Source organism: Thunnus maccoyii, chromosome 6, assembly GCF_910596095.1.
Source record: "Thunnus maccoyii chromosome 6, fThuMac1.1, whole genome shotgun sequence".
Lineage (NCBI taxonomy): Eukaryota > Metazoa > Chordata > Actinopteri > Scombriformes > Scombridae > Thunnus > Thunnus maccoyii.
Window position 1 is genome coordinate 2,661,571 of NC_056538.1, and position 144,179 is coordinate 2,805,749.

A 144,179-nucleotide genomic window follows, 5' to 3' on the forward strand; every position below is an offset into this window, starting at 1 on the left:
CAAAATGTAAATTTTTGATGGAATATCCCTTTAAACTGCTGCTGTCACAGTAGTGGTCCATATTTTTACCGTCACACTGATTGTACATTTGTGCTCTGACTGTAGACACTTTAAAGCTCTAATTGTACAAATACTCTCCAGGCATGGAGAAAGGCTAAACAATGATACTTCAGTGTGTGTGTACACACTCAATAGTCTCAGCTCAGGGCTGGAGGGGCCACTTTGACAGCTTCCTTATTCTAGACCTTCTACAGGCAAGGAAACAGGTGCTGGAGGCTACACACACACACTCCGCACTCTATCCACACACTCTTATCTCCAGCAGGAGAGCTTAAGATAGAAAGCACACTGTACAGTAATTACCTCCTCCCTCCCTCTCTCTCCCCCATCCTCGACTACTTCTCCACTCTCTCATCTTCCCAACTTTCCCATCCCCCCCCCCCCCCCCAACCCCCCCACCCCCTGTGGGACATCTCCATCCTCCTCCCTCCTGTGGGCCCATCCCTCTGCCTACCTACCCGCTCCACCCCTTCCCCCCTCCCACCTCCCGCTGGCCAAGACTAAGCCATGTGTAGCCTCGCTGCTGGGATGTCATAGACAGAGAGACAGAAGGCCCCCCGGGGCTTCATGGCGAGCCAGGCGCAGTCGGCGTGCACTCGACGTGATGCCGCCTCTCCTCGGGTGACAACACTGCATCCTCGGCGGTCGCGCTAACCCCCCACTCCCCTCTGCTTCCCCGCTCTGTCTCCCATTCCCCCCGTCCCGAAACAGATGCTCGGGATGAGGGCGGGCGCCAGTCATGGGGGACGTGGGTTAATTGGGGTAGTAGTGGGGGTTAATTTCAATTAAAACTTCAACTAATGGAGGTCAGGGAAGCATCTGCAAACACCTGATTAAAACAAATGGTCCTGCCAGTCAAAACTTTATCTTGGTCAGCCTCCGGCAGAGTGTCCTAGAGTGAGAAGGAAAGAACAAAAAAGGGGGAGCAGGCAGAGCTAGAGAGAATGACTAATTGGGGGACACTTGTTAGCACAACATCTGCAGGGAGATCAGTGAGTTAAGACTGTTTCTATGTGTGTCTGTTTGTGTATGTCTGCCTGTATGTTAACATGTTTATTAGGGTTCACATGATGGAGGTTTTTGGAATCTGATGATAATATTTTGGCAATTAAGGAAGCCAATGTTCTCAACACATGATCTTTTTTCTATTTATATTTTTTATTTGACTGTCTCCTTGGTGGAGAAACATTTTTGAGCAGCTTTTTACATATTGTATTTCACTAAAATGTCTTCATTAAACACAGGATAAACTAAACTCAAAGTAGTGGTTTATTGCATTCTATCACAACCCACAATTTAAAAGTGTCAGATAGAACTAACATACTGATAATTAGAGCTGAAGTGATTAGTCAATTATTCAATTAGTCAGTCAACAGAAACTTAACTGTCAACTATTTTGGTTTGCTCTATAACTGTTAGGGGTGTAACAGTATACAAAATCCACAGTTCAGTATGTACCTTGGTTTCGGGGTCATGGTTTGGTATAGCAGGAAAAAAAAGAAAGGCAGAAAATAACATTTTGGTCTTTTATTTTAATAAATGTAAACATCCAACAATGGCTCATTGGCCAAAACTATTACTGAAACAGTTTAGTTGTGCTGCAGTGGAAAAGGAAAACAAGATTCCTGTTTCTGCAGGGAGTCAGGACACCTGCTGACAGATGTTTTATTCTGATTTATGGTCTAACTGTATGTGAACTAGTTCAAACTAGCTCCACCTCCAGCAGCTACAACAGTAACATGCTGTTTACACACTGATGCTTCAGTATTAATAATCTAATGATGTCATATATAATAATATGTGGAAAAATTTAAAGCCATGTTAAAAGTCCATGTAACTGAGAATTGCAGCTGCCTTATTTGAGCTGGATTTAGTCTTTTCCTTGAGTGTTTGATGTTCGTATTCCCTATCTGTTGTGCTTTATTTCTACTTAAACTGTAACTGGGGTGCTGTCTTGGCCAGGTCTCCCTCAGAAAAGAGATTTCAATCTCAAGGGACTTGAGATTAAATATCAGTCAGAGGGACCATACCGCTACTTTTACTTTCATACTTTTTAACTATATGTCTCTCTCAGAACTGGTTCTTGTCAATCTGATGGCAGCAACACTACAAGGTAACCGGGGTAAACAGGCTACCTTGGCTAAGCTGGCTAGTACACACCCATGAGCATGGTACAGCTAAGTGGTGCACTGCCAGAACATTCTGGGTGGAACTCGCGCTCTAGAATTATTTGGGTCATGTGGCGTATTATTTTACACTCTATAGGCCAAATGATTATTGATTGTTTTTTCCAATTAATCAATTAGATTAAATGACTATTGAAATAATCATTACATAGATTCACAGATAATTTTGTTATTGTTAGAGCCAGTGTGTTTCTGAGGGTGGTAAGGAAGGGTCATGGGCTTGTTAAAATCAAAAGATTTAATTCTATCTGGAGCATGAATGTGCCCATCAAATTTCATTACAATCTTTCTACTAGAATATGAGATATCCAGTGAACAAATGAACTTGACAATGGAGAAAAGGTCACTGATTGTCTAAAATGAAGAGGAGCATGCATGTGTGTAGTGAATTATCAAATAATTAAATTATATATCTTGTGCAAGTGGAAATTGTGGCCCGATAGTGGTGGTAATAGAAAAGTTGGGTGGGCACCAATAACATTAGGATTCATCATCTGGGAAGCATGATATGTCCATGTCCATACCAAATGTTAGATGTTTTAGAAGCCTGCCAATCAGAAGGATGGAGACAGTAGGTTGTTTACATCTTTCTTTAAGCTAATGTTTTCATGCAGGCAGAGTTGAGCATGTCAGTAGAATATGTTTCCATTCTCCAAATCACCAAACATGAAAACTTTTCAGTAGTTGGGATGCATGACAAAATGTCAAGAGATATTGTCAAGAGGTCCTCTGTTGAGCAGCATTGAGATGGGACACAAAGCAAATTTCTTCTTGATATATCTGTGCAAATTTGATGACTGTTTGTGTATTTATTTACTACAAACAACCAATGGCGCAATGTACATGCAGATTTCAGGCATGTTCAACTCTGCTTAATCTAAAAACTCACTAACAACTCCAGCTCTTTTTTATTTTTTGTTATTTACCTCAACTTTGTCTCCTTTTCATATCATCTCTGTTAATTCATCAAGTAGAATCGGAAAGCCTTGGGATACGTGTGTTTGTAGGTAAGGTTGAATAATTTTCAAGAGTGAATCCACATCTGTTATTATCCATTTGCATCTGGGCCAGTAGTTGATCAGGACCAAAGCGTTGGACAGAAAGACAGTGCCATCCTCAGGCAAGCCAATATGCAAATATCTCATTAGTTTAAGTAGAGGCTTCCCACAGATAACCACTGTAGTATTTATCACTTCTACAAAAATGTAATTAGTCAAATATCATTAAAAATCTCTTATGAGAAGTGGACCACACTGAGTTGCCAGTAACTTTACTAGATGTGAATAAAACATAAGTATTATCACTGCACTGATCCAAACTGTAGTGTGTATTTCTACAAATGAGTGAGTGAACAGCAGTTGGCGAGGGGATGGTGTTATCCTCACTGTACCCAGGCTTGCTGTGCCACCCTGCTGCCAACCTGCTCTGCCAGGCGTGCCGCAGCAGCTTTCGACATCTGGCACTGGGCCTCAGGGAGATGGCAGGGGACGGGCACCCCGCCGTGGCTAAATATGGCGCAGGGTTACGCCACACGTCCCTAATCACTTAGCCACTGTCTGGCAGCTCACACCACCACTTTCACAGATCCATCATATATCACCACTGCTAGACATCTGTACACCCGCTAGGCATCTCTCTTTACTGCCCCCCACCACCTTCTTTTCCTCTTTACTATCCAATGCCAGGTTGAGTGTGCATCAACTTCTCATCCCATTTGTTTTACCATAAGGAAGATCACTGCCTTTCTGTTGTGAAACTCTGACATGGGAGATAAATTATTGTCATATACCAGGGGCAACATGCACAAACATTGCGTACACACAAAAAACATGCATACATCATTTCCTGCACATAAACTGGGCTTTAAAAAACAGAATGGGCCGTACGCACGTTTTAAGCACAAATCCAGGATTCATCAATATGTTCTTACTGAATTGTTCTTACTCTGTGAACAAATTTAGAACTGACTTAGACCATGTGTGCACATAAATCATAAACGTCCCACGGTCTTAAATGGGATGTATTATACGTATTTCCTTATTTTCAGACATATATAATATCACAATGTCGGATGTTCATGTTAAAAGTGGTCGTGTCAAACAACGAGATAAACGTATATAGCAGTCATCCCTGTTAGCAGAGAGCCCTGGCTTCAGACTGCTCTGAACGCTCAGTTTCCAACGGTTTTTTCTACTTTCAGCCTGAGCTGACATCATTTTGTGACAGATTTCTTTATATCGACATCTGCTATGTGCACAGTGCGCAAGTTGGCTGCTCCGCTCCGGGAGAAGTTACGCCAAGCCACAACGCCATCACACAGCACAGCAAAGTAAAATAAATGGTTTACATGTTGGAGGTGTACTGGTTGTCTGCAGCTCTTCATAAAACATCTCACTGTGGCTGTTTATGCTTGTACTAGTCCTCCCTGCGTTATTTCTAACTGATCCGCTGAAAAATAGCTCCAAATGTTGTTGTTTCGCCCGGTGTCAGTGATGTTTTTACTTCCTGTAAATTCTTCACAATAAAAGTCTCCTGTTAGTTAGTAATTTAAAAGCTTTTGATTTGAAGCAGTAAAGCAGGAAATGTTTGGTTTGCAATGACGGAAAAGTTACACACCGCTGATACTAAAGCTGACCAATCAGAACAGAGTGGGCTCATCGGGAGGGGGGCCTTAAAGAGACAGGAGCTAAAACGGAGTGTAACAGAAACTGTGTATATTGAGGGGCTGCATAAAGGGCCAGTATGAGATAAATAAAGAATTTTTTGAACTTTGAATCATGCAGAACCACTCTAGTGGAGTCAAAAAATAAAAATTTAGAGCTGGAATGAGCATAATAGATCCTCTTTAAAAAATGATTTAGTCAATATTTATTCAATGTAAACAGCATATTAGAACCAAAATTATTTAAAAAATGATTGGGCCTAAATATACAACATTTAAGTGTTAAATTGCTAATAATACTATTTACTAATTATAAAATGAATATCTAAGACATTGTAATCCATAAATCATCATAATAACTGTAATGATTTTATGAATATATTAAAATTGTCCTGTCCCCACTTTTAGATGACAATAGCTTATATATCAGAATTTCCATATTGGAATGTGACACCAGTTAATTTCCTCCATCAGACTTGGCTGTGATATATGCAGCTGGTAATTTTATTTTGTTACAGACGTACTGTGTGGTAGTGGTGCAACAGGTATGCAGGCTGTATATAGGATTCACAAATAGGCTCCAAATGACATGTTTATCAGCCAAATCTGCCTTTTCTGGCTTCTACTTCTGAAACTATTCACATTTCACCAGCAGTAAAGTTTTTCAATATTTTTACCATCCCGGCCCTCTTTGCAATGAGTGACAGCTCTCTCCAAAGCTGCACCACTCCAACAGAGCTTTCCTTATATAGAGAAATGGGGGCGTGGTAGTATGCTAATTACTGATGGCAGGCACACGCCTGTCAATTTAGAATGATTCTGATTCATTAACATACGCATAGTGGTAAGAACAAAATTGGGTGGTGTACACGTGTCATGAATCTGATCTGGTGGATGAATTTTGTGTGGGCACTTATTTTGTGTGTACATTTCTACACACATATTAGTGAATGAGGCCCATTGTGCTATGAGAATGTGCACACCTCATGCATTCTTCAGACCAGGCATGCACATATTTTCTAAAGCTTTCTGTGGTGATGTGATGAGGCGGAGATGAAATATAAGGTGAGAGACAGAATCTTTTAATGAAATATTATTCATTTAGGTTGACAACCAGCTGCCCTGATTTTGTGATTTTTATTTTCTTTGCGTTTACAACGAGATTGGTAAAATGCTGATCAAAGGCGCATTTATTAAAGCTATACTATGCAAGATTTGTCAGTTGGTGTTTGTAAACACAGCATTCAAAGTTGGCCCCTCCTTCCCAGCTCAACACCAGAGCAACAGAGAGAGAGAGAGAAGCAGTGGTCAAGCAAGCTAGAGAGTGAATGAAGGGAGCCAGAGGCACTGGCAAGAATAAAGCCATGAATCAGATAAATAAAACGTTATTTTCTGATTGTTTCATGGCAGTTACATTCTAAAGCACAAATAAGCATGCCCACACCTCTGCACAACCCTGCAGGAAGGTGTCACATTGCAAGATTTTGTGTGAATGCAGAGCTTCATCCTTTCTGCTGTGGCCTCTCTGCTCTGCCTGTGTGTAGCTCAGCCCTGCCCTCTAGCAGACACACAGACCTGCAGCTTTTTATACATTCATGACACAGAGACAGAGAGCAGCCGAGCAGAGGCGAGAGATGGACACAGCCATGTAACCTGGTCGCTATGCTACGAGTCCCGACCTCACACCCTGCATGATGTCATTTGCTGGGGGCCACACACCTTCTGCCTAAAGGCTGACGCCACACACAGCAATAACAATAATAATAAAACAGCAATAATAAGCAAAAAAGATGAATCTGTAGATAAATACACACTTCTAGTGGGTCATAAGTGATGACTGAGGGATTTTTGTGTGTCTATACGTTGTTTTTTAGGAAAATCCTGCATAGTATACCTTTGATTTATTACTGTGTGTGATTCATTTTATCATTCTTTTAATTTCCATAGGAGTATTTTATTTTTCTGTTGATATTATTTTAATTTTATCCTTAGATGTGTCACATCTTGTAAAGTCAGTTTATATATGAGCGCTACAAACTAACCACTGATTACATTTCTGAGATATCACTGCCGATGCTGGTTTACAGGTCCATGTGATGAATTAATGATATGGACGCTATAAAGAGCTGCACAGCTGTGCATAATGATCATGCATAATGACAGCTGTTCTGGCTGTTGGAGAACCTTGCCTGTGCAACACAATCAGTGAAACAGCACTTTTTATTTCCCGTTTGTTTCATTGACAGGAGTACAGACTGTTGGAGCAGGCAGCGAATTGATATGAAAATGGCTGGTTAAGGGCGTCTTCATCCATTTATGGATAACTGTGAAAGTGGAAATGGGGCTTGTGTACGTGTGGCCAGTTCCTCAGTGACTGAGATTTATAAAACAGAACCATGCATACACACAGCTTTATAAATCTGATGAAAAGAATGCATATTTCTGTCTTTCTGCCTACATATATGCCACATTCAGCCAGGACAAATCAAAATAATACACTTAACTATGAAACTTCACACTTAAGTTGTGAAAATCAGTATGTAAAAACATGGTTCTTTATTACTTACTGCATTAACAATACGTTGATATATTTTCATAACCATCTGCTACAGTTAAATTTTTATCAAGTTGTTTTAGCTCATCCCCATCCTTGCTTTCAGGTTTCGCCTTTTTTTTTTCTTCTATGCTTTCCACTCCTTTGTTCTCTTTATTTTGATGGCTTTACAGACTTGATCCAGCACTACCCCTTGCCTTCTGGATATCTTCCCAGGATCTTTTCTGTCATTGCCACCCTTTTTTCAACAACATTTTTCTTTCAACGCCTGTCAAACAGCAGATTGTTTCCGTGACTCTATGAATATTTTTTTCTCTATTTTTAACTAGGTGTTATTACATTGTTTTATTTCTCTCCTTACCCAAAATATGCACCAGGACAGCGGCCAGACAAAACTTCACTGGAGGAACTGATCAGAAATTCTGTGAAAATAGTTTTTAAGTGGGCTTTGTGGGGAGAATACAGGAAAAAATTGCTCTGTTTTCATTCAGTGATGATGTTCCATTACTGTGTATCTGTGTATGCTCATAGTGAAACTGGAAAATGTGCCTATGGAGGTTATGTTTGGAATTTGAGCAAATTTAGAACATAAAAACATTGAGAGGGTTTCATATTGACTCGCACCATATGCACATCATTCAGAGTCAGTGTGGATTGCTATATTTATAATAATATAAGTGCATCTGTTCTGTGAGATGGAAAAGGACACCTACAACACTCCAGAAACACTTAAATAAAAACTGATGGTGTAGATTGCTCTCTTTTCACTAGCACTTTTCTCTAATGTGATACGTCTACGGTCCCAAGGAAGGCTTTGCATCCAAACTACCGCTTGCTTTTAATTTTTGATGACTGAAATGTTATTTAGAATTTAAAGTGCTTTTACTTAGTGACAACCCAAATGACCAACCAACCATGTTTGGAACTTGCTTGGTGTGGTCCAGGAAGTAGTAACCTAATCTTATGCATACTTTAATCATAGTTTCATTGACACATATAGACATTTTAAGAAGTCATTCCAAAACTGTTGTCATTGTGTAAATCCCTGGATTCAGTTTTTAATATTTAATGTTCTTTTCTGGTGACAGGGATGAGCCAAAATGTCCACTTGAATGCAAAAATAATGGACAGATTGTCAGGAAATTTACAGAGCACATTCAAGGTCATCAGAAGAGGAGCCATTTCCATTTTAGATACTTGGTTAGCTCTCCTAACATCAGGCCAAAATGTCCACCCTGCTCTCAAGATATTAAAGAAGAGAACAAGACCAAAAGTCATTGTATGAATCTGATGAAGAATTTGACAAAAAATAAGCAGGCTATTAGAACACTGGGAAGCCTGTGCTCCATTTGTCTAACCAGCCCCCCTCCTGTGAGTCTATTGAGAATCTGTAGCTCAGCAGTATAATGCATCGATCAGTTAAATCGATCCATTGTGTATGCATGCATGAGTGCATTTACTGTACGTGCCTCATACTGAGAGAAATACTGTGTGTCAGATTCTCAATGAGAAGCAGCATCTGCCTGCCAAACACAGTTTTTATTCCCATCTCAACAGATTGACATAAAACTATATTACCCAAATTTGGATAAATGTCATGTAACATAGATTTAATGCATATTTGTGTTTTTTGTTTTTTTTAGTTCACCATTGCCTGTACACGTGCATTGTAGGTAGTATTTGCATGTGTGAATAGCAGTGTTTAGCCACCAGAAGTGATTGTAATGTAATAGCTGTGATAAAGTGGCAGATCAGCTGGTGGCACCATTTTGGGGGGGAGGTTGACACAGTGGTTCAGGCAAACACAGCCACACCAAGTGGTGGCTGGTGTTCACCTGATAATAACTTGTTGTTGTCTCTTGCTTGTATTAAACTCCAGTGCTGGGGGAAATGCGGGGAGACAGAAACAAGGCCGGAGAGGGTAATGGGAGAAAACATGAGGGATGGGGTACAGGTGTCAGAGTGAGAAAAGGTGTGAAGGGAAGTGAAGAAAAAAAAAAGTAGGATATCAGATTATAAGAAGAAGTGGGAGAGAAGGAGAGGGAGGAAAATAGCAGCTCTTTGGTGTGTGTTTCTCTTGTAGAAGAGCTGTCACTGTGAGTAGTTTTAACTGATGGGATCCCAAATCTGTGGCTCACCAATCATTATCCTTTGTCACAACTGGATAGTGTTAGCACAAACGTACCAGGGCAGGGAGATGGAGAGACAAGGCACTCCTCTGATGTCGGCATGATATACTGTACTGAAGCAGTACTGAAGGCTGCGTGTTGGTCAGACAGAAGATTATAGCCCTGCAGCCGCATATAAGGAGCTATTTATCATCTTTTCATCTCAGATACTTTTGGAATGATAAAGACTTTATTTTTTCATGTTGAGTCAATGAATGCTCTGTGCCATTTGACTGATGCATACAGTACAATTGTCTCAGTTTCAATTGACAAATATCTATGGCTTGAAGTACACAAGATGTAGCTGATTAATGTTTTTAATTCTGTACATTTTTGTACATGTACATTGTACATCACTCTGTAACACCACGGTACAATGATGAGTGGACTTTGTGTTTTTGTAGTTCAACAATCCCAACATAGTGGCGACTCTTCTCTGGAGAAATGATCTGGCTGATCACAGAACAATGTCAAGAGAATTTCTGTTAAACATTTATGCATATCAGCCTTTGTTTGTTCTGACTCAGGAACTCCAGTACTTGAAACAAGTAGCTTGTGAACAACATGGTAAGTAAGTAGGCCAGACTTGTTATTTAAATATGTCAGATACATTTAATCAACATCTCATATCCTATGCTCCTCATCTCATATTCAGGTTGTTGCTGCAAACATTGTGAATATTGGTTGCCACTAAAAGTTGAAGTTTTTCTGGCTTTTCAAAATGTGATTATGGTATCTTAAGTATTTGAGTATTAGTTATTTATATAGTAGATCTGGTTACTTGCAAGTGTTGAAAGCTACATTTAATTAGATTCAATAAGGGACTTCAGATTCAATATTGTTTTCAGTACTCAATAAAATGCTACTGAATCCAAACCCTTGTCGGTGTCTTCCAGAACAACTCATAAGAGCATTTTCTAATCTGACAACTTTATCAGCAGGATGACATTGTTTCTATCATTGTTAATGACACTGATGAAGTGTCTTTCAAAAGCAATGCAAAAACTATTCACACAAGCTTTTTCTTCAGCCTACAGTTACATTTTTGGTTGAGTTTAGGCAACTTCTTCTCTACTTCTTGCTATCACTATTTTGCAACATCAACTCTATATTTCTCTTCAATCTTCACAGTTCCTCAGTAAACAGCGGAATGCTACAGTCCTACATGGTGAACAAGGTACTTCTTCACATAGACGTCTTCAGTCTGATTGCCCGCATATGTGATCGTCGTATGACTTCACGTTGCATTGTGTAAAAGTTGAGCCTAGTTCAACTTTTTGCCAGATGACCGTTTCCGTTTTTTGCAGAGCCCTATGCGGCCCCCACCTTGAACTCCTTCATTCAGTTCTTAATATGCAATCGATATTTTGACAGATTCAGTGTTTTGTTTTGTTTTCTCAAATTCAGTTTTGGACTGTTTCAGCATTACATTAAAGTCACTGTGTGTAGAATTTGATCATTTTCAACTTACCCCCATTGGTAATATCAGAAATATACTACACTGTGGCAGACAGAAGTCCTCACTGCTACACCCCCTCTTAGATCTGATCTGTGGACACTGAAATAAACAACCTGTTCTCATCCCAGGTCATCAAATACTGATGCTTTGTCACGCCCCTCTGGCATCCTTTGACATCTGTATAGTGATGCATGGGCCTTCAACTAAATTCATTGTAGACTCAGGTAATATTACAAGCTCAGAGCAACTGGTGTGGTCTGGTTAGTTTTAAGCACAAAAACCGCTAAGTCAGGTTTAGGGAAGGATCGTGGTTTAGGTTAAAATGATCACCTGAAACATTGTCATGGCAACAGTAAACACTATAACACAAAACTGTCCTGAGTTTTGGGTGGAAATGTGACACTCACGTTTGGAAACAGGAGGTGAACAATGGTCTCCTGCAGCATTTAACTATCTAGCCATCCACCCAACCCGCCTCCTAAGAAGAAAAATGTCACTTTATATATATACGTCATCGGTCACATGGCATCTAATAATGATGCAGATGGGTTTACACTGGAATTAGTTGAAAGCCTAACATTGAGAGATTGCTCTTGAGTTTCAGTTTGTTATGATTTGTTGTGGACCTGGAGTGTCCATGTCCAATCCCAGAATGTAAAATGGATAAATAAATAAATCTACTGAGGATGGGATGCCTTTCTCTTTTCAAGATTCAAGATTCAAGATTCATTTATTATTATCATTTTAAAACACAAGATTGTATAACGAAATGTAGTTTGTAGTCCCTTTATGCCAAAAAACAGAAATTATATAAATGGATTAATTAGCCGTGATTGGATTTTCAACAGGTAAAAAGACTGAAGGCTAAAATTGAAATATTTCATGAATCATAGCTTCACCAGCAAAAGAAACACTAAGCTATAAACATATTTATATTTTCTTGCTTTACACATACAGTAGATGAAGTGACAATTAAAGCTATAGCTAAATCAGCTTGTAGTTCATTGTAATTTGTTGTGGTTTTATAGCTCATGGAACACTTCTCATTATGATGACTTTCCATCATTTCATCTCCTTTATCACTGTTTTTTGTCTGCTAACATATTTTAATCTTTGCCTCACTCTCTGGTCCACAACCTGCTCTCCAATCTACCCCTGCCCACTTCCCCACTCCCTACCTCCCAGAACAGCTCAGACTCCTATTCTCCACCGATTCCCACCCATGATAGTGTTGCTAATCCTGACTGGGATCGCTCCGGTACACCCGCCATCACTTCACATCTCCACCCTGACAGAATGGAGAAGATGAGCCTGAAATCTGCTCTCTGTGGTGGAGGATTTAGCTGTTTGTGTGTGTGTATGTGTGCGAGAGGTAGGCGGGGGTGGATGGGAGCATGTGTTAACAAGCCTATCTGCCCATCCAAGTGTTAATCTGTGAGATGCCAGCTGATACAGTAGGACAGGGTGGGCTCGGCTCCCTTCATGCCTACCTGCTCACCAGTGCCAGTCTGTCCTCCCTGTAGAGACGCGGGACTTTGCCCTTCGATCTCTCCATGCCCAGGCACAGGTGGCACTCAGTGTGCGTCGACACCCCAGCCTCCCTGTGTTTGTCAGAGCTCAGACTGTGTGTGGCTATGTGCGCCTGAGCGTATGTGTTAGCCTCAACTTTGTGACAAGGAGGATAATCTCCCAGCCCCCCCCCCCCCCTCCAGGTGGTTATGTTTGTGTGTGTGTGTACATGTGTGTGTGTGTGTGTGTATGTGTGTGTATGTGTGTGGGTGTAAGGGGGTTAGACCGATGTATTGGTGTGATGATATATCAGGCAGATACCTGCTCCTCAAAGCAATATATTTAATACAAACAATTACCCAAATGACTGAATGTGAAAGGTGAGTATAATGTGAAAGGTTGCTTGTTGTGTTGACACTACTGCTTCTAGTAAATAAAGTTTATGAGTAAAAGGTGGATGAAGTTGAATGACATAGCTGTATTAAACACGCAAAAATATTAGTTAACACTTGCTTAGTAGCTGGGAGACCAATGTTCAGATCCCAGTCAGGGGACATGAGGGACAACAGTTGGGCATTCTACAAGTGACAAAGCTAACGATAAGTGAAGAGAATGAAAAGTAGAATAATTTAGTGACGTAGGTAGAGTTGGAGGCAGGTAACAGGTAGATAACCTAAATGATACGGCAGAGGGCTGTGTCAATACTGTACATGACCATAGGTGAGTAGGTGAAGCTGAGCAACACAGCTGGACTAAAGAGATTAGGTTGACACAAACACAATGCTGGGGGGTGGGGGAGTTTTTTTTTTGCCTTAGCCTGAATTACATCTGGCCCAAAAAATGATCAATATAGCTTCAAAGGCCAGGTCGGGTCCTCTATATTTGGAATCAAGACAGGGATGGCTATAAAGCAGCATACAGCAGCATACTCAAATAAAATCTGAAAAGTACAAGTGCAAGTATCTGAGAATGAAATACAGTTTAATGTTGAGCCATCTCCCACTAGTTATGGGCCAAACTTTTTTTTTTATACCTGTAAAATCAGTTGAATCGGCTGAACCCTTGCATAAACACAGGTGTGTGTGTGTGCGTGTGTGTGAGCAGCTCAGCATCCTGTGGCTTCTCTCCATACCCACAGTGCCTTGCTCAGCGCAGCCTGTCCTGGCCATCTGCCACTGTGGGCCCCAGGCAGGAGAGCTGCTGGCTGGGTGCTGGGGCCCACGCAGACCACTGGTGGTGGGATAGTACACAGAGAACAGCAGGGCTGGACATCTTACTGTGCTGAATGAGGACTACACTGACATAGTGAGTTCTTAGGTAACATATCATTACAGCGCACATGATGCAGACTTATTTAGTGACATTTTCATTTATCATCTGTTAATAGAAGTTACAGATGCTTAATGGGAGGACCTAAAGTTACTGACAAACACAGTACATTAATAAACACTTACTACTACAATGTAGTGGTATATGGTATATTATAGTGGGTTATAGAACGTAACCGAATGTGAATACATTATTCGGATTGAACAGATAATACCTTCTGAACAGATGTCAGCAAATGTTGGTCTGTCACCCAACTGACACAATTTTCCAATCTCCATCAAGAATAAACCTACATGCTCTAGTGATGGTTGTCTGTGCATTTATTGTTCCAGTGTGAATAGGAACTACTAGCAGCTAATTCAACATGACTTTTAATATATATGTATATATGTATATATGAACATATATATATACACATACATACATATATATATATATATATATATATATATATATATATATATATATATATATATATATATATATATATATATATATCTTCTATATACTATATACTCTTTCTATTATGAACTTTTGATCCATGGAGGTTTTATGTTTGTAAAACTTTCCTCGAGCGAGGAAAGCGATTTAAAAATCCGTGACGTCATCACAATGTAAAGTGTATGGGCCCAGCGGAGGCTCGCGGGCGGGGCCAGCAGGGAAACACTACTGCGCATATTCAGTGGGCCGCACAACACGGAAGCAAACCCGGAAGCTAGAAACTTTTTTTGGCGTACGTGCCAGGCGAGCAATTCCTACAGGACTGAATGGGCGCCAGTTTTAGTCCGGTATCCAGCTCTCATGCAGCTTTTAATGTGACTAAGTTTAGACTTCCTTCTTTTTGTCACTGTGACTGACAGACTGACAGCTTGCCCACCCTATCAGATTCATGAAAACTTCTTCTCTTACGGTACGTGACTGAAGTTAGGCTACATCGCGTACGCACTGTCACAATGCGGTTTTGTGTTGCTAGCAGCTAACTTAGATGAAAGTCGGAAGCTATGGTTAAGCAGCTATGTTTGAGCCGCTTAAAAAAAAAACACGTCCAGAGGATGAAGTATGTTTGGACCAGGCCGTGCCTCAAGTGAAGTCGCAGCAGGATGGTTGTGAGACCGTTTGTTTGCACCAAATGCGGTGTAACAACAGATCCAGATGCACCTCACATCATCCATGTTGACTGGACACTTCAACAACTCAACGTTTTTGTCTTTTGAAAGAGAACTAACTGACACTTCAGATTACAAAGACATAATCAGCCTTTCCAACTCAAAGCCCAGAAGACTTCACCTTGTGTATGAATAGCAGCAGGTAAGCCAGTGTTATTTATCCTGGCCCGCCGTGGCATGTTAGGATTGCGGTTTCTGTGAGGAAGTTTTGAACTGTAACATATTCATTGTTCAATCTGTGTTTGTAGCTACTGTCGTAACAAGGATTATGCAGTGTTTGATTTGTTATTACAGTGTGGAAACTGCTTACATAATCACAGCTACAGTGATCAACTGCTTATAAAAAGCTCAGGACAGAATCATTCATATACAAATGCTGTTTAAATAATTCGCATATAGTAATCAAACAGTCCGCTTACAGTTTTCATTTTGGATCTTTTCATACATGAAAACATATGAAAAAAATTATAAAACTACAGTAATTCTTTTTTTTTTTTTTTTTTACTTTACTCCCATGATACACATTTGATATGTCCCTAGCGGCTGCAGCACCATTATTGCCTCACAGTAACCCGTCTGCTTCCAGCTGGTAACCTGAGGCTGGTGTTGCGTTTACGTTGAAATCATGGCGGGAAAAAGAAAGTAATTTTCTCTCAATGAAAAACACAGTCTACTCAAAGCAAACTGCCAAAAATGAGCCAATGAGATGCAGCAGTGAAACAACAACCAGCATTTAAACAGCTGTTCTGTATTTTGAAACTGTCAGTAAAATTCAGTAAATAGTGAAGCTGCCCGTTTCATTACTTTATATTCATCTAATAAATATACAAATATCAGTTAGATGGTAAACTGCATGAGAAATCAAGAAAAAAAATCGGTTATAATAATCATCAGCTTATAGTGATCAATTTGACCTGGACAGACGTGATCACTATAGGCGGTTTCCACTTTATTGTGTTATTTCTTCTTTTATGTATAAGTTAGATAGCCACGTCTGATCTATGATCATGTAAAAAGGAGTGCCCACGTGACCATCCTGTCCCCTCCTGCTGATAATTGTCTGGCGCCGGCTCTGTTCATACACAATTTGTTTTATTATTTGATTAATTTATATGCGTAGTTAAAATATGTTATTTTATATATTTTTTAAAACCGAATACTTACGCGTATAAATTGCACCAATGAACACCAAAAATATGGCAGTAAATTTTCAACTTCCAGTGTAGGCCCCACCCACATATTTAGTGAAATAAATGGATACAAAAAGTTTTGCGTTACACCCTTAAACAGTGAGTGTGGGTGGGAAAAGGGTTGAAGTTCCTAGCCCTAAGGAGATGTTACCCCAGACACATAGCCTCACTTTGAAGGAGAATGTTCATCTTGTTCTAGGAAGATGAGAAAAGATAAATGATAAATTTGAAGGATGATGGTAGAAAGATAAGCAATTCAATTACAAAAAAGTCACACACAGAGATATAATATTCATCTAGATGATGTGATGTTATTGGGAATTATCTTACTGCATGTTTCTTCTCCCAGGGGGAATGCACGTCCTTTCCCCCCCCTCTAAGATAACTGTCAACCAAACTGTACTTAATGATGGGTCGCCCCAAAGACATTAGTCTAGCAGTGCCCAGTGACGCACACTTCACAGTGACCCTTATTAATACTGTAGGCTTCAGCTAATTTTCCATCCAGTACAGTAGAGCGACTGAACCATGACCTGCCTTTGCACGACCAGCTCTGTAAATGTTACCCATATGGCCCGCTCATTCATTTCCCACAAAACAAATTCCCACAAAAGACTGACTGTAAGTGTATTTAAAAGGCAAAAGCAGCCAGAAAGAACCCTCTTATCCACCGCTCGTTTTTTCCCACGAGCTAGAGGTGCTCTTTTAATTTCCCTCTCTGAAAGGTCAGTCGCAGTGTTCTCCATCTCCACCTTAATTGATTCTTTAAATGCAGCTCGTCTTGCACAGGGGGAGCCGGGGAGGAAAACTAGAGAGGTGTTTGCCTACCTTTAGTCACGGTTAAAGGCCCTAAAATGGTTACCCATCTTTTCCTAATTGTATTGGCCGTGTGTAAATGTATGTTCCCAGAGCTTGAAGCCTGGATATGTACTCCTCTGGCATATCAAAACCTGGACATAACAATTTGCAAATGGAAAGAAAATTGCCTTTTTGCTCAAATGGGCCAGGTGAGCTTGTTTTCTGATAAATATATTGGGTGTGGGTTGAGCCTTGGTTGTACTAAATGTCAACATTTATTAGAATAACTCCATGATATTTTCCATCGGACGCATTGTAATTCACTGAACAACTGATACATCTTATGATTTCTGCAAGCAAATACAGCAGCTACACCTGGAGGGCTTGCAGACACATTGAGAGTGGAACCTTTTCAAATTAGAGCCTTTTAACCAAATTTTCTCCTGAATATATCAGTCTCTAGTCAGGTGTACTGCGTGGTTTGAGTGTTAAACCCAAGGTTCTATCTTAATCTAGATGTAGAGTCACTCATAATAAATGACCTTGCCTATCTGTTGCTCATCCGTTGCCGATGTTGTACAATCGAGTTCATCAAGAAAGAGTTTTGTCTTTGAAATGTTCAGCAGCAGCCTTCTCCATCTGCTTGCAGGCTCCCAAATGTTTGTGAATGATAATGGCTATTAATTTGGTTTTTACTGCATCACTGTCTGTGAGAGGAGCATCTGGAGCATTTAGTCACACCAATAAAATACATGTATAGACAATGAGGCACTCAAATTTGACCATAAAGCTTCGTCTTCTTGAGCTTGCTCGGCCATCCAGTGCAGCTGCACAGACAAGTTAGCCATGAAACAACTGGCTACTGCCTTCTGTCTCGACGTTAACTGCTCTTCATCCTATTCTTTCTGGCAAACTATTCTGTGCCAGTGAGAGTGCAGTTCAGGTTTTGCATTTTACTTGGTAATCTGGTGGACATCTTTTTGGAACTTTCTGCCTCTGTTTAAAAGAAGAAAATATATATATAGAAAATTTAAATGCCCATGTTATATTTTGGTTATTTGGTTTAGCTATTTGGACCTGCTTCCTTTCAGGTAGCATCCTTACATCTTTACAAACAGGTGAAGTTGATTTATACTAATTTTTTCTATAGTAGTTCTTAGTTCAACAGCTCCAACAGAACCGTATATCATATAATATCATAAATAGCATAATCTCATACTATGTATGCCATGAAATTAAAAAGAAAAGATTTGTGAAGTCAAGGGAATAAACACTCTTGTGTTGAATTCCATGGTCAACAACTCAAAGTCATTCTAAGGTTGAATGATAAAAAGCTTAATCATCAGTATATTGTTTTATTCTATTGTATTGGGGTTAGTGTGGGGGTAGTGTTAGTGTGGGTTAATGAGTGAAATGAACGTTGCAGAATCTAGGGGTGAGCTGTAAAACTTAAGTCGGTATTCACACCAAAAACAAAATTGTATTTTTTTTAATGCAAGGAGCTGTATTGGTGAAGGTGTGTTGTATCAGTATATGATATGTAAGTCCAGTTTGAATCATAGATACATGAGTTTGAAGATTTGTACAGTGGATTTATGAAACAGGATTTTACTACACTGGAACGTTATGATGATGACAATTTGTATCTTTGATTGGGATAATCACCAGGTATACAGTAGAAATACCATATTCAAATTACATAGTAATCTACCAAGAATGTACACTTGCATGTATTTTATTGGCCAGCGCAGCACCTTGTCCAATAACATTGCATCGACTACGTTTACATGCACAAAATATTCAGTTTTTTGCCCTTATACCAAAAAAGACAATATTCCTACTCAGCTGTTTACATGAATATTCCACTAATATTCCTGTTTACATGCAGAGAGTTTTCAGGGTTTCCCTCTGCTCCAGTGGGAATGGGAATCACAAGATCTCCGCCATCAGTGAAATAAAACATTAGTAAGCTGCTGCCTGATATTTATAAGTGATATTGATATGACTGATATTGTATGTATACTTACTTACAGGCACATCCAATACCTAGGTTGTCCCATGATATTTCCTACACTACGGAGTGTTTTTGGTGCATCACACCAAGTCGTCAGCTTCAGTCCATGGCTGCATGTCAGGATAATAACCAAACTGCGCTAAAAACCCCAGTTGAGACGCATATCCCGAACGCGCTGTATACATGTCCAAAGAATGCTTCTAAAACCATAGAGACCAGCATTTTATCATGGAGTACTGATTTCTGTCTGAACATCACATCACACCCACCCACTCATCACAGCCCTCACAGCCAATCAATTATGTCACTGTTTCATTATGAGGGCCGCTGCTAAAATTTCAGACGATCTCTAATATCAACGGGCTACTAATGTTATTCACTCACTTGCTTTAATTTTATTAAAACTGATAGAAATCATGGACAAATCTACAAAAATAAGATCCAAATTGTAGTTTAACAGAATTTTTCTATAAGAATCATTTTGAACACATTTTGACTTCTAAAGATGCTCTTCCTGTATTTTGGGAAATGTATTGTCAATGGTATCGGTATTGTTTACTGTGATGTACAGGACAAAGTAAAAGCATTTGGTTTGACTGTGATCTCAACAGTAATCCTGCAGTTCAGAGTCAGCACGGTGCAAAGTGTTCAGTCTGATTCACCACAGTAGATCTTGAGTTTTCTCTTCCATTCTCCCCGTGCTCTTTGGATTCCAGCGGCTTGTTGGTTAGTGTGGCACCTATTGACCAAGGCAATCTATGAGTGATGATTCATGCCAGCTAACAGATTAATGATGTTCATCAGCTCCTCTCCACACACTAGCACTGACCCACTCTTCAAACCTATCCCTCTGCCACATCCTCCATCTCTGCTTATCAGATCACCATTTGTAATAGTGTGGCTGCAACTGCTGTAGTCCTTTCCAGCAGCAGCCCTGGGTCAACTTTCATCCCAGACACAAACACTCACACACACACTGACTGCAATTACTGCCTTTCAAATTGGAGTCTTTCTAAACTGTATGCCAGTGTACTGGCCGTAAAGAATGTTTCTTGTCTTTTTGTTTTTCTTTTGGGTATAGAACCCAGCTAGATGCACACTTTTATTGAAAATGTTTAGTCTGGTAAAATATTCAGATTACAGTTGAACTGATATTGATATTCAACTCATTGTCACCAATTATGATATGTTTGATGAACGTTTTTCTAACAGTAAAAGAATTTAGTTGTTAAGCTCTACTTTCTGTCAAATTTAAAGACACTTGATTGCATAATCCTGTATACCAATCAAAGCTACCAAAAATGACACTAACAGTGCTCTACTAGCCGTCAAAAACACTCCTCAGTCAAACGATGATCCAAACAAATGAAAAAAAAACATGCGTCAGGGCTTACTACCTGCATGCAACAAGTTTTAACCACCAAGGGCTATACACAGAAATACAGTCCTGATGAAGTAGCTTATTAAATATGGTTAATGTTAAACAGTTTCCTGCTTGCACACTGAGCAGCACAATAACATAAGTATCAAAAACAGTGGCTTTATATGAGAGGTTAATGAGAGCTTTTGGACTCAATGGATTGAAGCAAAAAGGCAGGAGCTACAGTGTAAGGTGTTTACATTCAGACATAGAGTATGTGGTACTGTACTGTTTTGATGTTACTTCATTGTAGTCAAATACACCATTTGCATTTTTACGCTATGTCACATGAATATCTGGTTTCATTGTACAATAGGTTTTTTGTTTTGTTTGTTTTTTTCCGAGCCATACTCCAAATAAACATTTTCTCAGCTGACATGCATTTAAGGCTAACATAGGGTAAGCAAATGCACTGCCATGAATGTATGTAAAGAACCTGCATAGACCACAGAGAAGAAGACGCAGGTACTTTTGTGTCTTTATTGTGTCCTTAAAAAAAAAAAAAAAAAATTTCAGTGCAAAACTATCGACACTGCAATCAAAAAGTGTTTTATTGCAAGTAAAATAAATTTGCGATTAAAAAGTTTTGTTTGCAAATCCAAAAGTTGTGGTTCCTGTTGAGCTGAATCTCGTGGGTGGGACCTACGCTGAAAGATGTAAGACACGTCTCTATTGGCCAGTTTCGATTGGAGTGACAGTTTGGCAACATCCACAGTTAGTACAAGAGAGGGAGTTTTGTAGTCCATGGAGAAGACAGAAAATCAATGCGCAGGTATGTTTACACATAACTTCTGTCTTAGTAATAGCAAGAATGTTTTGCTTGAACTGGTCCATGTAGGTTGCTTTTGTCTAATGATCTGTGATGTTGTAATGAGCTAGCTTAGCTCAATTAGCTAGTCACTCACTCGTCATGGGGACTGCCCATTGGTCTCAAGGTACATTATTCCAAAACCCCAGTAGTTTGAAAAATGTACCATTGGACTGAAAGCCCATAGTCCAACAGCCTGTTAACCCAAAAACAAAAGCCCACTGCTCTGAAAATACACACTCTGGAGTTGAGTTACTGCCATTGTACTTAAAGATCTGAGAACTTCTTCCTACACCGCAGATCACAGAATCTGATGGGTTGATGACAAAATAATACTTTTTTTAACCCATTACAACATCACAGATCATTAAACAGAAGCAATCTACATGTGCCAGTTCAAACATAACATTCTTGCTATTACTAAGATGGAAGTTATGAGTAAATATACCTGCACATTAAATTCTTGTCTTCTCCGCTCCGGACTTCTAAACTCCCTCTCTCCTTTACTAACTGTGGATGTTGTCAAACTGTCACTCTGACTGTGACTGGCCAATAGAGACGTGTCTTACATCTTTCAGTATAGGTCCTGCCCACAAGATTCAGCTCAACAACAAGCAAAACTTTTGGATTTGCAAATAAAACTTTTGATTCACATTTTAATCACAAATTTATTTTACTTTAAATAAAACATTTTTTGATTGCAGTGTCCATAGTTTTGTTCTCAAATCAATTTTTGATTGCAAACCTATTCTGTTTGATTGCATAATGAAGACATAAAAGTACCTCCATAGCAATGGATCGGCCTTGCAGAACATACAATTAAGAGTTTGATGCAAAATATTAATTGTTGATCAAAATATCTAAAAATCTACTCCATGTATGTACAGTGCTGTCATTTTGATTGATACAGACCATTATAAGGAAAAAGATTTTGATGCAAACAAGTTCCACTAGCATTTTAGCATTTAGTAGAAGTTGCATCTCATCTACTAACACAGCATACACAGTGTGCAATTCAGGATTTCAAGATGGAGTTAAAAGAGCATTCCATTGATTTAGCATTGCACTCCTGTAACACAGAAGATCAAAATCGATGCAGCAGAACCAGAGAAATTTTCTTTGCGAATTCCGTTGGAGATCCGGGTTTCCTGTTGTCCTCTTTAACAACAGCTTTGTCATTAGATTTCAGTTGTTAAAAGCTGCAGAGTTCCTCCTGCTCCAGTGTTCACTGAAATTGAAGTCACTGGGCACTGAGAATGCCAATTATCAAATATATAGAATTTGTGACATCTTAGTCCTATATAGCAGAAGTATTAGAAGTTTGTTACATTCTTAATTTGAGAAACGCTAATCCATAAACTTCACAGGAGTTGGGATGGGAGAGGTTAATGAAGACTTCCACCGAGTGATTAGTTTTATTTAATTGCATTCAGTATGATTTCATATCATGTTTGGTCATTTCATTTTGGTGGCTGGAAATTCTACATGCCAATCTCTTTCCAGGACTGTTACCATATCCAGTCAGTGTCTGTGCTTTAACGTCATCCTAAAACTTAGTAACCTTTACAATTATCCATTTGCTTAATTCAAATGAGAATCATGCCGTACTTCTAATGTAATGTGACAGACAATCATTAACTTTCTGACAAGTTGGTGTTCTTCTGAAGTATAATAATTATTTCATGTGATTATTAGATGTAACAGCAACCTCTTCGCTCCTTCACAGTTTGTTAAACTGTTTTAAAAATCTTTCTTTAAACTCTACTCTCACTTTTCCTTGCAGATGCCTGGTTTGAAAAGCTAAGTATGAAGATCAAAATGCATCTTAACTAAATGAAAATGGCAAAATAAGTCAGTAGTGCTCTCCAGTTCTTCACTTAATTGTGCTATCCCTTGATGGAAATTGACAGGTACTATTGTATTAAAAACACCAACATCTGTCTGTGCAACCCAGAGCGTAATAGCCACTTTTCTTATTTGAACACAACAGACTTCAGCCTGGTGTTAAGTTACTCTCAGGAAAAGTTTTTTAAGCAAACATGAGTGTGCTCACACTAGTGGAGTCACTGTGACACTGATCACCATCGACATAACTTGTTGATCATGTTGTTAACAGCGTGCACACATATCAGACACATGTGTACTCCTGTCAACACATGCAGCTTTTGTGTTGCACAATTACATTTCATCTTCATAAGCTTTTTGTTATACACAATAACATAAATAAGAATAAATCATTGAATTTGGAATGTGTAACAAATAGGAATGTGAAAACAGCCTTCCAGTGTCAAACAATGTACAAACATTACTCTGCACAGTGAAGCTTAAACATTCAACTGTAGGAACAAGAAGAAAGACATATTTCTTAGTGGAGGGGGAAAAGTTTTAATTTATTAACGTCCAGTGAGGGCTGACCCCTGAATTAAAAACATCTTATTAGTGTATCAGTAAGACTGTGGATGCTGGAAATCAGTATCACTGTGTGAGTGTATAGTATGAATTCATTCTTTGAAGCCATTTTTTTGAAAACTTTAAAATTCTCTAACTGTAACCTTCTGATGGAGCAGAAATGCCTTAAATATATAAAGAACCACCTTTCATAATAGCTGCTGAATCCCATGAACTATTTTAGAAGTTTGTACTGAATATCTTTTGAGCAGTCTATTTCACATAGATAACATGGACAGGTTGAACTCTTAAATCCCCCCCATCACCCTTCGTTCCAATAGAGATACTGTAGCTGTTATCTCTAATTCGGAGAAACTCCGATCCGGCTCCACGGGGGGAGCATGCCCAACAAATATGATCTATGGCATACAAATGAGCCCTGTAATTTATTCATAAATCATCATGGCTGCCTTTGCTGGCAGGGCCCTTTTTAATTGTCTTTGATTAACAGTGGCGTGTGCTGGAGATAGGCGCTCGGCTGCGTTCAGGTCCCCTTTTGTTCTCGGGTGGCATCGCAGGCTTCCCAGGGAAATCATGTGTCAGAGTGGAAGGAAATCAGGGGCTCAGCTTGATATCCATACACTGGTGTGTGAGTGTGTGTGTGTGTGTGTGTGTGTGTGTGGATAGACTCACACACACTGCTGATGCACACTCACATTTGGCACCCTTCAATGTGAGAGCATGCAGAGTATATAGAAGGATGCATATGTTTGAGAAACATGCGCATGCAATCTGTTAATTTGCATGTGTAAACACAGCAGAGGAGAGCAGGCTTACGAGAGGGCATGCATACATACATGGAGCCAACACATATGTACATATGCATACACCTGTTAGGATAAAATACTCCTTCTTATACCTTATTCCTTGGTACAGCGTGTTAGACAGCACTCTCCAGCATGATCATCAACACCAATATGAGGAATGCAGTTCATCCTTTCAGTAGAGTTCAGCGCACTTTAAGAATCTATAACAAGCCGTTCTGGAGGCAGAAATGTTGCTATCACCCTTCTCCTCAGTTCAACATTCAACTAGAATTGTCTTTCTCCAACACTAGAAGTGTACCCTTGACTATTTAAAGCTCACTCTTATGTGTACGAAACAACCGTTGCACCCACTTATGAACAGCACAGACATATCAACATACGAACCTCATCTCCAGCCCACTGGACTCATGCAAAACAAGCTGCTGCACAAATCCACATCCATACCCTCAAGTATACCTTTGTCCCTCAAGCACTGTATTCTTTTAGCTCTGCTCAATATGCAGCATACACTGTCTTTGTCACTCCATCACGTCAAAGCCAATAAACAAGTGCGCTGAAATAGAGTAGCCAGATACAATGTGCACTATCGATCGAGTGTGTTTCTGTTTGCTGTGTGGCGATGTTCATTATCAATGGGAATGTCATCCTGAATGCTGCTTCAGTCTTAACACTGATGTGGTGTATTTCCTTGTGCTGTTGCATCTGAAGACCTGAAAGAAAATATTACATTAATGTAATAGGCAGGTCTTTGGCTTCAACAGTCCTCTTCTCTCTTTCTTTTCTTCTTTTAATGGCACTACTCTGAGTGTGAGAAAGGTACGAGTTTAGCAGCATTGAGGCTGGCAAGGCAGTAAAATTTTATGTAATCATATTACTTAAAAACATTATTATGGGCTAGCTGCCAGGGTTTTACAACTTCTAAAGGATTCTCATTAGTTTTAATAGGAGGACATTATGAGAGCAGCTTAAATGACAGCATTGTATACTCCACATGTATAGTATGTGAATGCACTCACACGTTTCCACATCATAAATTAAGCCTGCTGAGTGCCATTTTTCATAAACATTTAATTGCTACCTACAATGGTGGGAACTAGTGTTAGTAGAAAAGCTAAAGCTAGCTCTGCTGCTGCAGCCAACCATTTAAAGGACAAGATGTATACTGTGAAAGCTGTGGAGTATGGGGATATGTGGAAGAAAGGAAATCAGCCAGACTGTAAATCCTGAGTTGGCATAGTATAAGAGGCCAGTACTGTCCTTTGCCAATATAACAGACCTGGAAAGAGACTAGTTTTGCTAACATAGCCTCCAAGCATACAGTATATTCCATCCTGTGCTCTCCTTGAGGTGCTTTCAAACAGCTAGGGGTTACCACTTCCTGTACCGTACGCTACAGGTTGTCCATATACTTAAATATCATCATGCAACCAAACAGATGGGGCTGTAGCTTAAAATAGAGGGAATGGCAATGTTACATGATGAAAATAGCATGTTTAGTTAACTGATATTACAAACATTGGTTATCGGTCCAGACCAGATATTCAAAATTTGAAGCTGATGTTGCTGGGTTTTCTTTTTTGTTGTTTCTGTGGTCACACAATGAGCTTCTGCAGCAAAAAAAAAAGAAGCTCAACCATAATCAACTCAGACGGCAATGGTAAATAGCCATGCACATTCGCAAGAGCCAGTGTTGGGCAGTAACGCAGTACTTTGTGACATGTTACAGTAATATAATTACTTTTTTCAGTAACGAGTAGTGTAAGAGATTACAATTCGAAATTCAGTAATTGTATTGCTCTCTAATTATACTACTTACTATCTTACTGGGATTAATGGAGGGTTGATACCAATATGGTCTCTGCATTCAGCTGACACACTGGAGGAGAACTGAGACTTGTGGTAATTCCAAAAGTGTGTTGTAGCTTAGCAGGCTTGCTAACGTTAGCCACAGGTACACCCAGTGTTAGAAGTATTCAGTTCTGCATGAAATCCTACTTACTTAAAATCTTACTTTAAAATGACATAGCCTAAGTATTAGCAGCAAAATTAACTTTAAGTATTGCAGTAAAAGTCGTAGTTTTGGTCCCTCTGACTGATATATTATTATATACGACATCATTAGATTATTAATAGTGAAGCATCAGTGTTAGAGCAGCATGTTACTGTTGTAGCTGCTGGAGGTGGAGCTAGTTTACACTACTTTATATACAGTTAGCTAGTTTAGTCCAGTGGTTCCCAACCTAGGGGTTGGGCTCCTCCAAAGGGTCACCAGTTAAATCTGAGGGGTCATGAGATGATTAATGGGAGAGGAAAGAAGAAAAAACAAAGTTCTGATACACAAATCTGTTTTCAGTTTTTGGACTTTTTCTCTAATTTTTGATTTTTGAAATATTGGATCATTTAAACATTTATTGAAATGAAACCATGTGAGAAGTTTAGAGGGAAAAATCAGTATTTGGTGGAGCTGTTAACAACTCATAGACATCTGAAATGTGACTCGACTACACACTGCTTTTTGTAAGACGTCAAAAGCCAAAAAGGTTGGAAACCACTGGTTTCATCTTTAACAATGTGTTGTATTTTAAAAGCTTGTTATAGCTTGTAGTGGAGTAGAAAGTACAATATTTCCCTCTGAAATGTGGTGGAGTGGAAGTATAAAGTAGTATCAAATGGAAATACTCATGTGAAGTACCAGTACCTCAAAATTGTACTTAAGTACAGTACTTCAGTAAACGTATTTACTTACTTTCATAGACTGTATAAAAATAATGGACATAGCCAACATGACGTCACCCATTGGTTTGTGGACTCCCGTTTTGAAGCCTCGAGTTCGGCATTTTGACCATTGCCATCTTGGTTTTTTGGAGCGAGAAGTGATGAGAAGTGACCATATTTGGACGATAGCTTGGAGCTGGGGAGGAGCTCCCCAGGGTCCAACTACAGCACCTCACGCATCATGGTAGCAACTTGTCAATCACAAGTTAGCACCGCCCTAAAGCATACCCTGCTTAATTGTCAGTTTTACTCTACTTGGGACCATAATTTACAAAATGAACATCATGCTGTTTTAACAAGACTTGAAACTAGCAAATGGGACCATAAACTCAATAGGAAAGTGTCTGCTGAGGTAATAAAACAAGTGAGACGTAGGGTCATTTTCTCATAGACTTATATACAAACAGATTTCTTTTTGGAGTTCCCCCCTGCTTGCCATTAGAAAGAATACAGGTTTAGGACACTTCCGCATTGGTGTCACTTTTCAGACCCAGAGCTACCCGCTTGCTTACTTTCCACCACTGGGTACACCTACATTCAGGAGTCACCTGACGCCAGTTTAGTTCAGAGTTGGAGGGAGTGTGTATCTTGCAGCTGAGGTTGAAACTTCTGGAGTGCTATGTGCAGTCACTGAGGCTACGCTAATGCTAGCTGTTGGATGGTCCTTCCAAACTGTATCCTGCCTGCTTGTTAAACCACAAACGTCTCATTTTCTATTTCTATGTGTTAAATGCAAAAGATGGAGTGTGTCGGTGTGAAGGTTTGAGCTGTTTAAAGGCAACTTTAAAGTCTGTGTAAAACAATAATAAATATGTGTTCTGTGTTGTGTATGAGTTTTTCACACCACAGAAAAATGATTTATTAACCACCCAGCCAAATGTGACTGATTAAAAAAAAATCACCAAGTATATAAAATTAGGTTTCAAAATCATGGAGAAACAAGCAGTATTCTGAGCTCTGAAACGCTGGGGGTGTGTCCAATGAAGGTAATTTAAAATAGACCTTGTTTGTAGATGTAAGACAAGCAACATGGATGATATTTCAAAAATAAAGTAACGTTAGGAGTCACTGTTTAATTCGGCATGTACTTTATAGGTAAATGTGGACTTACTTAAGTAAAAAATGTAACTTAAATGAGTAGTTTACAGCAATCCATCACCAATCATTGTGTTAAATTATCAATGAAGTTTGGTGGCAATGTTTCTCGCTTCTTTGAAAAGCATGGGCGAGGGGCTGGATGTAGCAGCCGCAGGAGGCACCAGAGGAGGGTCCGCAATGCAGCCCAAGACAGCGAGAGTGAGACTGGACAGAGAAGTAAAGAGGGCCGCTACACAGGCATGGCACCTCTTGGAGGACCAGAGCTTTAACACCGACTCTACCCGTCAACCGATGCTTCAGCTGGGTTTGAAAATAACTCCTTGAGCGAAACCGTTGACTGAAAATGGCCCCATTCACCAGTAACAGTTAATACTATGACACCGCCGTCTATCAGCCCAGCTCCATCAGCCGGGAGAGAGTATAAACAAACATGGGAGGAGAGGAGGGCTAACGGCTAAGCTAAGGCTAACTTCTCATCAGCCATCTCTACCCAGTATTTTCCTCGCCAATGTACAGTCTGTGGTGAACAACATGGATGAATTGTGACTGCAGATCACCACTCATAAAAGGATTTTGGACTGCAACTTCATGATTTTTATGAAAACATGGCTTAACAGCAGCGTGCCCGATAGAGCCATTGAGCTAGCGGGGTGCTACATCCGCACGTCATGCTAGTCACCCCTCTACATCATGATGCAGCCGTTTTAGGCCCGCCCAACAAATCCTGAACACAGAAATGGTGAAAAACAGTTTAACGGTCTAAATCCACAATTCAGTGCTACATAGTTCAGTCTTTTCACATGTTTTCAGCAATTATATAAATTATATTATTTTTTTCTAACATGTATAATGTGTTTCAAAAGAAATCTCTGATTTTCCTTTACATGGACTTCAAGGAGCTGACGGCTGAATAACAAACGTAAAGTAACAAGTAATATAATGTGTTACTTTTGCTGCTGAGTAAATAAGTAAAGTAATATAATTACATTTACAATGAGTAATATGTAATCAGTAATTCATTACAATTTTCAATAACTTGCCTAAGTAACTTTCCTCGTTTTGGGACGGTCTCATTCACTAATGACTCCCAAACGAGGATACCAGTGTAGCAATAATGCTGTAGCCACCACTAACAAATGTTTTATTTCAGTATCGTATATTTGGGCATGAAACAAATTAAAAGAAATATGTTGTCATTGAACATTTAACTCATATGTTTAGTATCAACGTTTTTGTGACTTGCCAAATATGTTAACATTTTCCTCATTATGTTTGCAAAAAAACAAAGTTCGGGCTGCGTTATGTGACATCACTTCAAAACATTCTAGCCATATACAATATAAAAACATAATTTCTCGGATACAGGGTTGCTTTGCCAACTTAAAGCGGAGGCTGAAGGTGGTGCCACCGGCGAGACCCGAGGTTTTATTCCTGGTTGTGGTGGACTACCTTCCACTCAGTCACAATTCCAAAAGAGCACCGTTGCTAATGATTGTGCAGTTGATCAGACTGTCCATTTAGTGATACAAAGCATCTATTGAAATAGAAAGTTTTAGGAAAACAACAACAATTCTGATGTCTATGTTTATGTTGTTAACATCTAACCTGACCATACTCTACCCAAATAATTATATACATTATGCTATTCCCCTACAATACAACTTGATCCCTTACTGTGTGCTCAACCTCCTCCTGTTCTCCTCTTTCAATCTGCTTAAAAAAAGGACAAAAAAGGCACTTTCAAGAAAAGTACCCACCACCCTGAATATCTCTGCAACACTCACCTGTACAAGGTTATGTTGTTGAGGGGAGGTTGAGGGTTATTCAGAGCAGCTTGGCTCTGGCTACAAATGAGGAAGGAGCATTAGTAAAGGTGGGAAAGGTTGCCATCTTAGAGTGAGCATGATTGATGTGGGCACAGCAGCATGCAGCAGCACTCACGCCGAGCCCTCGCCGACTGTCGCCGCAGCGACAGGCAGGAAGAGGAAGTGAGTTGACCTCGGGGTCATCGTGACAAAATGCTTAACAACAGTAGCAAAGCACTCTAGGTTGTGGGTCAGGGTCGTATGCGTGAACATAGAGGAGGCTTGCTGCTGCCTTGTATCATTTGGATTCAGAGGTTGAATGCATAAATGCTGCGCCATTGCAATGATTTCAGACCGCTTCAGCGAGACTGTCATGTCTCGGAGAAACCTCGCATCTACCATTTCAAACGCTGGATTATTCTTATTTTTATTCTTTGTTTTCATGGAGAATTTAGTGCCTTACGTTATAAATGCTGTCTTAGATGCTTTACCCAAAGAATAGCATTATTGCCATTCTGGAGGTTAAGCGTCAAGGATGACAGTCTTGTCACAAAAAATGGCTTTGAGCAGCTTCAATTCTAATACATCAACACACAAAATCCCACATTGCCTGAGCCCCTGTATCTACAGCACATGTGAAATCTATACAATGTGCATGTGCATTCATGCCTCTTCTGTATGTTCCCGTGTGTCCTTCAGACCAAACTCAGCATGCTGAGCAATAGGTAGCAGTTAGTTGGATTTTTATATTCTGAAGCAAAGCCAGGGGAGGCAGACCCTGACCTCAGCCTCAGTCACCCAGAACCACGGCTGCAGGCCTCATCTCCATAGGAATCAATAGACTACAGTAATAATGGTGATCTATGGGGCCAACATCAAAGAAGGCACTGACCTTTCTAGGTTGGGGGGGTTGGGGGGATGACCACCAAGCTCCACGATCACACGTGTGTGTGTGCAGAATAAATGTTTTGTCAGAGAACAAAGCTCGTAGCCGTGTGCGCAAGATACACACGTGTATGTACACACACCCTGTGGCCTACATGAATATAAAGCAAAAAAAACATGCATATATAGAAGCCATCACAGCCAGGCTTTCATTTACACATGAAATAGGGACATGTAAGGTTTCCTCACTTCATGCTAGCCCCCAGCTACGTTTATCAAATATGTCATTTTGTTTGATTTGCCATTTGAAATTATTTATTTTATGTTCTTGGCTTCATTTCCTGGAAAGTCACATTTCAAATATAGCTTTCTTATTTAAATGAAGAAGGAGGCTGGAGTGCCTCAGCTTTAGCTTTAGCATGATAAAGATTATTGATAAGAGACATAAGGAACCTTTAAAATCAGTAGAAATGCTTTATGTCCTTAGTCATAATTTTAATGTAATTCTGCACAACCCCCCCCCCCCCCCCCCATGGCCTTCATGAAACTTTCTGTATGTTACATGTTTATCTTATCTATCTTTACATTTAGACGTTTCCACACCATGTTATATCAACTTTATATTTGCTATGATGAGAAAAAGCTCTAAAATAAATTTCAAATCATCACGGAACACTGAAATCCCAGCTTTTCAAAAAGTAGTGTCAGGTGCATGTAGCTAAGTTAAACAGTGTCTCACAGGGAAAAAAGTGTGTGTGTAGATATTTTTCCTATGATATTGAATACTACAAGTCTCACCTGAAAGCCAAACTAATGAAGTTCTTAAGGTTAGTTTTAATTGGACGCAAAGTTAATTTTAGAGCCAGCACAAGTGCAAGTAGAGTTGACGCAAAGATGTAAACGGATGTGAAAAGGTGCAAATTCCACAAAATAATCCAAACTCAAAGTCCAATACTCCTTGAGTTAAAATTAATTTGATTCTTCAAACTGCTGTCCCCAACATTTTTACTATTTCAAGCCAAATTTCCAGAGGCTTTAAAACGTATTTATCTTATACTGGCCCTTCATGCAGCCCCTCAGATCAGCCTCTGTATGAAACAGGCTGTTTTAGCTCTTGTCTCTTTAAGGTCCCGCTTCCTCATGAGCCCGTTCTGTTCTGATTGGCCAGCTCTCTGAAGCTGCCGCTCACCATCCACTGGCTTCGGAGGCTACATCAAACAAACCATGAAACAAACTATAGTAGTAGGATTCACTACTTTTCTCATTCTTTACTCAAAATGTCATCTTCTCTAATATATCCATACATGCTCGAGCCAACTTCAGTTCGTTGGCAAGGTAGAGGAACATCGCAAATGAAGCATTCAGAGCAAGTTTTGCATAGATATCCAACATCATATGAGTATGCAAATAACAGAAAACCACAAAGAGCATAGTATGTTCCCTTTAAATGATCAGTATTAGCCCTGACTATCAGTCTGATGTCTCCACAACAGATTGTGTCAGACCTGCCTTTGCAGCTTCCGTCTTCTTTGGTGCTTGATTAACACTCTAAAGAAGAAGTCATTTGCATGGATGAATTCATTTCCAGGGCAAAAATATGTAAAAGGATTCTAATTTTGTTGATTAAATGGATTAATTAGTTAACAAAAATCTTTTGGCAATATTCTCTTCTTGAAAACACACACACACACACACAGAAACACACACATACACACCTCGTCAGACAGCTCAGTACAGCAGTTCCTCGCCTCTCGCCTCCAGGCCTCCATCAACACCCAAACCCCTAGGCGCCTCCTCAGCCCTCCCCCAGCCCAGGGCCTCTCTCTGGGGTCATTATGGGCTCTGACATGCCCCGCTGGCTCCATGAATGTTAATGCCCAGTGGAGGGAGCTAGGGGCACAAACACACACACACACCCACACACACACACACACACCCACACACACACACACACACACACACAGGCTCATGCAATTACATACACACGCTTCTGTGTTTTTATGGAGTACGTTCACAATCTGAACAAATGGTGTACAAAAATACAAACACTGCACATTCATGTAGACACACACACACACACACACACATACACACACACACAGACATACAGTATAAATAGATACACAGTTCCAGAGGGCCACCGCAGTCACGCACATGTGGACAGACACACACACTCACACAGTCTTGCTATCTGATCAGAGATCACACAGATGGCAGATAGCCTGTCCGTGTCGTGCAGCCAGCCCCGGGCTCAGCTAAGATCCACGTTAGCAGAGAGATGGAGAGATGGAAGGAGGAGGAGGAGGAGGGATAGAGAGAGTAAGAGAGATGATGTATCAGCAGGAGGAGTCCTCCACCTCCCTCCCTCTGTCCTCCTCATGTCTGGGCTAGAGATACTTCATGCCTCCTCCTTCTTCCTCCTCTGCTCCTCTTCTTGTCATCTCCGGATGTGTCCTTATCCCTCCACCTTCTCCTCCTCTCCTCCTCTTTTCCTCTTCTTCCTCCTCCTCTCCACCCCAGCTTTGATCCCACTGCTCAAGCCAGTGCTCCACTTTTCACCTTCCTACTCCTGTTACTTTCCTACTTTAGCATCTTTCATTTCATAATTTTACTGGATCAGTCTGAAAAGATTGACGTTTTTGGAGCAAATCTACTTTGCAGAAATAATCACCTTTAGACATATTGAATATTTGTCCACTATATCCATGCTGTAGCTTTTTTAAAGGATAATCTGCCCCAATATGTACATTTTAACCAGTTTCATGCTCTGTGCCGTTCCTATGTCTGACTTCCTGCCCAGCTTGATCTGCTCTGTGCAGCTTGACAGTAGCGCCCTGCCTTTTGAAAGTCGGAACAAACTTTTAAATTTGATCTAATATGAGTGAAGATTCTGCAGCTCGATTGCTTGTTTCTCATCTCAAATTTGTTCAGAAACATATTTCGGTGGACTTCTAACTTCTGTTTGGAGTAACAGCATGGTGTCCCGCCTTCAAAGAATGATCGACGTGATAACTGAAGATTTCATTTTCATTGTTGCCCCCAAAAGAGCGTGGTGACATGTAAATATAAATGCAATAGACAGGGGGCGCTGTTTTAAACAACCTTAGCATCCAAGGCTAATGGAGCGGACAGCCGTTAACGGGCGCGCACGCAGAGCATACGTCAGCTCATCGGCAAGGTAGAAAAAAAACATTGCAAATGATGCGTTCAGAGCAGGTTGAAGCCCTGACCTTTGACTTGCAGGCATTTCTACATACGTTAACGTCCAGTTTTGGAACTTTGACCATGTTTAACATAGATATCCAACATAATAACAGAAAATCACACAAAGCATTATATATCTCCTTTAAGTTACAAAAGCATGATGTTCTAGTACAAGGAAAATCAGGTAAGAACAACAATATGTTTTAATATCTCCGCTGTTTGCCCAGTGAGCGTATCCAGTCTATACTGGTTCCACTGGGATTAGGTCAAAGAGGACGATTGTCATTTAGAAGCCCTCAGTGAAGCCACATATCATTGCATGTCAATATATCAACCAAACAGATCAATTTGCCAATATGTGCTCACTTTTCTGAATTCACATTTTATTCAAGATATATAGTTTTTATTTATCCTTTCCCACCTCTTTACTTTGTCCTCTTCTCATTTTACCCATTGTCCAACTGCTTCTTTCTTCTCATTCTTTCATCTTCTTTTTACCACTATCCTTCTCTTGCTCCCTCTTGTCCTGTATGTTCCGCTCCTCTCCTCTGCACCTCCTCCTTCTTCTTTTTTATTTATTTATCCTCCTCTTCGGTTTCCTCTGTATGTCTCTTTTTCTTCCTCATTGTCCTCCTCCTTCTTCCCCTCTCCCTCCCTCCCACCCACCCACCCTCCTACTCGTTGAGTATTCTGGAGTAGAGACGATCAGGCGCTCCACTGGAATAAGAATTCCTGCATTATTTGATCATCAGAGTTTATTGTAATCCTTGACCCTGGCCCTGCATTTCAAACACAGATTGTGGATTAGGGTGCTTAGATGGCCTGTGTGTGTGTGTGTGTGTGTGTGTGTGTGTGTGTGTGTGTGTGTGTGTGTGTGTGTGTGTGTGTGTGTGTGTGTGTGTTTGTTGCTCAACAATAGCTCAAAATTATCGTAATGGAACGGGCACCCTTGTCCTGCAGTGTGTGTGTGTGTGTGTGTCTGTGTGCATGTGCGTGATTGGATAAATTTCACAACTTGTCTTTTATGGTACATGAGTCAGAGGGCAGATTAGTGTGAGTCTTGTTCATTCAAATTTCCCTGTACACACACACACAAAGACTCACACTACTACAAAATTTACAATGCAGGGAAAGCGTGAGTAGAACTGTGTGTGTGTGTGTGTTTGTGTGTGCGTGTAAATAAGAGATCGCCATCCTCTGGTTGACCCTGGTGTTGATGATGGTGATAGATTCAGCTAGTAATGGCAGAGAAAATAGGCACACACACTCACACATGAACACACAGACATACACTGGCTTTAGTATTTGAACTTACTACATCACAGCAACCTGATGCGTTGTTTTGTTTGTTTGTTTGTTTTATTTGAAACACTTCAAGACTATTATCCTCTGTTTTATGCACATATGGTTGTGTGTTGGGCTCTCAATGCTGCCAAAAAACAGGTGACAGGCACTTAATACTGTGCCTGAATGCATCCTGTGTAAACACTAATGTAGGACTGAAGCTGCTGCTTTAAAGGATGAGGCTGGCAATATTCAATAGTCAATAAATTCCATGTACAGACTTGAACCAACAATAAATCTGATATATCTTATTCCTTTGTGTCATAGAGTTTTATTGTTGTCCAAAAACTATTAAAAACACATCCATGAGTGACACTGTTGCACTGGCTGACATGTTCCTTTATAAGCATGAACACACACACTGTAGATTATATTGACTCAATCCCACACACACCGTCCTGCTGCTAGAAATACTCATTAAAGCACCAAATGTGGATTAATCCGCCACTGAAAATAGTCCCCAACAAATGCGTTATTTTCTCCTGTTTGAGTAACGTTTGCTAAAATCCACAGTGCCCAGCTGTTTTAGGAAATTAGTTAGCCTTTTTAAAAAATGAAACTATGTATATATGAGGTGGTTTTTTTTTTTTTAAGATTAATTTCTTCAGAAGGAACCGAAGGGCTCAAAGCTGAAAGGCACAGACAGGGTAGAGAAAGAAGAAAAATACTGCAGAGTGCAAGCTTTGTCTTCTAAGAGTAGTGTATGATACTGATGCTGCATGATTATGTATTTCTTTGAAAGGTCTTGCATGGCTGTATGGATGCATGTGATCATTTGAAATAAACATACAGAAAATCAAATGCAGATTCAGAAGATCCAAGTCTAAAATCACAGATCAGTAGCATTTGATATAAACTACTAGGGATGTGCAGAAAGCCCAGTATTTGTATTTGTATTTGTATTCGAATAAAAGTGGAAAAGAGGCTCAAAAATCCTATTTTTGTTTTTATTACGCTTTTAATTTTAAAATATAAACTACAATGACAAGCTGTTTTAGGAAATAAACATAATAACATTTTTATATAAAAAAAAACGATATATGTCACATATTTTCAAAGATGTACGTTTTCAGTAGGAACCAATGGACTTGTGGCTGAATACCACAGGCAGAGTAGGGAAGTCAGAAAGTATTAAGAGAAAGTTGCACCGTAAAGTCGGTGGTGCTAGAAGCTTGGTGATGCAGTCCTACTTACAAGGCTAATTGGTGAACTACTGTATGTACAGTAAGCAAACTATCTGCTAACACACTAGCCAGCTGGGAAAACTTATCAGTCACGACAACACTCCAAACTGCTGCGGCTGGCTTGCTGACTAGCAAGATAGTTGAGACAGTTGGTTTTAGTCTTGTCGTGGGATTTATTGACAGCAAGAATAATGCCAGACTTATCCTTAATTTAGAGGATTAAACATTGGGTAAAATGACAAAATGAGAGTGAAAAAGTGAAACCAGAAGGAAAATATATCCCCACCATCTGACTTCTCCAGCCCTCATAAAACACACCAAACGAGCTGAGCAGAGAGAAAACAGCTCCATCTGCACACACACACACACACAAACACACACACCTTATTGACACGTCTGACAACCAATAGCAGGACATTTTTATCAGCTTGTACACCAGTCTTACTTTCCCAATAACTTTGACAGCTTTCCATTGAAATGTGCAAGACAGAGAGAAGGAGAGAAAAACAAAAGAGGGAGGGAGTCGCGGTAAAAAAACAAAAAAAAAAACAACACACACACATCCAGACCGAATAGTGCAACGGTAAGCCAATTGAGTGAAAGAAAAATCACTCCTACATGCATAGTGGCAGGCAACGGAAATTTCCCCGCAACCCCAGTGACTGGCTATTAATAAATGGAGTAAGAGCCTAATGAGAACAGAATCCTCTGGAGGCAACTCTTCTTTTTCTCTTGGCTGCCCTCTCTCTCTCTCATCATTCCCTCTTTCACAATCATAGGTGTTAATAAAGTGAGCTCCATTTAGACGTCATTTCAACACCCCCCTCAGTACTGTTGTCGTATTCAACCGTAATACTGCAGGACAGTGTGTTTGATACAGTTTCCATGACCATTATTGTTATTCTTACAATAATCTCATTTGGAAGGATATTTCTGCCAAGTTTAAATTTAAATCATTTACTTCCATTACTAATTTGAATACCAATATGAATTCTTTGTCGCAACTGGTTTGTAATAACACATCCGTACCTAAACTTACAATATCAAAAGTAAAAGTTCTCCTGATGCAGAACGACCCCTTTCAGAGTGTTTTTCACTGGTGCAAATGTTGTAGCAGGTCAAGATGGAGTCAATTTTGTTTGCTTCTTATGGGTTCTATAATCTATACATTTATGTGCAAATTAATGAAAACACTTAATTAAAAGTAAAAATCCTGCATTCAAAATGTTACTTAGTTACTTAGAACAAAAGTAGTGGTGACAAAATGTACTTAAATATCCAAGTATTACACAGTCTTGTATTCTATTGTATTGTATATTGTTATAATGTGATATTATTTTATAAGCTAATCATACTGTATGTTTGTAAAATCTCAATCTGCAAAATAGCTAGTAACTACAGCTGTCAGATCAACATACTGGAGTAAAAAGTACAGGAATTCCCTCTGAAATATAGCATAATAGTAGCATAAAACATTTTATAGAGATACAATACAAGTACTTCAAAATCATACTTACATACCGTACTTGAGTAAATGTACTTATTTTCCACCTGGCTGGGCCAAAACCTATAGTTTCAAGGTCTTTTGATATATAAGCGTTGAGTTTAAATGTTACATTTTCTTATATGAATGTGTTTAATCAAATTACTACACTGCAAATTTAGATCCAGGTTTAGGCACAGAAAGATAACATATTTCATTTAGTGTCAGAGACCTGTTGTGAATGTCTTTCATGGACTGTATTCTTTACAGATGAATGCTGGAGATGGAAGCTGAGCTTTAGAAATAAACGCTGGCTGACTTCAACTCTATAGACTGGTACAGTTACTCTGTTATTTATCGGAGTGTTCTCTGGTGGCTTCAATTTCTTTCTTCATATTTACTCACATCACCAGTGTCAAATTAGGGCCTTCTCTGTACTCTTTGCTTCTGCCTATACAAAGATTGTCAAAATAGCGTTCATGGGGTCAGTTATAGTTGCTTGGAAGAACTGAAAAAAATTACAGATTTACAGAATTACAGAAATTATTTTGATGTAAAATCATAGATATTTTAAAGAAGTGCAATTCTTTACAATGTAAAGTTTTTTTTGTTGAGAAAGTTGTGTTTTATGGCCTTGTTTTCATGCTTGTCTTTGTCTTTTCCTCTCTTCCTTTTTTTCTCCCTCCTTTGTGTTGAGTCTGTGCTGGTTTGTGTAACATAACAGTGCTGATACCCTAACCCTAATTCAGGACTCTCTTGATTTACAGTATTTAATTTAATGGCTATTTTATAAGGACAAGCACAGAGCATCAACCTCTGGAACTTAGCACAGCATTTAAGGCCTAAGTTAGTTTGAACTGCCAGTCCATTTAAGGGCTTTTCTACAAATACATGTACTTTAACAGAAAAGAACATACAGACAACGCAAAGCACAAATGGTAATACAAGAAAAATCACACGTGATAATAGTTCCCTATCTGGAAGGTGGGGGTCCTTAAGGGGTCTCAAGATTATTGTAGGGGTAGAAAAAAATAATACAACAATAATAACGCATATTGTTTCTTTTTCTTCAATCTTTGTTGGGGTTTTTTTTTTTTTTTGGGGGGGGGGGGGGGGGGTGTCTTTTTGGGGTTTTTTTTGTCCCTGTGTATAGTTTTCCTCAGGCCTTAAAATAATTATTCAAATGAAACAGTCTGAGACAAGAAATTCAGTTGAGGTCGTCACAACTCATAGATGAGGAGTCCAGAGTAGACACAAGCAAAAAAAAGACCTGTTTAAAAACTGTTTCAACTTGAGTTTCTATTGGAAAGGTTTAATATTAACATATCATAAAGTGATCAACACGCAACATGTCTAGTTTAGAAAAAAAAAAAAAATCTTTAGCAAGTTCTACTTACCACCTTTTTCCAGAGCTTTCAGCCACATCTAAAATATTTTATTTTTCTTGAGTATCATTACTTTCGGTCTCAAATTTCATTCACTGATTTTTATCATCTTAAGAGGCATGATTATTATAGAAGGTAAGCAAGAAGTTGCACCTTGAAGAGATCTTCAAGAGATGTATTTTTCAAAGCAGCATCCTGGCTACAACTGCTAATAATAATGATGATAACTGGAAGATACACAGATGCTCAAAGGAATGATAGAGGATCAGTTTGAACTTCATATCTGTCTGGTAGATGGACGGTGATCTTTATAAAAAAAAAAATCTGATAGCTCTGTTTTTTAAATTATGACTCTTTCCTTCTGTAAAATATATCCAACACTATAGCTATAGATATATATATATATAACCATATATAATGAAATAAATGATGTGCACAGACTTAGCTTTAGTTGTGCAGTATACTTCATACACTCCTGTGCAGACCTGTGATGTGTCATTGTGTTCATGCACCAAAGCCCTGTGCTGTAACACACAACACTGCCATCTAGTGGAAGCTCAGAGAATCTGATGTGGTAACATATACACACACACACACACACACACACACAAACACACACTCTGGTGACAGTATAACCATCCTTTTCAGGAGATTTTGTCCCTGGGAGCCATACAGCCTGCTAATGTTAGGACAATGGTTCTCAAAGTGGGGTCTGGGGACCTGCAGGGGGGTTCTTGAGGAGGATTCCACAGGGTCTTCTGCAAAATGACAAAATAGGCAATTTCATGATCATTTAATTCATTATAGTAGTGTTAGAGAAACCTTATTACAATATGCAGGCTTTTACATTCTCTAATTGTCATCATCAAGTGTGGACACATTTGTTATTCAGTGTAAGGATTCCTGTATGGGTCTGTGGGGCGAAATATCACGGGAGGTCCAGGGATGTAATGTTTAGATGTCTCTTTGCAAATGTTTCAGAAATCTTAATGCTACAGCAGCCAGTTAGAGCATCACTCCAAAAAAACCCATCAATATTGCTGTGCTATAGAACATAAATGCCACGCAAATATGCAAAGCTGCATTTTTAATTGCTGTGTTTGTGTGTGTGTGTGTGTGTGAGTGTGTGTGTGTGTGTGTGCATAGTGTATAGTGCTTTCTGAACTGTATGCTTTCTGAATTGTGACTAACAGGGAGTGTGTAGGGGCTGGAGTTAATGAGGTTGGGTGAGCGATGGGGGGGCCCGGCGCTGGTCTTCAGGGGCTGATAGGGCCCATTGGTTCTTCTCCTCTCTCACAGCAAGAAGGAGAGAAACACAGAGAGGAAAAAACACACAGAGAATTTTATTTGAATCCAAATCTGATTTATTTGTATGATAGAACTGAAGATGCAGAGACAAAGCAATATGGTATAATTTGAGTCCATTAATATCAAGGAAGAAGCACACAAGAGGGCTGAAAGAACAAGAGTGGACGAGAGCGTCAGGAATCTAAGTTAGTAGAATAGAAGACAGAAGAAACTGAGGTGGAAAAAACAGAAAAGTGTCTGTCTGAAATCTCAGTATTCCTCCATCAGCTGTAGAGTGAGCGAGTGATTTGGGGACTCGTGCACAAATGCAGATTTACTGCATAACTTCTGCAGTCTCTGAGAGAGTAAGTAAGGTCTGGTGCTGTATATCATTCTAGTGTTCAACCCCTAGGTGAACAATGGTAATGTAGATTTTGGATGAACACAAAATGTATGCGGTGTATTTACTTTCTTATTGTAATTTTTTGCCATCATGCCAACAATGTAAAAATATGTGTATAAAGATTTTTTTTTTTAAAAGTTAAAAAATAGTTTATTGGGTGATAAAACTGTCATAGAACACATCACATCTGTGATTTTAGACTTGACTCTTCTGAATCTGCATTTGAATTTCTGTATATTTATTACAAAATGATCACATGGAGCCATAAAACCATGCAAGAGCTTTAAAACTCTTACATAATCATGCAGCATCAGCAGTGTAGAACACATCTTTATATAAACATCTCACATATACATAGTTTCATTATTTTTCAAAAGCTAATTAATTTCCTAACGCAGCTGGGCACTGTAGTTTTTAGCAAACATTACTCAAACTGGAGGAAATAGTGCATTTGTCGGGGACTATTTTCAGCAGCGGATTAATCTAGATTCGGTGTTCTAGTGAGTATTTCTAGCAGCAGGATGGTGTATGTGTGTGTGTGGGATTGAGTCCAAATAAACTACAGTGTGTGTGTTCATGGTAATGAAGGAACAGTGTGGTTCATTGATGTGTTTTTAATAGTTTTTGGACAACAATAACACAGGAATAAGATACACACTATATTTGTTAGTACATGGGTTCATTGTTGGTTTGGATGCACATGAGATTTGCTGATGAGAAGAAAAACATAGGATTTTTTGTCCTTTCTTTTCTTATCATTATCTATACTACTAATGTGCACCTCATAAGTAACTATAATGAATTATATTATCTTTATACTGGTTTATTGTGTATTTCTTAACTGTTAGAGTGACAAACTTTACAGAATGAGTCTAAATCAGGCATCATTGCAGGTTTACATTGTGTCTTTATATTGATATTCACAGCATTGGTGATGATTGATTATTTTAACATTAATCCGCCTTTATTGACTGATAACTCTCACAAGCAGTTTGGGTTTCATCAAAGTGAAATCGACACCCGCTCTCACGTCCTGCTCTTACTATCTCGTTCCTCTCCTCCTCCCTCTACTTCATCTCTCCCTCTCTCATGCCGTGATATTTCTCTTCTATTTAAAGGCCACTAAAGATCAAGCTTTAGAAAGACATTTCAATTTACTTACTGGCCTTTGGAAAGCACCTCCGGTTAGATTTGGATGCTGTGGTACAGTTAATGGTGTATATCTGTTAAATGGCAAGCGTGAGCCGCGGCATCGATCACGTCTGAGAGAGAAGATGGCAGTAGATATAACAGCAGGTACAGAACATTATCCCTCTGTCAAGGAGAATGGAGACTTCTAGTGGATGTGGATTATCTGTTTTAGTGCAAGCATCTTGTCCCGTGACCCTTTAAAACAAAAAAAAAAAGGTTTCCTACTCCCAACTCTCCTACATGGGGGACGCATGTACAGAACAGCCAACTGTGACTCTTTCCTTAGATTAATCATCAGAGAAAGCCTGCAGGCTGCAAGCATCAATTATTTTAGAGGAAAAGGGCTTTACAGTAAAGATTTTAAAAGCATGAGAATATCTTAGCATACTAGAAATCAGCATTTTTCTCCCTGCTTAAATGCTTTTGCTACCCTCAGGTGTGCTGACCCCTCGGTTGACAAGCAACATGTTAATGGATACGCAGCAGAACAGGCGGCAGTTCCTGAGTCACTTTCACTTTCCATATTTATGGAGGCTGGCAGTGGCCTGAGGGAGGAAACATTGAGGTTTCCAGAGGCCACAGCGAGATACTGCAGCTACACCACAACAACTTCCTTCCCTTGTTTTCAGTCATTTGTATCCACATTTTCATTATCGTGCGGTTGTGTTTATGCTTATGCAGTTTTCTTAAGATTTGTGCAGCATATTTCAAACTACTTTCACCCATTCATTCATTTAGTTGACAGTGGTTATTCCTTCCGTTGATTTAGACTGATATTTAAATAAAAAATGTGTTTCAGATCTCTGAAGCAACATTTTAATTCCAACTGGTCTGCTGTTGTGCTCTCCCTGGGTTGTAAAAGCAAACCTGTGCCAGTCACAGCTTTGCAGGCAGGATTGAGAATGTAGACTTCATCCTCCTGTGCCAGAGCCGGAAAAATAGCCAGCAGAGAAACGGTGACAAGCGCCATGAGAGCGACGCAGCTGTACAGGTTGCCGTTATGTCGACCTACAGAAATAGCTAATTTGTAAATGAACATATTTCTTATATCATCATGAAAAATATGAACTGTTCCATGCATCCACTGCCACAGTTTTTGTGTCAACTGTGAATGAAGATGACAGGACGGAAACTTTGGTAACACTTCCTATGAAGCCCATGTCTATAATGCATTATAAACATACTTATAATAATCCTTTTTTGCAAGGATCACAGTGTATTATAATTCTCATAGTTGTAAAAAATTATAATTATTTTATAATGCGTTATAATCACTGTTATAATGCATAATGTGATTATAAGTTATTCTAAGTGGTCATTGGTCATTGTTTGCTTCAAGTTAAGTAAAGCAGGTCAGTGAATGTAGTGAAGGGGGGCTCCCACAGTGGGTCTCAAACCCCGGTTTCCCAGGCCACAGACAACTGTACTAACCACTCAACCAACAGCTTGTCCCGCTAGCCAAGAGCCAGCGAGTCAAATCATCCATGGTCGTTACTCTCTAGAGGGCACGGGCCTGCACCGTGACATTACCGCATCCCTGCGCTTCAGCCTACCAGCTCCCTCACACGGTGTCAGGCTCCTCATTCACTTCCATTCATTTTAATACTTGGTAGACTGGTAGGCTCCACAAGCGCTAGAGGCATGAGGGAGCTGGTAGGCTGAAAGGTGGGAACGCACTTCCTGAAGAAGGGGATAATGTCACAGTGTTTTCACTAAAATTCCATCCATCCAAGTAACACAGTGACAGAATGTATGACTATTTACTTTCTGTATTAAAACATCCAAAAGCAACAATCTTATCAGATTGGGGACCTTGGGACAAAATCTTATCAAGTGGGGGTCTGTGGTCTAATTTGTGTCAGTTTAGGAGTCCTTGATGTGAAAGAGTTTTCTCTAGAGAGTAACTACCACAGATGATTTGACTCTTGGCTAGTGGGATGAGCTGCTGGTTGAGTGGTTGGTGTAGTTGTCTGAGGTCTGAGAGACGGGGTCATGTCCTGGTGTCCCAACTGTACTGTGCTACATTTACTGTCCCGCTACACTTTACTTAAAGCAAACAGTGAGCACTTATAGTGACTCATAACCAGCTTGTAATGTATTATATCTGCCTGTACCTCAGGAACTGTCAAATTGGCTTCAGTCATCTTATTTTTTTTCCCGCAAAGACCCGCCCTACTCTGCCTGTTTCATATCTCATGTCAAACTCAATCTGAGATGAAACTATCCCATTTGTTCCTTTTCTGCAAAACACTTACTGAGCGGCATCGCACACACAGTTCAGACAAAGCGCAACCCCTGGAGGGGTGGCACCGCTCACCCACTCATGTCTGCTCTGCACCCATGGGTGTCTGGGCAGCACTTGCCCTCACCCTTCAGAGACCCGTCGCTGTCATCCAGCACAGTGAATAACTCCGAGGAAAAAAAAAAGAAAGAACATGGCCTCCAGAAAATGCAGGTGTGTGTATGTGTGTGTGTGTGTGTTGGTGTCTATTTTACAAGCGACCACATCTGTTTTCTTTGATCTCTCTATCTTCCTCTCTCCTCTGTCTCACACACACATGCTAGTGAGCAAGAGGATCCAATCAAGGGCGCTCCAGCTAAAGAGGGGAGGGTGGTGATGGGGTGGGGGGGGGGGGGTCGAGGGGGGGAGCGTGGGGTGTAAGGGGTGTAATTTCAGTTTCATATGTTTCCCCCCCGACTTGACAATACTTGAAAAACAATGAGAGTGACCCAGTTGCAGGATTCCAATTAGTATTAGATATGCAACAGTTGAGATTAGAATGCGCCTCTTCCCTCGGTGGGAGGGGGGAGAGAGGGGTGGTGGGGGTGTTGGGGGGGTGGTGGTGGGGGGGGCGCTCGCTGCTCTGATTACCAGCCCGAGCCCAAGTGTCGGGTCGTGATAAAGACTTGCGTGTGTGTATGTGTGTGGGTGTCTGTGTGTGTGTGTTGCAAGAAAAGGGGGAGGGTGTGTGGAGAGATAAGGCATCGGGGGGACACAGCTGAGCATTGGTACACTACCTTACCTACACACACTCACACACACACACACACACAGATCTCAGTCTGTCCCGTCTGTCCGCCGAGGGAATATTTATTTCTAAAATAGCTTGACTCCTCCCCGACGGGAGTGGAGGTTATTTTAATCAGTGGAGAGGGAATAGAAGAAGATAGGGTGCTGCTGTGTGTGTGTGTGTGTGTGTGTGTGTGTGTGTGTGTGTGTGTGTGGTAGGGGGACTTTCTGAATTGGGTAAAGCGAGCATAGTTTGCTTTTTTTTTTTTAGCTGGGACGTTCTTAGAAATGAGAGACAGACTGTCTGTGTGACCTTGTTGTGTGGTTGGTGTTTGGTTGTAGGATTTAACAGAATGCAGTTGTGAAGGTCAAAACAAATGTTTTTGGATCGGAAGATTATTTCATTAAGTGGTCATTGTTTCACCCAGAATTGTTCTTTTTGCCAAAGTGGAAAAGCCCCTTAAACTGCATTCAGATGGTCATGTGACAGTGCTACTGCTATCACTACATTTGATCTCCAGCTTTCATAAGTGGACATATGTTGTTATCATTTTAAAGATTAGGGCTGGATATGAAAAGGCAATACCTTTAGGGTACCAACCTAAATGTGTCTGTAACACAAAGTCAACCTTTAATATTCTCAAGTACCAAAATTTGTCATTGAATGCTCAGTCAAGTTTGTAATATTGTTCAGTGATTCTTTGATCGATGGTTCCAGACTTAGATAAAAATTATGCAAATATCAGACTATTTTATTTAGGCAAAGTTACACTGAAATAGGACAATGTGTAACATTTGGCTTCTTTTTCTAAATGAAAAAAGGTTTATTTGGTCATTTTAGCATCTGTACAAAAACTCATATCAAATCATTTCGAACAATACCCACCCAGAGTAAAGATGTGATCATATCATCATAACATGTAAACTCTATCCAGGTCAGAATCACCTGCCAACAGCAGCAAACTCAAGCAGTTTGTTAAGGGATCTAATCAGGAAACAGGCTCAAATGAAACTGGTAAGAAAAAGAAGCTCATCCTGTTATTGGTAATCTGTTTAACAGGCTGAGATCTATTTTCAGCTGGCAGACTCTGTCAGGTTGGATAGTGGATGATACCCCTGCCTGTAGCATCACTGTCTTTCACACAAACACCAATGACAGGTGAGGATTGGTAGAAGAGCCTCCCCAGCTACTGTTATAAAGTATCACAAAAGCATGCAACTATCATTTCTTGCATCATTAGCTGAGCTGTATCACAATTTCCACTATGCTGTCAAAAGAAGAGTTGGTTGTACCTGAATTTTTATCAGCTTTTCTTGTAAACTTGTCCTAAAGACTAAATCTGATCCATCATCATTGGCCTCATGTATTTGTCTAATCTCACTTCATGTAATTGGTCCACAGCATTACAGCGCAAAGAGTTGGCTCATGTCTTCCTCAAACTTTTTTCCACTCATCAGGCTCATTGCAGTGAGCTGACTGCAGCTCAGGCCCTGGATCATGTTACTCACTGAGTCTTATGACAGCACATCCAACCCAACAATGACAGTTTAGGGTCACACTGTTTGTCTATGTTCCTCTTTTATAAGTCCATAACTTGGCCTGAACCCCTCCAGCCCCAAAGCAATCAGATTAGGCTATCATGCCATCCTTAGACCCTCAAACTCCGCAACAAATCTATATGTTCAATTGGAAGTGTCACCGGCCGGTCTTAGCAGCGACTAAGCTCTCTGAACGCGAGCCGGAGCGACGTCTCAAAAGGGAGCCCTTCAGATGGCTCCAGCTGTTAATATACGCCTGCTTCCCCCGATGAGATTCTGAGAGGATAAATAGAGATGGGGAGGATTAGTTAGCGGGGCTACGAGGACAGGATCCAAATTAGCGCCAGCCTCAATCACCCGGCCCGAAAACCCCCCTGTCCGTTCACGCGGCTCGCTCGTACGGTTTGGTTTTCTTGCACTGTCGTTTATGTTCAAGGCTGATTGGCAAGGAAATTCTGATGCAGCGACATGGTCAATTTGGCTGCTAATTCGCGCTCAGAAAACCCCAATGACAGACCCCCTCCCCTCCCTTCACCACTGCACCCCTGTATGCCTCTGTCAGATTACAGCCTAGTCCTCATCTGAACTTCTCATTTACATCTAAAGTAATCATTTTATCTACTTGTGCCTATAGAGTCATCGAGTCATTTCAGGGTGGCGTGCATGCAGTTTAATGTAAATACTCGGATTTGTGCTTTTGTGCTGCTCCCCTGTTGAATATTTGAACAATGCTGTAGAGTGTGTAATGTTAGTAGTGTTCTAGCTGTGATAGAGCCTGTAGTTTCAAATACTTACAGCAGTTTGCATCAATATCGGCGAATTTTGGGAGACTGTAATAACTAGTTCCAGTACAGGAAGAAGCTGTTCTGAGTGAGTGTGACAAATTGTTTAGCATTTTGATTGAATGCTATTCATGCTTTTTTTTTTGTTGATTTTCATCAGTCACAAATCAGACTTGATACCTTAAAGCCTCAGTATGCCTCCAGCGAACAAGGTCAGACTATGTGTTGTCCAACCATGTTGAAACGTTTGCACTGGAAGGTAAAGAGCCTGCTGTCAAAGCCTCCTTCCTGACCTCTCTCCAAGAACTCTGTGTCTTTGTAGTGAAGACACAGTGAATTGTATGAATGAGGATAACGGCATCCGTTTTTAGACCCTTTAAAGGCATTCACAGTCTTTTTTTATACTACCACTAGGGGGTGCGAAAGTCAGAAATTTTCAAATAATTTCTCCTGTTTAGCCCTTTGAACCTGATTTTTTTATGGTATGTTGAAAATGTGCGGACATATAGGCAACTGTCCCAGAACATGTAATAACAGTAAATGGAATGCCTACAAGACATGTAATGCCATATGTCTGTAAATAAAGGGAGTGGAAACTGAGCCAATCAGCCAAAGGTTAAAGGTTAAGGAATGTGAGAGTATAAAAATTACACAAATTTCAGCTGCTTATGCCTCAGGCAGGCAATGACTACAACTCCCAAAACAAACTGTGTCCAATATAAAAAGCCTTGTTACATGTGCTAGCAGACACAGAACAGCCAAGTGTAACTTTTTCATCCTGTTCTTAAATACTGAATTCAGTTTTTAGCCGTGTTACTTACAGATTCTGTCTTCTTTTTATGCTTCAGCCGTTTTTACAGCAAACACTTCCTTTTCCATCCTGATGTTCATCATCAGAAAATAAAGTGAAACTCACAGACAAACAACAAATGACACAACAACAAGAACAAAAAAGAATCATGACCACACACTTCTGTCTCACTTCTTTGTTGTTTTTGTCTATCTCAGCACGGTCCTGTGTTCCTCGCCGTGAACTGAAAATGGTATTTGGGAGACAAACAACTTCATTCCGCCGTGCATCAGTAATTAGCTGTGGAATTAGCGGGCTTGACGTGCCTCCACAGATCAGCCGGCCCTCCAGGGAGGCCTGCGGGTCCAGGCAAGCCGCATTTCCAATTATTGTGTTGAATTGCTAATTTAGTTATTGTGCCTGCCGTAATTGTGATGGGTATTGGGTGTGCAATTCAATTTGTTTTAAATATTTGTGGGCCGGCGGATTGGTAATGGAGCTGACCTATCTGCAGGCCCAGTGTGAGAGTTAGGAGGCAAAGAAAAAAAAAAAAAAACAAAAGGAAGGGACTACAAAGATGTTGTAGTCCCCCATCACACACACACACACACACACAGTGACACACACTCTCTCAATCTCACTCTCCCTCTCGCTCATCATCTTAGTATGATCTGCCTCATCCCTTCTAAGACTGTTGAAGTTAAAAAGCCTGAAATTTAGAAAAATAGCACTTTGATCATCTTCAGGGTGTGAGGCACAGAGCATTAGACGGGGAGAACACTGAGGGCTTTGGTTTGATGAGGAGTGTTGCGTGAGGCGTCGCCTTTCTCTGCTGAAATATTAAGAGTGTTGCCGCTGGTGAACGTAGCACCTTTCCTGGCCGGATTAGGAAACATTTTTTGGTAGAACACTCAAGAGTCTTCCCAGCAGCATAGGAAATAGTCTGTAGACGTGGGATTACTCTGTAGAATGTGTCAGGTAGAGTGAGACTGAGATTCTGTTAGTGATTATAGATCAGGAGGTGTCAGATAGCAGAGAAATACACCAAATGGAGAGTGATCAGATGTTAGTTAGTTTAACGGTTAGTGAGTAACCAATAAAATATTAAACTGCTTCAGTATTGTTGCTATGGTTACTTGTAATATAAACATTGCAACTATATTTGAGGTGTCCTGACCACACCAACCTTTTTGCATGTTTTAGCACATTTACTCCAAATAACATCCTTTACTGTGACCATTTTCCAAAGCATACCATACTGTTTCATCTTTTCAAATGTGTTCCTTCCATCCAGGTAGCCGTTGTCTTCTTTTCATTTCAGCACACTATTACACTGCAGAGACATGAAACTTGCTTGATTTAACTGACTCATCACAGACAGCATACTTGCTTAAATTTTGAGGGGTTTAAAATACACATAAAATGCTGTAAATGACCTAAAACACAGTAATGGTGGAGCAAAATGCTAACTGCATGACACTAAAAAATCAATTTGAGAGTTTTCTGAAAAACTTAATCTAGGGTGACAAACCTCCAAAGCTTAAGTGTACCTCATGTTCATGCACGCACTATAGATGTTTTCATCAGGATGGGGGACAATTATTTCAGCACTTAGCACACCTACCAAGCATACCTTTCAACACCATGGACAGCGCCTCAGCAGACCAAAAATTATGTTCTGTCTCCCAAAATCCACCAAGGTATTTGTCAGTGTGCACAAGTGCAGGCTGCCGGCTAAATAGCCGTCTGTGACACATTCTCTGCCAGCTTTTTTTTTTTTTTTTTTTAAACAAAACAAGGTACAAATTTCTTTGCAGCCTATAAATAACTTTGTAGGCTATAACATAATAACTTTAACTCACATCTTCACAAGGCTATGCCACAAGCTGTTGTTTTTATGTTGGGTTATGTAATAATCAGTTGGACAGAACATGATAAATGTCTATTCAAGCACTGAAAACAAGTATATTATAATTATTATTTTAATTGTCAATTGACAATTTGGTAGTGAACCGGGACATTTTAGTGTTTTACAGATATTTGTCGGGACAATCCTGGACAATCCTGGACAAACCGGGACATCTGGTCACCATAACCCCAATGTCCATCTTCTGAACCTGAGCTCTCACAGACTTTAGTCATACCCACCATTGCCTAGTCACTATCACGTTATGTCTACAACACCACTGGGCCATTGGGACAGTTGTTTTTGTGTCTTTTTTTTCCTTTTGGTTTGTTTTTTGACAACATTCTAATAAATTCATAAAATACCACATATCAGATTTTGTCAGGGATAGAATAATAAAGTCCTGATGTTAAACTTTAATTGTTTTCATGGATATTAATTCAAGTTCCTGAACCTGTAACCTAATTTTATTTTTTCAGCAGTCATCTTTGCAATATACTGTATGTCTAGTGTTTGCTGCATTACATAGTATGCAGGAGATAGAGGATAAAGGCATATGTAAGGGATAATCAACTTGTAGGTGTGTGTTAAACGGTTTTATTACACGATGTGGAGGCGAAGTGCCTTAAAACCGTTTAACACACACCTACAAGTTGATTAACCTGTTTATATCATGGTCATTTGCCAACATTGCAAAATAAAAGCATTCATTTGGTAGAGAAAGTCTCTCAGTATTATTAACTGCCCATTTCATTGCCTTTTTTGTATGAATCTCATCCTTCTCTTCCTCCATCATTTTAAGATCTTCAGGAGTCAGTACCTAGTGCCATTTTTTGTTTGGTTTCTTGGTTTTCTCTCCATTCTTCAAAATTTCATAACGAGTAAGCTTTGACAGCTGTGCTATCTAATGTTGCTATGGTTACAGGTTGCGTAGCAGATTAATTTAGAACGGTGATTAAACGTAAACTTTCCCTTTAGTTTATCTGAGCTGATCACTTTTATTATTAATCACACATCAAACCCTAAAATGAGAATCCTCACACTGTTGATGGTCGCTTTTTTTTCCATCTAAAAGGATGAAAATCAACTTTTGCCTGTCTAACGAATTATTCTATATGTCCAAACAAATCAGGCTCTCTAGAAGAGCATATAAGCCTCATCAGGCTTGATGAATTGTAGATTTGCAGAGCTCTGTATACTTGCAGATTCCCCTGAAATGTGTCAGTTAGATTCACGAGTCTGCAAGTGGAGTCATCCAAGGATGCATGAGTGGCGTTTTGACTTAAATGTCACTAGTTTAAGTCCCAGGAAAGTGACTGACTTTGACCCCTTCAGTCCTTCCTACACTATAATCTCTGTTCATGTGTCCAGAAGCACTTGAAAACAGCTGCTGGTTGGATAACATTAGATGTACATATTTACTAAGGAATGATCAGAGGAAGTGTTCTGCAGAGCAGCATTTACAATCCTGTTATTTTACACTATGCAAAATTCACAGTGTGATATCTTCCCACTAATTTCATGGATGTCACCAATTATTGTGATGGACAAGCCCACACCTGCCTGCAACAAGGAACCAGTTATGTAGCTAACATTAAAATCAGCAGGCCTCTCCGTGGTCTGTATACAAGGTTCTTTAATCACATTGTGAGTCAGCTTTTGCAGCATTACATATTATTAAGATTCTCCTTCTTTCCTTTCACAGACTCTCAGAGTGTCATTTTCTATTATTAACAGATATTGAGAGAATATTCCGAAGTCCTCACTGTGGAAAGAAAGAGTTGTTTGTGTGTAGAAGTGTTTGCTGAGGACAGATTTGAATTTCACAACAGTTTCGAGAGCTCATTGTGAAAGGTGATTGCTCAGTGTGTGTGCATGTGTGTGTGTATGCGTGTGTGTGTGTATGGTGTCCCTGCTTTCATCTTGATGGTACAGAGCATGTGTTTTTCTGTCCTCCTGTCACCCTGAGGTCAATATGAAAGACTCAGGGCTGAATGGGATCTCTCTAGGTCTTTGAAATCTCTTGTCCGGCCTCTATGGAAATACTGCAAGTACACACACACACACACACACACACACACACACACACACACACACACACACACACACACACACACACACACACACTGTCATGCATGCAGGCACTCACTTATACTGAGCGCATAAGTACAAAAGGTGCATGTGGAGAAACTCATTCACACAAACACACACACACATACAGATGAAGTGAAAACAGCCATTTACACCTGGTGGGTGTTTGATCATCAATTAAACTGCATCTCTCTCTCAGGCTATTTAGTCTCCAAGGTGTTCGGCTCTGCCTCCTCAATCAATCCACATCATCATCCAACAACCAAATTGGCACATTGTTATTGTGTGTGTGTGTGTTAGTGCGACGTGACACACTCATACTGTAAGTTTCCTAGATAACAATGTCTAAATAAAAGGCACAATTAAGAAAAGAATTTATAAATATTTAGCCTTCTGCTCTGCCATTAAGGTTATGGTAATTTAAATGTTTTACCTTCTTGTAATTGTCTATGAAGGAAAATTGCATTTACAAGCAGAAGTTATTATTATAGTGATCCCTAATAAATTATGCCGTAAGGATTTTTTAAATAATTGTCATTAGTAGAAATTACATTATAATGTTACTTGTGTTAAAGTAAAAGTGTGTTTAAGTTTAGTTTAAAAGCAACCCCAGCCTGTAAATAGGTGTGTCAATAGGTTTTAAAAAATGGCCATTGGTCATTTTACCATTGTTCTCTCTTTCATATTTTGAAAAGAAGATTGTTTTGAGGCTGTTTTCAGACCAACTTTAACCCTGCCAGAAAAGTCACAGACATCTCATTCAGAAGCCTGTGTCAAAGGTCTATAAACCTGCAGTGTTTTGGTGTCTGATAAGCCTCCAAATTCATGGGTCTGTTACTCAAACTGGACTTCCTAGACCATATTTGATTTCTCACCGGTACCTAAAACAACGCATACCCACCAACCAGTCCCTTGTGTTGTTTAAATGTCCGGGCTGTTTTTAGTCTGAAGATCAGACCCAAGACTAATAGATAATCTAAAGCTAAATAATATACTGTAGATATGGGTGGTGTTTGTGCTACCAGTTCATCTGGTGAAAACCCATGTTTAAAAGAAAGGTCCAGCATGTATAGAAAATAACAATAATAATAAAAAGTTTGAATAACAATGCACAGGCTATAGAATGAGCATTTTTCTAAGTCTGTGTTGAGACTTACCCATGATTAGTGACAGATTTTGAATTGGTCTCCAAGAGGTCACCAGGTGTTTCAGTAAAAAAGCTTACCTGCAGTCAGGCCTGTTGTCAACACATTTGTGTGGCTTTCATCAAAAGCCTTTTTTCATGCTTTATTATAGCATACATTAAAGCAAACCCTCACCATCATGTCATCTGCAAACATTCTTTCAATGCTGCACAACAGTTGCACAAAATGTTTTGGAATTGAATTTAGAAGTAAATGTGGCAAACCCAGTAAATGTATTTATTTGGACAATAACATAGGTTTTGCAATTAAATTTAATTATAACATCTTTATTTGGGGGTTACCATGACAACGTACTTCAGTTTCCTCCAAGCTCGAAAACAAATGTTAGGCATTAGGAATCCTTCTGCTGTTGCCCCTGACCATCACAAAGGCAAACCTGGGGTAGATCCCTGGGGCCACACTACCAACAGAAGAATCCCCACCACCATGCTTATATTCTTCAGTTAGTTACAGTTATGTTTACATTCAATTTACAACTGGTTTCTCAGCAAAAAGTGTGTGTATCCTTGAGTCTTGAGTCATAACGAATAAGTCATCATAAAACATTTGCAAAGGTCTTCATCTTCCCTGCTTTGCTATGTTTCCACCACCAACTGTCAATCACTGGAACATCCTGAAACTGTCAGCAGGAATATGTATCATGTCGCCACATGCATGGTATGTATGTGTGCATGGGATGTGAACAAAAAGGGGGGGTCCCATATCAAAACATTGCTCCAGAGGGCCACTAGTGGTGAAAAACCCTGCAGGGTGTCTTTAAGACACAGATGCCAAGGAGTGTGAGGACAGACAGAAAACAGAGGGGGTTCATGGGAGATGTGGTCTTAATATAAAGATAAAAAATAAATGATAGAACAGCACATTCTCTCTGTAGTCATATGATCACATCAAAATGCCATCATGCAACAAACGCTTCTGAAGGCAAACTTTAATAGCAACACACACACTAACATAACCTAACAAATTAGCACATGCTCATAAATGTGTTCACATGTACTCATATACACACGGAAATACATACAAACACAAAGTAAAGATCACAAGTACCAGTATCTTATCGTAACCAACCAATGCCATTATCTTGATGATATGGAAATGTTTATGATTCTGTTTGTTAAGACAAACATGAAACTGATGGCAATCAGGCCAGTTTTTCCCCCCAAGTCTTGGAAAAAAAGGAGACTGAAGAAGCAGTAATGGAGGTGGAAGAATGATTGGAAGACCACTGCAACAAAAACAGAGAAATTATAGACGACGAAGAGGAGAGGTGTGAGAGTTTGAAATGTTAAAGAGACAGGGGAGGAGGAGAAGAAGAGAGAGCCTGGCAGCAGAGGCAAATGAAATCAATTTGAGGAGTGTTGAAGTAATTGGTTTCTAAACAGAATAGTGTCCTGGATGCCGGCTACCTCTTTCTATTCGGCCTCAGATGGAGAATAAGTCCACCTCTCGCTGGAATGACAACATCAACACCTTGTTTCTCATTCAGAGTATTACAAAGGTATGTGTGAGTGTGTAGGTGTGTGTTTCGTGCAAAGAAAACTGCTTTAAAATGCCATAATCAAAGAGGCACCATATCAACAATTGCAGCATGTTAGGTTGAATAATTCAAAAATCCACCAGTGTACCCTTTTAGCTCGTGCTATGTAAAACTGGAGCAGAAAGGCCTTTTATACTCAATAATAGGGGCAGAAATGTAATCAAACCAATGTGATTGCCCTGTGATTCGCGCCAAAATGCATCTAATCTCACATTAAGATACATTAATCTGCTTTATAATTGACATTTTAAAAATAGCACTTATGAAATTAGCAGAGAAAAGGGGAGAAAAGGCTTGTATGGTCAATTACAACTAACACTTGGGCTTGGCACAGGAGCCATTGGACACAAGCCATAAGTATTTAAATTACACAGAACCAGAGGGCCTGATTACAGCAATGCTGAATTTAGAAGCAGTAATTGTAGTCGCAGGCTCACAATGATGCTATTCACAGCCTCTTGTTAGAGGGAAGAGGGCTTTCCTGACTCGTGTAAAAGGCTGGGATTTAAATTATGAAATGGTGTTCAGGTGTCATTTTGATTAGAGTGGCACAGGACATGTATCACTCCCATATATAAGTCCACTTTATAAGTGAGCCCATGAAAAAACAGATTTTACTAATATGGATTCAGAAAAGCTGTCACCAGATCTTCATGATCTTGTGAGATATAGAAACATTTTATGAATTTAAAGTAACAAGAAATATTAAAACATGAACCTTACCATGACACACTTAATTTACCATTAACCCCAAATAAATAAGATTCTAAAACTAAAAATTTCCAACAATCTGTACACAATACAAATTCATTGTGGTGTTAACAAAATAAAGCCATCACTTTTGTTTGCGATATGAACATTTCTTGTAAAAAAATGTGTCTAAGAGAACATGTTGGTCAATCACAGCTGTATGAACGTATGTAAGAGACAAAAACATCAGATCTGTGTGGAGCGATGAGCAGACTGTAACATTCTTCAAATTCATACATGAAAAACCAGAAATGCCATATTTCCATCATGTTTTCCACACCATGTTCATATGTTTGATGTTTGACTGGTGCTTTTTTTTTAATGATGTGGTCTTCCTCTGCAATAGTTTAATGGCACCAACTGGAGAATTAGTGCCACCCACTGTTTATCTTTAACAAACTCCTAATATTCACACAACCGTAGTAGATGGAATTACACATTCATTTGCATTTTCTTTTACTGATTTTCTGGAAATTCATTTGAAATTTGTACTAAATCTGGATGGAAATTTACTGACTGAAAGTTGCTTTTAGCAGTGTAGCTCCTATCACTAGTGATTGACAGCACCATTATCAGCTCAGCCGTGATATACAGTATGATACTTCCTGATTAAAAGCTTACTTCAGGACCACAAGAGTCACAGAAACTATCATGATCTGATAATTCTGTTGCAAATAGTCAGCTGCTGAGCTATTAACCCTATAAATAGAGCTTGCATAGGCTTAGTTTTATACTGAACTGATTCAACCAGTAACATACTGTACTGAAGTTACTACTGAGCTGAGGACAGTCAGAATCACCACCAAATGTCATAGCTTTAGGACCAGTGATGTGTTCACTTACTGATGTGTGTTTAGATGGTGATGCAGTAGCCTACTGTAAAAAAAAAAAAAAAAAAAACCACATAGTCAGTGATGACTACGTCTTTGAACTGAACTGAAATCAGGGAAGTGATTCATAATTTCAAACTCTAGCAGCAAATGTTAAGTGTTATGGATGTTATCATTGACAGTGCAGTAAAGCATCTGAAATAACATTTAGGAATTAATAAAAAATGAAGAAAAAAAAATGTTTATCAGTCCTGCAGAGCACATTCTCTTTCAGTGCAGGAAGTAGTTTGTCCTTTGTAACAAAGCAGAGAGTAAGGGTGTGGAGGTGCGGGTGGTGGACAGTCATGTAGTGCATCCAACTTTCATGTATCAAACTACAATTTGTGTCTTGTCAATCTAACAATTGATCTTTGGCCCTAACCCTAACCCTAGTTTATAGTAGAAAAAAATGATTTTTTTAAAAACATTAGAAAACATTGTCTTTGAATGTAATCCTGAGTATTTTCAGTAATGTCCAATATCAACATTCTGCCTGGTGATAAGCTTATGGCCAACACATCTATTCATAACTTGGAACCTATGTGACACATTGCAGCCTTCAAAAGCAGAAAGCATTTAAAAAATTTCAATTTGTCTATGTGGAAACCTTTATTATATCAGAGATGGATGAGGCCTACAAAAACACTCCCAACATCACCCCAAAAGTGTCATAAAAAAACCTACACTCAAAATTCTGTAACCACACAAAACAGACACTTTGTCGTCAGAGCCTGGCAGCCCGTGGCCAGGAAGCAGTTAATACAGAGGCCTCAGCTACAAAGGCAGACCACGAAATGTCACAAATCAAAAACTCAAAGTTTCACAGCCACTGAGGGGAAAAATACCACACCAGAGCCACACCACGATATTGCCTTTTGGTCTCGACTTGATAGGGGCAAAATGCATATTCATGAAGTAAGCAACTTGTGATCCCAAACAAAGTAAAGCCCTGGCTTAGGGAGATTGGGCCCGCCGTTAATGACTTCTTCGTTTTAAGCCCGCATAAGAAAGCCCCCCGATTTCCCCGCGCTTGTAGTCCATGAGAATATTTAATACCGTTATTAATCATTTTTAATCCGTTTGCTTTTAATTAAGAAACAGCATGTTGCTGTCCTATCAGCCTGTGCCAGCGCACAGATTAATTGTAGCTTAAGATAGCCGGCCGTGATTGGTGTAATGTATTAGCTAACAAGACGCCCGGCTTCTAAAGATACTTGTACACTACCTTGGGAACTTGGCACCACTCCAGGGCCTCTCTCTCCCTCCCTCTCTCCCTCACTCACTCTCTCTTCCTCCTCTATCTCTCGTCCCGTGTGTCTTTCCTGTTTGATGCTGCAGTCAGGCGTCTTTGGGAAACCTTCTCTCTCATCTCGGCATGCCGCTGTGTTTGTAGCACCGTTACTCTGATGGCAGGCCAGGCTATCCCTGATGAGGGAACATGGTAGAAAGGAGTCTTTCATTCTGTCCCTGGCCAGGGGCGATACACTGTAACCTATAGCCCCTGGCGCCAGGCATGGACTCATTTCCAGACTGGTTCAATTTGACTCACTTGGCCCCAGGTCTGGATTAGGATGTCAGGGAATTGTGGCTTTATGGTTACATCCTCATTAGGTTGTTGTTGTTTCGTTGAACCCTCCTGTTTTTTGGAGGGAGGGAGGCGCTTCACAAGTAAGATTGGGATGGCACTAGGACGGGCACAAGAGGGAACAATGGCACCTGACGTGATGCCAGAGGGAATGTTGTCAGCAACGGCTCGTCCTTTCAGTGCCAACCTGCTCAATGTCTCCTGTCCTTAAATGAAATGCATGCAGAGAGAGGCTGACCCAGTCAAATGTGACTGAACAGCAGAAGGTACTCAACTCTGATTCCATGCTGGGGGAGAGGTTTACATGGACTCTAAGCTTAACACACTGCCACTGTTCTCTTACAGCTGGTGAATAGAGGTTAAAGTGGTAGACATTAGGATCATAAACACATCACATGCACACATTTGCTCGCTGGATCTGGTGGATCTACCTCGAATTCTTAGACAGGAGAAAAACCTTCTGATGGTGCATAGAGATTCAATTTTCACCTCAGTTTCTATCATTTTTCCACCTTTATTTGCACAAATTTGAAATTTGTGGCTGTGTGTACTTTGTGCCATTTTTTTATATTTTCCACCATTTTTTTCTGTCTTGTGTCTATCTTCATGAAGTGGAGTCAAACAGCCTTGAGATAAGCACAATTTTTCTTTGCTCAAGTTGAAACATTTTCATATCGTCTAGACGCGTTTGCTTCAATTTGCACGGCCAAGAGCCACCTCTAAAATTAGCTTTGCCCTCACTCTGAACACACCTTTAGTCATCCCTCTGTGGTCCAATTATTCATGCACAACAGTGTGTTCAACTTCTTTCTTCTTTTTATTCAGTGTTAAGGAAATCCTTGGTTTCATCTTTAGTAATACATTTTACAAGTAAGAAATAAGATTTTTTTTTTCTTCAGTTTAATTTGAAATACAATTTAATGGCCTGGTGCACTACTTCTTCAAAGTAGAGCTGGAAATTGTGAATTCAAATTTGCTGATTTGAATTATTTTGTTCTGTTCTGTACAAAGGTTCACAGGCACTGACTGTAGTTTGTTAAGCAGTCACATTGTTCAAGCGCACATCAGTATGACATTAAGGTACTGTTTAGTCGGTGTGTGGCCGCTTTGATGTTTGTTCAGTGCAGTGCAAGCAGTGTCCGAAATTAACTTTTTGACTCACCTGCCAAGGGGACTGGTAGATGAAAAAATCCACCGGTCAAGCATATTTACCGCTTCAGCATCATACTGTAACCAGCCTCTTGAAACTCCTTTTTCTCCAAACCTCCATTTCTCACAAAACTTTTTTTTTTATGTGATTTGTCCTCCTTTTTTTCAGTAGGTTTTCATTTTAAAGATAATACGGTAAACAGTGCCACAAAACTTGGAGTGCTGGAGATGGCCTGTGGCTGGCGCTCCTTTGTCTCAGAAAGTCATGCACTCCTACAGTTTCGCAGCACTGTTTAGATGCATGTAAACGACACATGTGGTGCACATGTCTGCACTGTATAGTGACAAACATGAGTAATTCTAGTGAGCCATCATGCCTAATATTTTATTACATGAATATTTTGGTCCAAATGTTTATGTTTATCCGCCAGTGTGGTTGGATAGCCTTCCGAGATTTACTTACCAAACCGAAAATCTACCCACATTTGGCCTTTGGCGGGTGTTAATTTTGGACCCTGAGTGCAAAACAAGGCCTATATCAGCACTATAGCATGATTGTTTTGTGTGCTTGTGTGGTTTTTCAGACATATTTTAAGCAGGATGTAACACTGTATGACAGCTGAGCTGACAATGGTTCTTTCAGTTACTAGTGAGAGGAGTTTGTGTGTGAAAGATTGTTTGATTATGTAGTGACAACGTACTTTTTGAAGATATGAAGTCTGGAAATACTTAGAAAAGGATTGTCTTGAGAACTGAAAATTTCACAACGAATGAAAATTATGTCAATGTTTTGCTAAGACTGAAAAACAAATCAAGAAACTACATCCTAGAAAAATATTTGGATGGTGAAACTGTTAGAGGCATTGTAACTGATGTATATCCATAACCTACTATAAAAAGACAGTGTCCCGAACCTATATCAATGCTATGTCAGACAATTGTTTGCACTCACCCTCTAAAAAGTCTATACTATGGGCCCTTACTTGGGCCTGGCAGTTTATTTGGGGTTGGAATAACTGACATAACTGACAGACTTTGTGACTGTGTAGAACTGGGTTGTTTAAACTTGTTTGTAGCATCCCAACATAGAACTATTAAACCTCGTCCCCACGGACTGCTTCAGTCAGTTAATTGTTGAGATTGAAATTGGTGTATTTTTCTTGATGTTCAGTAGTTTATTGCTTATAAGTAATTATTTGTATGTTTTGTTCAAAGTACTATAATAGTCTGAATATTCTTGTCAGACTCTACTCTGGCTGGCACTCCAGACTACAAGGTACTAACAAAATGTTACAATATATCAATAAGTATTCATCAAAGTGCTATTCATAGTGGACTTGAATTTATCACTAACTGGACAAGATATGAGGTTGATCAGTGGTGTAGAGGCCAGGTCTCCAATAGGGATCTTGTTTTAATTCTGGACCTCTCTAGAGTAGATATGTAAAGAGTTCATACTGGAATGACCTAAAACTGATCTACCATTAACCCATATTGTATATTACAATTTCTGCCTTGGTTTTCCCCATTCTGTATTCCCATTTCAAATGTTTCTGTTAATGATATCCTCAATATTGCTATAGGTTTATGTCATGACCACCACTTTCAATTATTTCAACTTGAAAGAAGTTGAAATCTGAGAAATCTTGTTTTGTCTGTCATTTGGGCATGGTAGACGGCTATAATACTAGAAGACCTATGAGCCTCAGCCTCCGTTGCTATGGAGAAGCCAGAGGTGTGAATCAGAGCGGTAACAAATTCTAAAAATGCTTCATCGTTGCAATGGTAAACAAAATGCATCATAAGTTCCTGAATTTTACACAAAAGTGAAATTAGAAGCCAGAAATTAAAAGTGAATTGACTCACGCTGTAAACTGTAAAATCAGTTTTCTCAAACTGTAATCTTTAGCTTCTACCCACTGTTAGCAGTGCACATGACAGAGTTATTAGCTTGGTGATTGGATGTTTCTTACTGAAATGCACCTTGGGAGTTGTAGTGAACTTCTACCCCAAAGTTTTAGAGTCGTAACTTTGACTTTTTATCCAAGACCCAGATGTTTTTAAGACAGTTAAGAGACCAAGAGCATTTCATGCTAATCCAAGTCACCTAACATTGTCTATGGAAAAATGAATAGGATTTTTACTTCCAGAACCAGGGGTGCCCCAAATAGTTCCTCCCATTTTGCAACTCCATGAGGGACACTAAACCATATTCTGTCCCCTTCGTTTTTATTTCAGAACTATTGATTTCCCTTGATTTGATTTTAATTGTTCTGCTCTTCACAGAAGCCATTTTGTTTGTTTGTTTGTTCTTATAATGCAGATTTTGTGAAGCTGTTATGAAAGCAGCACAGCATTTTGGCATTTCATTTATTCAGGTACAGCATTTATATATGATGTTATAGAAGAAAGACGCTGAAGTCATAAACACAGAGCAAAGAAACAGCAAAAGCAATAAATGCAGAAGTGCAGAATTGTGTCACATGGAGGCAAGTTGTGGAATAATCTATGATGATCTGAACTACAACTCTGATGAAAATGGAAGCCTGCCACAAAAATCTGAATTCACAAGTGCCTTACAGTGTGTGTGTGTGTGTGTGTGTGTGTGTAGCAGTGTGCGATGGTAATTTAGTGTATGAAAGAATAAATAGACGGCTATTTTCAGTACTAATCTCAGCATCTGCCTCAAAGGGACTCTCTCTCTTTCTGTATCTCTCTCTCACACACACATACTGTACATCCACTACACTCTTCACACACACACACACACACGCACACACGCACATAGTCTACTCTCTCCAGTGAAGAGGAGCCCATTGTGTGTGATGAGAGTTAGATTGGATGGCTCCCCGGGGAGCTGCTCTCCATTAGCTAAGGTGATCTAACAGGTAATCAGCAGATAATTAAAAGGCTTCACTTCTCTGATGGGAGGGGCTGAGGGAGTCGCAGTTGTGTGTGTGTGTGTGTGTGTGTGTGTGGCGTGCGCACACACATGCCAACTTTTGCATGTGTACCTGTGTCTCTGCAGTCATTTCTGAATGTCATCAGGGCAGGCGGCTCGTGGTCGTTTTGTGTTATGGTGGGACATGCATCACTTTTATAGACACTCCATCCTCGCTGGAAAAGTATCTTTGAATGGATATTGAAAGGCGAAGTCCAGGTCAAATTAGCCAGGATGTCTGCTGTAAACAGATGTGACCAAGTGATACTCACTACACAAGATCCAGAATAAACTGGAGCCACAGACTGCTAAAACAAAAATATGGATTTTATTTACAGTGCTTGAAATAAAAAAACTTGTCTCCATTCAGCTAGGTGGCAGCAAGGCAGCTTCAATAGAAAGCCTAAATGCAGGCTGTAATAAAGGAGGGATGGAGCACATTGTACATTTAATACATAAATCAAAAACAATACATGAACAAGCAAAGAAAAGAAACAATGTGGGGCTAGACGGCACTATCAGTGAGGTTAGTGTAGAATTATGTGTAAAAAGAGGAAATTGTCACAAAATATGTAGGCAAATTATGAATAAACCACCGCTACACATGAACCAATTGGAACCAAATCAAAACTGTTCTATAACATTCAAATATACCTACTCACAGCAAGCTAAGGTGACTCAAGCCACACAATAAAACACACATGTAAGATGGCTACTCTACCACTCAGTCCCTCCTTTAGCACCCCACAAGAAAAATAAAAACAGAAAATGGCCCATTCAACTGATTAGTTAAAGACACTAAAATCTGGGAAAAACAGTGGTTGGTTCCTCTAGTAGCGTCTTTGTTTCAAAACTAAAAGAAACAGAAGCACATTAATATACAACAGGAAACTTACCAAGAAACATTTTACACTGTTCACTGTGTTAATATTGTATTAAAGGGACTAAAAACCTATTTAAAACCATCTCTGTTATGCTTGAGCGTACCTTGTTTCCTGCCTGATGTGCCTGATCCCACCGGGCAGGGCTGCGTCCCGTTCTGGCTGCAACTTGGTTTTGTTCCGTCCTCCGCACAGTGTCGTTCCCCACCAGGAGTGTGTCAGAAGTGGAGCATTTTGCTCTGGCTATGCCAGAGAAGAGAGCGCCACCCCTCTACCTGCAGAGGAAGCCAGGGATCGGGCAGTCATGGTAGCAGTGGGATCACAAGCATAGACTATAGTGGCTGCGATCAGCTCCAGTGTCAGCTCTTGTGGGAGCCTTAAGACACAGCATTGTTTGAACGGCTTCTTCGGGTGATTTATCGAATCACCACAGGGACATAACATCTCCAAACCAAGAATCTTAAAGATACAAAAAAATCTCCAGGGTTGTGTAAATAGTAGCCTATGCATGCGTACCGACGGCATGCGGTCTTATCAGCCCTAACCCTAACCTTAACCCTTACCCTAACCCTAATCCTAGCGCTTCAGGCCTTCCTCCAAGCCTGTAGTAATGCCCTAGATTGTCAGCAGTATTGTAATCTCTGAAGGTGACTCATTTTGGTCACTATTTCCACTAAAAAATTACACTAAAAAAAAACAAACAAACAAAAAGCTTCATTTTATATATTGCCCCTTCAAAGTGTTCTCTGAAACTCAACCTGGGATGCCTTAGGTCCATGAAATGAGAAAAAACATTCCGTAGAGCTAAACCAAATACATCATTGGAAAGATCTTGGCCTGGAGAGTAACATATGTCAGTATGAAGATTTATACATGGCTCCTACTTTGAAGTACAACCTTTGAACCTTGACTTCAGTGCATGTTTAATTTGAAAGTTGTGATGAGTGTCACAAAAAAAAAAAAAAAAGGAAAATTCGTGTCTATATACAACAATCTATAGATTAAATTTGTGACTATTTCACTAACTGGCGTGAGACTGGGTTGGGGCCTATTTATAGACCAAGGATACAAAGGCTATAGCTACTATCAGTGGGCACACTATCCATAACATAGATGTTATGTAGTTAGATTGTGACAGAAACAGGGACCCTATCTCTGACCGTTATACTGAAAGAGACGTTGATGATGTCACACAGCTGCCTGAATGTGGTCTTCTGCACCCGAAACTTTTAACCCATATGCTCCTGAGGTAGAATAGAAATTCATGATGTGTATCTGTTCATAGGCGCGTGTGCTGCGGTCACTTTCATTGCAATAACATAACTTCTATCACTGGTTAGGTTGCCGGTCCATACTTTTTCAAAAGCATTGTTGAAGTCAAAAGAGAATATTCTGGTCAACAGCTGCTCTGTTTCTCACCTTATTGACGAACAGGAGTAGCAGTCAGTGAGTAGAGTTACAAAGACATCGCTCAACACTGCCTGTATCCTCGGAAATCTGCGTATGCACACAGCACGCACCAATCTCCTCCTCTGAACTGCACAGCCATAGCTTAAAAAGTAGGAAGGCAGGCGAGAGGGTCGTTCTTGACATTGTATCCAAAATATTAATAGTAGTCATAGTGCGAAGGTCGACTCCGTTGTATGAGTTTGGGATCGATCGGGAGCGATCTACACTGGAGAAACAAGGTAAATAAATGTTGCGTAGTTGATGACACAGATCTCAAACCAAATAGGTGCATACCACCACCTACTGTACTGGAGTGTGTACTCAGGTACAGAACAACATTACTAATGTGAAAGCTGAGTGTGGGTGGAGGGGGGGGGGGCAGTCGTACTCAGGCACAGTACAAAGCAATCGTACCTAATGTGCGCTCTCCTGGCTGTCCTCACAGATTCTGTTCACAGTGGCTCCTGACAGAGAGGGCTGCGATTAAGCCGATATTAACAGATAGGTCAATGTCTATTTTCTGCTCCACTTAAAGCTTCACTGCTGTAAAAATTGCCGCCTCTTCCTGAGAGGAAGCACAATACAAACAGAGCGAGAAAAGACAGGTGTGTGTGTGTGTGTGTGTGTGTGTGTGTGTGTGTGTCTCAGTGTGTGACATCTACATGTGCCAGAAACAAGTTGAGGCAAATCAATACTTGCCAAAAATGGATTTGATTTTAGGTGATGTTGTGATTTCAGATGGATGTCTAGACTGTTACAAAACACACACACACTCACACAAAAACAAAAGAAATGCTGGGCAGTCACTCTGTGTCGACCACAGTGAAATCCTTTCCTCGCTAAGTTTTCATGTTTTTATCACGATACATTTTTTCCCAAAACATGGCACTTGTTTCAAATTTTTGCATGCAAGGAGTTTCCAGTTGTCTCGTTTCTCCCTGGGTCTCAAAGGTCTCTTGTCTTTGTCTTGTATTTGACATGGACACCATAATGCATTCAGCCATGTAGGATCTGTTCTTTGTCACGCCAGATTGGCTGTCCAGTACATGCATGCTGCTGCAGGAATGTTAATGTTCTCTGTCAGGATGAAGAAAACACAGTCTAAATAACATTTATAACATTCAGAAAGACAACACTGTCCTGATCAGTCAGGATTTTGTACAGGTGAATATTACATGTTTATCTTCTCTTATAAAAGAAGAATAAAAGAAATTCATGCAAGCTTATAGTTTTATATTTAGCATCTGCACTGTCCCCATTAACCTCTTCAATACTAATATTTTAAGTAATAAAAAAAATGGACACATTGCACCTCAGTGGATGGCACATGCCGTATATTTACTGTCTGTTTGTTTCAGCAGCTTCATTGAATCTATATATATATTATATACTCCTAAACTTATCAACTATATTATCATCTTAATGGAAATTTGATTTACAGGCAGCCGTTAAACACATAGATCACAGGAACACACCGATCACAACAAACCATGCTCTCAAAAAGACCTCAATGACGACCCCTAAGACAGCTGGCTGGATTCCTGAATAGACAGAGAAGTGTGAGGCTTTGTAAGTTGCGCGTGTGTGTGTGTGTGTGTGTGTGTGTGTGTTCAGCTCGTACGCATTCATGCACTCCAGCCAGATAGTCGTCGCTCCCGCCTGCTGCCACCAATCCAGCGATCTGACAAACTGAGTTCAAGGATCCCTATCTTTACTTACTGCCACTCACCTACTTTAAGATCAACAAAAAAAAGTGTCAGGAGACTCAATTTGGAACGCAGGACTGAAGCAACATGAGCTTCAACTGGGTCAGGAAACATCAAAGTGAGTTCCATGCTGAATATGAGCTGCGTATGAAAGAAAAGAAAAGCCTAATCAGAGCAGGAGTGATCTCTGCAAGCACGCTGATTGACACATTTCTCCTCGGGGGTCAGGTCATAGGCATTAAAACACAAATGCGACGCTCAAGTTAGCAAACACGCCTGATCGGTAGGCGCAGGAAACCGTAAACGCTGGAACACACACTGTCTCTTTAACATGTAGAGAAAACACTTGTGGAGAGCATTGAGAGCCAGTGGGGAGGTGAAAAGATGGAGCATTTAACCTCGACTATAAAACATACAGAGATGGGCTCATACTGTATGGTGAAAGGTAGGCATTTACCTCTGTGGGGGGGGGGACCACTGAGAATATGAGCAATGATCCCAGGATGTGTGCGTGTTTGAATTTGCAAGCACGTGTCTCTGCGTCTGCATGCTCCTTCCCATGTGTCCATGGGGTATGAGTGTGTTTGCTGATATGCATTTGCTTATGTTTATGCGCACACACACACACACACACACACACACACGATTCGGCTGTTTTTAAGTGTGTTTGCATGTGCGCAGTCGGCAGAGAGGTGGGGGTTAAGCTGGTGCCGAGGCTCCTGTAATGAGTAAGCATTGGGTGGCCAGGGCTAAGATAAATGGCGGGGGCCTGCCACTAGTGCAGCAGTCAGCAGGATGCACCAGGGCCGCAGGCTTGTTTGTGCCAAATGGAGCTCGCAAAATATCAAAGGCCAGCCATCCAGAAGACGCAAGCGTCTGACAAATTTTAAATTAGCCAGAAAGAGAGAAGGGGGTGGAGGAGGGAGGAGGTTACAGGGTGAGAGAGGAAGGGGGGGGGGGGGGGGGGTGGAGGAAGGAAAGGCGGAAGACTGGGCGGTGGAGAGGGACAGAAGGTGCATAATGTGGGAAGCAAAGAAAAAAAAAAGCAAAAATAAGAAAGAAAGCAAAGAAATGGAGGGATGGGGTATAAGAAAGTGTGAGTGGATGGATGAGGAGAAAAAAAAGAGACAAAATTATGCAATCTTTTGTCGTCCAGCGATATCCATACTCAACTTCCCCCCCTTCCCCCCGTCGTTCTTTTCTTGTGCTGTGGTAATCGCCAGCACCATTATCATCATTAGCCGGTGAGGCTGTTATTATTCCAACTGCATAGTTACAAGAATTGCTCAGTTCGGGTGGGGAGTGCAACACAAACATAAATATACAAACATCCTGTGTGTTTGAATGTGTGTGTGTGTGTGTGTGTGTGTGTGTGTGTGTGTGTGTAGTCAGTTGGTGATGATGGTCAGAAATGTTGCAAAAGCACATCAATCGGATATATTAAGTTATTTAATATGCACATGTTGCATTTTAGGCATTATCTGATGATGTTATACACAATAACCTGTAATAAGAGTATCGATAAGTGAAATGTGTACTGGTTGACAGGAAACTGGCCCATTGCAAGGATGTCTGGTCAGAACTTAAGACCAGAGACGTTGAACCTGAATCTGTGTGGATTTGTTGAGAATCAGAGGCATGTACAGATGACTGTAGAGAAGGTTGTGGTTGTTTGAAATTATAGGCAAGTTGTGTTATGGTACATATGCACATCATGCAGTTGGTTAGGGTATATGGAGTAATATCAATAGTATGATATGGGTCAGTGGGTTTAAACATTTAATATAGAGTAGTTTAGCATGTTTGTCAATGCTCTGAAGGTAGGAAATACCTAACATAATCCACATCTTAGTACAGCACAAAGAGTAGACAAACTACAGACTGTCCCTTTAATATTACCATATGTATGTATACTTGCGCCATCTGTAAAAGTAACACACTAAGGCACAGTGGAAGTTGTACCTAACAAGTGAAGTATGGAAGGTCAGTATGGACGAGTCTGAAACACTTCATCAGATTTCAAGAGAGAAACTAAGCCATGTCTAGTGATGGCAGCAAATGACAGTGAAAACAGGTGACATCTCTACAGATTTTTGTTACTTGGCTTATGTTGGACAGGTGACTTGCAGACAGGTGTGAATTGTTCCAGAGTCTAACAGCAGCATTCAGCTGAATGGCCTGTTGATATCACACAAGGCACCGATACCTTTACCTCCAGTCGTTCTGACTGAACACCTGAAAATGAGGCTCAGTCATGTTTAATCTTGGGAATTTCAAAGGACACTTACATTCACACTGACACTGTCATTCACTTCTGTCATTCCCCACCTCTACTGGCTCTCTTTACTGTAAACCCATTAAAAATGAAATAATTCTCCTTTTTGTAAATAATAATAAAAACAGAGGGATGATATCACCACTTTTGTATGCAGAGCTAAGATGTTCATATTCTGAAGTCCAATATTCACTCTCTTTTTGGCCTTTTTTTGGTCTTCAGCAGGTCTTGAGGTAAATATCTGGCTCTTTATCTTACACTATGTTCACCGGCTAATCACAGACTTTGCTGTTTGGTGCTGGGCGGGTAGTGTGCAGAGGGTTTATCAGAGCTCTTTCAAAGAAAATGGCTGCATCTGGAATCAAGGTTGATGAGAGCTCCGAGACTGAAGCAAAACAGTAAAGTCGGGGGCCGTAAAACCAAAATAATGAGCTGAAAGATGCTTAAATGCTCCATAGAGCTGTGGAGAACTGCAGAGTTGGTGATAATTGTCTGTAGGTTCATCACTACAAGTTGACACTTTTCACATTACACTGAGTTGATCCATTGTTGATATAAAAATATTGATTAGTGCAGCTTTGAAAGGGCTTCTTTACTACATGGCATCATATAAAGAAAACAAGCAGTAAGTTATTCATTGCCAGTTGTGTTCTGGTCAAATGTCAACATCTGAATTTAAATATGATTGTTAAAGCCTGATTAAACATATTCCAACCTCTTCCTTCATTCTCCTGACAGAATATAATTTAACTATTACATTTGGAAAGTGAAGCATGCACTTTAAATGCAGCACTCTAACAGCACACAATAGCAAGGCTGCACTCCAGCTATAATCTTTGCGTCTTCACACACTTTATTCCCCATCTCAGTGTTTGTCCCAGCCCCCACCCCCTTCCTCTGTTGTCTAAATGAGACTGCTGGGCCCGCCTAGTAAAAGAGTTTTCTTTTACTAATGTCAATTTACAGCCTAGCAAGAGCTCCCTCTAATCTTTTCCTACTCATTACACACAATTTCCAGGGCGTTCAGCCAGGGTGCCGATTGGTTCCTTGCAGTGTATGCAGCGAGGGGTGCCTTGATTGTTTATTATTTATTTATTTGTTTATTTATTTACACCGATGCCCCTTCCCTCCCCCTCCACCTTCTTCTTTCCCTGTTTCTTTACCCACCCACATTTTACTCCCATAGTCCCTAGTCTGCATTTTCTATGAATAATCAAAGTGGCACTAAAGCAGGTGGATTCGCTCTCCTGCATCTGCTTTATCCAGAGTGGTCTGACCGCTTTCTAAAGGACAATTCTCAGAGTAAAGTGTTTGAAGCCGTCTGTGGTAACACTTTACTTTAACCACATTTGCATTTATAAGTAGTATGTAACAAATTTATAACAATGAATAAATTGTTTATACCCACTACAACACATTATAAGCATTTTATTGAAGTAATAAACAGAAAAAATGACATTCATTAAGTGTTTACTGTATTAATGTATGTGTCGTATGTGTCATATCTAATGACACACATTCAGTAATTTCAAACACACACCTGCCAGTGTATGATTCATGCTAGGGATGTGCAGTATTTGTATTTGTATCTGTATTTGTTGAGGCAGCAAAATTATTTGTATTTGTATTTGAATAAAAGTGGAAAAAGGCTTAAAAATTCTGTTTTTGTTTTTAATACACTTTCAATTTTAGAAAATTAAAGTGTTACAATAAGTGTTCATGAAGCATGTGTCAGTAGCTCAGCTTTATCTCTGGGGAACACCCCCAACTCTAGGAGTGATGTCCAAATTAGGAAATATGCGTCATGTAGCAGGTGGATGTGACTCCCCTCACTGAGACCTGCTGATAGATGTCACAGCGGAGCAGAGGAGAGACACTGAGATAGCGATGTAACCGACCTGCGCGCTGGTATTTGACATGGTTTATTTTTCTTCCTGTAAACAAATAATTTTTAAAATATTTGTATGACACAAATATTCATTTAAAAAAAACACTATTTGTGCTTTGCCGAATAACGTATTTGTATTCGGACACACCCCTAATTCATACATCAGTATAAACTGTTAAGCCTCAATGCTTTGTAACATTATAACACTGTTATAAGCAATACATAAATATCATATTATTGAATATTTATAAGCTTATTGTTTTATTTATGTTATTTATTAAAACTTGAAACCAATATTGGGTCATAATAAGTCATTTAAAGCTATCTACATGTGGATTTATACTTGTGAATAATAACTTAATGAATGCTTTATCACACTATAAAATGAAGCAAGCAAATATAAAGATGGATTTTATGTAGACATTCATATTCAAACCTTTAAATGTGCATGAACTAATTATTTTGCCACTTGGGGGCTGTGGAAACAAGCTAACACTGACATTTTCATTTTTTAAGTTGATATGGGGAACTTGTTAGCAAACAATTGTAATAGTAGCATTCATTTGTCTGTCTGCTGGGTCGGTAGTGTACAATGGATTTTGCAGAGCTTTTTCACATAATCTGGAAATAAGGGTGATGAGAGCGCTGTTGGGAGCCGCAAAACCAAAACAATGAGCTGAAAGAGGCTAAAAACCTCTGTGAGTTGAGGAGAACTGCAGAGTTGGTGACTATTCTCTGTGGATTTAACCTTTAACATTACACATACTCATCCGTTCGATCATTAATATAATAAAACAAAATATTGATTAGTGGAGCTTTAAAGAAGCATGTGTAAATATTGCATCGACATTTTAAATAATTGAAGTTGAACATGCTATGAGGTAATTGTCATCAAAAATTTAAATCGCAATATCAGAAATAAATAACTAATAAATAAAGTATATTTGATATTTTAAACTGACTAACATTAAGGAGACGCAGATACTACATGTGATAACAGCAGTTTGAAATGAGGCCCTGTTAGCACAGGTTTCTCTGTGAATGGTTTGGGTAGGTGATCGACTTGACAGCTAAAATCACTATACTTGCAGCCAGCTCACCTATTTTTAAGCTGTAATATTTTGTCATAAAATGATAAAGACTCCCTGTTCCTCTGGTTTAACACTCGAAATCCAAATCGGCGTGTTCACACAGGTAAAATGATCAGTTTGAAGTGAACAGCAGATGTTGAATTGGCTTTGTTCACTACAAGTGTGCACAGGCTTATTGGCTGAACTGGTCTACATGTTCACACGGTTTTGACTTGCCCCAGCTCACTATTAATTACAAATGGCCAAGCATGTCACATGATTAGTTGTGGTATTAGCATGTTCTGTTTGGCCATTGTGTTTAAAGGTTTGTTTATATCATGTTGCATCTGTCTTCTTTTTCAAAATTATTATTATTTGGAACATTGCATAAATTCATCTAAGAAATTACTTTGGTGAATAAAATATTAACCAATAGAATCCAATGGCCAGAGCTACAAAAATAAAACCCAAGTTGTAAAAAGAATGTTTGGCTTTAAGCCTAAGTTACCTTTTTTATCATATCATGTTACATATATGTAGTTAGGCCTGGTATTAATTAAAACATTTTAAAACATTGGGCCCATTTTTAGCAATGACAACATTTTGATATTTCAACAAATACTCATAATGTTGTCATTATAGATACAACCACTGGCCAGAGCTCAGAGTCCACAGCACTGCTAGCAACCCTGTGAACTGTGTTAATCTGAATTTTCACATCAGCAACATGCTCACAGTGACAATGCTAGCAGGTTAATGTTAACCATGTTCACTGTGTTGGTTTTGCGTGTTAGCATGCAAACATTTGCTAATTAGCACTAAATACAAGTAAGTATAGCTGAGGCTGATGGGAATGTCAAAGTATTTTTACAAATTAAAATTGACCAGATGATGGCGCTAGATGAAAAATCAGGAGATCAAAGTTATTACTGTTCATCCTCTGGGGACAATGAATGTGTGAACCAAACTTCATAACAATCCATTCAATAGCTGACAAGATATTTCAATAAAGAGCTAAAAAGTCAACCTCATGATGGCGCTTGAGGATAAGTCAGAGAATCACCAAAATCATCAGAATACATCGTATGTGTGTGCGATTGTGACAATCGATCAAGTAGATGTTGAGGTAAATCACAGCATGAGAGAAAACTTTGACCTGCTGGAGGTGCTAGAGGAAAAATCAGAGGATCACTTAAGTTATTAGAATATATCTATCAAATAATTGTCGAGATATTTCACCACACAAATATCACCTCATGGTGGCGCAAAATGACACATCAGGGAGTTGCCAAAGTCAGTAGGGTTCATCCTCTGGGGACCATGAATATCTGTACCACATTCAATGGCAACCTATGTTATAGTTGTTAGGATATTGATCAACAGACTAACATTGTATCTACAAATATATGAAAGCTCTCAGGTCAGGATAACGGGAGGTTTTCCTGCTTTTCCCACTCTGCTGACATGGCATGATTACAGCTCAACTCCAAAACCTGGCAACAGCATTTACAAGTGGGTATTGTAAGATATCTTTCAGAAGTTGTATTCTATAGGCAGGAAAACTATTATCTCAGTCAGTATTGAGTGTATTTAAGCTGGCAGCTTTGAGGAAACATTTTACATTGACCCCAGTATCCACCTAAATATTCCCTTAAGAACAAATGCTGACTCTAAACAACTAAACATAGCTAAAGAATAACAGTACAACTGGCTCAGCCTAGCTTGGGCTATATCCCTACACACACACACACACACACACACACACACACACACACACACACACACACACACACACTATCCACTATCTCACCGCTCTGCATCAGTCCCAACAGCAGAAACATGGATACCCAGTGGTCCATGACTATCAGTGAGCAGGACAAACAAAATTAATTAAATTGCCATCATAACTGACACCTCGCTGTCACCTAGTGCAGAGAGGTAGAAAAGTGTCATGAGATGATGCACTGTCAGGTGGACTGCACGGCGGAGAATCGCCTCATCAAATATGCATGCATGTAATCATGCACGCAGCACAGAAAGACTGCACACGATTCATTAAAATTCTGAATTTTAAAGTTGCCTTTGCTGATAGACAATGAGGTCAGGAATCTCCTAATTTTCACTTAAACTACTTTCAATTTAAAAATCATTTATTTCTTCATTTACTGGAGATCTGACCTGAGAATAATGGTGATAATTAAATCTGATACTGGACTATAGGTTTACAGAATGAGAGCACACACACACACATGCACACACACATGCACAGATTCACTAACAAAATGAATGCTCCATGATGCTCCCATGGTACCAAATGATAATCCTCAGTGCTTCATTACTCACCCTTAATCCACTGTTCATTACCCTCAACATAGCCTTTGTCAGTCCCCCACTGGCCCATGTAAGTAATGCTATACCATATCTCCAATTCCAATCACATTCTTACAACCATCCAGCAGTTATCATTGTCGCTGAACGCTCACAATGCCCAGCTCCTCTGGAAATGGACAGGGAAAAGGGATGGACAGTTGGAAGAGAGGAAGGGACAGTGGAAGCAAAACGACAAGCTGACTTCATATCGGCACCAGGATTACTTCTGCTGAAGGCTGAGGTGCAAGGAGTTGTGGGTAATTGTCATGTTTTTCATTAGCGGTTAGATGAGGATCTGGAGATGAGGGAGGAAATGGCCTCATCATCATCGCTTTGTGTGTACTTGTGCGTGTTTGCGTGTATATACGTGAGTGTCTGTGCGAGCAGCCGTGTGCGTTTGCAGATCACACCCTTGATCACAACCGTCCCCACTCACTGCAAAAGGAACAAATTGTTCCCCTCTTTCTCTCCGACGGCAGGCCCGCTGTACTCCACCATTACCTCGGAACATTGAAAGAAACAAGCCGTCCTAAATGACGAGCCGAAAGATTGCAGGAAAAGAGAGAGACGGAGGAGAAAAGAGGAAAAGAAATAGCGGGTTGTGGGGGTGTGGGGGTGTGGGGGGTGGGGGGGGGGCGGGGGGGGGGGCGGTTGATGTGGCCTTCCAAAAATAAGACAGGAGATGAGGAAAGAAAAATGAAAAGAAATGTCTGCCAAAATTGTGATGAGACGCCACAATCGCACTGGCTGGGATGAGAACGGAAAATTAGAGCAGAGGAGAATTGAAAAGAAACACAGATAGGAAGAGGAGAGTGGAAGACGGAGAGAGAAATGGAGAAGATAGGAGGAGGGAATGACTGAGGCACAAAGACAGACATAGACAAGTATTAAAGGTTTTCCTCTGTAACTTTTTGGGACTTGTATTTCAGAGCGCTCCCTAGCGATCAAACCAGGAGTGTTGCAGTCGAAGTCATAGCATGATGAGAAGCCCAGGACTCAGCTACATATATTGCACTCCCCTCCTATGAAGTCTTATCATACTGTTCCTGGATTTATCTCCTGCTTAACTGAGCACTGATGAACCGTCAAGGACTTAGCATACCACTTATTTTTCCCTGTTGAAAAAAAACTACAACAAACTCAAGACTTTTAGCAAGTGCTAGTGGATTATACATGCTAGCTTTACCTTGCCAATTAGCTACCCCAAACAGTATCAAGATGAACCTGTCCTTGCTAGCTCGGCACCAAAGAGATTCTACTTTGCAACAGCTTTCTAAGAGAATCCTGGACTTTTCTGCTCAGATTTTATTCCCTTTATTTACAGGGTTTTGGCCTAGTCACTACATGTCTGAGTAAAAGTTCGCTGCCTAGAAATGCCTTTGATTTGTGAGTGGTACTACACATTACATGGGACAGTTTATGGAAAGCTCTCATCTTATAGAAAGATCCTGCAGCCACAGTGGCTACAAGGTTTCTTCAGAGTCTTCTTTAGAGTTGATTTGTTTGATTATCATGAAGAACAAAACATGAATTTTAAGTTGTGTACGTTTGCTACAGATAATCTGCATTAAACTTTGAAACAGTAAATACAAGTCGCCATCTAATGTTCAGTTTTTCCTGATAACACTACTGTAGATTCTGACATAAAAGCCAGTATTCAAATAATGAAATATTCAATTAATAGCCAGGATCATGGTCAGCACAATCAAATAAAGGCTGTAATATACCTGCTACAACAGCTTACATAGTAAATTTATTATAATGTCCCACAGCAAGAGTCATTCCATACACTAAAAATCACTGAGTCAAATTTTTACCCAGTTTGGGTCAATATAGCACCAATTCAACATCAGTAGCAATCTGTTACTTTGACCCATTCACACAACAAGCTCAAGTTTTAGCTGAAAACTGTCAAATTAAATGTATTGTTACTTCTACAAAACGATGTGCGTATGACATTCAAAAGAGACACGAGTTATTAACAATCAATTACAAACCGTGACATGTGAGTTTAAAAAGGGTAGATTATAAAGCTTCAGTTTGGTAAATGACCCAACAGTAAAATAAAAAATAACACTTGGGCCACAGCAACCTTTTGTTTTGAGTGGTTTTCTTGGTAACATAAATCCAGTATTGTGTTGGTGCTATATTGACCTAAATTGGATTGGATACATTTTGACCCAGTGATTTTTAGTGCTGCTCTGAGTGTCTATTTTCAGACAGAATCCACCAACTAATTCCAGTTCTTCCACATTTCCATTTTCCACGATCAATGTTTAGCTCCTGTCAATCAAACCAAAGGTATCACATGACTCATACTGCTTGTACTGATAGAATTAATGCTGTGGTCAATTATACTGAATTTCATTACAACAGGTAAACATGCAGGAAGTTTTGAGTTTGTATTCGCTGGGGAACAGATGTAATTAGAAATAAAGGCCTGTCTCTAATATAAGCTTGTCCCAAATAAAGGCTTGCTTCTCTCTGCCACTGAGGTAAATAAAGTCTCCAGCCACTATTGTACTAATGTACAGTATTTTAACTGTTTGTGGCTTGACTCAGCTTTATGGTCGTTTTTGAGAATCAACTTTGTTTTGGTAGTGTTGTGGTGGATTTTTATTCTGTGTGGAAAAGTGTGCTTCACAAAATACAGCCATAAAATGAAAAGAGACACAGTCTAAATAACAATCATAACATTATAGAGTATTATTATCATTTCATCATCATATAAGATTATACAAATGTTTTACAATTTCATACACAAATTATGATCCTTTTTACCACTTAATTCTTGTAAACAGTGATGTGATTGTATTATAGAATACAATCATATCACAGTTTACAAGAATTAGTAGTACAATAATATCTATAATATAACAAAATTGCCTTGTCATTGCCTTCTGGAATGCATGTGATAGTTATAAATCAATTCATATGAGTGTTTTCAAAGTTAGATGCTTTGTATGGCTGCCCGTCCACTCACCTTCCTCTCTACAACGTTATGCTACCTCTACCTTTGCTTCTCAGTCATAATTCACACAACCACAAGAGGTCGCTAGGTCATTTTATGTGTTATTCGTTGCATTCATGCAAATAGTGTGAATCTATGGTATCACAATGTCTGGAAATGGAAAGTCTTCTTGCATTAAAATGTTGCCTTGTGCAGATTTAATCCATTCAGTGCGTGTCTATGAGAGATCCTTCAGTAGTGTTGTGTAGTAGCGAGCAGGGTGGGGAAGGATACAGCAGCAAACTGACGAACACAAAAGGCCTTATCAGCACTTCTCTCTTCTTTTTTTTTTTTTTTACCCCTCTCTCCCTCCATCTCCCCATCTCTCTGCAGCGTTAGCACAACAGCTTCAGAGGTTACCACTCAATTAAGCCTGGCTGTTCATTTACAGCCATGACAAAGACTACTGTCTCTCTTCTTCCCCTCTCTCTCCCTCTCTACCCCTCCCTCTCCTCTAACCAAACTTGTAATTACAGTGTTGGACAGCACGATCCACACTGACCCACTGTAAAATATGACCATCAATTTGGCCCTTATCCCTTCATCGCTGTCCCTCCTCCTCCAATAGGGCCGGTAGATGTTGTTCACCCCCAGCCTCTTCCCGCCACTGTTGGCCGTTTCACCCTCCCCTTCACCTCACCCCTCTCAACTGCCATGGCGCAAAGCGTCAAGATGAGGAATATCACCAAGCACTATCGCCCCGTAATGAATTACTTTCACTTTTAACCCCGGACAGATATCCACTTGAACTTACCTCTGCAAATCATCTGTTTTTTTTTTTTTTCTTTTCTTCTGCTTCATCCCCCACCCGCACACCACAACCAGCCATCCCACTTTTAAGCCACATACACTAAATTAAAATATGAAGTCAGTCCATTTAGAAGTTGCTGGTGCAAGCGTTTGTGTGATGGGATGATTGATAGAAAGTGGAGGCGTTGTAAGGTGGTATGTGTGTCTGTAGGGGTATATGCTTTATATACTACATATATAATTTGGATGAAACAGTTGAGACTGGTGTAATTGGAGAGCATTGTAGAATGTAAAGCTTGTTAATGTAGCTTGGTGAATAAAGAATGAATGGCAAAGTGAACGCATGTTATCCACAATGCTTGCTTTGGAATTGGGATCCCGAGGGTCCCGCAAGACCCGACGCAAATCTTGGTGGGAGCAAGCAAGGTTTTAACTTTGCTGCGGGCAGGAGTGGGCGGCCAAAAAGATACTTCAGGTCCCGGGATTTTGCCAGCGCTGCAGGCCGACTCTCACAGAGCCGGCCGAGTGCTCAGTCAGCGCTCCTCCTGGTGCTCCCTGATACCGCTACCTGCTGCTTCTCCTCCTCACACACATACATACTCATGAGTGTGCACCACTGGCTGCTGCAGCCTGCCGACTTCACCTGAAGGAACAGAAACACCAAACAATGCGTTCTTATTGCATTACAGGAAACATCAGGTTATCACTACTTTTGCACTCTTTTTTAAGAGGTAACGGAGGAGTTGCCATCATCATTAGGAGCGCTACTCCTGATCAGTGCATTAAAAGACACGAGAAAACTAAACAAAAAATTCACTGAACGAAGATTATGAAAATAAAATGCACATTTCTCACTAGAAATTTCATCAAAACGCATTTAATGCTGAAGCTATCTTAAAAAATAGCATTTTCCACTGAGAATAAGTTTGAGTGGACAGAAACTTGATAACATGACTTGGACGCAAACCAATAAAAAAGAACAGGTCAAAAAACATACACATCTCACAATTTTAGAGGTGTTATTGTGAAACTAATACGTTTTGCACTGTGGACCAAGATAGCTGTTACACATTTTGATGTGAGACTGGGTTGTCTTAAAACACAAATTGACTGAAATCACATTAGCTTTAAGGAAAAAGATGACATTAATGCACTACTTTTCTATGACCTCCACAGGATGGATATAACGTTTTAGTGATTAAGCTGCAGCCTAGCCTGATAATCTGAATAAACTGCCTTTTTGTCTTCACTTTATTATTCAGTCTGTTGTGTTTGTGTTAGCAGTTTTCTATTTGGGAGCTGGTGTTATTTTTGCCCTAACCAATCAGTAGTGACTGCTGTATTTGTCTCATTATTTTCAATTGCCACAAGTTGTGGTAGCGGTTACAGATACCTTATATCACTTAAGTGTCCATGTAGATTTCAGTTATTATTTTTGTAAGTTAACTTAGTAAGTTCATACATATAGCTGCAAAAACGTTGATGCTTGGTGCCATTTTTGTAGCAATTTAACAGAGCCCCACTAATAGGTCAACTGAGCCAACATGTACAGTTGATAGCAGTGGTTGCTGTACAAAAATGCCAAAGATACTATATGTTAGAGTTCATTTAGAAACACTGATGCCATTGCATAGTCTGTCCACCAGTTGGTACTTATTTTTCAACAGCTTATAATATATCATGGCTGCAGTTCTTTTAATCTTTAATTCTTTTATTCTTTTAACATTTAAGGCATTAATATCACCTGTAACACTGTTATTATGTTTTTTAACCCTCAAATACTGATATCTGTATCTGTATCAAAGATCCAGTATCAGCCAGGCTGTAATTCTTAAACCACCCAAAAACCTCTGACTGGCTTGACTGTTTTTTCTAAAAAAGAAAACTGCTCTTAATGAGCACAACTCCACACGTGTGTTATGGATTGCCGAACAAATCAGAGAGGTTGAGGTTTGTTGACATTGTTGGTGATTTTGTGCTTTGTAATCTGAGGGAATACATACTTCAACAAACAAATTAAAATGCTCACACAGACACAACGGTGGAAGCACACTATCGTCTAAAATATTATTGTATGCTGTAACATTAATATTTCAGACCCAGACCAAAAGTATACAGAAGTATGTGGACGGGAATATTTCTGCAGAACATAAATAGATTTGAGTACTAAAGTTGTACTTTTACTGTGTATGTGTTTTAGACAAATCAGTCAGTCAAATTTAAAATCCTAATTTTAGTTAGCACACACTAAACTGGAGCAGAAGCACAACATGATGCAGAGCTAAGGCTGCAGTAAGAGATGCAACCAAGAGAACCAATACATAATAACAAGGCTGGAATCTCTAACATACACATACAGTGAGGATGAGTGTTGCCGACGCAGCTGTCCATAGGACACGCGGCTCCATATGCCCTAGCCTGTGGGGGAGTGGTGGTCCTCCCAGACCAGCTAATCAATCACTGAGCCCCCCCGTCCTGCAGAGGTCATCCCAGCTCCACAGGGCAGGGTGCAGAGCCCAGAGCACTGTGCCAATAATCGCCATTTCAGCTGAGCCACAGTGAATTCCAGCTCACCATCTCAACTTATGGGAGGTCAAAAGCAAGAGGGACAAAGGCTGTGAGTGAGTTTGAAGCATTCAGGAAATCTGCAGAAATCAAATGACTTTTGATGTTTTAAAAGAGAAGGTTACTTCACCAAAATTCAATCTTTTGAGTATCAGTATCAGCATCAGTGAGTACCCTTATAAACCTCTAATCCATATCATCTTTAAAAACTTCTCAAACCATGCCTGCAGCATAATTCACTTAATCTGTATGTTCAGTATGTTCCAAACTCAAAGTTCCTCCACAATATGGCTAACAACTCGCTATTGCCTTTTTATACATCTGAAGTTGCGTATTTACTGATTTATTGGCAAAGCACTGGCATTGGAAACATTTTTATTGTTTTATAGGTCAACATGGTTTATTCTCAAACATCAGCAATCTTTATATAAATTACAACTATATTGCCAGACAGGAATGTGAGAAACCTAGGAATATTTCAGTGACAATGTTTTAAAAGTCTCATTTTCTACCTTGTCTGCACTGCAACTATGTAATAAGGCCTCCAAATAAACAATAAAACAAGTTGTTGGTCCATTCACTTCAGAACGACACAGATGTTTTCTGATCTGTTGGCCCTGTTGTCAGGTATACTGTAGGCAGGATAACATTTGTCTGTACCTCCATACATATCAGTGCTTAAACATAAATATGTTTCATGATGCAACAACACTATAGTTAGGTATGGTTTAGACCCAAAAACCTCTTGGTTAGATTGATGGAGATCAAGGTTTGTTTTAAAGGGTTAGAGTTAGTGCTTTGTTAAATGAATAGTCAGGTGCCCATTAGTGCTATGACTATAGACCATATATAAAGATGGACGATGCTCCTCCACTTCCTGCTGCTATGCAAAAGTGAAGGCAAAATGTTGGGTTTTCAGGAGCTGCCATCTTCCTTGTGTGACGTCATTTACCAGCCAGTAACTAGCAGCTACAGCTGGTAGTGAATCACGGATGAAAACATACATTAGTGTCTTCCACACACAACTGCTGCAGTCATTCAGCTCGTCTGCCACATCTGATGGAGATTTGAGAACAGCTGTCAATCACAGCTGTCAATCATGACGTCACACCCACTTTTTATATCATCAAATAACTAATTAAAAACAAACTTATCAGAAAAATGAGCATTTGAACATACATCAGCATGATAAGAACAACCAAAAATGATAGAAACCATCATTGGAAAAAATTGTTTGACGTGCACTTTGACTTTTTAGCTTGGCGCAATCCGCTAACATGGAGGGGGTGGGATTTATGACCTATGTTGATACCAGCAACCAGATATTTTATATATCTCCTGTTGGGGAACTGTCATTGATCCATCTTTATATACAGTCTATGGTTTATACATACTGAACGTTGCCTGGGTCCAAACCTTTGAATCCACCCACTCTATGAGTTTAATTGACTGATTCTGTTGGTCTGGCATCATGACATGAAACGACAGTTTCTCAGTGATCGATCCAGTGAGTGCCATGGGGGGATTAGCGATTAGCCAATCAGCGCAATGGGCGGAACTAACATCATTGTCAATCTGATGTCAAGCATTAACATTCTGATCAAATATGAATCAAGATTCTGTTACTGCCAGTGTTGGGCAAGTTACTGAAAAATTAGTAATTAGTTACGGTTACTAGTTACTAGTAATTGAATTGCTTTACCAATTACTGCATATAAAGAGTAATTAGTTACTAGGGAAAGTAACTTTTGCGTTACTTTTAACACAAAAAAATTGTGAACGATTATTATCATGTACATCAACATATTTTTAAAAGTACATGTCATAATGGTTAGTCCTAATATTTATCAGAATTAACTAATCGCAGCAATGACGGATGAAACTTTCTAATTATTTGACTAAATCATAGCAATACACATTTAAATCGACCCGTCAGCTTGAGGGTGTCTGTCAAGACCCAGCAAACGGACAACAACAGATCAGACACGGATCAACTTTCCTGCTGCATCAATACATGATGAGATGAGGAACACATGAGGAAATAAATGAGTTGAAAGCAATGATTAAACTAAAGAAGGAAATAAATCTGGACAGCTTCTAGCTGCTGCCAGCAGCAGGATCAGCACCTTGGAGAGCTCATCAAGTCCTGATAACTGTGTATGATGATTTTTTACATGATTAAATTGAATGATTTAATTTCTGAACAATATTTAACAAATATTCTTTAACATTTTTGGGAGTACAGTGATCAGGTTTCTATACTTTCAGCAATTAAAACCCTGCTGATTTGACCTGTTATTCCATGACTGAGCAAAACGATTTTAAAGAGAACCAAAGCTATGATAAAAAAAACAAACCTTTCAAAAATCAAACGAAAAGAAATTTGTAACAAGTTAATGAACAGGATCTTAAACTGGTTGACTGGGGCCACAGGAGGGTTCAGGAGCAGCAGAGGCCAGTGTGCTCGTTATGGATCGTGCACTTTCACTTCACTTCCCTCTGTTTACTCTGCAGAGAAGTGTTCCTTCTTACTACTTGGCAAATGTGCCATCATAATAGCAATCTGCCAAGGTGCAAGCACACCTGGCTTTTAAAGGGAATGGGAGATGACACTCTGATTGGTTTATTGCATGTTACGCCCAAAACACACCCATGATTAATTAAGAGACTAAGGACAACCCCTTTTGAACCATGTGCCTGGCGCGTCGACCATTTTTTCCACCGTTAAACTAGCAAAAGTGGATTTGGACACATCCTAAATGCACTTGCGCCATGCACTTCAGACCGTGCACTTAGACTGTTAAAATAAGGCCTATGGTTTCACTTTGCACCAAAGGAAGCACCATGAGCCTCCTCAAACTTTCCAAGATAAACCTGTTCAATTTGTTTCAAACTCTTGTCTCTAAATGTGACTCAAAGTTAACACAGAAAGTGGGGCTGGATTAGCAACTGTAGCTAACTCCAGAAGGCTCTAGTTTCTGGTAAACTTTGGCTAACTTCAGCTAAAGAAAAATACAGAAAAAAGCCAGCCTTATTCTTTAAAAAAGGAGCTATGTATATAGTTTACACAATGTTTATATTTAGTTAACAGTGTTATCCAACCACTTCACATATAGGTGCTGTGATATAAATTGTTAATATAGGCTTGGTGCAACCACAGGGCTAGCAGTAACCATGCAGAATCATTTTCATTGTAAGATGATGTTTTTCCCATTTTGCTGATAGTGTTTGAATGCAGCATAAGTCGTTATGTATCTCTCAGCTGCATTCACTTGTTTGTTACATCGAAACACCTCACCTGGTCCCGTGTTGTCAGATTAAACATTTATCTGCTCTGAATCTGAAACACTGGGTAGAACTGTGTCAAACTTTGGTGTTTGTTCACATATGCTGGAGTTGGTTGCAATCTTTGACAGCAGCTAATTCTCCTCCAAGAAGTTCACATAGAGGGTTATCTGGCTGCCACTCCTCCCAGCGTCACTTCCATCTGGCCTGCGAGGTGTAATAGCCCCACTAATCTCCCAATAATAGCAGCAGGACTGGGGACATGTCACCGGGGGGACAACGGACCCACAGTCCCCCAAAATCAATATCTCTCTTATGCCCCTCGGGGGACCCTGCTACCCAGGGGGATGTCAATACTGTCGATTGGGTATTAAAGAACATTTCATCAGCGTGTGTGACAGCAAGAGAGAGAGAATGAGAGAGAAGGAGTACGTGCTGGGGGTCACGGAGGGCGTCCGTGGATGTCCAGGGTGGCCTGTGTGTATTAAGCCCCCCAGGGAGGTCCCAAGGTGATGTGCCATCCCTCCTGACTATCGACAGGCGCCATGACAAACTGTGTCGTCTCATTTCACTGCAGTGTGTTGTGCTCGCCTTAAATGGGATGAGAGGATGGACGACGGCAGGTTTGTAGGCATTTCTGACTTTTTCTCCCTTTTTATGGAGTCTTATGTCTACAGCTGTTTGCTTTCATGAAAGGAAAGATAACATATTTAAATATCTTATTCATGCTTATTCTTGCAGCAGCTGCTTACTTAAAATACATACAGAAGATAAATGACTATGAGCAATACAATCCAATTTGTTTTTTGTGCTTCAGGTGCACATCTTTTGTTATGCCTGTAGGTCCGGTAGTGCAATGCCGACCACCAGTAAACTGTATTAAACTAACAAAATGTGTTTGTGTCTTAAGGTTGATTATTGTTCTTGGAGGAAAAATATATTACATTATTTTTTAGCAAAGAGTAAGTTAGGTAATTTTGTACGGATGAAAGGTTTGTGCTTGATACTGTTTAAAAGAACACTGAGATTTTTGGAAATTTCTCATCTATATCATCTCTGTGTCCACTAGACAGGTCTACATCATGGACATTTCTAGCTTAGTTTAGCACAAAGACTAGAGGCCTGTAACTAAAGGTCCCCAGATACAGCATGGTGAACAGAGTGAGTTAGGCCAAAATTAAAATTTCATTCAGTTGAATTTCAGTGTAAATTGTAGCATATTTTGTTGTTGCATAACATTAGTGACTTACCCAGCTTACTGTGAAATAGTCATGTCAGTGAAAGGAAATCTTTAACTCATGCTGGAGGATGTATTCAGTGTCGACATGGGTTTTTATGTGACAGGTTCCATCATTTGAATTAATTCAACAACTCAACTGCTGACCCAACTGACCCCCTCTGCCTGCAGATTAACATGAAGGTAAAATGTCATATTTCACCCACTCTTCAACTCTACTGACAACTAAAGTGGTGATAGGATGTATGGAGACTCAAAAACCATGAATCCTAGAAAAGGTGATAAGAATTTTAAAGCATCCATTCACTATCATGGTATGTCCATACTAAGCCGGCTAAATTTGTAAATACGTCTTCTCTGCGTTTCAGCCTTTCATCCAGACTAAAACTGTTCTTGCAAAACAATGACATAAGCTGCCCAGTGAGGGACGGGGCTGTGTGGCAGTGAAGTTAAGAAGACAATGCTGTTGAGGCTTACACAATAGAAATGTTGTTATTAACCTATATTTATGTTGATTTTGTCAAATCATAGTAGATTATAAAATTATTTTATCATTATTTATATTACCTTATCACATGGCTCAGCAGCTTGGGAATGACCACTGGTTGTGAGCTATGATTAAATCATACTCATTCTGTTGTCTGACAACAGAAACTGAAAAATATGTAAATGAGAACAACTATATAATTAATTTGACTGTGTTAAAACACACTAGAGGTGATCACAGAGAGCAGGAGGAGACTGAACAATCTTTACCAGCTGTGTCTGTGGCAGTAATGTTAAGAAGACAACTGTCTGTTGTCTGTAACTTTCTTTTACATGTTGACATAGATGATAATGCAGCTCAGCTGTTGTCATTAACCTGTATGTATGTTGATTTTGTCAGATGATGTTGCAACCATAAAATAGTGATTAGGTCATTCACACTTTTTTTTTTTTAATAACATGTATCCTACTTATGTGCAGTACCAACCAAGGGTCATATAGCCATGACTGAAATATATCCACATAGTGATAGCATGTTTGAGACCAACTTGAGTGAAGTACAGTACCTACACAACAATCCAGAAACTGGCTGCCTTCCATTTTGTGCCAGCATTGTGCTGCGGGTGCAACTTTTCCTACCAGAAGAATAATGCAGTGTTTGTTCCAGTGAAGGAAAAAAAAAACCTGCATCAGGATTTTGCTTGTTCTCACCCAGCCGAGGCCACAGGATCGGCAGCGTTCTCGCTGTGCCTGCTGCCTCTGTGCCCTGACGCCCTCCCGCCCAGCCACCACCATCTGTTCCCTGGCACATAACTCTGCCCCATGCAGGGCAGACCCAGAGTGCTGACACCCTCACACCACACACACAGGGGAGGAAGTGTGTGTGTTTGTGGTCATCCACACATGTGGCGGCACAATCAGATCACAAGTGTAAGGGAGGAGAGATCAAAACATAAAGATTTAGTACTAAATGTTAACATTGAAGTTACTTCGTAGACTACCAGTTGAAAATACACACACTGTAATTGTGTTCACAGTGCACACATATTTTTCCAAAGGTTATTCTGATCTGGGGCCTCCTGGCAGTCAAGTAGTGGCCATATAACCTCAATGTCTCTGGTTTGAGTCCAGCCTTTACTTTTGTTACATAACATACTCCTCTCTCACTCCCATCTTTGCTGTCCGTATCTACACTGTCAGACTATCCAAATAACGGTGTAAATGCAAAAATAAATAAATAAAGTATTTAAAAGACTGATGATTGCTCATGTTGCTTGTCATTTTGGGTTTGTTCATAAGACTGTCTAGCATCTCCAGATCTCAGCAATAAAGTTGGTAGTTAAAATGTTATTAAAACTGAGAGAAATTGTGCCAAAGCTTAAAAATAAGCATGTGAGCAAAATAACACATCCGAACCTAAAATATGAATCAGTACAACTCAGTGGCATTTTAGGAGTAAAACACATCAGTTGTTTTGCTTGTTCTGCCTTTTCTTGTTTGTTGATTCTGTATTAATTTTTTTACCTGTTTTTTTTGTGGATCACAGGAAGACTAGCAGTCATTTTGTGGAAGCTAATAGGGATGCAAATAAAGAATAAAGGATATGTCCATGTCTGCAAAGCAAGTGACATGCAGTCCCCCTAATGGCCATCAGGGGGCGACTCCGCTGGCTCCAAAAAGAAGTGGGATTGTATGGAAGTCTATGAGAAAATGACCGTACTTGATTTATTACCTCAGTAAACACTTTCCTAATGAGTTTATGGTCTCAACCATTTCTTCAAATCAGCATGATGTTCATTTTATAAATTATAGTCCCATTTAATTTAAGTTTGATGATAATGCAGGGTATGCTTTAGGGTGTGGATATGTTGTGACTAATAAGTCACTACTAAACATCGGTTAGGTAACATAACCATGGCATAACCCCAGATTCACAGAGTATAGGTATAGCCTTAGTCGTCACTATTTCAGTGTGTTTTCAGTTCATGAAAGTTAATTGTAACATTTTGGTCGCCTAAAAAGTCTTGTTAAGCATTTGGTTGTACTAAAAGACCCTCTAAGGAGTCAGATGTTCAGTTTTTCCAGTAAGTACAATTTGTTTTATGGTTTGAAGCCTGTTTTTCACTAGCGAAAGTTAGCATTAGCATTATCACAGTTAACCATAGACTGTAAATGCACTGTGCTAACCAAGCTAGCAGCTAGCGCTATGGTCAGCTCCACCCTCACATCCAAATATGGTCACTTCTCATCACTTCTGGCTCCAAAAATCCAAGATGGTGATGGTCAAAATAGCAAACTCAAGGCTTCAAAACAGGAGTCCACAAACAAATGTGTGATGACATGGTGGCTACGTCCATTATTTTTTTACACTCTATGCTGCGAAGGTTTGCACAGACATCCTTTCAGATGTCCAATTTCAGCCCAAAATGTATGAAGGCACCAGACTGTACAGGTGTGTGCAGGCTATATTCACCTGTTGCACATGTGTGAATATGTCCACATACGCAGTGACCCAAAGTCGTATCAACGGAACCACAAGTGTTCACTGTCTTCCCTGATGTGTGCATCCTTGTCAGTTTTTAAGTATATTAAGATTAAGATTAACTTTATTCTTATCCCAGAAGGAAATTTGTTTGCAGTGTGTGCACACAATTTAACATACACAATAAAAAACATAGATACTAAGAAAGAAAGATAAACACAATGGTGAGGTCAAGATGCACATCAACCTGCGATCACACACATCACTATACAGTACTGTCCTATTTCCCAGCATCAAAACAGAGAGCAGCAATTTTCTCACATTCTCTCCCACATACTGTGGAAGTGCTATCAGCAACACATTTCAGGACACTACATGATACGGCATGTACTCGAGATTCAAGACTTGGTTTATTGTCATTTTCTTGTGTATTTGCATACACAAAAAACCTAAATGCTGTTTACAGTCCACAGCAGTACAACAACAACAGAAAGGATAAAGAAAACATGTCTCAGCTCGATGTAGACAGCTCTTGCGTGTCATGTGTTGTCCTTAACTGTTTTGTCACTTTTTTACCAACACACTCCAACAGAAGGAGACTGGAGTGTCCAGTTGGTCAAGGGGTATGACCACAATGTATATACTGTATTGTACCACTGGCCATAATTGTAATGTCCCTGGTTCAAGTCTTGCCACGGGCCTTTGTTGCATGTTGCAAGTTGCCAGACCAAAATGCCTTGGTTTTGTTTAAAGGGGCCTTTACAAAAAAATACTCTTTCAGATGTTTTTAAAATGTAGCAAGTAAAAGTGTAAATTAACATATAATCATAAAATCATCAGTTAAAAATAAAAAATAAAATTAGCAATTAAAAGTATTAAAAGCACATATACATTAAGGCTACTTCCACATAAAAGCAACATATGCTTCTGCTAAACATGCATACACAAACCCCCCCCCACACATGTTCAGGCCTTAGTTCATGCAGACAACCTGCTCTGCTGGGAGCTGTGCAGCATGCAGCTCAGGCGCAGCCTTCACATGGTGTCACAGTGGGAAACAAGCCGACCAACAGTACGCAACAGGATAGAAATATACATATTAAAACAGAAAGGCATGTAGTGTTTACGGGCATTTGTTCCATGCATATTGCTGTGGCGTGAAATGAATGTGACCATGAATCCCAATAAGGAAAAACCAGAATGGCAGGATTCGATGATTCATCAGCAGATTCATCAGGATGACATGTGATGAAACTTTATTGAATATAAAGCAGACAGATGGACAAACTGAAGGTGAGCTCGGACTGCATGACATGCTTTTAGTAAATACTGTATGTAAGTCATGTGCACATTTACAGCAATGATAGGAAACGTGTGTGTGTGTGCGTGTGAGTACTCGTGTGTGTCCAGAGGCGGCAGCAGCTACATGAAGAATGGCATAGGGGCCACTGAACTCATTTTCCTTTCCCCTGTTTCAACCCTTGACCTTTGACCTTCAAGGTCAGATTTGCTCCCCTCACTCCCCTCACCATCCATCAGGCTCGCTGTCCCAAACTGGGGGAAGGGGGTGTCTTTGTATCAACCCACCTCTCATCTTTTGTTTTAACCTCTTTAGCCATCACTCCTGTTGGGGGGGTATTGCGGTTGGTTTATGGCCCCGGTGGGTTATGGGTACTGGTGGGAGGAGGAGGAGGTAGGGCTACAAATCTCTGACTCGCACCTAAAGCTGTCAGTGGCGCCCCGGAGGCCCTCAGGCATCAGCCAGCACGGTCACCTTGGATTGGTGGACGTATGAGACACACACACACACACACATACACACAGATTCGTGCATGCAGACGCCGGGGCGAGATAGCAAACAGAGAAGATCTCGCCGCCTGTACGATCCCTACCTCAATGCACAAACAGACACACACACACATACACATCGACAGGCGAGTAAACACAGAGGTTGTCACTCTGTACACTCTGCCTCAACACATACACACACCTCCTCTCCCTGTCAGAAACTCGATTAATATTCTAGAAGAGAGGAGAGAGGCCAGCGTGTGTTTACACAGATTACTGCAGACTTCCTTCCCCCCCCCTCCTCCCTGGCACCTAGAGCCCCACCCTCATACTGGGAGGTCTCTTTTCTCTCCCAGTTTGCTCTCGGCTGAGTGGAGCTGCACGATAACCGGATCAAGATGACTACGATGCGTTTGTTAATGACACGGATGCTTCCTCTATTCCCTCCGCCCTCCTCCGTCTCACAGGTGCAGGCTGGGGAGAATGTCTAGATGACCACCCCCCCTACCACCACCACCACCACCATCATCATCACCCTACTGCGCTCTGAAGCACCCTGCAGTGGGGCGTCCCGGTGAGGTGTCGGTCAAGAGGGCGGAGTTGGGTAAGTTGTGTGGGTGGGGTGATGGGGGGGGAGGTGTTGCAGTGTCAGTGGGTTGGCCCGATGGCCCTCACCGTCTGGGGTCGCCCTGCACCACCCACCCACTCCCCCACTTGGTGGCAGCTGTGTGGGGAGTGCATCCTTCACGGGCACCACAGGGGGTGAAGGTGGGTGATAGTGTATGTAAATGTGTGTGTGTGTGTGTGTGTGTGTGTGACAATACAGGGGAGCAGATTGGAGTCTTAGTTACACAAACATTTCCCAGAGGCAGAGCTGTTTCTGTGGCAGAAATAATTTCATTGGTTGAGTTAAACCCCAGCGGATGGAGCCAGTTTGACTGACATAAGACTGAGGTGAAGCCCAGTGAAACAGGGCAGGTGCAGGAGAGAAGCCTAGTGTGCCTAACACTAACTGAAAAAGTTTCAAATCAGCTGACCTGCTGAAACGTAAGAGCTACTGTACAGTATATAGTGTTTCTTCAGAAATATTCACCTGTCAAGGGTTGAGGGTTGAAGGGCCTGTGAAACAGCATTTAGACATCATGTGACACAAAAACATCTGTGTCAAACCCAGACTAATGAAATTGTTTTAACAGGCTCCTAAAGGATAAGATAGACTTTTTTATATTTGTAGTTGTGGCCATCATTTCATCATTATGCATTTGTAGCCTGTAATCTTGACAAATTGACAAATAACAAAGTTTTTATAATGTGCAGTAGTATGACAAAAAAATTAGAAATGCAAACTTTTCCTGTTTTTGTTTAATTGAGAGAGACCAGATACTTTATAATAAATAAAGTATTACAATGTATATCTTTGACTGATATTCAATTCAAGCATATTTTTTAGGAGAATATTTATTGTAAATGAAAGTATAGGTTTTTTTGTTGTTTTAGCCTTAAACACATACACAGAAAGTGAGAGTACTTTTTTCCCCAATTAGTGTCTGCAGGTCTTCCTTTCCGACTGCATACAGCCCCGACAACCACCACGGAGAAGGTAGGGCAGTCTGAGGGGCAAAAGTCAGGGCATGAAGTTCTGTTAAGAACTCTATGCTGCTTGTAAAGCCTAATTGTTGTGAGCGCATGGTAACAATTGATGAGCTTATCGACACTTCTCAACAGAGCTTCTCTAATAAGGATTTTGGCAGCTGAGCACTGAAATTATTTCCTTGGTCACCCACCACTATATAAGTTCAATCCTCAATGACTTTAGTAAAAGAATAAATAAAACTGCAATGAAAACTTAAGTTATTAAAGACACTTTTTATGTGGAAGCTTCACAATATAAGAGATGGACCAACGTGAAGGGCCTTATCCAACATTTAATAACAGCCTAATATCGGCATCATATATCGGTGTAACTCTAGTTGGCATCCAGCCTAGCACTGAGCCCCATGACTTGTCTGAGCACATCAGCAGAGCGGCCAGTCAAACGCCCAGCGCCAAGCCAACACTGAGCCTCCCTGCCCAGGCTGAGCCATGCAGCTCAGCAGCAGAGCAGTCACACCGGCCTTACCAAGGGCAAGAGTGGAGGGAATGGTCAGTGTCAGAACATGGGTATAGTATATTCAGTCTGGACATGGCTTGAATCAGAGTAAATCTATTTGCATATACAAGGAATGTGATTCACCAGAGTAAACAAACAGGTCTCTTTTCATTTGCTGCATTATACTGAGTGATGTAGTGATGAATAAAAAGTGGCTAAACCGCTGTATGACTTCTGATGTGATGATTCAAAAGCCAGCGTGCACAAGTAGAACAAAACTTTGATATTATTTTTTCAGGAACCTGCAGGACCTAAATCTTCTTTTATGCATCATAAATAAAATCAAGTCTGGTTGTGATGCAATGAGATGAGATGATACTCACAGATAAGCACAGTACTGTCACTGATTAATGAAAAACACTTGTGTTGTTATTCTGTGCTGGGTATCCTTTGAATAGAACTCCACTGCATTGATCTTATTGATGATGCATGTTTTTATGACGCTACATTATTCACTTTTTTTTTCAAAACGTCAAATATGGTTCGCTGTGTAATTGGTCCGTCTTAGAAACGTGGTGACTTGTTTAGAAAAATTAATTAATTAACTTATTGTATATATTGTAAACATGATTTATAATATTTTTATTTGATTTTACATGATTCATAAAATGTATTTGAAATCAACTTATATAGCATGTGTACATTTATAAAATGTGGTCTAAATCAACTCATATAAAAATGATTTATACATTTTTTAAATTGATCTATGTATCTTAAATATTATTTGGAAAAGTTTTATTAAAAGATATTTAAAATGACTTATTGTATAGACTATGGTTTATAACATTTATAAATCAAATGACATGAAATTCAATTCACAACATGTTTTCTATATCAACATACATAGTAAATGCAATTTATACATTTTATAAAAACTACTTGTATATTGTGTACATATGTGTGTGTGTTTATTCATGTTTTATAAATCAACTTGCATGTTGTTAATACAATCGTATTCATGGTTCTATTTACACATCAATTTCCAATTTACAACATTGTAGCTGTCTGAAGTTGAACAACGACAACAACAACAAAAATGATAACATTTCCTCAGTAATCAAGAGCATTTATAAGGAGCATTTTTACAACAATACAGAGCTGCTCTGCATGTTTGTAATGGCTAAATTAGTTGATGCAAATTCTTTCTTTTTTGTGTTTCAGCCACTTTACCAGACATGTTACTGTCTACAAACTGTCCTAACCAGAGACATCTCGACTCTTCAGTGTTTCCTGTAATGTTTGACGAACCACCAGTAAGAATGACGTTCTGGTGGTGCACAGCAGCACAATACTGACGTGTCATCTAATTTCAAATCGCACTGTGCTACTACAGAAAGAGAAGAGAAGAAGAGAGAGCGCAAGGATCGGACGGTATGGAAGGTACAGAGGAAGAATAGAAATTGGGGAAGGAGAGGAAAGAGAGGGGGGGGGGGGATGTAGAGGGAAAGAAATCTCTGTCTCAGCAAAAGTTTTCATTAAAATTTTGAGACAAATGATCTCTGTGTCCTTCTCCTGAAGCTGCCTGGGGCGTCATGCTATTTCTATGCAAATAACAACCTCACGCCTTTGCTCCTATTATTTCTGCTGGAGCTGCTGCAACATGACCCAAGAGAGAGGGGGAGGGAGGAGGGAGAGGAGGGGGGGGGGGGGGGGGGAGGAGAGAGAGGGAGAGTGAGGAAGGGTGATATGAAGTGAGAAAGAGAAATAAGAAGGAAAATGCAGTAGAGGAGGAAGAGGGAAAGAAGGAACGACAGGGAGGAGGGTGGAGGAGACAGTCAGACAAGCAGAGTGTGTGTGTGTGTGTGTGTGTGTGTGCGCAATGGACTCACTGAGGTGTGAAAATATATAACACTAGGAAAGAGAGAGGGAGGGAGAGGGAGAGATGGAGGGCTAAGAACAACACAAAGACACAGCCATAATTTGTTTGGAGGCTGCCTTTCTTGTAATATATGACACCCTCAGCACGGGTGCTTCCTCACTGCGCACTATTGTTTAACTGTATAGCACTTACAACACTGTCAGGACCAGTCCATCTCTCGCACACACACCTCAGGATTTACGTACTGGGCCGCTCCACTGCTGCAGCCTCCTGCAAATGTAACACAATGTGTGAAATCGGAAGCAGCAGATATATGAAATTACAACACTGTATATACATGATGCACATACTCAGAATGTGACTGTAATGAAAAGCTGCCTGTTGCTGGAAATGTAATTTTTATAAAAATGTATCATAAACCCCCCCCCCCAAAAAGAAAAGAGACTAAAAAGCTCTATAGAAACGCAAAGCTGGATAATAATTCTTTTCATTCTCATTTCAATTCTATATCACATCTCAGTAGATAGGGTCATTTGGTTCAATGTTAGTGTAAAAATATTAATTAGTAAAGCTTTGAGTTTATTCAGTTCTATTCAGTTCATTTCGAAATTCTTTATTCGTCCCTCAAGGGCCGATTTGAGGCAAGCGAGTTTGCAAACAAAGGTACACATATACAATTCATTTACACATGTAAAAACAATCTATAAATACAAATATCACAATTTTAGAAAGTGGATTAATGACAGTAGCGAGTCTATAGCAGAACAACAATATTCAACAGCACAAAGGCACATATTATGTCAGAATAGTCAAAAGCACATTTATCAGTCTATACACAAGGCAGGCAGTTTAAATACTTGGAAGAGGTTAGGAAAAGATCATGGTTATGGTTAAATATTTTTTAAAAGCCAACAAAACTGTTTCTCTGAGACATACAGAAACCCAGACCATAGAAATATTGTGTTGTTGTTGATAAAAAATTTTGTTCAATCTGTTTTCTCTCAGTGTTACATTAGAAGATTGCAGTATTGCAGTATATCATTTACACTGCTTTTCATTCAAACAGCTATCCACTTACATACTTAATAATGGTATATTCATAATGGGACCACCCATATGGTATACTCTTTTTCTACAGGAATCAATAGAATGTAATTTAATCAATTTTCCTTGTTTCTTTCTTGCCTTCCTTCTTTCTTTCTATGTTATGTATTTTTTACCCCTATTGAAGGAATGAAAATAACATATACTTCATTTTATAGGCAGAGCATATGTCCTGTGTAAACATGTAGGTGCACATGTGAATAGAAGTATGAAGTCTAGAGAGCAAATTCCATTCATATTCAAATAGTCCCAGATTTACCATATTTCCATCAGCAGACAATGTCAAGTAATGAATATTGATAAATGGCAACACGTCTGAATACTACAGCAGCTGCTCAGTCGCTCCTCCAGAGGACTGGCTTTTTTATTTTTCTAGTAAAACGTATATGGCCATATATATCTATATATATATATATATATATATAGATATACTTTATATATGTCAATTATTAGTAGCATTTATAAAGATAAGCCACGTTGCTGTTCTGTGTGGAAACTTGCAGATTTTAATTTTTAAAAATTGCAGATTTCCCGTACAGACTGGATTAATTCCCCCAGCTGTCCTCACTGCATCATCTCCCTTCCTAACTTCTCATTGTGTCTCCAATTTTAAATAAAGTAATACTGTATATACAGTATATATACATACATACATACATACACACACACACACACACACATATATATATAATTTTTAATATTTATTTATTTTACAAGAGCACATACCACAACATTGCAACATCTATAATAATGTAAATCAGCAGTGAAATTGAAAAGATGTAATCATGCAAACTAGATTTAGTCATTGACAAGCCAATAAATGTGTAGCTCACATGGGTGTTAACATTGCATGTGGGTTTGGGGTCTGCTCATATACACACATGTTGGCATGCAGTATCCTCTGTTACTTAAATTGCACAGTTGTTTATTAGAAAAATATTACAAAAGTCATATCTTAAATGTTAATTTTCAAACTGCAGTTAAGTCCGTGCTGCCATACTAAGATGATAACAATTTGCTTTATACATATTTACAATATAGTACATAATCAACCATTTCTTATATAGAACAGTTGCACTGTGGAATCCTTAAAATAACAAAATTAAATCTATGGAAAGTGTTAAAAGTGCCAGTAATAGCGTGTGTTTGGGTGTGTGTGTGTGTGTGTGTGCAGGCGTGTGTGCCTTTTTCTCTAAGTTAGTATTCACACACTGCCAATGTGCCTCTGAATGAGCGACAGCCACTCAGAACCAAGTGATTTGCTCTTGTGTTGTTATCAGATGAGTGAGGGGCTGATGAAAGGCAGAGGATTGTGTGTGTGTGTGTGTGTGTGTGTGTGTGTGTGCATTTCTCTCATAGGCCATATTTGGATAAAAACACACACACACACTAATACATTTAGCATGTATGAATTGTGGTTAGGTTAAGGTTGAGATAAGGGTTAGGAATGTGTTTGTCATGACTGAGGTTATGCCTCCAGGTAGGTCAGTATCCTCAAAACTGTTCCATCCTAACATGTCTCTCTCTCTCTCTCTCTCTCTCTCTCTCTCTCTCTCTCTCTCTCTCTCTCTCTCTCTCTCTCTCTCTCTCTCTCTCTCTCTCTCTCTCTCTCTCTCTCTCTCTCTCTCTCTCTCTGTCTGTCTCTCTCTCTCTCTGTCTCTCTCTGTCTCTCTTTCTGTGTGTGTGCATGTATCCACCTGTGCAGACAGCACCCTGCTGGCTGACTCACCTGCTGCCCTGTGGGAGGTAACTAGCTAGCAGCACTGCTAACCCACACAGCTAGTGAACTGTGAAACAACTGCAGTCAAAACATCAAGCCGATTAGACGCTAATTACGTCTGCTGCCATATGGTGCTAACTGACCTGCGGACACCCAAAAACATAGAAGTGTGTGTGTGTGTGTGTGTGTGTGTGTGTGTGTGTGTGTGTGTGTGTGTTTGTGTTTTTGTGTTGGTGGAAATTAAAGACCTGTTCTGCCTCAACACTTGCTGCTAGTTATTAGCCGAAGCTAATTGAATCCATTATATTGAACCAGTTTTTGCAAGTGACCACACACACAGATACACTCACAAGTGGCTTACAGACACTCATCAGTGGAGAAAGCAGGTGAATCTAGACAAATTGGCGTTCCTCAATGATGACCCCAAACGCCAAAGATACTTTAGGCTTCACTAGGCACGGAGACTCAGCCGAAGTCTAGTTGAAATTAATCTGCACTGACAACACAAGCGCGTCCCTCATTGTTCCTAGGTAGAGAAAACACAGATAAGATGCTTTGAAGGTGCACCAAAATGCAGCACAAAATGTAATGTTAAAAGCACAATCTGTGATCGAACCAAAACATAACAGAACCACCCATATTTAAAACGTGGGACAGAAACATGCTATTACACTTGAATTGATTGACAAGTCTTGAAAACATGGAATATAACTGAATACAAAAGACAGTAGAGACATTATATGATTCCAGGCAGACACAATTGGTTATCGTTAGATTTGGCAGAAAAGGCTTTGCTCTTTAGAGGAAGCTCTTAAAGAATACAAATAGCAACAGGAGAACTAATCCCCCTTTAATAAATACGTTAAATGTTTGGGGTTTTTTGCTTTTCCTCATTTCCAGTCAAATATACAATTTCACAATGTCAGATGTTCATATTAAACATGGCCAAGGTGTCAAATAATGAGGTGAACGTATGTAGCAGTTATCCCTGTCAACAAAAAGCACCAACTTCAGACTGTTCTGAACGCTCAGTTTCCAACACTTTTTTCTACCTTCAGGCCAAGCCGACGTCAGCTCATGACAGATTCCTTTATATGGTCATCTGCTACACACACAGCACGCAAGCTCACTGCTCCACTCTGCTAACATTATGGCATTTTTCCATTGTTTTGGGGGTAGTCACGCCAAGCTGCTGTGAGTGTTTATCCATTATACAGCAGGGCAAAGTAAAATAAGTTGTTTACCTGTTGTAGCTGGTCATCTGCAGCTCTTAATCAAACATCACCAGCACTGTGGCTGATTATTCCTCTCTGCATTATTTGTAACTGATCCGCTCAACAAAAAGCCCCAAATATCTCTATATCTTGTTGTGTTGACCGGTTTTTAGCGCCACTAACAAAGCTCTGCTAATTCTGTGAAGAACGCGTTTCACTACCTCTAAATTCTCCACAATAAAATTCATCCATTATTTAGTCGTTTAAAAGCAGGAAAATGTTGGGTTTTCATCAGCAGTAACTTAACACAACTCTGAGGGGGGGGGGCTTAAAGAGACAGGAGCTAAAACTGTCTGTTGAAGGCTGAGCATTCAGTGTAAAGTCAACATATGAAAAACTTATAATAGGGAGTAGTATCAGGTTAGAAAAGCAAACAAGATGCTCCATTTATGGTGGCCAGGGAAAGCAATCCATACTGTATATTATTACTATAAGATGCCAACAGCAAATGCACATCACCAACAGTCACATATTATTTTGCCAAATGTACAATAAAAAAGGTATCACTCCTGAAATAAAGTTACATTTTGTAACCCTTTTTGACATGTCCATGCATATAATAGCAGCAGCAGAAGCTCAAAAGGTTCTTGTGCTTCGCTATACTTACCCCAGTTTAGCCCCATGTTATCTCATGTGTTCTCTTATATGAGAGAATCAGGACTCTTGTGGGGACCAAAATGTTAGCTTGAATCAGAGACCCTCCCATTGGCAATGCAGCAAAATCAAGTAGACAAAGTCTGCATAATATTCAAATTTTCTTGAGGACACAAGTTGGGACACTGTTGGGTCAAATCAAGGTTCTAGTGAGCCACAGAGAGATAGCCTTTTCCAATATTATACTATTATAATATAATACATTTTGTAAAAAAAAAAAATTAAAAAGTCAGACTCCAGCCAACATATTTTTGATCTGTCATAATTTCCAACATTGCTCTATATTACAGGCTGTTGTCTTCTTTGGTTACTTCTTTATTAACTCTGGAGGAACATGTTTGACTTCGGGGGGGGAGTCATCTTATATTTGAGGACGAGACAATTACATGTTCACAAGAAGTTGCATTATGGGTTTGTATCCTTAATGTTGCTAGGCTAGCGAGTGTCCAGTTTACCTACAGGAATTTCAGAAGGCTTGTTTTTTTTTTGCCACGGTGGAAATAAAATCATTTAATAAAATAAATAAAATCACTTTTACATTGAGTGTAAAAGGGTCCAAAGTGTCTTCCAAACACATAATCATTTGTGAAGCAGCCAAGAATTAGGCTACTGCTGTCACAGCTGACAGGGCGCTCAAGACAAAAAGACCTTAGAGGAGAGAATGTGAGTATGTGACTGATAGACAAGCTACAAAAATGGATTCACGTTCTGATTTAATGGTATTATTTCACTTTTATGAGAGAAAGACTTCAGGGATGAGGACTCTCTTCTTCTCGGATTGATAGTATTTCATGGAAACTTTGCCAACAGGACTGCTGTGCATGCAGGTGTTGGAAAAGAGGGGTTGTCTTAAAAATCAGGGCTGTCTTACATTCAGATCAACACAGACAGCCAATAGACCTGCCCTGAATCCTAAAAATTACATGTATATACTGCACATTTGCAACAGCAATTCCATGTAGGGCATAATATTTAACCAAAAACCGCCATCTTAATCAAAGTTCTTTAGAAGCCCTAAACATATCCGCACATTAGACACAAGATGCAAACTCTGGTCTCTGGAGTTAAAGCCCTGCATTTTATAAACACATAGCCACCTCATGTATACATACAGTATACTACCTCCCTAAAACTTGGAAAAAATGTTTCCATTCACCATAATCCAGGCAGCACTTATGTTTCCTTCAATATGTATTTGGCAAAAATATGTAATAGAATAGAAATGTAAATTTTCAAAAAAGGGTTGTAATTAAAACTTCCTTTACCACTGGATTACAATGATGATGAATACATGACTTTTTACTTTCTACTTTCCATTGCTTACTTCTGTTGTAGATTGTAATCATAGACAATAATCATATATATATAGTCTTACCATTGTGAGCATCACAGTAAAGGATCACTAACTGCAACAAAAGGCCCAGATCTGGTAGGTGACACCCTCCCATAGTGAGAAACTGACAATATACACCCTTGACTACAACACTCACAAACATAAAAACATGGTGCCAAAAGCCCATATACAGATCAATCAGGAGAGAAAGTGAATGATGCAAAGATAAATGTTTATTATACAGATATTGATGATTAAGTGTTGTCAGAAGTCTTTGGTGCTCAGAATGGGCAGTGATGGGGAGGTGGTGGGGCGTGCATAAAACAGCATGAAAGCACTAAAGGCAGAGCAGGTGAAAACATTTAAAAAGACAGCCACAAGATGATGGGCTGACCATGAAGTTGTCACTGTGCTATTGGTTAGAAGCGACCAGCTGATGTGAACAGCTGATGTTTCAATTGACTGCTGGGCAAAGACAGCAAGGAAATTACAAGTGAGAATGTGTGGGGGAATGACAGATGGTTTGAGAAATAAAACTACTGACCTGAGCATGCAAGATAGTCTTCCTGACTGAATCTTCACTAAAGCTCCATTATATAACAAAACTGAGTACACCCCTGTGTAATGTCACTAAAATGTTAAATGATTCAAAATTGTATCATCTTACAATAATTGTAGTAGTTTAGGGTGAAGTGTAGGGTATTTGATCTTATTTGTAATTAAAAGCAAACTGGTTAGATAGACTAAATGGAAAATGCAGGCCTCAAAGTACAACCTCAAGTGAGTACACCTGTGACCACTGATACATAAATGATTAAATGCCTGGGTTATGTCTAATTCAACATGGCCACACATGGTAAGGAATTGTCTGAACAAGAAACGAGATTGTGAGGGTACAGGAGGACCCATACTACCAATAGCAGAACGCACAGAGGCCGTCCTTGAAAAGTGACGGCACGTACAATTCGCTATTTACGCAACCTCGCATTGAAAAACAGATGGGTAAGTGCTTTTGATTTGGTACAAGGATTATCTGTGGAAATTGGTGTTTCGGTGAATGCTCAGACAGTGCAAAGGACATTGCAAGAATCAACCTCTATGGACGATGTCCAAAAAGAAAACCGTTTCTCACAAAATGGCGCAAAAGTCCAAGATTAAACTCTGCCAAAGAACATGAAAAGAAGCCAGATGAATACCCTTTTTTTCTCATCATATTTTAGTGTACTGTTTAGCTTTGTTTTGGAGTTTTTGCTCAAATTGTTTTCTTGAAGTGAATTTTAGTACAATTTAATACATAAAGCATTAGACTTGAATTAAGTTTTGAAATCAGTCTTGCTAACTTGCTACATCTGTACTGTTGCTAAAATAATCTGTTGTTACAGTGGCAAGTCAACATTTCTGAGAGTGGAGCTGGATTTGTGATTCTGATCTCCAAAGTACATGGTGAGTTCATTTTACTGTTTTATATGCTAGCATCTCCAAACAACTTAATTTCATTTAGATAATATCCCTTTGCTGTCTGTGTAGTAGCATGTACCACTTTGTTACTGATGAAATTGTTTTCTTTCATGCCTAAGTATTAGTGCATTTAGTACTATAGTGGCCTGAAACACATCAGCAATTTACAGCAATATCCCTGTCTTAGTCCTTAAGTGTTACATCCCTGGATGGATGCAACACTGAAGAATGGATGTGCTATATAAATTAAGTATTATTATTATTATTATTTATACTATTATCTTTTTTTTTTTAACCCTCTCACCCACCCACACAATCAGTCTCTTGACTACACTTTTCAGTTACTCTTTGAGTTATTCTTGGTCCGCTCTGGGTTACTGTACAAATATGGCGGTGCAACATGGCGGGCTCCAAGGAAGAGGACCTGCTCCTTATGTAGATATAAAGGGCTTATTCTGAGGTAATGACAATTCTTATTTTCAGGTGATTATACACTAATAAAACATACTTGTGAATATTATATTACATTTCTGCCAAGTCTGTTCCGCTAGATGCCACTAATATCTCCACACTGTACCCTTAACTTGGAAAGTTACAGCTTGCGTTAGAGAAGCATGTTAATATTTTTTATGTTTTATGTCTTTATTTGTGTGCAATGTTCAGACTGCACAACTTATTTAAGTACAGTATTTACTTTTTAAATGACTGAAATGTAAGTTTAATTACCTGAGCAAGCTCCAAGCTTTGTTTTTTCTATTACTAATTTTGTGTGAACATTTAGCATCTTCATTTAAAATATTAATAAAGTGAGACATGGTTTGAAAGTAATACCTTGAAGTTGTATCATTTGTCGTAACATTTTAAGTCACAATTCAATAATGTCTATGCTTATTCATTGTTGTAAATACTGTCAATGAGTAATTATATCAAGTCACAAGGTTTGGAGAAATTTTTTAAATTTAACAAAACTCACTGTAGTCCTCACTGCTAGTAGTCAGTTACACAATAGTGTATCAAGTAAAATGTGATACATATTACAGTTACAGTAAAAATCTAACTTTACCTCTTGTGAAAACGATGTCCTTTTGGCAGTATTTTACTGTAAAAGTAGAAAATAACAGTTTTATTCCCTATTTATACAGCAAAATAATCAAACTCTGAATTTCAGCAACAGCAAGACATCATTAATTTTACAGTAAATTAATGGCAACCCTGCTGCCAGTTCTTTACTGTTTTTTGATGGAAAAATCTTTAACAGTGTACCAGTCTTAAGTTGGCAGGGGAGGAATTTTCCAATATGACAATGATCCCACACACACTGCAAAAATCACATAAGAGTTCTTAAAGAAGGAAAAAAGTAAAAACTATGACCTGGCCAAGTATGTCCCTGATCTGAATCCGATAAAACACCTTTGGAGTACTTTAAAGCAGAAGGTAGAGCAACAGAACCCCTCCAGCAAAGAGCAGCTGAAAAGAATGATGTGTGAAGAATGACAGAACATCTCTCCACACATTTGTGCTAGACTGGTATCATCCCTGCCCAGGAGGACCCAATCTGTCATCAAAATACAGACATACAAAATATTTAAATAATAAAAGAATGGAGTCTCACTAATGAAGGGTGTGCTGACTTTTGTTGCAGTTCTTTCTTAAATATGGACCTTTCATTATAGTTTAATTAGTCAAACATTTTGTTTTTCAAGTGAATTGACTTAATTCTCCTTGGGTATTGTCTAAAAACAAATAAAATTGTATTAAATGGATTTCTAATTACTTAACATATTAGTGATATTGACCAGGGAGGGATGTACTCAGCTTTGTTATATACTGTAGGCAACTCTCATGTCACACACACACACACACAGTTCTCCCTGCCTTAAAGCTACAGCCAATGTACAAAGTAAAGGCAGGACAGTAAAAGGGAAAAAGACACACACACACATACACACACACACACAGCCTTTCTCCTTCCTCCTTCTCAATCCATCTGCTTCACGTTTGCATTTCATGCCTGCCAGCATTTTTTTGAAGTGGCAATACTTTGATGCAGACTGAGGGATACATTATCATTATTTCAATTTCCATGCTAAGGTGTTTTGTGTGTGTGTGTGTGTGTGTGTGTGTGTGTGTGTGTGTGTGTGTGTGTGTGTGTGTGTGTGTGTGTGTGTGAGAAAGAGAGACACAGATAGGAAGACAGAGAGGAGTACCAATATGCTTGGTGGTGATCCTGTCCCCATACTCCTGTGCTTGTGAGAAAATAAGGCATTGTAGGAGAAAGAGGCAGAAAACAAAGAGAGACGGGGGAGGCTGGAGGGATGGTGAGGGTGAGGAAGGGAGATAGAGAGGAGGACCAGAATGCAGATGGAAGGAAACCACCGAGAAGGGAAGAAGAAGAAGAGGACAGAGATAGGAGAGAAGAGGAAGAGGCATGAGAGAGATAAAGGCAGCAGAGAGTGCATTGCATTTTGACATGGCTGTCTAAAGCATAAGCCTCTCCTGCAGCTACATGCTTTGTGCTGGGCTCCTCTACCTCTATCTCTCTTTCTATTTCACCCCCTTTCTACCCACACCCCTCTCTCTCTCTCTCTTCGTCTTTTCTTCTATTTTAAACTCTCTCCATCCCCCCCCCCCCTCTTTCTCTCTCTCCTGGCCTGTACAATAATTCAAGGTAGAGCTGCTGCCAGCACAACATCTTAAATCTGACTCAGTGGCGGACTCCACATTTCAGGCGGAGAAACAGAGATATTTAGGCAGTTCTTTTTTGAAGGTGGGAAGAATTATAAGGCTACTTAGCACAGGAGTTCAGGATTTAAGAAGTCTGTCTTATTGATGACACTGTGTGATGCTTTTTAAGAATCTAGCAGCAGGGGGTTTTTTTAGCCTTGGTGTGAACGCCAGTGTTTTTTCCAATATACTTTACTTTAAGAGCCATTGATTTAGCACTATATATATATATATATATATATATATATATATATATATATATATGTGTGTGTGTGTGTGTGTGTGTGTGTAATATATACTGTAGCGTAATAAGTTAATAAGATATAAGGACATTTTATGTGATTATTAATTATTATTATTATTATTATTATTATTATTATTATTATTATTATTATTATTATTATTATACTGTCATTCATTATCTGTTTATACAGCAGCCTCCACATATGGGTGCCCACAGGAGGAGTTATAATTACAATGACAAATATATTAATAAACACTTATATCTAATTACAGCTACATAATAGTTTGTTATAAACCATTAATTCAGTGTTTGTGTACTGTTTATACATGCTAAATAGAGGGACTGCAAGTGAAGTGTTGCTGTTTTTTAAATGAAAAATACCAGATTTTCGATGTAGTTCCATAAACAGTATCAAGTATACAAATGAAGGGAAATATCACCAAAACAGAGCTAAAAGCAGAGTGAATATTGGACTTACATTCATCAGGTGGACACAAACACAACTCCAAATGAATGATAATGTTGGTATTGTATAAGGTGATAATATATCAGTGTTGTGTCCACTGCCACTGTGTGTCCACTGTGGCAAAATCAATAATTATTGCTACTTTAAAATAATTTGGCCTAAGATTTTGTTTGTAGAAAAATGAGACAGTCCCAGTTACAACTGCAGTCCTCGTGTCACTTTCTGCCCAGTCATCATATGTGCTCAGGTCAGGTCCATAAGGGAATGAAGACCATGTATATGGATGCATTTCTATGTGCCACAGTGTCTTTTTTTATGCTGGAATATCACTGGAGGGCGCCGTCAGAAATGTTCAAATCCTATAAGTAGTGGCTTTAAAATTTCTCATATCAAAATATGAAATTGGCTTTTCATCACTGATTTACACTGAATATCCTTTTATTTGAAATGGAATATAGTTCAAACCCCTTTCATATGTCAACTATGAATATGCATAAAATAATAAATATGTATTACATAATAGTCCTTACCTACTGCATAGCATTGTCACCCAGGTTTATTAATTACTTTGACCTCCATATAAAGCAGTTCAAGTTATTGTTTATTGTTTCACGAATATGAGAGAATATAAGTAGCTTTAATATGCATTTCTCAAACAGCAAGGTCTATGGACATGTTGCTGTTAAGCCTTAAATCTTTATTGTTCTGGTGCATGTCAATGATTGACACAGTTCTGCACTAAGGTCTGTCACCTGATGTACTTTTTTGTTCTTCCCACATGGGAAAAAAATGTATTATTCTGACTTCCTGAACATGAACATGAACAAGACAGAAAACACAGAGTGAAAAATAAAAAATGTGAAAAACATCTCCACAGTTGTTCAGTAAAGTTTGTTAGCTGTGATTAAAATTCCACCTGAGTGGAAGTATCATGTTGGGTACATAGGGTACATAGTGTGCAATGTTTGGAATCCAATACTTTTCAAGGTTAAAAAAGCAAACAGATAAAACATTTTAAGTTACAAAAGCTCACTTCACAACTTAAGACACAACATTCCTACATGAACCTTTTTATGTCAGCTGCTGGAGAGAAGCCTCCTGTCCTTCTGCTGGGACACTGAGCTCTCCCACTTTTTAAAAGTTGATGCTCAACTTTAGCTAGCATGGCGTGGAAGGTTGCTGTACATATTTCAGGTAGTAACTGATGTGGTCCTTTTCAGCTATTATCTTTAATATTATCTAATTTAAATGATGGGTACTTATTATATCACTCAGTATTTCCATGTTTTTAGGTTGTTGCTTCTTGGCACAAAAATGTAGTGATCATTTAAACACACAGGAATGTTGTCATTCTCTCTATCGTCATTTATTTAGATTATTTGGGTGGATTACATATGAAATCATACAGTATGCGAGACATCCTGTCTTTCTCTCTCTCACAAAGTACTTTGCACACTTGTACTCATACATTTCATTCCAGAATGCAACTGGATTGGATAAGAAGTGCAATTATGCATGATACAATTAAACAACCTTATCTCCTATATATCACATTTATATACGAGGGAAACTGTGCCATTTTGGCAAAAACACTATTGCTGCCTGGATTGTTAAGTCGTGGCAACACTTTTCTCCAGTCCACAAAGTGCTATGGTCTTGTGCTGTGCTTTAAGCCAGACTTTAAGCCCCCCATGTGGTTTAGGCTATAAAAACAGTTAGCTAAGGTTCAGGAAAGATGATGGTTAAATATAGAGAAAGTAAATAAGTCTCAGGTTTGCAGTATATAACCAAGAATTTTCCCTAACTGTAACCAAATGCTTTAAATTGTCTTTAACCATGCTTTAGTTGCCACAATATTGCTTAAAAACATTTCCTCATTATGTTGATTAAAGAAAAACATAATCCAGGTGGCATTATGTGTCCTGAAAAATGTATTTGCTATTTCAAATAAGTAGTATATAAATGTAATGTTTAGAAGACAGGGATTGCACTTCAACACCACTTCATTTGAGAGTTGTGATGTATTATTAGGATATGGTCTATATGCAGGAAGCACCTGCCATATCCACTCTAGGTTTTCTTGCAATAACATCAGCTCTACTGTACAAAAACTAACCCATACTCCCCATCCTAACGCACCTACTGTCACTGTTACTATAAGTATCAGCAAGCCTGTGTTCTGGTCAGAGACAAAGCTGGACTCACCAAAACAAAATATCATCTTGGTGATCATAAAATTAATTTTATGACCCCTCTTAAGCTTAAAAGAGCACCCCATCGATTTAGCATTGTGCTCCTATAACACTATCAGTCTCACGATGAACAGTAAAGATAAAATGGATCAAAATCGATGCAGTAGAGCAAACTTTTATTTTTATTCTTCCTTGTCAAAACCTGGTGCCTACATTAGCCACAATACAACTTTCTCAATTCACTCAACTGCACATACTCAGGTGTGTTAGGGTTAGGTCAGCAGGGCTTACAGACAATTAATGTGAAGTTACTTTATAGTGTATTCAGCATCATCTTCAGCAATGCAGACAGCGGATGTTAAGAAGATCTTAACAATGTGCACCTGCACACACTCTCAAGCACTGCTTTGGGAAACTTCTGAGATTGATCATTATCGGGTTATCTGGCCCTGATCATTTATTCTATCTCCTGCTGATCTTTGAAAAAGCAACATGGAATGTTGACCTCTCTGATCATCATGATAAACAAACAGCACTTAGCAGCAAAAATCTGTAATTAAAGCTTCAGTTCATTTTACTTGTTCCCTTAAAAAGACATAATTTTTATGCAACTCGTATACCTTTTATCCCACTTACCCCACGTATGATGTAAACTATCTACAACTGCCAACCTAAACTGAGTTTAGATGGGTTTACCCTCCACTACATCGCTGGACAGGGATGTGTTATTTGCTCTGAATGCCTTGTTCCATTATAAAGAGCCAGGATGAACCCCACACTCCTTCAGCTCTGTCTTCCAGGGCTTGATGTTAATGACAGCCATAAAACACCACCATGCTCAATCGTACATTATTCCCCTCTGGGTCACAATCATCCATACAGAATTCATTACAGTAAATATGACCAGGCCAAGTGTGTGTGAGACGATGCAGGGTCTAGATGTGACACTACTTCACAGTGTTCGTGAGTCCAAGAGAGATTCTGAGGCTGACCAAAGTCTGTCTTTTTTATCCTCAATCAACATCCACCTCAGGTCCCCTTCCACAAATATCAGTGTTACACACCAACACTAGAATACTCTATAAGCACAGTGGCTGGCAATTTCCAAGGAAATGAGAGGGACCTTTGCTTTAGTGGGTAGATTTGAACAAACGGTGGTGCACACTAACAAACTGCTTAATAATGTGTTGTTGTTTATGTGCAGTTCAAATTCAATGCAGATCTTTCTGTCTGCAGTCTGGAGACAGTCAGGACGACAGAGTTTAAAGGTACACAGGAGTAAGTCCAACCACATCCACTTTTTCATTTGTAGGTTTAAATACATTTGGCTGCTGCACCCACAGGTCATCTTCTTTTCCTTCAAGATGATTTCAGTGCAGCGATCATGACAGTTTTCCCAATACAGTAGGGAATAAATTATGAATATCCTATCAAGAAATGATTTTATTGTGGTACACATTAATATCCACACTATATACAGTAATGCCTTCAATTTTTTTTTTTTTTTTTTTTTTTTTTTTTGAAAGCTGGATATCCTGACAAGCAATAGCTGACAATTCACAGTAACTTTCCAGGAATTTTCCCACTGTAGAAGTAGACTTTAAATTCCAGTTCTTACAACAATTTATTGTCTTTTCAGTTGCTTCATGCTTCTTAAACCAATTTTGTGCTGTTTCAATTTTGTACACAAATAGTAAACAGAGAATTGAGCAATCGTTTTGATATTATACAATTTACATTGAAGATGTACAGTACAGTATGATGAATGGATAATAATAATAATAATAATAATAATAATAATAATGAATCTTGTAATTACATAATTTACACAAATGTTACATAAAAAGAGATTTAATTAAAACAAAATCTAATTAATAATCTTTTGTAATGGAAAGATTACATTTCATAAGGAAGCAACAATGTCTTTGTTACTAAACTGTCACCTAAATATTCCTTTCTTTGGTACATTTTTAAAACAAACAATAAAAAATGTGCACTCTGTCAATGAGATATAGTAGTGTCCAGATTGCAGTTCACATTTGACAGCATGTAAACTAGTTTGTTCTCTTGTAAACCTGTCTATCTGATTCCAGATAGTGACAACATAATACTGCAGGCTGCTCTTGAAAGCAGCATTTGTAGCTGATGGGGTTTCCAGGACTTGTGGGTCCCACCTCTAGAAATCCTGTGCTGCTGACTTTATGCAACTATTAGGATCTGATGGTACAACCTTTCTGTGGAGAACACATTCAGTACTTAACTTCAGTTACTTTACTACAGTTAGTATCATTTTGTCCACTATGCCACTAAGTCACACATTTACCTCAGAGTTCTTTTTAATATGTATAACATAGGACACACAAAATCCTTAGACCCCCAATTTGGAAAGAAGGAAAATTCTAAAACAAAACCAGACATGTAATAAATTTTGTATACAGAACTAGGATTATGAAATGGAAATGACAAATCCTAGGTAAATAAAATATAAATAAATAATACTACTAAATATTAAGTGTAATAAGTTCCCTCCAAGTTATTTCCTTTAAGGAGACAAGTGGTTATAATGTAGGAAACTGACAGGATGAAATACAGTCATGATCTTGGATTAGGTCACCTAAAGAGTGCTTTGTCCTACTGTTGTCTGCAAATATGCCAATTACACAAATTCCAGGATTTGGAGAAAAAAGTGTCAACTGAAAAAGGTGCATGTACCATAGGTTTAAATTTTAGTTAGTAATATATTTGGACAACCAGAAACTAACGAGACAATATATCTTGTCATCATGACACACTTATGTTCTTATAGTCTTTATGATTCCATGTTACTTGCCTGTTAGCACAAAATCCAGTCTGTTATGTGTTTTTGTATAATTACGATTACGATAATCTCATAAATGTTTAATCTCCCTCCGGAAAAAATATATATATTTTCTATAGTTACTAGCAATTTCATATAGTAATATAATATTTATATCCATTTTGTCCTGCACAGGTGCCTCCTCTGTCTTAAACACACACACACACACACACACACACACACACATATTTGGTCATTTCTGCCACAGTATCAGTGGAGAAACTGGGAGGCTGCAGCACGACAAGAGGAGTTCAGAAGAAAAAGAGGGACACCCATAGGTGCTGTTGAGGTACTGCAAATGCTACTCACTCTCTCCATCAATGTGAACATGCAGGTGGTGACTAAATCAGACAAATAAGACAAAGAACAAGAGTTAGACATGAAAACCATCCCTCTTTTTTTCATCTCATGCTTTAAAGGTATCACATAATGACACATTTGATGTGTTTTTGAGCACATTCAAACACACTGCAAGGTAATGAGTGACTACTCTTGGTTTCGTATGATTTGTATAATTATACATTCTGAATTTGGACTTGTTTTATGTGACTATACTGTCGACATAAGGCATACAGAATAGTCTATATTATTTCAGCATTGAACCGTATAGCAAGGGTATCACACACACAGGCACACTTCCTCTATTATACTTTTGCATAACTAAGGTCTGCTTTTCTCTTGGTCACTGGCTCAAATAGATTTATAGACACATACACACACACACACACACTGCCTTGACGGAGAGTGACAGGTTGGCATTGAGTGAGTAGGATAGTGCTTTTGTGTTTGTTTGCACCTCTCTATCAAACCATGTCAAACGTGCCCTTACAGTAGTGACAAAGGACCTGTCTGTCCATATGTTTCAGCATGATAGCATACAATGTAGTGCAGTAGGCTGTTGCCTCTTGTTCTCCCTGGCTCTCTCACTCACACACACATACACACACCTCGGAGGTAAACTCTTTGTCCAGTACTGCAAGCCAAAATGCTCCCCTATTATAGCACAAGCCTGACTCGCCTGATTCCCCACTACATTATAAGTGTTAATTAATCCCAGCCAAACACAATGCATTCACAAATGGGTTGGTTCTATGTGTAACACGGTCTGCCAAGTACAAGTAGATGCAGGATGAAATTCTCCTTTCTGGTCTTCATTTCCATGGCTGGTGGGAGAGAATTATACAGCGACAATGCTGCCTTTGTGTTAATAATGTTCAACTTGTTTTGTTGGAAGTAGAGGTTATAGTCTTTGTTAGAAGGCTATACAGTAAGTGCTGTTAAACCCATCATCAGTATATTGTATGTACTTGCTCATTACCTGTTTGCGCTCTTGTTACAGAGTTATGGAAACGATGCACAAGCCAAGTTATGAATCGGCAAAGTCATTAATTTGAAATTCAAATCTATTTTCACACCATGTTGTGCTCATTTAAGACCACTGTTGTGCAACAGCTCTAATACTCCATAATCAAATGCAAACAAGCCTGGTAATGTTTCTTTCAGCCCTCATTTGATATGAGGATAGATACATTGTATGATCAATTGTATAATTAAAGTAAATATTAAAGGGAAAATTGTCCCCCCACCCCCACCCCCCTTGTTATAATTTTAACAGAACAGATGCTAATTGCTGATTGATATAATGGTTGTACATGGACGACTTCAAAAGTGTTGCTTGTGCTACTTGTTAGTTCATAATCTACAGTTGTACCACTATGATAAGGTAATGAGAGGCTGTTTGTTTTAATATAACTGACTTGTTAATTTAACAAAGATTTTGTCATTATGAGGTCATATTGTAACACTGCTCTGTGCTCTATAGCCCAGAATGTACAGGGTTGATTCCACCATCTACCACCCCATTCTGTATGATATATTATTTACATATTTATTGTTGACTACTTGTATACTGGTTGTTTATGGAAACATTTTGATCATGTATCATGTGTCTTAGCAGGGTCTTAGAGAAGTCCAGACTACATCTCCATCTGGGAACCTAACACCTCCAGATAGATTTTTAAATGTGTTGTCTCTGTTTCCCATGTATGGTGACTTTTACAGTATTGACATATACTTGAAAACTAATGGAAAATAATAGAAGATACTTCCAAGAGCAGTTAATTAAATATATAGGCCTAATACAACTTTTATTATGTTTTTTACAACTTGGGTTTTAGAAAATATTGCAAAACAGTTAACTTGTTTACAACCTGGATCAATATCTGGCTCCTTGTGTTTCTTGCCCCAGTGGATTTCAAGCGCATTGCAAGATCTTAGCAATAGCTAATGTACCAATGTTATCATAACCGACAGGACTGATGACTGGAGCCACTAAAATAAAACTCAAGTTGTAATAAATTGTCTATTAACAGCTTGAAGGATAAATGTGGACAGTAAGTCAACAATGCACCTATCAATACACTTATATCAATTCTTGCATATTAACTAAGTAGCTAGCTTATGCGGAAGAAGATTAAATGTCTTTACAGAGACGAATAGTAAAACAATTATGTTATTATTAGCAATCCACACAAGTTACGTTCATGTTAGCTAGCTGACAAATTAATGTTAGCATACATCATGTACAAATTGTATTTTAGAGATACAAAGCTGTTTAGCCCACCTTAAATGCTAACATGTTAAAGTTAGTTGCTATAGCAGCAAAGTTTCTAATAGACAATTTTCACTGCAGGAAGCTAACCAAATTAAAAATATCATAATGTAGCTGTTGTCTTTGTTTCCACTGTTCTCTGCCTCCTTTTGGGATGAGTTCCTGGAACTAAATTTAGACACTCGGGAGGTGATACTAAATGCAAGTTGAATGTACAGTAGTTTCAGTTGGGGGATAAATCAAAAACTTGTAGCAGGCAATTTCTCAGTGTCAGGCAAACACACAGCTAAAAAAAAATTAGAAATCTGAAAAGCAAAGGATCATAATCTGTCCATCGACCAAACTGTAAAACTACAAAGTGGTTTGACACACTGGATGCTGTTTTGTGCTAGCGACCGGCTTGTGTTGGACCCAGCAGTGCCCTTGATTCAGCAAGTTAAAGAAATTCAGTAACAATACCTGCACCACATCTTCTATTGTTGTCTGTCCCACAACCACGTACTTCAATCATCAACCAAACGGCACAGAAAATTTAGATGTTTGTTTTCACTGTAGTTTTTTCAGTGATGTATATCTGAAATGTCCCATATTTTTGATTACAGTGGAAAGATGAACCAGGATGAACCCAGTACTAAAGCATTACATGGTAATGGGGATTTGGGTTATGGAAGCCCATAAATTAGCTAACAACCTAACTATGGGCCTGATGCAAGAATCACTAGTACAAACAGATTCATTCTTGAGATGCACGTACAAGTGATTTGAGAACATTTGTGGCATTCATCAATTTTCTTACACTTAGAATTTTCTCTTGGTACAAACAAAGTTTACAGGTGGTCCAGACCTATCGTACAAGTCATGAATAGATCATCTCTGCCTTTCTTCACTGGGGAGAAACACTTGTTTGATTTACAATTATAAAATAATCTGACTTAATCTGGAGTTTAAATATGATACCAAAATTAACCCCAAAAAAATCATGTATAAGTAAAACAAACTTCATGCAAAATTTATATTCTGTTTACCATATTTCCATCATCATAGCTGCAAATTTATTTAAAAGGTTTTGTTAGATTTTATTATTTTTATTGGCATATTTTGGTGCAGCATTTCAGTAGTTTCTAGGAAACTTCTCTCACTCCCACAGCTGCCTCGGTGTCTCTGCAGCTCTTTTTCCAGTACCATGTTGTTTTGCAGCTGACAGTGTAACATCAACAACTGTAGACTATAATATTCTCCTCTAATATCTCTGTGACTGTCACATCCCTTTACTGCCTCCCATCACGGACCGCTTTGCTTTAGAAAAATATTTTTTTATTATCTTAACTTCATGTCAAAGCATTCTCTCTTTCTTTCTGTCACAGTGCAGAGCTGTTCTGATGACACGTCAGCTGGATTCAGATTTTCTAATTGTTTTGGGTCTCCTCCTACTACTGACACTACTATGTTTTTGTCTACTGATTTCTCAAAGCAGGACTTGAAAGCAGGACTTGAAGCTGTGCTATGTTTTTACTCTTCGGGAACTGGTGGCACTCATCAGGCTGAAACGAGCAATTTACAACAAGTTCAGACAGTTAAGAGAGTTTGTTGAATCTGACTTGGGAAACTCATATGAGCAAAACTTTCAGAATAAAAATACGAAAATATTCTTGCATGAGGTCCAATTTGGCCACTGGTTTGACTATATGTGCTAGAGGTAGGATGTAGGATTTATTTATACATAGCCTAGACCTCCTCTTTGTGGGAATAAAGAGAGGTTCAAAAATGTTAAGTGTACATAACAAATCCTTTTCAGGCTTTTTTTTATAGCACCATAGCTTAATAGGTGCATTATAGGAAACCAAAGTGTCCAAACACAGACCAGCCATGGTGGAAAGTGCTGTCAGAGAATACGTCCTCAGACAAAGCTCTGTTGTCCTCTGAAAGTTTTGCGTTATCTAGCATGAGAACAGTCAGACTGCCAAATACTTTTCCACCCAAATCCCAAATCTAACAGACCTAATATCAAGGTTAACACAGAGGGGTTCCAGTCTAGAGAAAGCCTCAGTCTGCACTGCAGCTCCATGTCATTTTGTTTTGCATGGAAACTTTTTAAACCCTGTCAATCTGAAGAAAGAAAGGAAAGTGTTGTCAACGGCTTGAAGGATGTGGGAGTTTATTGAGATGGAAAATGTCTGCTGGTTAGTGTCCTGGGCTAAGTAAATGATATAAAAGCCAATCCCAGTGTCTTAATGGCCTTCATTCTTCTCTGAGGGGGTGGAGGTAATTATAAAGTTCATTACTGTAATGAGATAGGCAGCGTTTGAGAGAGAGCCATCAGTAACTGGGCCGAAACACAGCGATACAACTGTTGATCAAGTCACTGGAACAGGACGTGAATGAGGTTAGGACAAGTTTTGATGATGTCATTTGTCCCTAAAATTCTTTTCCTTCTGACATGATGGATGAACTTTCAATCCGACAAGGGGCCTTGCATGCAACGTGTTAAGCTTTCTGTGAATAAATGTGATCCTGTCTGTAACCCTCAGTTTCTTTAGATCTTGACACATTTTAAGTCACATAACTTCAACAACACTTTTTTCTCTATTCAAACTATTACTTAATTAAACTATTTATTTCTCACTAGATTTGACGAGAGATTGTTAGACAACATGCAAGAACATGAAAGGCTGGGGTTTAATAGAATAGTAGGATTTATATTATTAATATCTTACAGTAAGTACATAATGTTAAACTATAGATATAGATTCATCAGTCCTCAGAACCTGGTATGGACCTTCCATAGCAACAAATCACAGCTTAAAGAATAGGTTCACAATTTTTCAAGTGTGTCTTACAACAACAGTCAGGTGTCCATATGAACAGTGAAAGAGGTTTTCCTCACTGTAATCATTCCTCCTGTTCATGCTGGCTATTAAAAGATCCCCTTGCAACTTGTCGCGTAAAGACATAAAGATTTAACAAAATCTTTCTTGTGCGTGTTATTAGTTTTTAGCCAGACTGCAATAGTTGGGAACCAGTCAGTGTATATTATTGTAAACACATCACATCTATACTGTGTCCAGATTAGCTCTCCTCACTATACTAGAATCCTCAAATCAAAGCAGTTTGTAACATATGAACTGGAAAGTTTCCACACAGAAGGCTCAGATCATCTTAATTACAAATTTCTTCTTTTAGCCAAGAATTTATGCTACATGTACAATATATTTGGAAAGTAATCACATGACCACATACTGTAGTATTTGCCAGGTGTTTGTGTTCAGGTGATCATTGGTCAGAGGAATGAAAAAGCCACTTGATGATGGATACAATGGAAAGAATTCAGGCTGTTATAATTATTTACATTGAGAGAAATAGTGGTTATGCTGTATATTTACATTTTTTACAAAGCATAAAAACCCATACAGTCAAATGTCTGAGCTCACGGCTAATATTTACTACTTTGTTGACTGTTTAAGGACTTCTTAGTGGTAAACTTTGAAATTTCCAACTTTTACGAGTTGACGAGGGACATTCAAACGCTTCATTACTCTTCAAACTCATTACATTTAATGAACTCAATTCAGCTTTTAACTAAACTACATTTACTTGCACAACTAATGAATAAAACTGTTCTTGTCTTGATAAATGAAATCTAAATTGTGAGAATTGAATAATGGAGAATCTTTAATCCTCTGGTAAACACTTGGATCATTTCGGATACAGGTCCGTTGTTGTTCTTTGAGACAATTAACAAAGACATCTAGTCACTCAGCTGTGCAAACATTCACGGCTATGTTAAAAGCCACTGCATTGGGTGACCCATAGATTTATCCACATGAGACAGATTTCACAGACATTTAGTGTTCAGTGGGTGTTAATTTTAGACTATGTTAACACCCATATAGAAAATTGTCATTATGTTTTCCCCATAAAAGGCCCAATAACTGTCATCCCACGCATTCCACTTAAGGTGCGTTTTCACAGTGACAACATCAGCACGATGTCGCAACCCACCAGTGTCCTTTCAAATCCTCGCCCTATTATCACATTTTTATTCGTTTAATAGCCATAAATGTCCTGTTTTATGAACTATCTTCTAGCTGTGTGAGCTGTTTAACAAGTGACAACAGCTTTGAGCAAAGTTTTACTTAGAAGTTAAAGAGTAAAAAAAAAAAAGAACACTGCAGTAAGAAGACAAGTGGCTCTCTCTCTCTGCACAAAAGAACATAAAGCTGAAATAATGGTTCATTTTGACTGTGACTCAGCCGGTATAAAATATGCCTGATTTCCACTTTGAATTATACCGGCTTCTGGCAGCTGATTTATTGAATAGGAGGGCTACATTTGTAATAAAGCAGAAGAAATTATTGCTCGGTGTTAATATTGGAGATTTGATTGAAACGGATACAGGGGCCGTTGAAAATTGGACAGTAAATCACTATGTTCCAGCCAAGCTCGCTATTCTGAGAGGCTTGCACAGATATTGACAGATGATGTTTTTTTTTTCTTTTGCTTTGATTGGTCATTACAGAGTCCTTATTTTCATTAGCATTCTTATAACTATGATAGTATTTTGAACCAGCCGCGTGATTGGGACTTTTGTGTGTTTGTGTGTGTTTGAGCATGGGTTGGTAGGTATATATATCACATGTCCAAACGGCCATGGCCCTTAGACAACGTATGTTATTGCGTGAGGACTTCTGTTAAGAATTTATGAGGTATAAGACTTAAAACTTAAAGAAGGGTGCAAGGCAGGGTGTTAGCTACCTTTGAGGACATTAAAGTCATGTTCTCTGAAATTTTGGAGTTTAAACCACATGAGGAGGAGTTTACATTCTACAAATAGACCTTTTTTAAAGGAATTGTACAATAATTTGAAGAATACAATCAACAATCACTTTCTTGCCAAGAGTTAGATGAGAAGATCGATTCAGCTCTGTTCATTCAATTATTATGTAGCTACAGCCAGCAGCCCGTTAGCTTAGCTTAGCAAAAAGACTGGAAAATCTGCCTACCAGCACCTCTAATGTTTACTAATTACAATAGCTCTTTATACCCAAGCCCTCAAGAACAATGCTGGGCTGTGAGGTGACTTTGGTCAAATGACCACTTCGAATTGCAAGATAATGTGATGCACATTAGCCCAAAAAGACTTTTATTTCCCCATATACAATCAACATAAAAAGAACAACTGCAAAACAATTAATATGTTTTTCTGACTGCCACAAACATCCCAAAATGACTTATTATCATTATTTAAATTTGAAAAGTCTCAAAGAGCTGTATCAACAGTTATTTCATGCCATTCGTGTGTGGGGAACCAGCTCAGCCAAATGAGGTCTCTAACAAGCTCTCTAGTGGCTTGGCCAGAGGACTCTAGTGTGTGTTCTCTATGGGCCCAAAGACTTGGAAGCCTAAAAATGTTTTCCAGCTGCAGGCATCATCTTGGAACACAGTATTAAGTTTTCTTAATAGATCCATGGTTACATCTCCTTTGTTTAATCCATACAAAAAACAAAGTTTAAATTTCAAACTATTATAATGTCGTAATGTTGATTCTAATCTTGTTGAGACTTTATCTATGATACACATCAAGGCAAAATCTATGCAAAAAGCATTTGATGAAAATAAAAGCGGGTGCCCCTGTGGCTTTGGGGTTGAGATGCCAACAATGAACAGCATGAGTCCGGCTGTTGAATCTTTCTCCTTTGTTTCCTGTCATCTCTGAAACTATCTAATAGAGGCATAAAATCCCCCAAAACATATTTCAAGACATTACTGAGGATGTTGAAGAAAAAATTAGTAGTCTTTTGCTTTTCAGTGGCACAAATCAAGCAAAGCCATCTCCACTGCAAACCTTCTATTCACTGTGACCTCTGCTGTCTATCACAGTGAATAGGAGAATGGCGATAGATGGCAAAACTTTTCTATTCAGTATAGAGACAGGACGAAATGGAAGTTACCTAGATGTAACTCCAATTCTGTAAGTATGTGTGTAGCCCACCACAACTGTTACTGTGGGGAATATAATGAAAGCACAATAAGGCCTGGTCATCCGTCTAGTGTTGTGGTGGTGATATCAACAGATGAAAACCAACACAGTACTATGAATCAAAACCCACACTGTAGATTTCTATGGTGGGACTGCCATTAACCACTTTGTGTCAAGTATAAATCCACCTTTGGGCTAAGTGAATTTCAGTGAGTTTTTTTAAATGATCAGAAAATTTTATAGAGTTTGGTTGGTGACAAGTCAAACATTTCTTAGGTTGGCAGGGCAGGGTAGTGCTGGGGGAATTCTGACTTGCCCTGGCACAGGCACAGTTGCCAGTGCAGTGCAGACTCCTAGCTGGTGCAAAGATTCCTTCTGGTCCTTTACAGGGTTCTCAGCAAAATGAGAAACTTTATACTGTAATTTCATTCACTCAGTACACATATTATAAATGTATAGGAAGGTCCAGATTCAGCAGTACATTAACAATGGTTAAATATAGTGTAGCAACCAGGCTGTGAGGTAGATACTTTAAGACTACATTATGCTTTAGGAAATGCTCAGAAGTAATGTGAAGTACTGTAGAGCTGATTTATAGTATATTGGATAAATAATGGAAAAACATTGCTATGATCCTTTAAAATTATATTTTCCAGATCTTTATTTTAGACTTTAAAGGATAATCTAATCTTGGACTCAAATACTTCAGATTTAAAAGAAAGCCTGTGTTACAACCTGGGTGTGTAGAGTTTGAATGTGGGCATTTACCAGGCAGATGGGTGTCAAATAAAAGAACATCGAGTCGCAGTATAGGAAGTGTAGGATCCAGTGTTTTTTGGCTGCTGCTTCTGTTTTCTTATTTCCTAATTCTGCAACCAATATAATTTATATTATATTAAATTATAAACTCAACATTTCATATTTTTACTATATTTAGCAGCAATATTACTTAAAAAAAAAGTTGAGAGAATTATTATTAAAGATATAATTCTATGATATATCTTAGATATATTCTAAGATATAATTCTTGTGAGTTGACCAGCAACAACATAAGAGATGTACCACTATCCCTTCTTTTGCAGGTGAGCTTGGTTTAAAATGTAAAGTACTATAAAACACATGGATTGTGTTTGCATATATGCATTTTTTTAAATATGTATATCTGTGTGCTCAGTAATGCTCCATAACAATGTCTGCTTCTTTCAGCCCTCTTAGTGACTGCTGGAGAAACATCACTGTTCACAGTCTGTTTGTTTAGAACTGATTACATTTTCTATATCCAAACAATTCTCTGCATTATGTATTGGCTAATATGCATGCACTCTCCATGTATTGCAAATGCAGATGCATATTTACCGTGTCAATAAACCCATTACAATAGATTTTAATTGCCTGACGGAGTTAGAGGGGAAGGAGGGGTGAAGAGAGGCGAGAGGACTTGTCGGTGCAGCTTGGAGACCATTAATTGCCCATGACTCTGACTGTGTCCTCCCTTTACTTGGCCTGCCTGACACTGGCAAATCAATACTCAGTATTGGCTGATTATAGCAGGAACACCCCTCCTTTTACAGAGGTCTGTGCCTCATCCTGATCAATAGCTTCAGAGTGGGCAGCTGTCTGTGTGTCTGGCTATTTAAGGGCACTTAAAGGGATTATAAGAGGGCCTTATGATCATGATTACAAGGATAATACATAGTGCTTATTTTATGTCAATGGACCGAATTCTGATAGATAATTTGTCATAAACATTCACAAGACACTTAATGCATTTTAATATCTGTCTATAATGTTTTATGAGGGATGGTGTAATGTATCAGTAACCATTATGTGTCCAGGCATGGTCAAGAGGAATTATGGGTGAAGGATTATTCACATTTGCAGTCATAGGAGAAATGTTCAAAAAATCAAACCTTAACCCAAGGTTTGGAAGTTTTTTTCCACACTTCCTCTAGATGCTTAAAATTACCCAAGATTCCTCACTTCCTGGCCCTAGCAATTTAAGCAGTTTGGGCAAAAAAACTTTTAGGAAGCTCATTTCCTTTATTTTTGCACTTCGCCAAAGGAGGTGCAGTCCAATTTCCTCCCATTCTCAAATTAAGTATATTTTGTGAATCCAAATGTGTCACACATTTGACAGATTATCCTCCAATATATAGTACTGTATTTAGAAAGCAATGTTCTTTGGGTTCAAGTCAACAACATGCACGGATGGAATGATGAGGGAAGCTAGGTGGATGGCCTCAGAAAGAAAAAAAGATAACATCTGAATTATTCAATATTCAATTCGCAAAAATATCAGTTGTGAAACAGAAGTAAGGTTTTTGGAAATGGAATGAACTAATGCAAAAAGGACAAATTACGCTTCAGTGTGTCATTTGCAGACACTGTCCTGCCTGTTAACGGCCACACTTTAAATGATGAATGGATGAATAAATAAAGAATGAATATGTGAGTTAATTATTTTCTGAATCGATTGTGCATCACATGTAAAATGTAGATTCTAAAAATCACACTGAGATTAAAGGTGATTTCACACCTAACCTGTTTGTTTCAGTTTGTTTAGGCTGTTGTGGAAGCTGATGATTTAACTAGAAGGTGAGACTCTGTTCAAGTCTAAACAAACTCGTGTGATTTGTTTGTGTCATGAAAGCAAAGCTGAACAACCACAGGTCTTTCTAATATATGATTCAAATTCAGTGGTTAGGTTGCATTCACACAAAAGGTTGCCTTTTATTTCTGGTCCAGTCTGTGCTCACTCAGACTTTTTACAAACAAACCATGAGCTGTACACATGAAGTCATATGGACTGACAGGTAACTCATTGATTAAATAGTTTTGGTGATGTCATCTCACATCATCAACACTACATGTTCCCACTTTGGAAAATCAAATTCTTGTCACTGACAGCAAGTCATGCAGCTCTTTAATGAATCTGTTGTGCTGATTTATCTTCTCTGGTGTACAAAGAGTTCATGAGGAAATACCTGATTATGACACTGCGGCTGGATCACATATATAATAAGTCTAAAGTTCATCTTGGACTTTCTCAACTGATCTCTGATCCTACTCACCTGAATTTTAAGGACCAACTAAACCTTAATTGATATCATATCAACAAATCATTTCCATAAGTATTCTCCCAGTGTTGTACTTCCATTAGATATTAGTGATCATTGCCCAATAGTATGTATCAGAGATGCTCGATACATACTTTCCACAATTTAGATGGATTTGACTGTACGTATCAGTAATAGTATCTAACAGAGATACTCGATACATACTATTTTAATGAACAAGCTTTTTAATATGATCTCCAACACAGCAACGTTTCTCATACAATAGAAATCCCAGATGTCGAATTAGCATTAGATGATTTTGAATGCTCCATTCTAGAAATTAAGAATGAAAGATAAGTCCAGCCCCTGGTTGATCTCTGCACTATCAAATCTGTTCCAGTTAAGAAACAAAACGAGGGCCCTAGCTCGACATTCTGGGGACCCCTCCCATTAGCTTGCCTTCAGACAGATAAGAAATACATGCACCTCCTCAATGAGAAAAGCTAAATCTATTTATTACACGCCTTCCATATCCAGCTTAGTCAACAATGTTTCCTCTCTGCCCACTCATGTCAATTCCAGAAATTTTATACTGACAAAGGAAAAATAAATATGTACAGCTTTTCACAAACATTTTGTTGCAGCCGGCCACCTTTTTGAAAACAAGTGTATGGGATCAACCAATTCTGCAAAGATATACATTAATAATGATGGTTCTGTAGGGCTGCTTTTTACTAACAATGATAATTCTGTACATACAGTAAACTTTGTTTGCCCCTCCGTTTGCCCTCCATCCCCTTTCTCCTAGAGTAGTTACCTAAGATCTTCTAGCCATTGACTCAAAGAAAGCAACTGGCGAGGACAACTTGGACCCTTTTCTTCTCAAGCACTCTGCCCCCATAATCTCAGAGCATATAACTCATATTTTTAATTTAACTATTTTAACTGGCACAATTCCTAAAGTATGGAAGTCGGCTCATGTTTTAACTTTGCACAAAGGAGTAGAAAAAAGAAATCTAAAAAACTACCACTCTATTTCTATGTCTTGTCTGTCTAAAACCCTTGAGTCATTAGTAAACAATCAACTCAAGTCATTCTTAACTAGATATTCTGCATAACTCCCCACCAATCCAGGTTCAGAACAGGTCATTGTACTATCGCTACATCTCTAATTTTAAATGATATTGTGTCAGCTGTAGACAATAGGAAGCACTGTGCTGCTCTTTTGATTGATTTATCAAAAGCCTTTGATACAGTTGATGATTCCCTCCTCCTGCAAAGCAAAATTCAAGTATTGGAATTGATCCTAATGCCTGTAGATGGTTCAAAAAATGGAGCTTAACATAAGTTCAAGCAGGAAGACTATCTATTACTCATCCATTCATCTCATTCCTCTCTCTCTCCTCCCACTTCTTCTGCTCTCGTATCTGATTAGGGGCATTACTCTTAGAAATTGTGGTGAAATCTGATTTGTTAACTATCACATTTTAGCTGCCAAATTTTAAATGTGTTCTTCTCTCTGTTGTTGTCAGCTGTGATTTCAGTGCGAATCATGCAACCCTCCATCCCCCCATTCACCTCCACTTCATCACATCAGCACCCAAGTCCGATATCACCAGAAGCCTGCTCCTCTTCTCATCGTCCAGGTCCCAGTATTCCCTTATTCATCACCATCATCAGTGTCTAGACTGGGGATATCCTATTCTACTCTCACCTTAACTTCCCTCACTTAAAAAAATTGAAGTCTCTCCTGATTGAATTACCTCTCTGACAGACAACAGTGTGTAAAATTGGGTAATGTTAGATCAGAGTTTCTACCAATAACAAAAGGCATCCCACAAGGTTCAATCTTAGGACCAGTCCTGTTCACTATTTATATAAATGATATAGTCTTATCTTTGCAAACCTTTAATGTCCACCTTTATGCAGATGACACTATGTTATACTGTTGGGCTGACTATACAATAGGCTTCTGAAAACCTGTAGCTTTCTTCCAATGCTTTGCAAGATGCACTTTGTAGATCTCAAACTTGTATTAAATGCTGATAAAACAAAATGTATGCTGTTCTCCAGAGCCAGACTTTGAACACAGCACTAAATTCACCTTTAAACCACATATTGATGCACTAATCAAAAATTAAGAATGAAGCTTGTTTTTTTTATACAGAACCAAGTCCTGTTTCCCTATGTCCTGGCTAGTGCTGCAGGTTCCTAGAATTAACACTCATCTGGGAAAGACTGCTTTTTTCGATTTTTTGCACCATACATTGGGAATGAGCTGCTGTGTACTTTGAAGCTTGATACTGGTTCCAACGGGTCAATTCAGAAATCTAGTCAAAACCGTGATTGATTTTAGCTGTGACTGCTTTTACTTTGTTTTTAATTGACTTATTATTGTATTTTATTACTTTTATTATTTTTATTTTATTATTTTTTATTCTTATTGTGTTACTATTATGGTATTATTGTAATTATCACTGTTGGGACTTGGGTAGGCAATCAGCAATAATTAATGATTATCAAATATATATATTAATTATTTAAATCAATAAAAAATATTAATAAGAATGAATAACATTGGGCCATCATTCTGGGGTCAGGGAAAAAGATCAGCCAATCGACTGATTCAGTCTCAGCTAGTACAGGTTGAAGGGTTTTGGAGTTCTTTGCAGAGCAGACGTTGGCAAAATTAACTCTTGTACAACATTAAACAGCCAGCATATATATCCAAAAGCATTTATTTAAAAAGATAACAAAGTAAAAACACACAATATGTAATCCAACTAATGAGGCTATATGCCAGTGTGTATGTAAGTGTGTGTGTGAATTGCAGGCAGACAAAATGGCTGACAGGATTCAAAATGGTGATGGAGGCCACATGTTCCTTTGTTCTGTGAACAAGGGAAGACAAAGGCAAAAGGCCAGACCATGGTGGCTTGAGACCACATGTGCTAGGCCAGACCATGGTGGCTTGAGACCACATGTGCTAGGCCAGAAGCAAAAGAGTATGTAAAGTGGGGCTTTAAACCTTGTGTGTGGTTATGTTAAGGAAAGCGTGTAAGATAAAGGGTGCCAGGCTGAAAGAGGTTGCTGTCCAGCCAAAAAGAGGCGTCTTGTACCATCATAGTAATGATCAGCAGTGAGTTAATAGTTAAAATCACCTCTCTACTATCATAAAATCCTCAGATTAGTCCCTTTGCTTTTACACTTCAAACAAACCACATGAAAGTTCAGGTGGTCCCAGTCCAGTTGTTTAGTCCAAATGTGAGTGAAACATATCCAATCCCTCAGTAACTAACCCATTGTAATATTACAGTAAAAACACCCCTCTTCTTCCTGTTTGTAGATGGACTTTGTCGTCATTATTTATGACCTCTCATGAGCTCTTTGTAACATCACCAGTGCTATATGGACCCATTTCGGGAGTTCACATCACCAAAATCATTGTAATGAATGAATGAGTTATGTATCAGTCCGTATGACTTCATATGTTTATACTTCTTGGCTCATTTGCAATATAGTAAAGTTAGCCTGACCACAAAACAGACCAGAACTAAAAAAAAAAAACAAACTGATGAACCTAACTACAGGTATAAAAGTTAATTTTCCACGTGTTTATGATGGCATCATCATCATCTTGTCTTTTAAAGTTTTGGTACATTTCTTCTACAAAATGGAAATAGTCATCATTTTAATGAAGGATAATGGATTCCTTGAGGCAACATGGCATTTTCATGTTTTTGCCTTCTTCCTCCCTAAAAGCCTTCTTTTGCAAAAGCAATGGGCCTTACTGAAATGCCTCTGTCAACAGCTTGTTACACTGTACTGCAGGGCACATCCTGACAACACTTGTAGGTTTGCATACATTCAGTGTGACCATACACTGCCTGCATTGTATATTTGGTTTGCATAGGCCCTTTCTGTGTATGTGTGGCATCTTTATCTGGGATTTCTGATGATATGAAAAAAAAAAAGCTGCATGTACCAATCTCATGACAATACATTTCTGTGTAAACACAGTTTGTATGTCCTTCTACAGACTATTTATTTGATTTGATTTAATGATTGGGACAGTGTGCAGTTTTAAACATTAAAGATGCACTGCACCGGAGTTAGCTCGAAGCTAATTTGCATCCATAGTCCCCCACAATCAAAACATACAACAGCACAACAACAAACAGTACAAAGCACAAAAAAAAATACACAAAAAAACAAAAAGAAAAACTGAACAAAAACAAAAAAAACCCACACAGAACACACCATACAAAATACAAAGCCACACACAACAGCACATCACATATACCCACAATGTCAATTAGAAATTAATAATGTAAACTAGACTCAGTGGTCACACAGCTGATTGGTCTTTAGTTTATATAAGAATGCACCTTTTGCATCATCATTTTGCATGTCCTCAAACTGCCCTTTCCTTCGATATTTCTCTAGTTTGTTGTCTTATTTTATCACTCTATCTCTCTGTACAAACATATAAAATATCACATTAACACTTCCAAATCAGGATTAACCTTAAGGGTATGTAAATCTTTTTAATTTATTTTTATTCTATTCATGAATCTGCTACAAAGGGCCATATGCAATCTATATTTGTTACAGACATTGCCATGACTGTCATGTTTATGTATGACATAGGTTCAGGTTTGCTACACATACACTTTTTTTCCTCATGCAGACTTTACCTACAGGCTCAGTTTGTGACAAGAACAGCCTCTTTTGTCAACTTAAGAAGCTACCAGAAGGCAGGAGGACTGCAAGACGGGCAGCATGAGGGTGAGGCTGAAGAAGACTCACTGTTAAAACACACACACATACACAGGCCTGTGCTTGTGTGTGAGTGTGTGTGTGTGTATTTTCCGCATGGCAAAGGGTAGGGTTCCAAACTGTAAGAGGATTAGTGACTTGAAAAAGGTAGCCGTCATTTAATTGAAGGCTTACGAGCAGCCGGAAAAAGGCTAGCAGTCAAAGTGAAGGTATAACCCAGCCCAGAACATCCTGTTGAGACCACATTTGCCAAAGTCCATGTGTTTCCCTACGCTTGCCTTGCCCGCCTTCTTCTCAACCTCAGAGGCACGCATCACGTTTTATCACTGAGCCTCAGCTTCTTAAAGACGTTTACACGTTTTGCAATTTTTAATCTCTTCAGCTTGCTAAGAAAGGTGCCTTCAACTCATATTATTCAAATGCTGTGATCTTTGGAAACTGCTAGGGCCCCGAATCCCTCTTCCTTTTGCCTGGGAGGAAGCTGGGGCCATGTCGAGAGTTTATGATACAAGAGAAGATGTATCTGTCTGTGTAACACTTTTACTAGGATTGTCACTATTCAGCCATACAAGCACAGCCTGTTAGTATGACCAGTTGCCATTACTGGACAATCATCTATACAGCATCCACACAGGTTTTACTTGATGTCTGGGTCCAGCACTGGGGCTTGAGTACCCAGGGTAAATCCAGCAAACCTCAGTTTATCTAATCTTTATTTCTATTGAAATATAGGCTGCATAGGCCTATTTCTGCATGCATATTTAAGACCCTGATGTCATTGTACAGTGTCAACAGTTATACCACTTTCAGACAGCAGACGCACACTTGACGTGGGTCTAGTGACCCTTCGTGAGGTTCAACCCATGCTGGACCCATAAATATCAGACTGACCCCTGTATTAGTTGATAAAGTGCTCATAGAAAATGAATGAAAGGCTAATACAAATGTTCAATAATTGTGCCATTAGACAACAACAGTAGAACAATCTGTGGAGGGCAGCAGCAGCAATATACAGAGGGACAGAGTCTCAGGTAAGGTTTCACAGTTGTAGTAAGACACTTGTATGGATCATTAACTTGTGTTGGAGGTATTTATTGTGCTCTTAGTGTTGTACTGATTTTGAGTTATATTTTTATGATAAAGCAACCAGCATTTCTGACACTGTAAAAACATTGTCAGCTAGCTTATCTATAGCCTACACAAGCTTAGTTAGGGCACATAGTCCCATATTCATTGATTGACCATAAAACACCATGAATACACATACTAAATACCAAAAAACACCAAGAGCACAAAAAACAACTTGTGTGACTCTGTAAAATAGGTAAATATGTACAGTGATAGCCTAAAAGTGATTCATTAATATACATTTTAAGCTACTAATAATGTCCGTGTCTAATACAGCAGATAATTTGATATACATTGGTGATATTATTGATGTCCCCTTCAGAGTAAACTCTTGAGAAAACTCCATGTTTGTGGTACCCCCCTTAGTCACATCTATCCAATAGCATGGCAACACACCTCTATTGTCAGTCTATCATCTTGTGGCTGTCTTTTTAATATGTTTTTATCCTTCTCTGCCTTTAGTGCTTTCATGCTGCCGTGATGCACACCCCACCACTTCCCCATCACCACCAGTCTTTGCAGATTCATCACTTCATCACTTCATCAACCCCATCAGCCTTATCAGTCTCAGCGGAAGTCATCAGCCACCACCACCACCACCAGTGTCTGGACTTCATGGGGGTATTTATCTTGCTGCTGCTGCTCAGGACTGATGTTCCTCGATTACAAACTCTCCCTGTCTAAGCGTCAAAGACTTTTGACAAAACTAATTATCAATATGATCTATACAATAAACAATTATCTTGCTTCATTCACTCATCTCTCCTGATTGAATTACAATGGGGCATGGTGCTACAATAGGTAGACTTACCTTATATATTCACTTCTGATGGAAGTGCCTATGTTGAGGAGAAAGCAAAACACTGTAATAGATTAATCATCTTTTTATCTACAAACTATGATGCCCCATTTGGTCATGCAGAAAATAGAGAGAGAAATAGAGAAAATTCTTCATAAATTATATTATTATAGTATTTAAATAACTAAACTCAATGCAGGCCAAAGCCCAAAGCTTTATGCAACACAGCAGACCAAACATGACCCAAAACATGATGCTTTGTCGGGACCCATTAGGTTTGGGTGAAGTAGTAGAACTGTAGTTGGTAGAGACTAAAGGAGAGTGAATAATGGACTTACATTTATCAGATGACCAGGAACATGACTTCAAATGAACACTACTATACTGTGTTTGCTGGATAAGCAACTGTTTGCCAACACATTAGCCATAACAACTTTATTTGGCAATAGCATGTCAGGCCAGCGTATCTGTCAGCCGAGGAATGAAATCCTATTAAACATCCTTTGCTCCCGTGGTTAGGTTTATTTTGTGTTTTACAGTTAGAGATCCTGGCTGCCTCCACCATGGAGAGGAAAGTGGATTATGTGTTGAGTCACTTTTCTCCCTCCTTTGTGTTTATTCCTACCAAATTAAGCAAAGTGTGTGTGATTGTGAGCTGTGGGGTTTGCTCTTTCATTGCTCTGTTTATACATATAAAAGTAATGAAGTTTTTAGGCATGGATGTACATAAGTGGTGACTCTATTGCAGGAATAGATCTTCAAATCAATCAAAACACAAACCACAAACCAAATGTCTCATGCTGTAAAGTCATGCTGCAACATTATAAGCTTATCTGACAGGTTAACAGTGCATTGCAGTAACAAAGATGAAAACAGATTAATGCATGTTTAAAGTTCTCTGTATAACTGAGATTTAGGAGTGATGGTCAGATTTAGAATTTTAATAGTGTTCCAACATGGAACAAACTAAACTAGATTTTACTATGTTGTTTAAAATTAAGGTATGGATAAAATATGACCCATAACTCAAGAAAAATGTGCTTCCTGATGCTTCATACCAATACTCAGGAAATATTGTATCGTAGATTAAAGGTGCTATATGTAAGAATTGGCCAATCCAAACAAATTTGGGGCAGCATATTACCAGAAAGTTGGGATTTCACCAGAAAGTTGGGAAATGCACAGTCCCTCCCATAGGATTTTTGTTGAAAAAGTATTAAAACTTCATAAAGTGACATAATAATGGTCCTAGATTGAAAATTACAACAGCTTTTAGCCTGGCTCAAAATCTCCGCCATCACTGCTGGTTGGTGTGACGATTGACAAGAGGTTAAAATACCTCCTTGGGGCAGCGCTACTTCTTCATCCACTCATGTTAGACTGAGGGCAGACTGGACACTACAGTGACTGACTATCGCCTCTTGAGGTACAAAGTGGTATTACAAGACAGGACGGGCCAGGGCTAGCCAGTTAACATGCTAATTTAAGTAGATATCTCTGCAACACAATACATATACGTCTTTGACATAATGTCAAAATTTCTTCACATTCTGTTGATGATTTTAGTTATTTTTTGAATGTTTTTAACTAAAATTCTTACAGAATTAAGAATTGTAAGTATAGGCAGAGAGAGTGATTACAGTACATTTATTCCTTCTTTAAAGCTTATTGAAAGACAGTGAAAGCCACAGAAACTATCTTGAAGTAATAACTATTGTCACAACAGACAGAGCAGCTGCTGAGCTATTAACCTTTTAAACAGTACTTGTGTAGATCTAGTTTTGTACTGAACTGAACAGTAACAGACTTAACATACTGCTGAACTAAAGAATCAATGCTGAATGCCGCTGCTGTGTGACCGTGAAATGTCCACTTACTGATGTGACGTACTGAAGTATGTTTGAATGGTGATGTGCCCAGTTTAGGAAAAAAGTGAATGAACTACATAGTCAGTGACTATGAATCTTTAAAATGAATGTAAGGATTCAAATCGGCAAAGTGATTTGTGTTTCACAGACCTAATTTAAAGACCAGGTCCTCACAAAACTGTAGGGAATGGCTGAAATTCATTTTTGGAGACAGTCTTCTTTTACAGCGGACTGTCTGCTTAACAAGACTCAGTAAGCTGCAGGATTTGACCAACAGTACGGTGTAACTCTGTATTATGTCTGATATAATAGTGACATGCGTCTGTGTTTTCATGAATAATGTCATAAAGTGTTATCAAAGTAAGTGCCTTGATAATGTAATATATACAGGACACGACATTCATAGCAAGTATTGTCTCTCTCTCACACACACACACAAATATTTGGCTAAATCCTAGATCCAAATTGCTGGATGCAGTGGTATAACCCACAGCCAGGCTCTTCAGTAATGAAAATTACAGTGTAGCTGTCGTTATTCATGGTTCTACCAAATCACAGCGCCTGTCTGCTCTGCCAAATGCACCTGGACAGCCTGTTGAATGCATGTCTGCTCAATCTCCAAACCTGTAATTGTCACTATGATACCAGAGCTGTTTGCTATTGGTATTGATCACACATGTATGATTGCTTGTGAGAGTAGATCTGACCAATAGGAGTGAGCGTGGGCCTGTGACCTTTAACATCAGATCGTGACCTCTCATCACTTATTTCTTGAAAGAATAGAGATGTTTTATTCATTCACATTTTGAAAGTGATTGGGATGGGCAGATGAATGCTATGATTTACTGCTATTAACTCTTAAACACAGACAATCTTGTGTGAGTTGGGTTTTTGGAGTGCAGTGTTTACAGCGCAGCAGACAGTGGGATTGCAGATAGATTCACAATGAAAATCAGGCACTGTTGTCTTGTTTTAAGCCAAGAGCCACATCAAGTTTTAACACCAAAATGATGGGAGGAATATCAGCATCTGTCTCAGTGATAATAACATACTTTATTTTTTATGTGGATATAAAGAATGTATTATATGAAAGCATTCACTACAACATTAAATGAGCGTGAAGAATCAGCTTGCCGTAAATGCTTCCTGCAACTATGACAATACAGCAATAATCTTCAATAGTCTAGAACTGATGCATTTTTTAGTTAACTGTTGTAGCTTGAATAAAACATAACATTACAAAATGCTCAAAAGTAGCAAAAGTAGAAAATAATGTGTAACAGAATTCTACAACACTATAAAACATCTATTACCATGAAACTCATTGATATTTATCGTCCCCGGAGGATGATTCCCTTTCGTGACCCCCTGGACATTAGCTTAAAAAAGTGGCTTTAGGCTAAAATGTCAAATCTAATTGCCAAATTACTATGAAACATATAGGTTGTTTGTCATTACCTTCCAAAATGATCAATATTGTTTTCTGATCTAATGTGTCTATTGGCTGGATGAAATACCCAACAACTCCAACAACTATACCTGAAAAACAATATAGAATGTTAAACACATTATTCATATGTTCATTTTCTGACCTATGTAACGATGTATTATTTTGCATATAATGGAGCTTTAATGTTTTGGTTAAAACTTTTTTTCTTTGGGTACTTGGGGGCAGCGCAATAAGGTGTAAACACATAATTTTAAGTCCAATATTCATCCTCTTTCCAGCTCTACTTTGGACTCATCAATGCCTGAGAAAAATATCTGGCTCTTTAGCTAATAAATGCTGCTCTTTTTTCACCATTAACTTTGTCTGCTGTTTGGTGTTGGGCAGGTAGTGTACAGTGGGTTTATCAGAGACCAGAGAACCGAGTTGAGAGTTGGTGATAATTGTAAATCTCTGTGGGTTTGTCACTACGAGCAACCCCTTTTACATCACACTTTTACACTTGATCCGTTGTCAATATAAAATATTGATTAGTGCAGCTTTAAGGTGAGTGAAAAATCATGGTCATTGTTTAAAGAGAACAATGTTGACTGTTGGTAAGAGATGGGATGCGAAGGGCAACCCTGGTGTCGGACACACTGAACACATTCATGCTACTCAGAGGATTATCCCTTTGCATTTTTAACACCCCATGACATTTCCACTAGAACCACCCTCAGAACTAACTTTATTTTTTGATCCCTACTACTATAAAGGCTCTTAGAATAGTAAAATTGTTATTATGTACTTCATTTCATCCAATACCACAGCCTCTAGGGGCCATTGAGAAGGCTACAGATGTTTAGCCATGTAAAGAACCATTTACACATCCACACTTATTGATAATGACGGTGTTTGTGATGCGTTCTTGGTCTGGTACACTCAGGGGTCCTTGTATCAGCTTAAGTGTAAATGTTTATTTCAATTTTACTGAAATAAATTTAGCAAAAAATGATCCAAAGTGGAGTTGTGAAAGTACATTTTTTATACTCCTACTCCTAATATTGTTCAATGTAGATAATTCCACAAGTACTAAATCAATAAAATTAATTTGCTGTTCCATGTTCTTAATATGTGTATTTTTGTGGTTTATGATACAAAAATGTTTGAGGGTCTCTGATGTGCAGCCTATGATGGAGATTTTATAGCCTCTATCCATCCAGTCAAACCAACTCATGGTCCCACAAAGAGACTGTATACTGTACAGTATTTTACTGTGGCTAATAAGCTCACAATGCATTCAATATTAAGGGCTCCCTTAAGTACTATTCAAGCCCATTTTCCCAGCCAATCTGAGTAGTAAGCCGAGTCATTAGCCCAAGCCTCTGTGCCATTGGTTTCAAATGTAACAGTCGACGGGGGGCCTCGTCGGGCTAATTCCACAGCATTATCAGAATTGTTTTCACAACACTGATCAGATTATAGCTCAGTGGGGGCCTCTTGCAGCATGGTACACACAACTTAGTCCCCTGGGTGGATTTTATATTTACTTGTCGAGGGGAAAATGGAGGAAGTCTGCACTCTTTACCATGTCCATACATTAGTCAACTGCAAGCTAGTTTTTATTCTTAATATAACTCTTTTGATAAATACTATCTTAACTCTACCATCTTCACAGATTTATCTTAGATTTTAGCCTACCTCATCCACCTATGGAGGTGTGGTTGCTAATACCTTGTATTAAAGGTTTTTTAAAAAGGTTTAGTAGTTATTGGATGTAAACTGTTAGACTGGTTGCAATAACCTTGGTTTGACAGCAACTGTTATAAGCAATTAGGTCAGAAGGCAGCGGTTCATCTTTTATATCACTATATAAAACAACAGGTCCACCAAATTGAATGACAAAATACAGTGTTGGTCCATGCACTCCAGAACGGCACATAGCAGTGTTTTCTGATCCAACGCCCCCTTGGCAGTCACTGGCAGAACAACCTCATTATTTGTTAGTGCCTTCCAAAAAGGTTCAAAATCATTGCTGAAAAATAATAATGTTTTATGATGTGACAATGCTATGGTTAAGGTCTGGTTAGATTTAGGAACAAAAAACACTTAGTAAGGTTAAGGGAAGAGCATGGTTTGGGTAAAGTAAGTACTTTATTAAGGTTAGAAAAACATGCCTCCCTTCATATTTAAAAAAGGCAACAGAGTGCAGTGTGGAAGGCAATGAGAGTAGCAGAGAGAGCAATGCAGAGTTGGTTGGTAGTTAGAGCCCAGCTAACCACACATGAGCAGCTAGTGTTCTGATGTTTATACTTCATGCAGCAGCTGATATATGAAGTAGACCTCAGAGTCTTTTCTTTGGTGGGGGGGGGGCAGAGCACTCAGCTGCACTGAATTTTCAAATTCAAGCAGACACAAATAAGCTGATTTTGAGCAGAAAAAGCTTTTTTTGCAGACAATATGTGTATTGCTGGAAGTATGTGCCCTAACAGCTGCTGTCAGGTTCTCTGTGTCTGCAATGGAAACAGAGAGAGTCCGCTGGAGCTTTGACAGTCAAGCACATTCATGGCTCATTAAGTTTCTGTGTGGTACCTGTGTTGTAGCTGAGCTAGTGGCTCTACTACGAGAGGCTTTCCGGTGTATGTTTGTGTGTGTGTGCGTGTGTGTGTGTGTGTGTGTGTGTGTGTGTGGGAGAGTGTTGGTATGTAGCCATAGCCCTGCTGTTCATTGTGGTTAATGTTACTGTCGTCAGCCCTGAATATCTTGTTAAGCTCTGAATATAACACAATTAGTCATCAGCTGAACTAAATGTTCTAATCCAAGCAGACACAAGTAAGCTAACTTTGAGCAGAAAAGGATGTTTTTACACATAATAGGTGTATTGTTGTAAATATGTACCCTAACTCACTTCATAACCTGCAAACTTCATGGGGAGATGGAATAGATAGTAGCAAGCTGATTGGGCACACACAAATACAAATATGAAGCAAATGCACTGTCAACAAGATAAAAAACTATCTGACAGTGACGACACTGGCGACAGTTATGAGCTAGAGTAAGAAGTATCTTCAGGAGGAGGTGATGAGACAGACATAATATTACACAGGCAGTCGCTGCCCTGTTGGGATGTGTTGATTGGTAGTGAATTAAGTATTCAGATCCTTGCTATACTGCAATATTATACCCACCTACCATATCACTATACCACATAAACATAAACATATGACACTTTGGGGCACTTGCTAAAACAACTGAATATTAACTGGTATGAATAATATTGGTGGAATTTATATGGGAACAATGTGTTTAAAAGAAGACAAAAAAAGAGCATAAAAATAAGGATATTATGAGAACATAATGCTTTTCAGAAAATACATACAGAGGATAGTTTGCTTTGTGATCACGACCACCTGGAGGTCATATAGTTTATTTATTTGATGACTCATATTTAAGGAGCATTAAATAATGTGTGACCTCCACTGACCTGTCAGCAGTGGGAAAGTGTTTTTTTCTCCAAAAAAGAGAACGGCCTTGAAAGTGAAAGCCAGAGTTCTCAGCACCTGGCCAAGTAATCTTTAAGTCATCAGTATTGATCAACAACCCTGTCAAGCCCCTGCAGATATATTAGGGTCATTGTGTGCTATAGGGCCGGGGAAAAAAAACCTATTCATTGCCCTTTTAAGCTTTACATTCTGACAGCAAAAGTCTGGAGCGAGCTGACTGCCTTGACCTGGTCCACATCAAGAGATCGGTTAACGTTTCACCACATTTTTATTTAACACTTCATCGATGAGTAGGAAGAGAGATGGAATACAGGGACTTGTGAAGTCAACAAACAATTTAAATGAATACAACAGTGCAATATGGCACCAAATGGCAAATGTAGGTAGCTAAAACTTCTCTGTTGTAATTGGAGTTTATGGAGAGGTTTCTGGCAAAACGGGATTCTTATCATAGTCATATGTAAGAGTATACTTACACTCCTGAAATGTGTAGAAAAAAACCTGGAAAAAGGAAAATGTAACTGAATATATTCAAAAGGGTTCAAGCTAAAGGTCAACACAACAGTAGCTAATGGAATGACATACCTATTTTTCTAATATCCTTTTGCTATACCACTGAACAAGCTGTGTGAAAGAACCAGACCTGAGGCCTTTTTGTTGTGAGACTTGAATTCAATTCAGTTTTGAAACTAAACTAGCAACAGGCATTACCAGCATCCTCAAATTGTGTTGTAAAACTTTTTATATATAACTTTAAAAGATTGTGCAGATACTGTAGGGTGAACTGCAGTGTTCAACAGAGGCATTTTTCCTTCTTCAGAAGGGTCAGATATCCCCTATGGTCAATATTCATGGCAATTTGCTGTTATGTGACAGGATATCATGTTTTGGAGGGATTCTTTTCCAGTTTTTTTTAATTTAGTTCTTGTTCCTCTGGTTTGAATGCACTTATTGTGAGTCACTTTGACAAAAGCAATGATATGGGGTCAATATTGACTTTCACTTGAATATTATCATTGTGGCCCACCAGTGATCACAGATACATTAAAATAATCTATAAAACTGCAATATTTTATTTCACTTAACATTTTTGAGTCTTTCATTGTGCAGTTAGTTACATTTTGCAAACTGACTCTTCATTTAAAGTCAGTAAAAGTATTTCACAGTTTTACTACACCACTGAATGGGTGTGGTGGGTCACTACTTGTGTGGTACCATACTTGTCATCACAACTGTTTGAGATGATTTTCAGGTAATGTACACATGATATATTCTAACATAAATTATTGGAGATAGTCAGGCTTCACTTTTCTTCTTGAAGTGTGTAGTATTTTTTTTCTCTTTCTGCAACCTTACTAAGTTTACATCAGTAAACTGTAATATTATTTTTTGTCATGAAAAAAGAAACTTTAATAGTGATTAACATTGAGTGAACAATCAGCAGTTCAACACAAAGGTATTAATCAAATTCATTTTTAAAACTCTTGATATTGGCCTCAGAGAATATTGGTCAAATCAGTTGCATTGCAGCTATTTTCTCACAGTCTACAAAATCCCACAAGAGTGGAAGAAGTGGAGTTATATTTGCTTAAAAAATGATGCAGTCTCATTTTATCTTCATTTGGTCATTGATAGTGTTTATGTTAGTACCTATGAGTATTGGTAGTAGTAACAGTAGTTGATAATAGTGTTTCAACAATAAGGAGAACATAAACAGATCACAGGGTCAGTTTGGTTCACTGTTTCCCTTGTTGTACATACACTCTGTGCCAGTGTTTATAATTGCGTGGCTATGATTGGCGTAAATGGAGCCAGATCCTGCACATTTGTACATTTCAGTGGTTGTTAGTGTGATGGGACAAGGTGTGAAAGACAGTCCCGGTTGGTTTGTTGTTGTAATTTAACACCTCCCCAGTGTTCTCGCTGCAGTGATGAGTCTGAGCCTGGATTTGAAGGATGTGAGGCTGTGGATTAGACCAGTAAATTAGACTGTAAATATTCAGGGCCAATGTAGCTTTTTTATTGAAAAACTGGAGACTACTACAACTGCACTCCGAGTTGCAATAAAAGTTTTAGTCACCCTTGACAATGTAAATGCTAGGAAGGGTAAAATTCTACAGGGACATGCTGAATAAAAGGAATAATTCAAAATTTGTGCTAGAAAAATGATCAAACCTGAAGACACTATATTCTCAAAATAGCTATCATAAGCCAACCACATATTTGTATCCCTCCAAACCACATATAGGTTTAACCCAACATTCTGTAGTCACTATTATCTGCCTATGTAAAGTGCAGACAGATGGACAATTCATCAACAGAGCTTAATTCAATCAGGTTTTCTTGTTAATGTTTTATGGCTTATGTTTAAGTCCTTGTTCAGACCACATGAAGTGCAATTTTTGCAAATCGGTTCCAAGCCACATTTGGAGGTGGTGTTTAAATACGATTCCAACTGGATTTCTACCGATGCATTCAAATCGGATTTCAAAGTGTGTTTTGTGTCACTTGCAATGTGACACACAACGACAAAGCCAGAGTAACAGAAGTGCATCAGAGCAGGTGAGCAGAATCCATGCTGCCACTACAGTCCTTAAACAGACACTGAAATAAATTCTCTGCTAGCACTTTGGTGGGATGGTGGATCTCCATTTCTCATGTTTCCGCATTGGAAAGCCACATCATATATGTAGTTACTGATGCCTACATTGTTACTACAGCAACCCATGTAGATAGGTTGGTGATGTCTGGTCATACAAATCCAATCTGATCATTTGCAAATAACAGTGCAGACAGTCTGTCTTAAAGATCTCATTTGACAAACAAATCTGATTTGCCTGCAGTCTGAACAAAGCCTAAATAACTTAGAAGGAATTGCTTAACAAAGGCTGCTTAAATTATATAGAGCTTTGAGAAGAAGCTAAAAATCTGAATCCAAGTCTTTTGATGATTGTTACTTTGAATGATCTAAAATAATGTGATATTATTACTTCATTATCTTTTATTTGGCTTGTGTTTTTATGTTGTATTAATCTTTGTGATGCATACCTGTTTTCTTCATCCAAGCTCTTTTTTAATCTCTCCCAGAAGCAGCTTATATTACATTCTTTGTACAGAACATTATTTAGTAAAGTGATTGAAGCTGATGGTTTATGACCTCAGCGCTTGCTGCAATGAAAAAGACATAGAAGTGCCAATATAAATATTAATTTCCCAGAATCTGTTCTTGCTTTGATGTTACATTGTGTTACACTCTTAATCAGAAGTTTTCCAGAGGAGGAATTTGTGATATAGCAAAGTGAGGATCCAGAATGTATCATATCCAGTTAATAAATATCATATGTTCAACTTTAAACCAAAATCCAATTATTTTCCAAAAACTGCAGCTTTGCCCATAAAATTCACATGAATTTGATGTCACTTTTTGTTCTGTCTAAGCAATATTTTGACATCAACAATAGATCAAATGACTATGTTTAATGTTTAAAGGGTCACTTGCAGTGACAAACCCACAGAAAACTGCCACTGGACTGCAGACTCAAGTAGAGACAAAGCTAGTGGCTAGCTGGTGAACATAGTGGAGCATGGAGCTAAGAAAGAAGTGAATATTGGACTTACATTTGTTAGGAGTCCAGAAACACAACTCCAAATGAATACTAAAGTTGGTTGGTGCCTGGCAACTGTTTGATAACACATTAGCTGTGACAAAAAACTGATTATGCTTTTTGTGATTTCTGTCATTCATTTACTGTTAAAATGTTAAATGTCTATTTTAAGAATGGTCCAAGTTCCAAAACTTCAAGTGAACTTATATAAAAATGCTCCCTGCAAGTCAAAAGCCAAGGCTTCAGCCCATTCTCAACACTCCATTTACAAAGCTACCTCTACTTCCCCATCCAACTGATATCAGATCATTCGGAAATGCCCACAACAGCTGTCCGTACCGTAGCCTTTGTTGCTATGGTTGTTCTATGATGTCCATTTACATATTTCAGATTGGATTTTGGCTTTAGCATGCACATGTATTTGAGAAGTTTTGTGTAAAGAACGTGAAAAAGAAGAAAAATCCTACTTCTACTGTTTGTTTACGTAGCCTCCAAGCTGGCCAATCAGGACAGAGTGGACTTATTGGGAGGGTGGCCTTAAAGGGACAGGAAGGGACAGGATCTAAAACGGCCTGTTTCAGGCAGAGGCTGAACTGAGGGGCTGCATAAAGGGTCAGTATGAGTTAAATAAGGAGTTTTTTGAACTGCAAATTGTGCAAAGATATTCCAGTAGAGCCCCAAAATAAAAATATAGACCTGTAAATGTTCATCATATGTCTCCTTTAAAATGAATAAAAGGGAGCCTTTCTGTTATAGTCACATTTATTTTGAATCAAAAATTAAACTAACTTATTAAGACTGTTGTAAGACAGCCAAGAATCCTTTATTCTTCCCCATTCATTTGTTTTGAGGCATTCCACATGCTTGACAAGTCTTTCTTTCATGATTAATGCAACTGCTCATGTCATGTGACAACTTAAGATAATTGTATGATTGCAGAGTTGGTTGTGTGAGTGTTAAAAATGGCTAAGCTTTGAATATATAGCAATATATCCATTAAATTTGTGTTTAATTACCATGAACAAAGAATTGTGGCAGACATGAGGCATCCATATTTGTTTGCTTTTCCAGGCATTTGTATATTATTACGTGCTAAAACAGATATATTGGATCTTCCAGAAAAAGTTGGAGTTGGAAAGTTGGAAACTAGGAATAATGATGACTCCATTATAACAGCAATGTGAATGAGTCTTCAGTCAGTGTCAAGAAATACAGTGTCTATAAGTCTATCTCAATTAAATACTCACATGACTTGTATGTTCGTGGTTATAGTATAAGATATGTACAACTATATGGTGTGAAATGGGTGACAAAATCCAAGGGCTTGTTGGTGAAAATGCATTCTGAAGTTCAGCTGCCGCTGAGCAGAGTTATCAGAACCAAGTGGCTATCTTCCAAAATTACAGTCATAATTATAAAATTTCCTCTTTGTGTTTTCCCAGAATGTTTTTTTGCTGAGCTCTGGTGGAGGGATACATCTTGATGGGTTTCTTTCCAAGACAAAACATGCGTAACACGACTGTCATTACGAAGATACCTACTTTATTTGTCTGCCTCAGACTGTGGAAGCCTCATATTAACTTCAGCTGAACTTTTAAATGCATTTTTGCACAGAATTGTGGATTCTGACCCACATCTCTTTGGTGTAGTTGCTCTACAGAGGTGCTTACAGGCACTATGGAGAGGAAGGGTGATTACTGCAACCAACAACACTTTCAACGTACATGTTTTATGTACATGGCATGTTTTAAGAACTGAAAAAATCCAAACCTATCCTTTCAGTTTTGATTTGTCTGTGTTTTCCCTACATCTTCCACAGCATCTTCATGAGTGGGGATCAAGTGGTACAGCCCTATAGGACTAACTCATGAGGATTTTTTACATTAGAATCTTGACCAGTGGAGTTTGAAGTCCATCTTTTATAAGTCAGTATTCTCCACCACACTCTCAAGCCTCCCCACCTCTCTCAATGTTGCTTTATATGAGCTGCTCTCTCCTCTTAAAGCTGCCTGTGCTGTCTTTCTAGTGTCTCCTTCAGACTGCTGCTTTGCATGCTCAGCGACAGCCGATCGATATCCCGCCCTCTGTGTCTGGTGAGCCAGGCGCCATCACTGAAATAACAACCGCTCGGTCTGTTTGTATAGACCAGTCTCTCAACCCATCCAGGGTTCTCAGGAAACTCAATGCAAAACAATCATTTACAACAACACGGCCACTGGAGAGCACTGAGGTGGTGGAGCTCATTCATGTAAAAGAATAGATGTTTGACTGATGCATTGGTGGCCTTTAAATATCAAGACAGGTATGTTAAATGATTTGGATTGATAAGTTCGGCATGACATTCTTTATGATACAAAGAAAATGTTGCATATTGCAGCTGGGAAAGAGACAAACTGAGACCCTCCTAGGACAGATGAGAGCCCAGTGGGATGGCTTCAGTGTTCCAGCACTTATTCTGATAATACAACAACATACTTCTGATAATGCAACCCAGATGCCAGAGCTCCAAACGCAGGTGCTCAGCGGGCTAGTGTTAATTGCTGCTAATTGGTGTAGCAACACATCAAGGCATATTTGGTCTGTGTGTATTACGGCGAGAACAGAGGGAATTGTCAAGTGTTTCACTGCTATGACTGTATAAGATTATCCTGCAGCTCTATGTCCCATTATGATGGACAAAAGAACAGACTGTAACTAGTGCTCTTCATTTCATCCATAGCAAAGAAGAAAGTTGTAAGAACAAAGAGAACATTACTTTCCTTCTACCTATGGCATAATGTTTTTAATAAAATGCTTTGCTATCATTATTTTCTCTAATAGGCTATAACTGAAATGGCATTACCCGTATGAGGGGATACTGTGGTATTGAACGGAGACTCAACATGATTAAATGACATTTTTTGGTCAGAAATAGCTAAATCCTGTCATGTTCCACAGAAAAAAAAATTTTTCACAAAAGCCTTTGAAGGTCCATTTAGCATCTTTGGAAGCTATAACTGTCCACAGTTGTGTACTACTGGTAATAATGCTATTTGGAGAGTCTATTAGAAATACTGCAATGAGCAATAAAAATGACTCCATGTTTTTTCTTCAGTAAAGCCTTCTCCTTCTCAGTTTCAATGTTGACATGATGAATTTGTGTAGCCGGTATGGCTAAAACTTTAACCTAAAATGGTATATGTAATTGTGGTATCATGATATCAACATATATTGTGATATAATACTGTATCTTCTGGGAAATGAGAGATAATTGTTACTGGATAACCAGACAAGAATGTCTGTGTTTTGCTAATCCTGTGATTTAAGTACTTTTGAAACAATATAAAAATCTAATATTGCCATAAAGCGGTCCCACTCATTGATTTTCACCATTGTTAAAAATGGTCTAATGTAGTGGTTCCCAAACTTTTTTTGTCCAATATACTCCTACATCCCTATTGCATAGAAGGGCTCAATTACCCCTGCATCATACCCCTTCCATAGATGGAACAACTTCATGTTTCACTGCAGAAAAAAAACCCAGTGGCTGTGGTTAACCTGTAGATGTACGTGTTAATCCATACAAGACATACAGTATGATCCTGGAATTGCTGATATGCGGGCTTGGTCCCTTTTTTCTTTTTGTCAGTAGTTTCAAGTTTGCATTTGTTGTACTATCACTTGGACTGGAACAAGCTGGACGTCTCAACCATTTATCCATTGCTTATAGTCTTTAGTTGGATTTTTTCTAACTAGTGTTCAATTGCAACAGGAGATTGAGACCAGTCTGCAACATAGACTGTGTATAAAGATGGACGTAGTGAGGTGTGACGTCACCCTTTGGCTTGCACTGGAGCCAGTTTGAAGTCCAGAATTACAACTTATAGTTGGCACCATCTCTTCTGTTTGGAGCCAGGAACTTCCAAATAAGGAGTGCGGGTTGTTGCCTTTCACACTCTGAAAACAAATCCTGCTACCTCTGACCACAGCAAATGCTAGCTTACAGGGAACACCAAGCGCTGCACTAGAATATTAGCTAATTTAGCTAAATTGTGATAACAGGGTAGGTATCATAATCAAGTTACTTTAAACTTAGTGAAATATTGCGAAAATAGTCAGACTTAGTGCGAGTCCCGGAGCCATAGAGAGCAGTAGATGAGCCAATTGTCAATCACAGCTTCATCACATCAAAGCTAATACAAGTCTTCAAATCATATTAATGGAGCAATAAGCAAAATGACCGCCAGCACACTTATTAGAGGACCTGAATTTAGAGATTGAGACTACAATGACTCGTTGAAAAAAAGTGAAAAAGTGTATCTGGATAAAAGCTGACACTTTTTGAATGGGAGTTAGTTGAAGCATCTAGTGGCCGTTGGTGGCATTACACTTTATGGCACTTCCAAATTGGCTTCTGACTCAAGCTGTGGTATTAGCTGCTTGGTCTGCAGGTAGCTCTGACACCCCAAAACCCAGAGGACCCAGCCCAACAGATAAAACAAATCAGTAATTTTACCAAAATGTATATAGCAATGTTACATCAAGTGTCGAAAACTCCTACTATACTGTAATCAGACAAAAAAACAACATTGCAAAACCTTGTCAAGGTTTCAGAATTGGATCCCTGGTTCAGCTGGTTCAGCTGCTGACGCAGATACATTTCAGTTTAGTCACTGATTCTTTTCTTAGCACGTACATATTTTTGACCGATGAGGTCTTCTAATTCACAGCCACATGCTATTTGCTAACTGTGTAAGGTATATTTTCTCATCAAGGCTTCAGAGCTTGTAACTAGCCACAGTTATAGGCATATTTTCTTAACAAGTATGATCTGTCACAGCATTTTAGAATGATGCATTTATGCACAATTTTAGAAAGGAGGACGTTTTACAAGATGTGTAATCGTAACAGTAGGTATTTTATCACAATAATCTTGACGTGGTTCTCTCCATACTGGACTGTGGCTGCTAGTATGGGCAACCACAGAGAGACAGAATAGATGCATCTAATCCTTTTATTGTTGCAATAAATCAACAATAAAAAGCTGAAGATATTCACAGTGTGATACAGACGGAAGCCAAGGTTGAAAATCAAAATGAAATGGGCAGTGCTCAAGAAATAGATCCAACTTCATACGAACTCTTTCTTTTGATCTTAATGATAGCCATTGTATTGGCACCTTTCACAATTATTTCCGCTTCCTGCAGCCCGCTCTGGCTCGCCTGGCTGCAGGCCTGGGTGCCTAGCTGTAGCACACAACTTCTTTAAAGAGCTTGAAGGGGTCTCTGAGACGAAACGAAGCAACAGCAACAGAGGAATACAAGAGGAGAGGGTAGAGGAAGAGATAGAGCAGGAGGAGGAGGAGGAGGGGAGGTGGACAAGATGAAAGAAACAGCTGTATACAAATGACAGGCTTCCATACCTCACCACCACCCTCCCCCCCACCTGCGGTGATGTTGCCCTGTGCGGTCATCGA

At 39.1% G+C, this 144,179-nt stretch overlaps 1 long non-coding RNA gene across 5 annotated transcripts; it reads left to right on the plus strand.

The window, feature by feature from the left end:
* Positions 1–14,655: 14,655 nt before the first annotated feature.
* On the plus strand, positions 14,656–101,941 carry LOC121898368. Of its 5 annotated transcripts, XR_006096444.1 has the most exons (7): positions 14,656–15,235; positions 90,446–90,582; positions 91,523–91,578; positions 93,289–93,507; positions 96,756–96,796; positions 101,414–101,474; positions 101,810–101,941. It is a non-coding gene; the product is annotated as an uncharacterized LOC121898368 (long non-coding RNA). The 5 variants fall into 5 exon arrangements; XR_006096443.1 differs by having other exon boundaries at positions 101,414–101,941; XR_006096445.1 differs by having other exon boundaries at positions 93,289–93,498; positions 101,414–101,941.
* The last annotated feature ends 42,238 nt before the right edge of the window (positions 101,942–144,179 follow it).